Below are 106,589 nucleotides of genomic sequence, written 5' to 3' on the forward strand. Positions count from 1 at the left end.
ATGTTTCAGGCTAATTCTAATAGACTTGTGATGAAGAAAATCATTTGCATTCAGAAAGAGGACTATGGAAATTGAATGTGGATCACAACATATTATTTTCACCTTTTTTGTTATTGTTTTCTTGCTTTTTTCTTTCTCATTTTTAAATTTGATTTTTCTTATACAGCATGATAAATGTAGAAACATGTTAAGAAGAATGATACATGTTTAACCTATATTGGATTACTTGCTGTCTAGGGGAGGGAAGGGGAAGGGATAGAGAAAAATTCGGAACACAGTGTTTTGCAAGAGTGAATATTGAAAACTATTTTTGCTTGTATTTTGAAAATAAAAAGCTATTATTAAAACATTTTAAAAGGTATGGTTCTAAGAGGGGAGATAACTGCCAATCTTACTCGATACCAAATCTCTCATATTCTTAAAAAAATCCTCACTAGAAGTCATCATCCCTTTCTTGAACAAACTCCATTTTCCTTCCTCTCAATCTTTTCTTTTTTTTTTAAAGGAAGCTCCCCTTTTTATTTTTGTATGTTTCAACTTTAACATAGATAGTAGTTCCAAAACCACACTGCTTGTTTATGACAATGAATGTTTTCAGGGTTTTTTTTAAATGATCAATACTTTTCTTCCCCCTCCCATTTTAATATCATTATTTCTCACTACCAAATATAAAAATCTTCCCTTTTAACAATTAAGTATAGACATACAAAACAAATTCACATACTAGCTGTTTGAAAATGTCTCATTCTGCACCTCTAGTGTATCATTTGTCTTCTAAGAGATGAGAAGCATGATTTATCACAAATCTTTTGGAGTCATGTTTGGCCACTGGATTGATCATCAGTATTAAATCTTCCACAGTTTTTTCTTCTACAATATTGTAGTCATTGTAGAAATTATTTTCTTAGGTCTGCTTATTTCAGCATAATTCTCTCTCTTTCCATGCTGTACTGCTTATTTATATCTATCAGATTTTTTCGTCTACCATACTATAAAAAACTTCATTCTGGAAGTTCATTCCACTTCTGGAATGAGAAGTACTCTCTCTCCTGAGGCCTCACTTTCTGATTGGCTGGCTCTGCCCAGAACCTGAGTTTAAGAAAGAAACCCAGATCAGTCATACCTTCCTTCTTCTCCAAGTGGCAATGCTGTCTCTTTTCCAGAGGCCATTCTCAATAAGCTATCTTCCCCTCTCTCCCACCCTTTACAGCTCCCCATTAGAATATAAACATCTTGAAGGCAGGGGAAGGCTTTCTTTTTGTTTGTTTTTACGTCCCAAGAGCCTAGCATAGTAATTAGCACATAGGAAATACTTAATAAATATTGAATGACATATAAATTTTTTTTCAAACTAATAAATAATTATTTTCTTTCCTCCCCTCCTTCCCTTACCATTAGAAAGAAAAAAAAAGAAAAACAAAACCTTTCAGTTAATATGAGTAGTCAAAACAAATTCCCATCTTGATCATATCCGGAAATGCATTTATCATTCTACATGGTGAGTCTATCACCTCTCTGTCCATAGCATTCATCAGTGGTCTTCTGTAATGAAGTCATCATTGATTAATCAGAGTTCTTATTCTTTCAATGTTCTATATTTTTGCAATATTGTTGTAATTATTTAAATTGTTTCCCTGGTTTTGTTCACTAAACTTTGCATTGGTTAATACAACTTTTCCCAGGTTTCTTTGGAATTATCCCTTTTGCATTTCTTACAATGTAATAGCAGTTCATTTCAAAGCATACCATGCAGCCACAACAGAAGAGTTGCTATAATTGTAGCAGAAGTAAAGAACCTATATAAACACACAAATATTCATTGCAACTCTTTGTCATGGCAGAGAACTGGAGTATTTATTAATTGGAGAATGATTGAAAAATAATGGTATAGGAATGTAATGGAATATTACTGTGCTACATTCTCTTTTCTTTAATCTCCGAGAACAAAAAAAGGTGGCTTTTTTGCCAAGACCTATCATTCTATTTGTGTCCTTATATGTTACATAATGACTTCTTGTATCTTCTGGTAGCCTGTCCCTTTGATTATCTCTCCTTGCTAATCATTAATCTCTCATCTGCTGGCTTCTTCTCTGTGGCCAACAAACGCCCAGATATTCTCCATTCTTTGAACAAAACAAAAACAAAAACAAAAACACCAAAAATATTCATTTGAACTTACCATCTTCTCAAGATACTGTTCTATATTTCTTTTCCATTTCACAGAGAAATTGCTAAAAAATGTCATCTTTGTTATCCCTTTCTCACCTTCCATTCCCTCTTCAACCCCTTGCAATCTGGCTTTCCAATCCATCATTTGACTAAAACTGTTCTTTCCAAATTTACCAATGATCTTTAAACTGTTAAATCCAATGTCCTTTTCTCAATCTTTTTTTCCTGACACTCTTCTCCCCCTGAATATTATCTTATCTTTTGGTTTCCATGACACTGCTCTCTCTTCTTTCCTTCAGTGCCCACCACAGTTCCATCATAAATCCTCTTCTCTTTGTCTTTTTAGGTGATCTCATCAGCTCCCATGTACTCAGTAATTATCTCTGTGCAGTTGACTTCCAAATAGTCATCTGTATATTACATTACTAATTGCTTGCTAGCTCTCTCTATGTGGACGTTCAGGAGACATCTTAAACTCAATACATCCAATTAGAATTCATTGTATTTCTTAAACCTATCCTTTGTCCTAACTTGACTAATTCTGCTTAGGGCTCTACCATTATTCCAGTCACTCAGATTTGGAAACTTGGAGTTATCTCCAACTTTTCAATCTCTCTCAGTATCAATATCCTATTAGTCTTATGAGAGCCCCCTCTACACCATCACTCCCATCTTCTCCCTTTTCGCTATTCACAGAGCCACAGACTCATATCAATTTTCACCTAGACTTTTGAAACAACTGTTTTTCTTGTTTCTAGCCTCTCCCTTCCAAACCACATTCTACATAGCTGTCAAATGGATGTTCCTAAAACACAGGTCCCAACATGCTTCTTCCCTATTCAAGAAGTTTTGGTGGTTCCCTGTTCCCTCTTGGGTAAAACATAAAGTTCTTTTGCCTTTAATACCCTTCACAGTCTGGCTCCAGATGGATTTTATGGATTAATATTGATGCCTTTTGCTTTTACATCACATTCATTTCTTAATATATTCCTCCTCTGATCTGTATATGCTTTGTAACAAAGACTTTTAAATATAAGAAAAGCGGTTATATAAAACTAATCAGTACATGAGCTGTATCCAACATAAATGTGATATTTTATATAATCTTATACCTCTGCAAGGAAAGTGAGTGCACTTTCTCAATACTTCTCTATGATCAAACTTCTTGGTCATTATAATTACATAGAATTCAAGGTTTGCTGTTGTTGGACCAATGAATGTTCCTTTTAGAGTATTAAAGTGTAGGTCTTTTCACATCAGTTCCAACATTGACCATTTTCATCTTCTCTTACTTGGCCAATTTATTGGTTATGAAGTGAAATCTTAGAATTGTTTTAGTTTGCATTTCTCTTACTATTAATGATTTGGGGCAAGCTTTCTGATGATTGCACTTTGTAATTATTTTTTAGAAAAGTGATTATTCATATCTTTTGACTATTAATCATTGGAGAATGGTTTGGTTTCACACATTTGTGTCAATTTCCAATATATCTTAGCTATCATATACCTAGTGAAGATTTTTGATACAGATATTTTTCCCAATCAAATTTTCCTTCTCATATTAGCTGCATTGATTTTGCTAATAAAAAAACTTCTTAATTTCATGTAATCAAAATTGTGATATCCTCCACCTCTTATTTAGTTGATAAGCTACCTTATATTGTTCTCTTCTATTTTTATGGAATGACTTTTTATATTCAAGTCATGTATTTATTCTGAGCACACTGTGTTCTACAATGTCAGATACTTGTTTAAACTTAATTTCTGCCAAGCTGTTTTCTAGTTTCCCCCAGAAATTTCTTCTCAAATGAGTTTTGACTCAAGTAACTTATGTTCTCAAGTTTATCAAATCCTGGCTGTTGACTTTGATTGTTTTTCATTCTTCTTTAAAATTTTCCACTCATGTACTCTCTTTTTAAAACCAATATCAAATAGTTTTGGTGATTACTACTTTGTAACACTACTCCCAGAATCATTATTATTAAAGAAATAGTTTATGAGAACTTAGTAAGGGAAAGTAACTGTTACTACATACCTACATGGGTGAGTTAGGAATGGATCATATCAGGCAATTCAATTCACTTTGAAGTTTTTATAAAGTACCTGTTACTCTGCATTGAGAATACACACAAAAATGTAATAGTTTTTGTACTCAGGAAACTTACATTCTATGGCAGGAAATATAAATATGAATACATGCAAAACATATACAAAGTAAATACAAATTAATTGGGGGGGTCACTAATGCTAGGAAAGATCTTGTTTAGGAAGTAGCAGTAAGCTGATCTTTGAAGTAAGGTAGTGAATCTTAGAATTGAATATGGGGAAGGGAATGCATTCTAGATGTGTGAAAGAGCGTCTGCAAAAGTGCAAAAGTGGGAAGTTGTATAAGGAACAAGTAGGCTAATCTGGATGAATATAAACATTTGGAAGACTTATTAACAATATTAACAATATCTTATTAACAAACAAGAACCTTAAGCCACTTAAGGTTCTTGAGTAAGAGAATGACATTGTCAGATCTGGGCATCTGTAATATAAATTAATATTCTGTTGATGTGAATTAGTTTATCCATTTTGGAAACAATATCCCTAAACTAAAAGAAAAGTCTCTAAATTATTTATTCTTTCTTGATCCCATGATCCTACTCCAGAGTAGGATCCCAAGGAGGAAAAAGATAGAAAGACCTTATATTTACCAAAATATTCATAGCAGCACTTTTTCTAGTAGTAAAAAAACCCCCAACAACAAAAGAACAAATAAAAAACCTGGAAATAAAATGAATAATCATTAATTGGGAAAAGGCTCAAAATTGATATATAAGTGTGATTAAATTACATATAATAAGCGAAGATAAATATGAAGACTTGCATAACCAATGTAGAGTAATATAAAACCAAGAGAACAGATATATACATATAGATACACATGCATACATATATGCATACACACATATATGTGTGTCTATATGTATATATGTATACATACATTTCTCCTCTATTTTATAGTTAGGCAGTTGATTTTCTTAACCCAAGAACAGGACTTTACATTTATTTGCAATAAATATTTATTCATAAATATGACATATATATGACTATGTCTTCTCTCAATTAGTTACATCCCTTGTAAATATGTTATGCTATAAAAAAACAAATGAACAAAAAACCAAGTTATACTAGACTAACCCAAATTTCCTCAGTTAAAAAGAGGGTTTTTAAACTAGTGATCAGGGAAATGTGAAAGATATTTGCATACATCTACACTGAGGAATTTGAAAAAATCTCTCAAAATATCCTTATGAACAATGAGAAATGTAGGCTAAATAAAAATGCAATCAAACAAATTTGGTACTGCTTGATTAAAGGGACCGAAATTACAGTAAAGGATAGATCAGTACAAGTAGATCTCTAGTCAAGTGCCCCGGGGATTTGCCCTGATATGTTCACTTTTTTAAAGTGTCTTAGATGAAAATATTGAAGGTATTAACTATGAAATATACAAGTGAACATCAAGCTAGGAGGGATAAACTTACCTACTATAAAACAGAATTATTTTTAGTTTACATAATCAGGACGCAAAAAAAGACTTTAACAGGTTAAACAATGGGCCAGATATAGTATTTATTGCAGATAAATGTAAAAGTTTATGCTTGGGTTCAAACAATCAACTATCTAAATATAAAACAGAGGAGGCAAGGTTATATAATTGAAACCCATATACAAGTTAAAAGCACAACATAACAATAAAAAATCCTAATGTGATTTTAGACTATAATAATAACAATAGTATAATGGTGCTTAGAGTGAATAATGTGATGGTTCTATTACATTGTGATTTAGATATATCATATCTGTTGTACTGCATTCACTTATGGGTATCATATATGATACACAGCTGCCTGGTTGAGCTAAATACCATGCAACAATAGTTGGAAGTACAGTAGAAGAGGAGGTTTGAACTTGTGGTCTGTGAACTTAAAAAAAATGATAAACGTGTTTCAGAATGATTGATTTCTTTTGTTATATATAAAAAAAAGTATGGGTATCATAGTTTCCAGTGAAGGAATTTTTACAGTGGGGAAACATGTCTAAAGCATATCCAACTGGGATGTTTGGAGAGAATAGAAATCATACTATATAAGAATAAGTTGAATTATTAATATCAGTAGACTTATTTAACCTGGAAAATAGAAGACAGAGGGGAGATATAATCTTCTGTCCTCAGTATTTGAAAGGAATTATACTTGTCCTGTGGAACAGATAATACATTTGTTTTGCTTAGCTTTGAAGGGGAAAACTAGGAGCACAAGGGAAAGATGATGATCGATTTCTACTCAATATAAGGAAAAATTTGCCAACAGAAAGGTCTAAAAGTGAAATGGGCTGACTCAGGATGTGATGCCTTTCCTGGCATCTTAAGAGGTAGCTGGTTAGATGACCATTTGTCAGAGATGTCACAGAGAGATGTCTTCTTCATTTTAGATTAAGTTAGATGACCTCTACGATACTTTCTAGCTGTGATATTCTATGATTCTAAAATTCTATAAAATCTATAAAATCAAAGATCTTTTATTGAGGAACTTGGAATCCGTTTGCAGAGATAAGACAACCAAACATTAAAAAGACATAATAAATACCATGAATATCCTGTCTCTCTCCTCTCCCTTCTTTACCCTTTCCCCCCTCTCCCTCGCCCATGCTTTTCTGCCATTACAGGAACAACTTGAACCTTTACTAAGAAGGACAAGGGAAACTAGAGGAGCTTAGATTCAAACCATTCAATTGAATTTCTTATAGTCTCTCTTGGAAAGAAAAAGGTTTAATGGGGAAGAAGATTGAAATTATTGACCAAAATACGATTTTAGGATTATCTTTGGATTCCATTTCTAACGCTTGTCTTTCCCCCCATTACCACAGATAAGTGAAAATTGGCTTTATTAATATCCAGTTTAGAGAGAAGGGTTTTTTTTAATTAATTAAGTACTTTGAGAACCTCAAACCATTAACTCTTATCTTAAAGCTCAAAAGATTATGTCCAGAATTTCAAAGATATTTCCTATTTGAGTTAGCCTAAGCTGCTCACCAAGGGGGCTGGGATCCCTCAAATTGCCTATTGTAAAACCAGAGCAAATTATATGTGTGTGTGTGAAAGTATATATACACATATACACACACAAATACGAATATATGTATGCATTACATATGTATATATTTATATCATAAATCCATTCTACTACTAATCTATTCTATATTAGTGACTTCCAATGGGGAGAAAACAATCTGCTAAAGTACCCCAGAACAGAGGAGTTCCGGGGTTTGTCTAAGTCCTCATCTACTCACTTTAAGAAGTGAGATAGGCAGTTTTCTAAGAGAGTATTCAAATGAAGGTGTTGAGTGTTTTTCTTTTCTTTTTTTTTTCATTCTAGTCAGTTCTACCAAGAGAGCTCATTGGAACCCTTGTGCAGGGGCCTTAGCTCCAACTTTGACTCCCACTTGTACATATCACTTCTGATTTCTAAGATCGATCCACCATGCATATGACCCTCACCACTCCAGGGAGAGGAGGTCTGCAGAGTTAAAAAAAAGGTTACCATTTCAGAGTAGGGAATATTCAAATGCTTCCTGCCGTTCCCTTAGCGAGACCAATTTATTTTATCCTGCAGCAGCACAAGAATGCACAGCAGGCAGTGTGAATGATAAATTCCGGAAGCCCCAATTTATACAATGTCTCTTGTCAGAGATTTATCATCAGTTTGGGCTCTTAAACTCCCGTTTCACCACTTTGCTTCAATAAAGTAAATCCTGTTCTGCGTAAAGGTCAGAAACATGCAGATTTTCCCTCTACCTCTGCCCTCACACCCCCATCCCACTTGCTGAGTTGTCACTTAAATTCGAAGAACCACTGACAAGTCCAAGTTCCCAAACCGTCCAAATCAGAAGTACGACAGATTGGACAAACCAAAAGCAATTGACTTATTCCTTTTTTTTTTTTTTTTTGACCATTTTCAATATAGCTTTCTAAAGTGTATTTTTGTTGTCCTTTGTACTAATTTTGTCTTTTTGCTCCTGGACTTTAGGGCTCCTAGTGTTATTCTTCTAAGACTATATTACTTTTCTGTATTCATGTTCAGTTATTCGTCCCTGCTTCTGTCTTTTCTCTGTCTTCAAAATCTGAGGTGATCAGCACAGTCCCACTGGACTTTTCAGACAGTTCTTTGTTTTTTTTTTTTTTTTTTGACTTGTTCCTGTTCGTTAACATCCCAGTTTTGTCCCTGAGAACATCTGATTCCTCTTAAGTTGGCTTCCATGGAATCTTAGACTGCCATATTTTATGTGTGCTTCCTTTGAACTCCATGAAACTTACTCTCCCCAAATTTAAGGTATGGCTACACTATTCCCTGAAGTCTCATACATGAAGATGACACGGTCACTTACTCTCAAGATTTTAATCATTTTGACTATGAACTGTCTGGGAGGCAATGTGGCAGAGAGGAATTTGCAGTCAAAAGACTTGGATTGCCAAATTGGTGTGATATTTCTTATTTGCTGTGTGAATGTAGGCAAGTCATTTCAATTCTTGGCCTTACTGGTAAAATGGGGGAATTACTAATTTAAGGGTTCTTTTTGCTCTACTGCTACGGTTTTTAATGGTCAGAATTGGATCCTGAATAACAATTATGTTGGTTGCTGCCACCATCTTCTGAAAAATGAAACTATCATTAAAACAAAGTAAAAAATTTTCAGCTGCTCTAGCAAAAAATAAAGACCTCCAACAAACATATCTAGATTAGCTGAGATTTTTTTCTTTATCTCTTTACTATACAAGGCTGGGAACACATAAGCCAGCAATCAGTGAATGTTGTTGGCTGCCTGACTTATCTAGCCAGCTCCTGGTTATCCTTAGTATTCACTGCGAGCCTCAGCCTGTTCTGGGCTTTAGCATTCCTGACATTGCCAGATGATTTTAAACCTGAATTTTAGTCATGTTTCAGCTTTCTCCTTATATCAAACCTTTTACCAGAGCTGTTAACAAGTATCAAATTTGACTGGATCTCTCCCCCTTTCTCTTCTTTTGGCCCGGTGGAGATGTTTGCAAGCAATGAAATGGAAGAAGTGATGCCTGAGTAATCCAAAAACCCAATAATCTGCATTTAAAGAGAGGGGTGGCTGTATATAAAAAAAGTACCAAAGGGTAATCGGTTTTTTTCCCAAGAAGCTGCATTGCCACCTGGTGGCTGACTTTAAAAATACAGAGTGAAGAATTCTATAGGTCTGACACTTAAAGTGGTCTTGAAAACCCACCCCAGACTCGAGATCCTTGAGGGAATTTCTCCTAGACTTGTGGGAATTACCTCCTAGTCTACACTTGCTGCTGGCGGTGTCAGAAAGTACAAAGCTAATTCCTGCCATGACTATCAAGCTCCCTGTGAAAACTGGCTCAAATATTTTGATGATGTCACTGTAATGTATTTGGTCACTTTATTGAAAAAAAGAGAGTTAGAAGAGGGAGGGCGCACCTGGCTATCCAGTATGAGATGAGTGACAAATGTTTCTTTCCAAGGAGCACTTCTGCCTTTTTAGGAACTTCTTTATCCTGGATGCTCACTGCACCCCTAGACTTCACACACTGAAGTATTCTCAGCCTCTCACTCTAATTAAGCTTCCTCCGAGAACATCCATTTTAAAGAAACCCAAAACAGAATCATCTTTGATTCTTTTCCATGCTAATTCCTGACTCCTTCAGACTTTCTCTACAATGTCCCTAAGCCATGGACCTTCACCCCTTACTCTCTCCTTTCTCAGTGGTCTTGTCTTCCCTTATTAGAATCGAGTGAGAATTTTCTTTTGGCTTATATTTGTATTCCTTAACTTATAGTGGCACCTCGTAAATGCTTAATAAGTACTAGTTAACTTATTCCCTCATTTCATTCAGGTTTCTACTGGAGTCAGGTGAAAATTTTGAGTGAAAAGTTCTAAATGATAATTTATGTCCAACTTGAAACTTTTTCTGCATGTGAGATGACATAGCTTATTTGTTTTCTCTTATTTATCCAGTCTTATATCAGGATTAATTGTCTTTCTCATGGTTATAATTAACCTATGAATCCTTCCCAATACTACACTTATTTTCTGGTGATGTGGGTTGATTCCTTTCTAATTCCCAGCCCCCATCGGATCTGAGCTAACTTGTGCTGTCCCAGCCCCCATTCTAATGATCTGCTCAGGTTTCCCCAACCCCCATCCCAAGCACAAACAGTTCCTTATCAAAAAACCCAAAGAATTCTATTCAAATTCTAATCCTGGCTGAAACCTAGCCAGGAGCCAACCTGGAACTCTACCCATGAGCCCCTTCAACAAAAGCCCCCCATTATTAAAGAAGGAAATTGGAATCCACTTTTTGCAAGCCCCAAACATGGCATCCTTACTTCAGCCATGTCAAGGGTTCCTGTCCGCCCAGTGCCAGCCTGGCCCTGTTACTACTTTTAATCGTACTTCCAAACCCCGTAAGAAATCTCTTTTTATTAAACTAGGTTTTTGGGTCTGTAAATTCCTTTACAGAGAAGTCTTGCCTTGCTACTAGACCTCATTTAACTCTCTATCCTTGCGCCGAATCCAAAGGGGTTGAAGGAGAGCTCTATTTGATTCCCTGTACCCTGAACCTGCCACTAGATCTCAATTAACCCTAATTTCATTCAGGTACCCCTTACCTAACTCTCATCACTGGGACACACAAAATGACTTACTCAAAAGTAGAAAAATTTACATTATTTGGAGATTGTGGTGTATGATAGGTCTTAGGGGATCAGATAAGGAAATGTGTGAAGAAGAATAAGGACATGAGAATAAGGTGTGCTCCTCAAATGAAATGAATTGTGCCTTTGCCCACAGAAATATCCTGTGGAATTGGACAAGGATACATTCTGAAAGTTCGGTGAAGTCATATTTAAAAAGATTTTCCTCTACTCTACCATGCTATGTGAACAAGAAATCTCAGCTCTTTGGGCTTTTGTTTCTTTATCAAATGAGGTTTATTGAACTAAGTCATCTTTAACCTCTCAAATCTAAATTTCTATGAGTCTGTACATTTAAGGATTAATTCTTCCTGAATGATCACTTCAAGGGTTTCCCTGCTTTTTCAAACTTAGTGATTTCTCCTCCTTTGAACTTTAGTCTGAACATTAGTCATTTAATTTGCTTGGCAATAATCCCTAACCTGTTTCCTACTATTTAACCTTTCTTGCTTGGGCATTTTGCAGATTTCTTCACCTTTTACAATTAAATTGATTATGTTTTTTAAAGTTTTAAATTATTTTAAATAACTACATATATCTAATGTTTTACTTACAATTTACAAAACAGCTTTCTTAAAACCCCATGATGCAGGTAGTGCTGTCTTACTGTGTGTGTTACAGGTGATGCAACTGAAACCCACTGAGATTAAATGATTTGTTGGCTGTGACACAGCTAGGCCTATGGCTTCTCATATAACAGATGCTTCATAAATATTTGTCAAATATCTTTATTCAATAGCATAAGTACAAAACACTATCTTCGGGCAAGAAGCAGAGATGATATGCTCTCAAAAAGTATATTGACTGATAGGCCTCTCCTACATCTACCTCCATGGTCCTCAAACTTTTTAAATAGGGGTCCAGTTCACTGTCCCTCAGACTGTTGAGGGCCGGACTATAGTAAGAACAAAAACTCACACTCTATCTCTGCCCCTCAGCCCATTTGCTATAACTTAGGAGGCCGCATCTGGCCCACAGGCTGTAGTTTGAAAACCCCTGATTCTACCTACATCTAATGAGCATATAAATTCTTCATTGGTCAAGCATTTGCTCATTTCTTTTTAAGAACTCTTAAAATTGGGACAGCTAGGTACCGAAGTGAATAGAGCACTAGCCCTGAAGTCAGGAGGACTTGAGTTCAAATTTGACCTCACAAACTTAGCACTTCTTAGATGTGTGGCCCTGGGCAAGTCACTTAATCCCAATTGCCTCAGGGAGAAAAACTCTTAAAATTCCATCTGCTCCTTGCAAACTTCACTTAGAGGTAGCATTTAGAGCCAGAAGAGAACTAAAACACATCATCTAGTTTCACTTCCTAATTTTACTGAGAAAACTGAAGCAAGGAGAGGACATGACTTCTAAGATCACAAAGTAATGCTCTAAAGTGGTCCACAGCTCCATCTTTGGCAAATTCCCCTTTGACATCTTTCTACTGACTCAAGACCCTCTCTTCCTTATTCCTCGAGGCCTTCATGGGAGAGATTTAATTAATTGGAGAGAGATTTTAAAGAAGTAAAATCCCTTGTATATTATTGACCTATTTGGGGAAGAAGGTATTCTAGGTAAATGGTAAGTTTGATGTCACAGTAACAATTTACATACTAGAACTTTTGTTTCAAATTTGTGAAGGGACACTTTACTGCCTGAGTAAACTCAGGATACAGAAAATAATTTAACCCTTTCTCCTACTCTCTAGAATGATCACTATAATCAACATTTACTAATTGACAAGTAATCTTAAAAATCTACTGAAAGAAAATGAAAAGGAAAAACCTACCACTGAAACCTGTTTTAGTTTCATCTCAGTCCTTTGAAATTCTGACCTTTACTGAGCACCTTTGGCCATTAAAGTGATTTCCCCAAAGTGCTGATGTGACCACATCAACTCCCCACTCAATAAATTCCAGTTGCTTGCTCCCTATTGGCCTCCAGTGGCAAATATAAAATGCTTCCAAGCATAATCTGCCTCCTCCTCCCTTTCTAGTCTTCTTACACTTAGTCCCCATTACGATCTCTCTGATCCAGTGACAATGGCTTCTTGGATGTTCCACAACTAGACACTCCATTGCTCAGCTCCAGGCACTTTCTCTGGCTGGCTCTCATGTCCGGAATACTCTTTTCTCAACTCCACCTACTTCTCTCTCTAGTTTTCCTAAAGTTCCCACCTAAATTTCCAACTTCTATAAGAAGCCTTCCCTAATACTTCTCAATTCCAGTGCCTTCCCTTTTCCTATTTATCCTGTATACACTTTGTTTACATGTTGTCTTCCCTGTTAGATTGTAAACTGCTTGAGGCAGAGACTGTCTTTTGCCTCTTTTGTATCACCAGCACTGGCACATGCACTAAGCACCCCATAAATAAATGTTTATTGATTGGCTATTGATAGACTTCTTGGTATTCCCTGAAGAATACCTCTTCTACATTTTCTTTTCTATCTCCTTCTTCATCTTTTGCTGTCTTATTTTTTTTTTTAAGAAAAAAAGCTATCCAAAAGTGAAGATGTAACCATATTAATACCCTCCTTATCCCCATCCCCCAAGGGCTATCACCTTTGGGATCAAATCTAAAATCTTTTTTGAAGATTAAAAATCTTCATAATCTACCCCCCATCATTTCTCCAGTTTTTTTACACCTTACATTCACACCATCTCCCCCAACTTCCCTTATCTACTTTTTGATCCAGTGGCACTGGATTTGTTATTGTTTCTCAAGAAACATTCATTTCCCAATTCTAGAGATTTTTACTGGCTGTCCACATGCCTAGAATGTTGTTCTTCATTTTTGCCTTCTGGCTTCCTTTAAGTCCCAATTAAAATTCTACCTTCCAAAGGAAGCTTTTCTTAGTCTTTTCAAAAAAAAAATTAGTGACTTCCCTCTATTATGTCCATTTTATTTCTCTGTAGATCAGTTGTAATTATTTGCATTGTCTTCCCCAGCAGACTGTGCATTCTCTGAGAAGAGGAACTGTCTTTCACTTTTCTTTGCATCTTTAAGATTTGGCAGTGCTGGGCAGTGCTTGAATCTCATTGATTGACTGATAGTAATTCAACTCTTCTTAAGGATTTCTTATCTGATAGATGGACATCCCCCAGATTTTCTGGTTAGGGAAGGAAGGCAATTCCCTGCCTTATCCCTGTGTAACCAGATCTCCCAACTTTTACGGTTTTAAGGAGAATGAAACCCTATACTCCTTTAACCAAGAAGGGGTTGGTTTAAGAAAAAAATTTCCAAAATCATTAAGAAGTAACAGGTAGCAAACCAGCTCTCCCCTCCCCCCCCCCCTTTACAAAGCTCAAGATGAAAGCGGGAAATACAAATCGTTGTTCAGCTGTGCTTGACTCTTCATGGCAGATACTGGATCGGTTTGTCATTTTCTTGCCCAGCTCATTTTACACATGAGAAAACTGAGGCAGAAGGAGTGAAGTCACGTAGCCGGTAACATTAAGGCCAGATTTGAACAAGGCTCTCCTAGACTTCGGGCGTCCTCAATCCACTTTGTAATCACGGAGATAAAGATGCAGAAATGCCTTCTCCAGCATTAGGATAATGAGCGCAGATTTTTATCTTATCTTTCTGGTTAAGGAGTGTGGCCTAACGGAAGGAAAGGTGATTGTGGAGCTCAGACACCTAACAGTCTCCTACCTGCCCAGCGCCCCTCCCTCCCTCCCTTTCCGGACCTAGCAGCTAGGCAGGAGCGTATCCAAGCACAAGGAATGGAAGCCCTTGGCAGGACACCCGAGGTTTTTGATTTGGCCCCTTCTCTCTGAATCTGTTTCCTCATTTACCGAACGAAGCCCACTAGGACACCCAGGGCTGCGCCTCTCCACGCCTGCCTCTTTGCCCTGGCCTGGCCGGAGCTCGCTCATCCTTCTTCCAGAATCTGCTCGATCTGTAAGTCTGGAGACACTGCAGCAAAGTGACGCGGGCTAGGGGTCAGGGATGCTGAGCTAAGTCCTGCCTCAGACTGGGGCCTGCGGGGTGACCCTAGCCACGTCACTTCCTTCCATGCCTCAGTTGTGAGTCTCCCACCGAATACTATGTGAATGCTATTAGTGTTACTGTCCATCTTCATATTGATTCAGACGTCAGATCGCGGAACCTAGAGGTGTCTCCCCTGCAACCCACACAGTGCAGGCACACAGCAGGCGCTTAATAGGTGTCACTTATTGAGTGACTGGATAAACTTCAGAGAAGGGTGGGGGCTTTTCCGGGTCGGGAGCTCCGCCCAGCAAAGAAGCGAGCTGGTGTTTCTTCTTTTAAACCAAGGGGCTGGCCCAGAACAATCCCGAAGGTGTTTCCAGCTCTTCAGGCCACGGTGCCAGCTCGGCCTTCGCCGCTTGCGCAGGTCCTTGGACGTCTCTCTGTAGGATTCCTCCTATTAAAGGCATAACCCTTTCCGCCCAGTCTCCCTCACAGGATCGCAGTGGAGTCCGATGACAAACAGCGCACCACAGAACTCGAGGCGCCACCCAAACCGCGCCGGTTACCGCTCGCCTCCAGCCCAGCTGGCTCCAGGAGCCACCCACGCTGTCTCCTCGGCGCCTTACTGGACAGGCGGCTTCTGCGCATGCTCCAGATTGGGTTCTTTCAAGAACGAGGCCGACTGTGAGGGGAGAAATCTGGGAAGACGGAGTCGTGAATTCTCCCTCATTGATAATATCACTGGATTACTCCTAAATGTATTATTTTCTTATTTTGAGAAATTAGCCATTTTCTGAGGGCCCTCTGTGGAGATTCGGAAAGAAGGTTTTCCACCCAAGGCTCCACACACCCCCGTTATATACTTTGGTTTCCTCGGCTCCGTCTAAACTAGAAAGCGCGCTCAAGAGCTGCTGCGCTTGGCGCAGGCGCGGACGCGGGTGCTGAGGTTGGGAGTTGACACCTCCCAACTCGGCTCTCCCGGTTTGCGGGACTTTCTGCCCAGAGAGGCTGAGAGGCTGTCAGCGCGCACGCGCACGCGCACTGATTAGCGTTCTCGCTGCGGTCCCCTCAACTCCGCTCCCGGAGTCCGTCAGGCGCGGCTCCCTCTTCCGCCACCCGGGGTGCAGCAGTCCGTCGGAGTTCTTGTGGTCGCCTCTGGCGGGGCCCCCGGGAGAGAGAGGGAGGCCTGGCCGTGGCCTCCGCCTCCGGCCGCGAAGGTGGGGGCGATACTGTTCCGCGTCGCCTCCGCTGTCCAGGCAGCGTCGCGGCCCTTGCCGGCGTCCGAGGAGGGGTCGGACTCGGAGGACTCAGACTACAGCGACCCGTTCTCGTTCCTGGGCCCAATGCAGCCCACCGGCCATAGCCGCCTGAACCTAGAGCCGCGCGAAGAGCTGCGGCGACGGCTGTGGCGCCTCATAGAGACCAACCGCGTGATGATCTTCAGCAAAAGCTACTGCCCCTACAGCACCAAGGTGACAGCGGCGCGGGCCGGGGGCGGGGCCGAGGGAGGACCCGGGCTGGCTGCGCTGGGGGACCGCGAACGGCCGGGAGGGGGCGGGGCCGGGCGGGGCGGGACTGGGGACCGGGGGCTGGGGGGGAGGGTGGGGGGGGTGTAAGGACCCGGGCTGCCTGGGCTAGGGGACCACGGAGGGCTGGGAGGGGGTTGGAGGGGTGAGGACCCGGGCTGGCTGGGTTAGGGAGCCTTGGATGGCCGGGAGGGGGCGGGACCGGGGGGGTGAGGACCCGGGTTGGTTGGACTAGGGGCTCCTCGGTTTCAGTCCGGGCCCGGGAGGGGCTGGGGGGCGGGGACCAGCTGGGGACTGGGGTGCCGAGGTGCCGGACCAGGCGATGTAGGGGGTGGGGAGTAAGGATCAGGGACCAGCTAGGGGTCTGGGGCGTGGTGAGAACCCGGGTCAGACGGGGTAGAGGGCGAAGGGTGAGGACCTGGGCGGGACGGAGTTGGGGGTCGGGAGGTGAAGACCCCGGCGGGACAGAGTTGGGAGTCGGAGAGACCCCGGCAGATGTGGTAGAGCACGTGGTTCCCGGAGCCTGATAGGCTAAGTGACTGGCGGGCGTGTGGACTCCTGCGGGGAAAGAAGGGGAACTCCAAGATGGACTTTGCCCCCTGGCCTTCTAAGGCGAGCGGGGACGGGCGCAGGATCCCCGGGCTGGAGGGGACGCCAGGCATGGAGCTGCTGTGAGGGGGGCCTGGGGGCCCCAAGGCTGGAGGAGCACCCGGGACGGCGCGAAGATATCCATGAGATCTGCCCTGGTTCCTGCAGCCCGAGTCTCTGGGAGGGGCTTCCAGACCCGTATTCTTTTTAGGCCCCATTAAACACCCTCAGTTCTCTGGGAAGGGCGTGACCTCAGGCCATTTCCCACATCTGTACGGCCACCAAGGAGGAAAATAGGCAACCAAGAGGTAAAGGCTCGTCCTGGTCTGGTTGGGCCTCAGAGCAGAGTTCTCGGGGCCAAACACGGAGCCTGCGGAGAGTTTTCTGGGTTGGCGGGCTTCTGCGATTGCTCTCCGCAGGACAGCGTGATTGATGGCTCAGAACTTAACCAGGAAATAGGAATCTCCCGCCTCCTTGCTCATAGTGATTGCGTAGTGCATACACCCTTCTCCCGTGTGTTGGGTCCGCACGCTCATTCTTCTGCTTAAATTGGGTCTTATCTAGTATGTTCTGGAAGACTTGTTCCCGATTTCACCTCAAACTCTGCATTCAGCTTAGTACCTCCTGCTCTCCAACAGGGATTGTCATGTGTGCAGATAAGTGGTTACGGGAGCGGGCAGGTGTACAAGCAGAGGCCTGGGCAAAGTGAGGGCCGGTGATGGAGGCAGTGGCCGCCACTGGCTCAAGTGAACGAGAGGGCAGAGATGAAAGTAGATCAGTTCTAAGCATGGGGGAGGCCCGCACAAGGGAGAGCAAGGCCGGCTTGTGGCACGCACTAATGGAGAAATGGGGATTCCGTCCGGAGGGGTAGCTCGGAGGTGCTGGAGAGCAGAGTCCTGAAGCACAGGATGAACGCTAGTGTATGTGTCAACTGTCCGGGCACCAGAGAGCTAGTGAAGGAGCGCCGGGTCACAGGGAGGAAAGGGGTGGCACTGGAGCGAGGAGCAGTGGAGGAGCCCGGCTGAGCTCCGGAGTAGAGAAACTACAGAAGTCTCTCAATGTTAGCTCCCGTTTTTATAAAGTGTAAAGGTTCACAAAACACATCTGGTCCTACAGTCTTGTGGAGTTGGTAATGTTAGTGGCTGCCCCTTACAGACAAGCACACAGGCCTGAGGAGGCACAGAGAGAGACCTGTCTGCGGTTCCAAAGCTGGTGTCTGAGGGAGATTGGAATCCAGGTGTTTTCGCTGCAAAATGGTATCTGACTGGCACAGGGCGACTGAGAGGGAGCATGTAAAACAGAGTTCTAAGAGTTTGAGCCTTGGTGACTTGGGAGATGGTGTAACCACTGTTAGAGAAGCAGAGGGGGCAGGAGATGTGGGGACAAGACAAGGGGCTCTGTTTGTTCTACTTTTATTTAGTTAACTTTAAGACTAAAGAACTGACTACCCAGGTAAGAATAGTCCAACAGGCAGTTGGAAATAGGTGTGGAGTGTCCGAGAGAACTCGATTTTGTTTCAGTGCTTACTAGCCTTTGCTAACATTTATAGAAGTATATTACCTTACAAAACATTTGCATGTCCATTATCTCAGGTGATATTCCAACAGCTCTGTGAGATATAGATTGTTGAGTATTATTTACAGGTGGGGAAGCTGAGACCCAGAGGTTAAATGATACTACCTATTATTGCATAACTGTTAATTATTATTGCATACTATTATTAATAATTATGCAATTATTATTGCATACTACCTATTAATAATTACGAAACTATTATTGCATACTACCTATTAAGTGATAGATTTAACTGAGATTTTTAACTCCCAAATTAGCACCTTTCCCATTGTTCCACGATTTTAATTTTGGTGCTCCCCCACAGAACTTTTTTTGAATACTGTTATCTAAAGTATTAGCTGTCAGTCCTTCTCAACTATGTATTATTGACAAGTTTCAAAAAAAAGTACTGGCTGCATTTTGCAGAATATTTTGTTGTGTTCAATAGATGAAACGTGTTCTCTGGGAGCATGGCTGTATTTACTTTGAAAGTCATCAGGGAAAATCATTCGGTTTTGCAGGTATTAATTTTCAAGCCAACTTTGCAGGAATAAGGAACAGTATTTGTTTTGTCATAGGAAGTACATTCCTGTTCATACCAATGCAGAATGTCTCATAGCCTTTTCTTAGCCTCAGAAATCTGCTTTTCAGTGAGATAGATCCAATTCTTTTCTTGAGAGAGTCATAATAATTGTGGGTTACAAGTAACTTAATAAACATGTTTATAAATTGAATGTACTAAAAAATAGGTGTATTCTACTAAAGCCCTACTCTGATAAAACATCATGCTACAGAAATAACATTTAGTTTTTTGAAGATCATGATGCCTAAAATATAATGGAGTTGCTATATTTGTGGGTGGGAGTAATAAAAATAATCAGAAATTCTAACAGCTGACATTTATTTAATGCTTTAAGGTTTACAAAGTACATTATATTTATTGTCTCATTTGACTCTGGCGGTCTTGTGAGCTAGGCACTGTTAACTCTTATTTTGCAGATGAGTAAACTGAGGCTGGGAGGGTTAATTGATTTTTTTTTTCAGGTTTCATTGTGAAAGTATCTGAGGCAGGATTCAAATTCAAGTCTCCTTGATTCCAAATCCCTTCCAAAGAAAGACTCTATCTCCTATCCTATCTAGGTGCCTACATAATACTAAAATCAACAAAATCACCAGTCAATTCAAATATACCAGTTCATGGCAAAAATTAAATTGGTTTGAAATTTTTTAAGGAGGCAAATGAAAATTTTCTAACTTCTTAGTTATTAGTCATCCCTCCCTCTTCCCTGTCAAGTCATTACATATTTATGTTGGACATATCCTGTATTTATTTTGTATATATACTTTATTTACTTATTTATGAACATATAATATCTTCCAGTAAACTATAATCATCTTGAAGAAGGACTATCACTTTTAGGACTGTATTCCCAAAGCTTAACAGTACCTGGCACGTAGAAGGTACCCTTATTGACTTTTTGTTTAATTATATTCTATCTCAAATTCTCAATTCTTTTAGGATAATTTAAAGTCCAGTCAAATTTACCAAATATTAATTAAATACTTCTTATGTGCAAGACATTAATCTATCCTGTCTATCTAATTTCCCTTCCATCCAAGTTCATCCTGCTCAAAATTGTTATTCAAAAGACAATAATAATATACAGGTAAAAGCTCTTTAAAAATGGTTTATTTTTAGTGTTTTATTTTAATAATTCACATTTTAATTAGATTTTAACATAAATGTCACAACTCTTGATCCTGAAATTTATTCTAGCAACTTTTTGTTATAGGTAAAAGAACTCTTTACTACTTTGGGAGTGGAATGTAAAATCTTGGAACTTGATCTAGTTGGTAAGTAAAATATTTATTAAAGCATGTAGTGTTTATATGAAATTTTTCTAAAATGTATTATTCACTTATTACAAGTAAAGCAGAAAATTCTGGTCAGCCTTTAGCAATGCATTTTAAAGACTATGAATAAACATGGGCTAGAATGCAGAATATTTGGTTTGGCTTTACATTTTTAGGATGGAGAAGGGTGCAGAATGACATAAGCTTCTAATTTGATAGCAGTGTCTTTTAAGGAAATTCTTTTATTCATAAGCCTAGATAAGGCAAAGAAAATGGAAAGAAATCACCCTTGTTGCCAGTCCTTCATGAATTCTCATTCATCTCTTTCTAAATTACCCTTGAGGATTCCTATAAGAGATAAGGTTTGAGGCAATATTTATATAAATTTAAGAAGTGAAATAATTTTGAGTTGTTATAATCTCAGGCAGGGTGGGATAAGTAGGATTCAAGAGGAGAAAATTCTATTTTTGACTTTGCTTTGCTTTTTTCAAATGTAGTATCATAGAAGCATTTTGCTAATTAATACTAACTTGGTTGAATTTTTGTTAATTGGTTTTTACCAGAAAGATTTATTTATATTAGTATAATTACTGAATTTTAGACGAAAAGCAAAGTCTTTAACTGTCATTTCTTCATTTATATGAAGTTTTTAAAGGTAGATTCACCTCCATTCAGAATCTTAATTTTTTATATACTTGATTTTAGGTATGTAGTCTGAATTTAAACTTGTATAAAAAGACTTCAGTTCATTTCATAAAATCTTTGAAAATTTTCTCAGTGTCTTTAACTTTTTATTCTTTAGATGATGGACCCAGGGTTCAAGACCTGTTATTGGAGATAACTAGTCAGAAGACAGTACCTAATATATTTGTGAATAAAATCCACATGGGTGGATGTGACAAAACTCTGCAGGTAGTGTGGTTTACTTTGAAGCTTGAATTGAAGTGAATGAATTGAGATAAAAATCCTTAACATCAATAATATTGTGATTTAAGAATGCTTGTCAGGCAAAACCCATTAACAAGAGATAGAAAGAGAAGTTCCATTTAAAATAACTATAGACAAAATAAAATATTTGGGTGTTTACCTGTCAAGACAAACCCAAGAACTATATGAACACAATTACAAAATACTTCACATGAATAAAGTAAGATCTGAACAATTGAAAAAAATATCAATTGCTCATGGATAGGCCAAGCTAATATAATAAAAGTGACAATTCTGCTTAAATTGATCTAGTTGTTCAGTGCCATACCAGCCAAACTGCAAAAAATTACTTTATAGAACTATAAAAATAATAATAATTCATCTGGAAGGACAAAACTCAAGAATATCAAGGGAATTAATAGAAAAAAAGTAAAAAGGATGGTGGCTTAGCAGTACCAAACCTAAAACTACATTATAAAGCAGCAGTCATCAAAACCACTGACTCAGAAATAGAATGGAGATCAGTGGAATAGATTAGATACACATGACACAATAATCAAGGCCTATAGTAATCTAGTATTTGATAAAACCTCAAACTTCAGTTTCTAGAATAAGAATTAACTATTTAACAAAAATTGCTGAGAAAATTAGAAAATAATATGTCAGAAACTTGGCATAGACCTACATCTCACATTCCATACCAAAAGAAGGTCAAAATAGCTATATGACTTGGGCATAAAGAATGATACCATAAACAAATTAAGACAGCAAGGGATAATTTATAACATTTTTGGAGAAGGGATGAATTTATGACCAAAGAAGAACTAATGAACATTATGAAAGGTAAAATAGACTACTTTGATTATACTGAATCAAAAAGCTTTTGCATAAACAAAACCAAAAGAAACAAGACTAAAAGGGAAGTACAATACAAAGCTGGGGGGGGGGGGAATCTTTATAGCCAGAATCAAAATTCTGTTTAAAAGCAGAATAAGAATAAAATAAGGTTAGATCAAATAGTGAGAGATGGTAGTTGAAGATTAGCCAGGCGAAGATAGTTTATATTTTGATGTTTTTAAATGTTCAAAGGGAGTTGGGGCAAAATGTTATGTATTTTTGAAGAAATATTTTATATTAATTGAGTAGTTTTTGACAGATTATAATATATGAAAGTTCTACTGTTTCCAAGTTGATGAACATATATTATTCAAAGTTTTCTATCACCACAAAAGTGATCTGTTAAGGCATTTAACAGAATCAGTCAGCAAGCATTCATTAAACAATGCTTATATGCTCTGTACTATCCCAGCTGCTGAGGACATAAAGTCAAAGATGGAACAATTGTTGCCTTCAAAGAGCTTACATCCTATTGAAAGAAATAAACACATACCTTTACAGTAAATTTAAAAAATGTATACAAGGCAAATACAAAGTAATTTGAAGGAGTGAGGAAAAGCATATGTAGGAAATGGTGGTTAAATTGCTCTTTGAAGGAACTAAATAATCCAAAGGAAAGAGGTCAGGAGAGTGTGCATGCTAGTCGTAAGGAACAACCTGAGCAAAGTCATGGAGGTGGGAGATGGAATGTCATGGACAAGTTGCAGCAAGTAGATCAGTTTGATTGGAATGAAAAATGTGTGAAATTGGAACTAAGAAAGCTGCAAATGGTAAGCTACTAGAAAGTTGTGCAGAATTAACAAGATTTTTTTTTAACACATAAAGAACAAGAAATAAATGGAAAGGAAGGGATCTCCTTAAGTCCAAATTTAAAAAATCAAAATTCATTTAAATAATGATAGATGATTGAAATTCAATCAAAATTAAGCAGTAGTAGAAAATAGCTTAAGTTTAATCAATGAGACCCTTTATGTGGTTCTTTAAATGTTATTCTTTTTTATGTACTTTAAAAATATGTGATGATAGCAATTAGTGATCATTAAACTAAGTAAAATTTTTTTAAAAACATTGTAGATATAATATCTGTGATTTAGTCAATTAAGTCAGGGTTGAGAGCTGATATGAAAAAGACAATAATTTCAATTGGTTAGAACTTGGTGCCTCCAAGGCCATAATCATGGGTTTCATTAATTGAAGACTTTTTCAGTAAGACTTTTTCAGGACCACAGATCCTAGTCTCAACTAACTCTCTTGTAGTTAACTGCAAAGCATTGATCATAAGAGGGTATACTAAATGATAAAATGGCTTAATATATCTGTGATTGCTATTGAATCAACAGCTGAAAACACACGTTTTACTGGACATTATTATCCTCATAAATAAAAAATAATGGCACTTTCTTTTAACTATACAGAAGTCTTGGAAAATGATGCTTTCCAGTTGATTACCAATAGTTATAAAATTTGGGTGACCATTCCAAGGGAAATGTCTTATTAATCTTCTATAGTTGAAGTGGGAACAAAGATGTAGTCTCTGGGTAGGTGGCATTTGCTAACTGTCAGGTGATGAAGCACCAGTGCTCTTTGATATAGTTTTTGCTAAGCTAGATGATTAATAGCTGATTAATAGCCATCTAGGCAATCCTGCTCATAAAGCTTCCAAATTGGTTGTTTCTTAAAATATTTATGAAACAAACATTGATTGAAGAGAGTAAAAATGAATAAGATTTTTAAAAAATGAATGTCATTTGCTCTCATATTCATATTAGACATTCTATATAAATTATAGGCTCACCAGAGTGGTTTACTACAGAGACTTCTACAGGATGAGTCAGCGACTTATGAATATGATCTTATTGTAATTGGTGGTGGTTCTGGTGGACTGGCATGCTCTAAGGTAAGAGAATCTAAAATAATGAATAGATGCTTCCTTTATTGTTAGAGGCCATTTCTTGGAACTTTCTTTTTTTCTTTGTAAGCTTTCCTGTGAAATTTCTGTTTTAATAGTCAACCTAGAAGCTTGTCTTTTTTTTGTGATGTGATGACATACATAGTTTTGTCTCTTGTATTTGAACAGAAGGAAATATTTTGAAAAAGCTTAAGATTTTTAAAATTTAGCTTTTCTTTTTGTAGGAAGCAGCAGTTTTGGGGAAGAAGGTTATGGTACTAGATTTTGTTAAGCCATCTCCTTTGGGCACAACATGGGGTAAGCTATTTTAACTTTTTTTTGTTTGTGTTTTAAAATCTCACTGTCACCAGAGTGATGTCTGAATTCCTTGTATTATTGTCAATACTCCTGAATAGCAATTTCTCTGATATTGTTGGCTATCTTAATATAAAATTGTAGAGAGCGGAACTTTGGAGACTTGAAACAAGGTGTTAACTCAGTGGAATTGAGATGATTGTTCTCTAGTTTACATATATACTTAGTACTTTAGCATGGTGATGTAATGGTTCTCTGAGTTCACACATAATCAGTATGCAGTAATGATGTAATTACAGTAAGGTATATAAGGACCAACAAGGACTGGAAGAGAGACATTCTATCTTTGACTATCCTAGTAGTGGCTCTCCTGCCTCCTGTACTGTGAGGGAGACTGGCAGATAGCTGGAAGAAATTGGGGACAGTCAGTCATACTGTGAGTCAGATTGCTGGAAGAGACTGTGGAGCAGACTGGTTCAGACTGAGAGACTGAAAGAGACAATAAAGACTTTGGACTTTATTCCTGATTATTCTCATAGTGATAATTCTGCTAAGACCAAGGCTAGTTCCAAGGCCCTCCAGAAAGCTAGCCCATATGTTACATAAAATAGATTAAGTTTTTGTTTGTTTCTGCTGCTTTCTATATGTCTTTAATTGAATGATTTTTTTCCTTGTAGGATAACAATTACAAAGAAAACAAGAATATATTTTAATTGTTTCAGAATTTTTAGTCCAGGATTTCCTTTGGATTTTTTTTTCATATATTTCTTTACCAATATGCAAGAATAAATTCAGGATTGTAAATTTCTTTCTAAATCTAATTTATTTCTCTTGAATTTAAATATCTCCCACAGGAACATTTCTATATATACAAAATAAAACTCTATTTCACTTGGTAATCTTGCCAAATCCCGTGGATTCACAATTATCATCTCTAGGCTGATGATTCCCAGATTTTATTATCCAAACCTTAAATTATTTCCCAACCTTGTATCTTCAGTTGCCTATTGAAACGGATGTCCCATTGTCATCTGGTTCAATCTCAAAACTGAGCTCATTAACTTTGTCCTCCATCTCCCCCCTCTTCTTATTATTGTGGAAGGTACCACCATCCTAGGTGTCCACTTTAATTCTTGTTCTTTCACTAAAGCTCCCATCCATTCAGTAGCCATGATGGGCTGAGTCTACTCTTGCAGCCTCTCTCTCTTTCTCCTCTGAGATCACCACTATCCTGACCCAGACGCCCTTTACTTCATTCCTAGACTTTTGTAGGAGCAGAATTCTTCAAAACTGGGCTCCTTCCTGTCTTTGCAGTCTTTTGACACCATCTTCCCCTCCACACAGTCTGTGAGCCAGGGACATGGCCTTCTTGCAGTTTCTCGTATAACATTTTCATTCCTTTTTTCCCCATACTTTGAATTCTTTCTTCATTATTTTGGTCTCCATCTTCAGGCCTCCTTGGCTTCCTTCAGATCTCAACTAAAGTCCCACCTTTTATAAGAAGCCTTTTCTCATCCCCCCCCCAATTCTAGTGTTTTTTTTTTCTTTTGTAATTATTTCCAATTAATCTTGTCTGTAATTTTCTGTTTTTACCTGGTTGTCTGTGTATAGTCTTCCCCATTAGATTTTGACCTTCTTGAAAGCAGGGAATGTTTCTGGCCTTTGCATCCCTGGTGTTTAGAATAGTGACTAGAATATAGTAGGTGCTTTATAAATGCTTGTCTATCCACACTAATTGATAAAGTGAGGATCACATGTGAAACTATGAATCTCTTTTCCGTATTGGTTTGCTTTTAAATAAATAAAAAACTTAACATGTTTATTTCAAAGCTGCTCTAATTTTTCTGCTTTTTTTTTTAGCTTTATTTCTTCTATTCTTATCTAGGCACTTTTAAAAATGCTTCAGTGAGTCTTACTGTTTTCTTTTGTTCATCACCATTGTTCCTTCAACTTTTGTCCTTTCATTTTCTTCCTCTCCTCCAATTCCTGCATATATAATATCTAATCCGCACCACAAATAGAATAAACATCTCAGGTTACTACCCTACTACTTTTGGGACTCAAACCTAGCTGAACATTGGCACTATATCATTTATATGCCAATATCAATATAAGTTTGATCCATAAATCCTACTATATTTCACTGGGTATAGAGATGAAACCTAGGCTTACAAAAGCTATAACAAAGCAGAGTTATAACTCTGATCTTCCCAAACTGGAAAAACTTTGAGACTGGGCCTTTTGTCAAGGCCAGCCTTGTGAGCTATGTTGAATTTTTAGTGCAGCCACATGTGAATTCCATCTGCTAAAACATATAGATAGGAGGTGATCCGTTTTAGTTAAAGATGCATCTGCAATGATGATCCATAAGCAGACCACAGTGCTGCAATATGGTGGATAAGGGCATTGGATTTGGAGTTAGAAAGGCCTATGTTTGAATCCTGACCCTTAACCTTTAGCAAATCAAGTAACATCTCTGCAGTTCATTTCCTTCATTTGCAGAATTATCTGTAGTGCTTCACCATGTTGTTGTGAAACTCACATGAGAACACATGTCAAGGACTTTGCCAACCTTAATTCATTGTCAAAACATGCCTTCCCCAAGGCCCATCCTCCTCCCTCGTTCTCCAATTTTTGACACTGAACCAGTTTCCATGGGCATTCTCCCTTGGATTTGGTATGATATAGTGCCAAGGAAGCTTTCTACCTTTGACCTGATGGCCACCAGAACAGTGATTTTTCAAATTTCTTTTTTTCAGAAGAATAGTGAATCCAAGTCATTAAAATTTCTTTTATGACTTTCTGAGGATTCAGTATTATCACACAGCTTGATTTTTTTCTGACTCATAAACAAAAAATTCAAACTCTTAACTTGATAAAAAAAAAAATCACGTCATAGTATATCATCTTATTGAACTTGATGTAGCAGATGGAAACATGCCTTCTTTAACCTGTTTCTGATATTTACTGTTTTGTAGGAATCCTCTGGGATAATTTGAATGTACATAATAATGCCTTAGTATGCCCTGTTCTTTGTCTTAGAGTGAACTTGATTGAACTTTTTCTAAGGGTGGTATTTTACTTTTAAATTCCAAAGCCATATTGACAATATGGTTGTCATGTGCCTTTAGTATAAATAAATGACAGAGCAACTCTACCTTTTTCTTTTAATTGAATGTAGCATGGGGTATTCTCTTTTAATTGAATGTAGCATGGGGTATTCTTCATGAAGTTCACATATCTCAGACTGTAATTTTCTTTTCTCCAAAAGGGTCAATATGATTTTATTATCTTTTATAAGTGTGATCTTATTCTGTCTAGAAAAACTCAGTAATTGATTAGCCCTTTCTTTGAGACCAGGGATGTATAAACTTGTTTTTTGTTTTAATATCTTGCTAATTGTATTTATTTAATTAAAAGCATTTTATTTTTCAAAACATATGTATGGATAATTCTTTGACATTAACACTTGTAAAACCTTGTGTTCTAATTTCACCCCCTTCCCCCACCCCCTCCCCAGATGTCAAGTAGTCCAATATATGTTAAACATGTTAAAATATATGTTAAATCCAAATATGTTCATACATATTCATACAGTTATCTTGCTGCACAAGAAAAATCAAATCAAATTGGAAAAAATGAGAAAGAAAACAAAGTATAAACAAACAACAACAAAAATAGTGAAAATGCTATGTTGTGATCCACACTGAGTTTCGACAGTCCTCTCTTTGGGTGCAGAAGGCTTTCTTCATCCCAAGATCATTGGAACTGGCCTGAATCATTTCATTGTTGAACAGAGCCACATCCATCAGAACTGATCATCGTATAATCTTCATGTATAATGATCTCCTGGTTCTGCTCATTTCACTTTTGCTAATTGTATTTCAAGATAGTTGGTGTCTTTTGTAATCCTATGTATTTAAAAACATGCTTCTGAGAAGGCAAATTATCAAGCATTTTAGGGCCTAGTGTTCCAGACATTCTGACTTTGCGAGGCTCTGAGGATATCAAGAAAGCAAAAGAGTCCCTGTTTTCAAGAAGCTCATAGTCTAAAGGGAGAGACAACATACAAACAGTTAGGCCCAAACAATATAGACAGAATAAACTGGAAGTAAAGCCAGAAGGCCCTGGCATTAAAGGGGATGGGAAAGGCTTTTTGTAGAAAGAATTTTAGCTGAGATCTGAAGGAAGCCAGTAGGCCAAAAGATGGAGGTAAAGATGAGGGAGGAGAGGACTTAGGCCATGGGAAGAAAATTGGTGAGAATGTGGAGTCTTGAATGAGAAAGAGCAAGGATGTTATTGTCACTGGTTCCTAGATTTTTTTAGAGGGGACTAAGATGTAAAAAGACTGTAAAGGGCTTTGAATGAGAAGCAGGATTTTAGATTTGATCCTAGAAGGAAAAATCACTGATGATTGATATGTGTGTGTGTGTGTGTGTGTGTGTGTGTGTGTGTGTGTGTGTGTGTGTGTGTGTGTTTGTAAGAGCCTTTAGGAAGGTCAGGCAGTTGAAGTGGAGAATGGACTACAGTGGGGAGAAGCAGGCAGACCAATTCCAAGTGTGAAATGAGGAGGGTCTGCAGCAGGGGGCCAGCACTGTCAGAGGAGAAGAGGGGTCACATACAAAACTAATTTTGAAGGGAAAATTGACAGGATTTGTCGATAGAAGGGGTGTGGGAGTAAGAGAAAATGAGGAGTCCAGCTCACGGGAAGGGTGTCAATGCCTTAGACAGTAATGGGGGCAGTAGAAAGGTGTCCATAGGTTTTATTTGACTGCTAAAAAGGAACTTCAAAAGAGCTTCAGAACTGTTAAGAGTGATAGCTAGGTGGGTATTGTTCTTTAGGGCAGTTAGCATCTTTCAATTGCTTAAAACTGCACTAAGACTTGTGGAACACTTAAATTTCTCCCCTGGCAGCAACATAACACTAGCCATACGGTAAATGCATAATTCAGTGGAAATGTCTAAATTATGATTCTCTTTCTTAGGTCTTGGTGGCACTTGTGTAAATGTTGGCTGTATTCCTAAAAAGTTGATGCATCAAGCTGCTCTTTTGGGGCAAGCCTTACAAGACTCCAGGAACTTTGGCTGGGAATATGAGGAACATGGTAAGTAATGAAGTGTCCAAAGACTAGGAAAGGAAGTATCCTTTTTTTTATCTGAGTGTGAAATTGCTTTTACTATGCATAATATTTGCAGGTGAGAATTATGAAGTCCATCCATAGAGAGTGAAAGTAGGTTGTATTAGGCGCTTCAGCCTGACTTCTCGTTCTGGACCTTGTTAGATTACAGGTGGAATTCTGGGAGCCACATTTGAAGAAGCTATCCAGAGGGAGCAGAACCTGTTCAGAGAAGGCCTCTTAAGCTCACAGGAGCCAGATACCACATCACAGAAAAAAGGCAGAAGGCTAGGGTATCTTCCCTTAGAGAAAAGACCACTTAGAAAGGAATCTGAGACCTGTCCTTAGTCAGCAAGGGTCTTTGAGGCAAGACTCGGGGGACTGCCTTTCATTGTTGCCCAGTGAGGCACAACGAGAATCGATGGAGAATGATTCTAGGAGAGATGATGATTTCTAACAGAGCTGAGCTATGGACTGCCTAGCAACGGAGTTCTCCCTCCCCCCTTTTAAAATGTCAATAGTGTTTTATTTTCCAAATACCTGTAAAGATATTTTCAATATTCATTTTTGTAATACTTTGTATTATAACCTTTTCTCTTTCTCTTTCCTTCCCCTCCCCAAGACAGACAGCAAGCACTCTGATACAGGTTAAATATGTGCAATTCTTTTAAACATTTCCATATTTGTCATGTGCAAGAACAAAAGGGAAAAAACTATGAAAAACAAACAAAAAGTGAAAATACTATACTCATTCAGATTTGACAGAGATGTTTATGGCAAGAAAATGTTTTACTTCCTTGACTAGGAAAGGATTTGCTAAATTCTCAGAGAACAATGACCATCTGTTTTTTTAATTATGTTGTTTGAGTATTTGAAAGAAAAAGAAAAAAAAACATATCAGAAGTCCTGCACAGTCCATTTCCTCTATGTGTGGACCTATTTTCTTACAGACATTCTCACACCAACTTGAGTTGGTGTTTTCTGAGCTTCACAGTGTAGAGGATGTGGAATATTCATAGAGGAGGAGGCCAGGGCTAGCCAGACTATGTTGGGAACAGGTATTGGAGCAGCACCATGGGGAAGAGAGCTGGCTGAGCAGTGTGAGAGCTTAGTGACTGACATTCAGAGCCCCCTTGTGCCACAGCTTCCTCATTTGAAAATTAGTGAAAAGGATCCCTTCCATCTCCAACTTCAGGATCTGGTGAAAAATGAGTCTTTTAATTTAAGTTAATGGTAACATAATAACTCTTGGGGTTCAGGAAGCAGAACAATGCTGTGGAAATATCCCAGGGCAGGAATTCAGAGGTTTGGGTACTAATTTGGGCTTTGCTGCTGACTAAGGGACTACAACTAGAGGCTAGCCAGAATCCTCTGGGCAGATCCCTTCAGCACACATTTATTCAGTACCTTATTGTGCAAGTGAAGGCTCAAAAGCACATCTCTGCCTTCAAAGAGTTTATATTCTATTCAGTGATAGGGTTTATTAAGAACAAGAAGGACAATATTTAAAAGTAGTTATTGGACATGACTCTTATTTTGTAAATTAGTGGCACCTCTCATTGTTTGATGAAATACAACTTTTTTTCCCCTTTCTTTTTCCATGCTCATTGCTTAGACACATCCCACCCCCACTCCCTAAATATGGTCCACAATTTATCGCTAATCTTTTTTCCTAATCTTGGGATACTATATCTCCAAGTTCTATTATAACAGTGCCTATAGGCTCATGAACACACTCATTTTAAAGGCCCAGACTGAACAAGTTCCTGGAGTTGTTGGCTGATGGTGGTTGTTTTAACTACGGTGAAAGCTTCTACCTCAGTATGTCCTAAATCTTAAATCTTTGAGGGAATTTGTTAAAAGAAGTTCTAGTTAGGAAAGTGTAGTGGCTTGAACATTTGTGGATTCTTTTTGTTATTGTTGTTGTTTTTAAAGACAATCTCCCTATCTCATTCAGACTGAACAATAGAGGCTCCTATTGGGCTTAATGCCTCTACTGATCAGTATGGGAGTTTTGATCTGCTCTATTTTATAACCTTGTCCAGTTTTCTCCTCCTTAAGCAACCTGGTGGGCCTTCCCTTCTGAAAGCTTACCAATTCTGAAACTTAACTTATTGTAGACACTCAGGGCTCTTGGAGCTCAAGGTATCTGCAAACTTCAGCCTCCTCTGTAGTTGGGATTATAGGTGTGTACCTCATGTGGGGATTCTTCACCACTCAGAAAGTAGTAAAAAAAAAAAAGTCACTTTTTTTCTTTTTTTGACTTTGGCAATTGAGGTTAAGTGACTTACCCAGAGTCACACAGCTAGGACGTATTAAGTGTCTGAGGCCATATTTGAACTCAGGTCCTTCTGACTTCAGGGCTGGTGATCTATCTACTACACTACCTAGCTGCCCAAAGCACAGCCACTTAAAAAAAAGTTTTAATAATAGCTTCTTACTTTTAAAATACAAAGATAATTTTCAACATTCACCCTTACAAATCTTGTGTTCCAAATTTTTCTCCCTTCCTTTTCCACACTCCCCTCCCCTAGACAGCAAGTAATCCAATATAAGTTAAGCATGGTGCAATTCTTCTAAACATATTTACACATTTATCTTGCTGCATAAGAAAAAATCAGATCAAAAAGGGAAAAAAATGAGAAAGAAAAAAAAAAGCAAGCAAACAATAAAAAAAAAGTGCAAATACTATGTTGTGATCCACATTTAGTCTTCCTGGTTCTCTCTCTGGATGCAGATGGCTCTTTCTATCACAAGTCTATTGGAACTGGCCCTAGTCACCTCATTGTTGAAAAGAGCCAAGTCCATCACAGTTGATCACCACATAATCTTCTTGTTGCTGTATATTCTCTTGTACTTTGTATCTCTTGGTCCTACTCATTTCACTCAGCATCAGTTCATGTAAGTCTCTCCAAGCCTCTCTAAAATCATCCTGTTGATCATTTCTTACAGAACAATTAATATTCCATAACATTCATATACCATAACTTATCCAACCATTCTCCAACTGATGGACATCCACTGAGTTTTCAATTCCTTGCCACTATAAAAAGGGCTGCTACAAACATTTTTGCACATGACTCTCTTGCTTTCTGAAAGAAGAGTGAAATACATAAAAAAGCAAGGAGAATTAACATAGCTAGGGCTTTTGTCCTTCATGTCTTTGGAGCTTCTTAATACTTGTTTTTCCCTGTATGTCATGAATGGCATCATTAAACTATGTTTGATTTTAAATCTCAACCTTACTGTTTACTTTTAGTTAAGCACAACTGGGAGACCATGAAAGAAGCAATTCAGAACCATATAGGCTCTTTAAATTGGGGTTATAGGGTGGCTTTGAGAGAGAGAGCTGTAACATACTCCAATGCCTATGGTGAATTTGTCGAACACCATAAAATAAAGGTACAATTTTCATTTTTAATCTCTTGTTTTTCTTTGCTATTATTGCTTGTGTTGTTATTTTAATTAAATTTTTTTTTGCTATAAATATGAATTAAGTTAATTGTTTTCACATGGTTGACCTGTTTCAGAATCAGAATGTTGATTTTTAGTCTTCTTGCTACTTGTCTTGAGTCCTTTTGGCAAACTGAATGAATTTCATTTTAAAGAAACCTTTTCTCTAACTTTAAAAGTTTATTTCTATTTCTAAACTAGATTGTTGTCTTAAATAAAACAGCATGTTTTGTCTGGAAACTGCAAAGGGGTGGGATATTTAAAAGAGAGACTAAAGAGAAAATAGTTTTATCAGTGATGCCTTGTAATTTAAGATTTCAAAATGTTTTGTAGACATTAGTTATCAGCACCTATGGGATGGTTGTTTAAGTCCCCTTTAAGACCATTAAGTAGGCTAACTTAATAATGTTAAATTCACCTTAAACAGGTATACTGGTAAATGTTTAACAACAAGCTCTCTGGAGGAAAAATGTGCATATGCCACACTTATAGGTTTAATTTGCATTATTAATATTTCCTCCATCACTTTAAATCTAGATAATTACCAAAACAAATCTAAATTTGCAACATTTGTTATTACCAAGGTGTGAATGCTTTGGGTTTGAGCTTGCTCCAACAAAGCCCTGCTACCAACCTTTTAAATTTTTTGTTCACATTCTATACATGCTCTTATATTTCCACTGAATTAATACAAAAACTATTTAGCAAATTATTGAGTGCCTACTACATACCAGATTATTTTCAGTACCCCAAGGTCTCTTCTAACTCTTAAATCTCTGCTTATAATCCTGATATTTGTGTGTGCATGTGTATGTCTATGTATATATAAATATGTATTGTGTTTGTGGCTTAGGCTGTAATTTTGTGGGAGGGGGATTACTACATCATTGGATTTCTTTTTGCTGCATGTGTAATGTTGTCCACAGAAATCTGATAGTGTCTTATAACATTTATATTTCCAAGAAAATACACCTGCCTTCAGTTCTTTCTCATTCTGTTTTTCCAGGCAACTGACAAGAAAGGACAGGAAACCTTTCATACTGCAGGGAAATTTGTCATAGCAACAGGTGAAAGACCCCGGTATTTAGGAATCCCAGGAGATAAAGAATATTGTATCACTAGGTAAGGAGCAATTGATAGGGTACCTTTACTTTAAATCATATTTTCTTCATAATTAGAGGGGGGAAATCCCATCTAAATTTGAATGAATTAATTTTTGTTTAGGTATAAATGTTTTTGCTTTTTTCCCCATCTAGTGATGATCTTTTTTCCCTGCCTTATTGCCCTGGAAATACTTTAGTTGTGGGGGCTTCTTATGTTGCTCTGGAGTGTGCAGGATTCCTTGCTGGTATTGGGCTAAAAGTCACAGTTATGGTACGATCCATCCTTCTTCGTGGCTTTGATCAGGAAATAGCAGAGAAACTAGGTGCTTATATGGAAATGAATGGGGTGAAGTTCCTCAGGAAATACATACCTGTAAAGGTGAGTTTGTGAGGTTTGGGGCATCCTTTCAAAAAAAAATTCTACTGTACCTTTCATTTTCCTTATTCTACCTTCCTCAAATCAATCAGTCCCTCAGGGTGGAAATCTCATTCTGAATAGCAGTTGTAGATTTTCCATCTAAATTCATAAGACCAAAGAAGAGGTGATAGTTTCTGAGTTTTTTCATTGAAAATATTCTTCTGGGAAGTTAAAAGTTGTATAAAATGTTGATTCAAGATTTATTGCTTTTTTTGGGTATAAACATGTATTTTATTCTTGTTAGATTCAGCAGTTAGAAGAAGGCACACCTGGAAAACTGAAAGTGGTAGCCAAATCTACAGAAGGGACAGAAACTATCGAAGAAGAGTATAACACAGTAAGTTTGCAATGTAATATATCCTTGTATGTTTTCCAGAGTTAAGCGCCTGAAAAAAAATTAAATCCGGGCTTGGAATATATTCTAGGTAATAATTTATGAGAGAAGCAGTGGTGTAGTGGCTTTGGGTTCAGGAAGACCTTATTTCAAGTTCAGCTTCTGACATGTGCCAACTGTATAACTATAGGTAGGGTTCTTAGTCTCTCAGTGGTACAAGCAACTCTCAAGGTGTTAAGTTTAGGTAAATTACTGCTCTGAATAGGTAGAAGGAATTTTCACTCAAATTCCATTAAAATACGTAAATCCCTGTGATGTTGAGATCAGGACTTAAGGCCTCTCAGTATTACTGTTAATGATGTTACTCTACCTGTGATAGGAAGAACCATGAAGAGAACTAATGAAAAATCTTGTGTGCTGTAATGTTCATAGGCCAGAAGATGGCTTTGAATCTGTTTTACAAGACATTATTTTAAAATATTTTCTTTATCACATGTGTAGCTGGGAGCTGTTTATAACAGAGATGAAGACCTACTCTTGGTTCTTTGTACCCAGTGGTGATCATATAAATAAATAGCCTGTTTCTGAACTCATTTGGTTCAGAAAATAATAGTGGCTTGACTACTTATTGGGATGAACATTTTTCTCTTTTCTGACCTTCATAAGAAGGATTCTTGGGATTAATAGGATCCCAGTCATTTGACCAGTAGTTTCAAATTAGAGGAGAGATAGTAGGTCTGACAGATACGAAATAGAAGGATATTCAAGGAAATTGAGCTGGTATGAAGAAGGCATAGAATCAGAGTGAAGAAAATAAAGTGGACTTGAGAGCAGGTTTACTTGTTTGAAGCTAAAGAGGTGAACAAAAGAACAAGAAGAGATAGTAAGAATTGACTAGTTGAAGGACTTGAAATTAATTGTGAATGGGTTAAGTCTTATAAAGGGCAGTGGGTACTTAGAAGCTGACATAACAATGAAGAGTTTTTGAAAGGAAGTGATTTGTTTAAAGTGGTAGATAAAGAAGATAATTTTTGTGGCCACATTTTGGATTTGAGAAAAAGCTAAAAGCTAAGGAGAAGGAGTGGGACAACATATTTAAAATTGCTCTATTTTGTTCTGTATAATATTCACCATTTGACATCTCCTCCTGCTTTTTTCCCATCCCCTTCTTTTCTTTCTCTTCCCATTTCCTTAATTTAACAGAATTTATTTCTTAGGCTATAATATGCAGTTTTGTGTTTTGGTTAAGCAGTTATTTGATTTTAAATTGTAAATGTCTTTTAAGCTAAAGACATTTAAATTCATTAGAGAGGTAAAGCAGTTATTGCTAACTCAGATATTAATATGAAATATTTCTTTAACATATTTTTTCTTGACTTAAACACCAAATAAAATGTTCATTTCCTTATTCATAGAAGAACACAAATGGATTATATATGAAACTATAGAAGACTGTTATAGACAGCCTGCTTTTCTTTTAAAGTGTATCATAAGTCCAACTTACAGCTCTCAGAGCTGTTCTAATTGTCCATCCTTCTTTCATATTATGCTTATGAAATGTTATTTTGAATAACTATTTGGATGTTGCTTCCACATTATTACCATGATATCCAGATTAGACAAAATTTATTTTCAATATTGTATTTTTATTCTGCTAGCACCTTTGAATTCTTAGTCTTGACAATCTCAAGTTATTCAGGGGAAATTAGCTTTAATAGCTAATGGAACTATTGGTAATGAGTAACAGAGGGAATAGAGTATAAATAACTTAAAATCTATGTGGTTTATACATAGTAGCTATTATATTTGTCTAATATATAGGTTTTGTTAGCCATTGGTCGAGACTCCTGTACAACGAAAATTGGCTTGGATAAGATCGGTGTCAAAATCAATGAGAAGTAAGTGTATATGACCTTACTGATATTTTGCTGGCGCAAAACATTTTCATTACAGATAGCTGCTTGGAAATTAGCACTTAACTTGCAAGGTGTGAAATTACCATGAAATGTTAATCTTTTAAGTTTGTCTTTCAAAAAACATCATTACTGATAATCAGTATACTTATATAGTCACTAAGTCTTTATTGAGAGCATCCAGTGTTTATTATTCTGTAGTCTTGTATATTAAAAAAGTTATGGAAGTACAATTACCTACTAACTGTGGTTTATAGGAGATAACCAAACAATAATCCAGCTGTAATGTGATGGGGTCCTATGTGGTCAACATGACTCACAGCTCTAGAGCATAGAGAGATTCTAGAGATAGTACTGGAAACACTGGAAGTAGGATTGATGTGCCATTTGTTTGATCATCAGTGAATCAATATTTGTTGAGCTTAAGTCATAAGTATATGACTAATAGCTGACAGATATTGTGGATAGCGCTGGTATCTTTTTTGAGAAATGGAAAATTAACCAGGCAGAGGTGGTTTGTGGGGCCATATTCAGATACCCTGTTCCTATGGATAGGGGACCAATTTAATTCGTTTTCTATTATCTTTTTCTCTTTCTGACTCCCCCACCCCCTTGGCATTTGGGGTTTATTGGCTGGGGAATTGGTACACTCAGAGATAGGCAGGTGGCCTAGGAAATGTAATTTCCATTCTTGTTAGTGCCTAATGGGCATTAAACTCTTTGTGGAAAAATTGCCAAGAAGATGGGATGTGTAAAGTACCCAATTAATCTATAAAGTACAGTATATATTTTTATTCCATTAACATGAGCTCAATCATAATTTTTAAATTTTATCCATTTTAATTTAGGACTGGAAAAATACCAGTAAATGATGAAGAACAAACCAATGTGCCCTATGTTTATGCTATTGGGGATGTATTAGAGGATAAGCTAGAGCTCACCCCTGTTGCTATACAGGCAGGAAAGCTGTTGGCACGAAGACTTTTTGGGGGACGATTAGAAAAGGTGATTGCATATATATTCTTTTAGGTTGTATTAATAGTTTTAGATCAAAATACTTTGAGTTTGAGTTAACATTTTAAATCAAAATTATTTCACTAGTATCTGTATCCCATTGGTAATTGTTGCAAATGTAGAGGAACTTTTCGATAGGCAAAATGTTTTGAACTATAATTTATGTTGAGAACCCAGACATTATACTTCAGGAGATTGGGCACAACTCAATTTTGTGTGTGTACCATATATGTACAATTCGACGCAAGCAAGTAGAGAGCCTAAGAGAATCTCCTTCAAAATGACTGGTACTTTGCTATTAATCTCTCAATTTTTATTTAATTCAGGGTAGAGAATTGAGATGCTTGAAAACATTTATTTTCAAGTAAGTTATTTCCCAGAAGTCTTCTTTATAATAACCATTAACTTGTATTTTCCATTAAAAAAAAGATTTGTTGAAAAAAAGGGAAACTGCAGGCTATTTCATCCCAAGTTGAATTTGGGGAGTTATGACCTAGTAATTTATTCTATTTTTCAAATTATATCTTAATAGTGTTTTGTAATTTCATCCCATTTTTGAGATTGTCATTCCTAAAAAACAAAATCATATCATATGGTTCCCTATATCCCTAACAGTATGGATCATAGTTGTTAGATACATAGCAAGCACTGAGCTAAATATTTTAAAAATTGAATTAAAATAATATTTTTGCTTAAAATGTAAATACATGTAGATTCCGTTGCTATTTAAAGGATTATAAAATAAAGGAGTGTGTTTTGTGTATCTTTTAGTGTGATTACGTTAATGTGCCAACTACAGTGTTTACTCCTTTGGAATATGGTTGCTGTGGATTGTCTGAAGAGAAAGCCATGGAATTATATAAAAAAGATAATATAGAGGTATGGCTGTTTAATTACATTAGCTTTTGAAGGACATCTTATTTGTAATTAGTCATCACCCTCCCTCTTTGTACTTTAAAGCTCATAATAGTTCCCAAATGTTCTGTTGCTTTGTAATGTTTTATTATAACCAATGCTTTACTATAAATCATATTCCCCCCTCCAGAAAAACTAGAAATACAGCATCCTTTGTTTAGTAAATGAAAAGGACTTTTAAAAAATTAAATTTTACTTTCTTTTTCAATTAACAGGATTTTTTTCCCCCTCTTCTTCCCACCTCTCTCCATCTGTCCCTTGAGGAGAAAAGAATAGAAAACAAAAGCTTTAACAAATATGCCTATTTAAGCAAAACAGATTCCTGTATTAGTCATGGCCAAAAATGTTGTTCATCATTATTTCTCTGGAGTCATGTTTGGTCATTGCCTTGATCAGAGTTCTTCAGTGTTTCAGATGTTTGTTTTTATAGGATTACTACTCTGACATACTCCTAGTTCTGCTCCTGTCACTTCACATCAGTACTTTGAGATCTTCCCGGGTTTCTCTGAACTATCCCTTTCTCCATTTCTTACAATACAGTAGTGTTCTGTATATTGATATACCCTATTCTCTGTTATGGAATATTATTGCTCTGTAAGAAATGACCAGCAGGATGAATACAGAGAGGCTTGGAGAGACTTACATGATCTGATGCTGAGTGAAACAAGCAGAACCAGGAGATCATTATACACGTCAACAATGATGTTGTATGAAGATATATTCTAATTAAAGTGGATATCTTCAACATAGAGAAAATCCAATTCAGTTCCAGTTGATCAATGATGGACAGAGACAGCTACACCCAGAGAAGGAACACTGGGAAAGGAATGTAAAATGTTTGCACTATTGTCTTTCTACTCAGGTTACTTATAACTTCGGAATCCATTTCTTACCAAGCAACAAGAAATTTGGTTTTATACACATATATTGTATCTAGGATATACTGTAACACATTTAATATATATGGGATTGCCTGTCATCTAGGGGAGGGAGTAAAGGAAGGGAGGGGAAAATTTGGAAAAGTGAATACAAGGGATAATATTGTAAAAAAAATGACCCATGCATATGTACTGTCAAAAATTATAATTATAAAATTAATTTAAAAAAATATATACCCTATTCTCAGGGAACTTGGGCTATACTGAAGAGCTGCCTTCTCTAATGAAGATCTGTGGGATCAGAAGACTTGAAGAATGATTACTGTGTGATGATACAGAAGATATAATAGAATAGTTAAATCTCAGTTCTCTATTCAGGAAGCATTCAGTTTAATTCAAACATTTGTTAAGCACCTACTGTGTCTAGACTGTGGGGAGTACTCTGGACATAAGACAAAAATTAAACAGTCCTGCCCTCAAAGAGTTTATATCCCACTTTACACAGAGAAGTAGGCAGGCATTTTAGTGGTACAGAAAGGGACAGGCTGGACATGGAGTCAAATTCACATCCATATCCTGATTCAGGCTGTTAACATCTTTGTTATTCTCTATTTGCTTTGGTTTCTTCATCTTTAAAGTAGGGGTAATAATATTAATAATAATAATATCTCACAGGGTATTGTGAGAATCAAATGAGATAATAATTGTAAAGTGCTAAGCACCATGCCTGCCACATAGGAGGCACTATATAAATGCTTGTTCCCTCCTTTTTCTTCCCTTCCCTCAAATACACAACATTTACAGAATGAATACAAAATGATTTTGGCATTTTGTAATTTTTTAATGACCAAATTTTACCCCACAAATGGGGTAGGAAAATGTACTTCCCTTCCTGGGGAACTAGGGCTGTAGGATGTGGTACACATGTGGTTCTTAATGTGGGTTGATTTTGATTTTGTTTAGGTGGCAGTGTTGGGTTCCCCCCCCCCCCCCCGCATTGTTTTTTTTTTTTTATTAATAGTTTTTATTTACCAGATATATGCATGAGTAATTTTACAACATTGACAATTGCCAAATCTTTTGTTCTAATTTTCCCCCTCCTTCCCCTCTCCAGATGGCAGGTTGACCAATACATGTTAAATATGGTAAAGTATAAATTAAATACAATATATGTATATTCTTTTTGTACAGCAAAAAAACTGTTTGGACATATATACATATATGTCCAAACAGTTTTTTTGCTGTACAAAAAGAATCACTTTAAAATAGTGTACAGTTAACCTGTGAAGGAAATAAAAAATGCAGGCGGACAAAATTAGAGGGATTGGAGATTCTATGTAGAGGTTCATAGTCATCTCCCAGAGTTCTTTCGCTGGGTGTAGCTGGTTCAGTTCATTACAGCTCTATTGGAACTGATTTAGCTCTTCTCATTATTGAAGAGGGCCATGTCCATCAGAATTGATCATCATATAGTACTGTTGTTGAAGTATACAATGATCTCCTGGTCCTGCTCATTTCACTCAGCATCAGTTCATTGTTGTTTTTGTGTGTGGTTTTTTTTTTTGTTTGTTTGTTTTTTTGTTTTTTTTGAGGAAAGGTCACTGGGTAAGGAAGAAGGAACGGCATGTTTAAATATGATTGACATAAAAACAAAAGACATCAATAAAACTTAAAAGATCTTTTTAAAAAATCTCTGGTGTAGACCATCCTGCCAAGCTATAATTTTTAGACATTTCCTGAGATATGTTATTTGGACTCTGGTGTTGTGGTGCTGTCACATTTTGATAGTTTAGAGCAGTGGTCCTCAAACTTTTTAAATAGGGGGCCAGTTCACTGTCCTTCAGACAGGTAGAGGGCTGGACTATAGTAAAAACAAAAACTCACACTCTGCCTCTGCCCCTCAGCCCATTTTCCATAACCCAGTGGGCTGCATAAACATCCTCAGCGGGCCGCATCTCTCCCATGGGCCATAGTTTGAGAACCCCTGGTTTAGAGGATTAAAATCCAATTGATTTGCTATTGTATAGGAGAGAGGTAGGGAATGTGTGTTGATGTGGAGTTAAGTTTACTACAGTGTTTTCCAAAATGGTATGCCCCTCTCAATGAAGATTTTTGAATACACAGGTATTGAGGTTTGAGGTAACAACTATTAACAGATCCTGTATGTATATCATTGTGTGGCTATGTTGTCATTATAAAGCTTGTACAAAAAAAAAAAAAGATATTTTAAGATGATGACATTAAAAAGTATTTAATGTAGTTTTTTATTTATTTGTTATTAGTATAAAAGCACATAAATCTATGCTTAATGCTCTTTTCCATAGTTGCTCCCTGATGTTTGATGCATGGACTGGCTCTCTCCCCTCCTTTTGCCTCCTCTGTAGCTTATGCTCCCCAATTGAGGCAGGTCTCCAACTGGTAATCCTTAGTAGTCCATGAGTGATAGGGTTCAAGGAAAGCCTGGTTTTTGGATACCATTGATTTCACCTTCCCCAAGTTCCATTTTTGGGTGGTGGATTAGGAAGTGAGTGATATTCATTTCTACCAAAGTCCACCTCATTAACATGGGGGAATGGTTCAAGTCCCCTTGGCACAGGAGCTCCAGTCTATAAACCTTTCTTCTTATGTTACATGGAAAATGTTGGAGGCTGGGTCATCCTCTGACTCCTGGCCTTGCTCTTCCAGTAGTGTCAGAGTCTTTCCAAGGACTTATTCCAGGCTCTACCTGCTTCTTTCCACCTTCTAATAGATTGTCTTGTGCACCTCCATTTAGAGATGTAGAGGATGTGATTTGTATTTATATTAAGTGAACTGTTTACTGGGATAGAATTTTAATTGAGTCATAGAAATTTTGTTTAAAAGTTATCCCATATTTGACTTAGCTCTTAAGCTTTTGAAAATTAAAGGAGGAAAAAGAAGGTAAAAATGTTGGATGGGAAAGGTGAGTTTGTCAGGCAATACCTGAAGAGTAGGTGTGCCTTTGTAGATAATGTGTCTCAACTGTAGGGTTCTGAAAGGTTTGAAATTTTTAAAGTTTGTTATATAAGTCAGTTCCTCCTCCCTTTTTTAAAATGTAAAATATAACTTTTCTGAAAGGATTCTCCTATTGTTTATTTTTAAGAATCTTTTGTGTAACCATGATTAATTAACTGCAGTATATAAATATGCACTGTAGTCGTTGAACTCTGTTATCATTGCTTATGTTAACCTCAAATTTCTATCCTAAAATACTTTACATCAAACCAAAACTTTCATTCTTGGTTTACCAATATAATCATACATCCTCCAAGTAGTCAGGGTAAGATCACTACTTTACCTCTTCCTATTGCTGTACATGTTGCATTTGCTCACCACTCAATAATGGGTTTATGTTTCTGACATGGCTGTTTAGAAGACCAGCTAAAGAGGTGAACTGAGTAATGCCTTTCCTCTTCCCAAATGTCCAATTTCTTTCTTTCAGTCAGCATAACTCTTAGCAAACAACTGACAGCTTTGAGAAAATCTGGGTTGTTTGAAGGCTCTACAGAAATCAAGGTTGTTTGACTGTGACCACTATATAAACTTCTTAATATTTATACATTAGCGGTTGGATTATGATGTGAAAGATTTTAAATGTTTCCTAGCCACTGGTTATATTAAAATACAATTACTTTCCTTCATTTTTCCAAAGCTTATTTTCAAATCTAACATTAATTTGAGTATTCGAACCTAGGTAAGAAACCAAAAAAATAAAAGTTGGAAAAATTGTGAATCTGTAATTGTGAATCTGTACAGGTCTAAATCTCAAATTAAATGACTTAGATCATAGCATTTAAATTTATAACATATTTCTCCCCAAAAGGATATTGTTTTTCTTGGAGATTTACAGGAGGACTGAATTTCAGTAAACAATTTCCTGCCCCAAGTAAAATTTTTTCCCCATTTCTCTTTTAGGTATATCATACCTTTTTCTGGCCTGTTGAATGGACAATAGCCGGCAGAGAAAACAATGCTTGTTTTGGAAAGATAATTTGCAATAAACATGACAACGTATGTATTAGAAGTGGAAATGAACTAATAATAACCTTGAGAGGGTAACTTTCATTCATGAAATCTGAATTTTAGTGATGAACTTCAAAGAGATTTGATTGCAGAACAGATTATTATTCAGATAATTATCCAATTAATGTTTATTTGGCTGATTTGGAAAATTACAAGTTATATAATTGAAGCTTAATAACATTGTATGTTTGTAATTGTTTTCATTTTAAAGGTATTTTTGCATTTTAAAATTAGACATAAAATTTGAAACATTTAGTCATCAGCTAGTATCACTCATGGCTTTGAATTTTGTTTTTGTTTTGTTTTTAAGTAGATTTTTGTTCTTACACAGTTCTTGCAGAAGGACTTTGAAAAGGGTATTATTTGCAGAAGATGTAAAAGTGAAGGCTTCTAATGTCCTGAAGGAGAATATTTGAAATAATCTAATAAGAACAAAGATTTATTTCATACTAAGTCCTCTTGCCATAGTTTTACCTACTTTTTTTTGCCTACACCAATAGTAAAGATAAGGAAACTGTTAACACTCTTTTCAAAAGTTTATGGAGCCATCCAATCTACAGACATTGGAGATACAGAGAAGAGCCACATAGTCACTGTCTCTTAAAAGACACATGTAAAAGATAACTAAAACAATAAGCAGGTGTACAATATTTGCTAGATGAGCATTTTAGACAGTAAGTACTATGGCATTCATAAATCAGAATTCTCTTCTGACTGCCCCTGTGTGTGTTTTCAGTACTATGAGAAAGTATATCCTTGATGACAGTTTTGAGATCCTGCAACATTATGAAATACTTTCTGAATCAAGAAGAAGAAATGAAAATTGTGTTCATATTTGTAGTGCGGTGTATTTTATTGTGCTCTGATTAAAAAATTTTTTTAAACTTGTTAGTTCCCATTGAGCACATAATATAACAGTCCCTATCCCATTTGACCTCCATCATACTAATAGTAAAAGAAAAGGAGACTAGTTGACTTTCTGCTTTTTCTCCAGGGATGGGTGCGGATTGGATGGAAAGATACCTGTTTAACTAGAGAGGCAGGACTGGAATAGTCCGGATTGGGAAGTCCAGGATAAATTGGGAGAAGCTGAGGCTTGCAATTTCCAAACTCGTCCTGACATTTTAACTGGCATTGGTACATACCAGGTGCTTCCAAGCCCCCAGGCAAAAATGCTATGTAGGCAAAATTGCAAAATTGGTCTTTGTCTTAATACTTTACTCCTGAACAGCTCCTGATTCCTGTGCCTGTTGCCTCACAGTGCCCTCTGGCCATAATTTCTTTCTTAGGCCTGGTCTCCTTAACTGTGCCAATCAAAGTTCTATCTAGTGTTCTGTCCTATATAAGAAATGAGTTTGTAAATTTGTGGAATGTTGGGGCTTGGAAATCTGCTTATTTGATTGAAATGATTTACACTGAAGCATGTGTAAAGTTTAGCTTTCCCTTGGTGGCATTTGAAGGCTAAAACAGGAAATGGATCTCTAATTGGAGCACTGTGAAGGGAGGATCATTTGAGCCTGTGTGTATTTACTCTGGCCATCACTTGCAACTCTGGGATTCCTCTACTTTGGTCACATTGCCTGAGAACATGAAATGAATATTAATTAGCAATGCATTCTCAACAGTTTTCGCTCCAAACCCTGCTTCTTCTTTACAGGTAGAACAAAGAGGTCATTAAACACTAGATATCTCCAGCTAGTATCTGAAGTCTCTTTTTCAGTGCTCTTAGAGCCTTCTAATGTGATAGTATTGTATAACCAGACTTGCCATTGTTTCATGATTGTTGGATAGTTGGAAATTGGAAAATAATGCATAATAAGAAGATCAGGCTTAAAAATTAATTGTATAATCCAAGAAGCATACAGACATTTGAGAGCTGACTCAAAGGTTACTTATAATGTCAGTAATAAGATTCCATTGTCAGATAAAGAAGGTAGAAGGACGTCTTGGCTGATGAGTACTGGCATTTATGGTAAAATAATATCTTTAGCCACATTTTATATTTTCAATGTAAAACCCATCTTTAGTGGGTAGTAACAAGTGATGAAAATTGAATATAATTAAATGACCATTATATTTTGGGGGAGAACTTGCTTCACCCAACATAGGCAGTTTCTCTTTTTCCATTTAAAAAAAAGTTTTATTACATTTTTATTTTATATCTTCATATTCTTTTATAATACCTTATATTTTTACATGACATCTATTTGAACTTATGTTTTACATCCTCTTTTTTTCTTTTTCTATTAAAATATTTTCTGTTTTTTTTCTATAAAATTCCTGCTTCAAAATCAGGAAACTAAATTCTGCTTAACAAAAACCTCAGTTACCCAAGTGTTTAGAACACTGGATCTTGAAATTTAGTAGCTCTGTGATGCTTAGGCAAGTTGCTTAATCTTTCTGTCTCAGTTTCTCCTGGAATCACTAGAGTGTGAGAAATGGGATAAATTCCATATTGAATCATTATAAATGTTAGTTTTCTGTAATTTCAGTTTTGTGAAGGAATAAAGTTTAAATTAAAGGATACAAATGATTTCTTCTAAACAATCAGATCCAAACATCTAGGATGCAGTGCCTTAAAAGGCATTTTTTGTGGATTCTGACTGCTAGGGAAAAAGTCACCTTAAAAACCTTTTGTTGGGAAAGCACAGAAGGCACACAGCAGTGCTTGATAATTTGTCTCTTCTCCATTTTAAAGTAAATCACTCTTGCTTAGGGAGCTTAGGAGGGAAAGGGCTCTTAGAGATGCCTCATTCTGCCCTCTTTTTTTTTTTTTTTTTTTTTTGTTTTGTTTTGTTTTTTGTTTTTTGTTATGGAAGACAAAAGTGAGGACCAGAGAGTTACAAGACCTTGTCCAAGCTGTTACAGCTGATCAAGAGCAGAACTGATACTGGAACTTAGGATCATTTCCATTTCCTTTTTTTTAAGTTGCAAAAAGTCTTGAGTTTTTATCCAATTGCCAAGGTTTTCACTAATTCTAAAAAGGAAAAAAGATTGTATCTAACTCTAAAAAGGGAAAAAAAGAACAATCCTTATCTTTTAGGAGTTTGCCATTCAGTCAATGCTTGACATTTATAATAGCATACTATGTAATCTATATGTTAAATAGACTTGCTTCTATAGAACAGGATGTATCATTTAAGTAGATCTTCTCCACAATGGAGCCTAGCCCAGATTTCTGTTGTCTCTACTCTTGCTGTTTACCCATTTTTATGTATCTTTCTCTGCCTGTTGTACATATTTGGAGTTTAGAAATCTAGTTTAGTAATGCGTATTTAGTCATCTAATTTAGTAATGAATGAATGGAATCTGAGAATAATCAAAAGATAAGTAACCTGAAAGTTTTACAACAGCTTTCACTTGAAAATTTCCTGAGAGCAAAATGCAGATAGAATTTTTGTGAATACAACTGCACCTGTGGCCTCCAAACACCTGGATGGAGGGATTAGGTAAAATTCTGCTGGAGTCACTGTTCTAAGCACTGTGTATTTTATGTCAGGAGCCTTGGCCAGTAACACCCTGAATTTACTATAACATCAGCCTCTTAGGAATATTCTGATGTTGGACTTTAATTCTGATTTGTTATGTTGATGTTTAGTAGCACTTGAGCATAATTCTAAAATTTACATCATACTAATGAACTCCTTCATGCAGTTGTTAAATTGCTTGTTCTGGTAAATTTGAGAGCAAATTAACTCTAGATGTGCATTTACTGCCTCATTTAACTGATTCTTACAGCAGCTCCGTTTCATGATAATGTCCTAGACACAGTTCCAAAATAGGATTATTGTTCTGTAGTAGAAGCTTTATATATATATTCCAGCTTTGAAATCATGGTTAAGGCGTTGCTAGTTACACTTTTAACCTGGGGATTTTTGGTTTTGTTTTGTTTTTCGGAAAGAATCGAGTGATAGGATTTCATGTTCTTGGCCCCAATGCTGGTGAGATTACCCAGGGCTTTGCAGCTGCAATGAAATGTGGCCTCACCAAGCAGTTGCTTGATGATACTATTGGCATCCATCCTACCTGTGGTGAGGTAAGAAACCAAGAGTATTGTGCTGACCTCCTGGGCGGTTTGAAAAATGATCTAAAAAGCTAGCTTATTGATAAATATAAAAAATATAATAATTGCTTTATCTGCTAGCAGCAGGTGTTTTTCGAGAAACAACAAATGTAACTTATATTGTCTAAGTTAAAATACCAACAATACCCATATCTTTTCTTTTAACAGATCTTCACAACTATGGAAATTACAAAGTCATCAGGACAGAATATCTCTCAGAAAGGTTGCTGAGCTTAGACCCTGCTGCTTTATAGTTTTCCTTGTTATGTATTCTTTTCTCAGATTAAAAAACAAACAAACAAACAAACAAACAAAACAACCTAAATATACTCAGGTAAAAGAGAAACAGAGCAAATTTGTTAGTGCTCAGAAAAGATGCAAGACTTTTCTTTGGTAGTTGTAGGAAAGATCAACAAGGAAAACGGCATAGCAGCAGGGTATTTGCCTAAGAAATCTTGACTTTCTTGGAAAAGCAGTGATCCTGCTTTCTTGACGTCCCAGCTCAGAACCCTATTGTGAGGTGAGCTAAGACTGATAATTCCCTTGCAAGTCAGGACTCCTCAGTTTCCAGTTTAAATGACCGAAGTCCTCCTGAAGGAACTCGTGAGTTGCACAATTAGCCACAGTTAACTTGTCCCAGTTGCCAACATGTTTGACCCTCTACTTTGTTATTTGTATAAAAACTTTACCCGGAAGTAAAGTTGATCGTCAAACTGCACTATTTTAACAGATCAACCTAGAATTCACAGCGGGTCTCTTATGAATTGGACTTGGAAATGGAAATATTTCTGATAAGGTGTTCAGATATACGGGAGGTTTGCTTGAGTGCTTGGGTTGCCATAAAAATTCTGTACTACTCAGGATTTTTTGCCTGGCGGTTTGCGATCAAATTGTTAAGTAGCTTAGGAATGCTCCTCATTCTTGTTTGTTTGCCCTTTGGCACAACAGAGATTGAGCTAGGCTGTAGCCTCAGACAATGCTCCACATTGTCTAGATAATGTTCTCAATAAACCATTTTCTCTGGGAGTGCATTTTATCTCCCACCCTTTTAGAGGCCTGACTCCTGATTTTCTCGCACTCATGCATTTCCTTATATCATTAACACACCTGAGGCTATTTTTCCCGTGGTATTTCTCTAATAAGAGAAAGTTTTTCATCTCAGGGGGGGCAAATGCTTGCTTTTTTTTTTTTTTTTTTCACTCTGGTTCAAAGAATAAAATTACAAGACTGTTTCCAATATTGTATTATGTGAAATTTAAGTAACTTCAAATGGTTTTTAACTGTTTAATCCACAATGTATTATGAAATCTAGGTTCAATAAATGAACAGCTATAAGTGGTATGAAATTTCATTTGGACTGTCGCATACATTGACGTGGATTTCAGATTCTAAATGATTTTATTACCACTGATCTGGATGCAACTGGACTTCTAATGACAACAATAGCCAACTAGTCTAGTACTATTTATTATTTTCGAGGGAGGTTTAGACAGCTTTATATGTAGGTGGATAGTATGGAACTGAATTTAGACCTGTGGCAAAAGTGCATTAGTGGTCAGTAAATTAGTAGACTGTTCATGTGGATACCTTAATTCTACATCTCAAAGTAAATATGCATGAAACAATAAATTCTGTTGGCACATCAGAACTGTATGGTAAGAGGCTAGAAAAGAGATACATGTTTGAATGTAGTTCTTTAGCAGAGCATTTAACATTCATATATGTGGATTGTTTTCCCTCACTTTTCCAAGGCCTGGTGGATTTTATTTTGTCTTCAAAAGGTGAGTGAATAAGAGAAGGGCAGAGAGGGAGAAACATTTTAAATTATGGTCTCTTTTGGAAATCTTAGTCCTGTACTCCCATACTCCTACTTACAAGTGGTTCAGTACCCTTTCTGCTTTCCCCCTTTTCTTCCTTCTCCCTTCTTCCTGCTTAGATTATCATGGGATATGATGGGATATTGATTCCTCACCTCTGAATGTTTTTTAAAAATTTATTATATTTTTATTTATTATTTATAATATATAATAATTTATAATAATATTTTTTATTTATAATACTTTACTGGGAAAGAAGCCTTTTGGAGAAAGAAATGTAGGGTATACATAAATATATACTTATTTTCAAGGTTGATGTAAATTTTATCTTCAAATAAGAAGTAACATGAGGTAAATATTGCACATGGAATAGAGCTCATGAATTGCAGTCGGTGCACCTGCTCACTGCAGCATGCTGGGACATCTTACCCTGAATTGTCATCTGAAGGAAAGCACACATCTCTCACCTCTACATTCCCTCTGCATGGCATTAATGAGCACAGGCTATTAAATTAGATCATCCTTGGAGGTCTCTGAGCAGTACTGATCTGGGCCTTGCTTGGCTTGTGATTTCTGCTTTAAGTGGTATGACCTTAGGCAGTATGTTCACTGGAAACCTGGGTTGATTTAAAAAAGTGTGTACATGACCTGTTTAACTTGCAATAGAATCAGACTGTGACTCTAAACATTTGTGGCCTTAATGCTCTGGAAGATGCACTAGATAAAAGTGGGGGTATCTCTAATCCCTGATAAACAGAGTGAGATCACCTTGACTCATCAACTCAGGATGAGGACACATTCACTGAGCCATGGTACTACAGCTGGGTGTATTTAACAGGTTTTTAATTTTTTGTCTCCATCTTCAATGACTTTAAAATCTAGTAGTAAAATCTTCATAAGAATGAAGTAGATAAAGTATAAAGAAGCAGGTTATTTTTGGTTTGGGGCATTGGAGAAGAATTGGCATATTTACAAAACAGAGCTGTATTTACATTTCACTATTCTAGGATATTTACTTTAAATCAGTTATTCTTTCAGTGAAGCTGTTACTACTCATATGGGAGAGGTGATGTGTTTGAATTTCCCAGTTCACAGATGCCTCCTGTCTTCTTTCATCATTGATACTTGGTGGAGTAATGAGAACATTGGATTTTATTTAAGCTTATTAACCCAGGCATAGGGAAGACCAAGGCTTTGAATTTTGAACTGATTATCCCTATAATGGGCTCATGAGCCTACATACCTTCTCATCTCACCCCATACACATTCTATTCTGACTTTATTCTGTACCACATATCGAGAGGGCAGATTCCCATGTGCCAAAATTGATCCTGTCTTTGCTGTTTCCCTTTCTGCAACCAAACAGGCCATTGGTCTATTCCACAGATTTTTTTTTGTTCTCCCATTTAGCTGTTGGTGATTCTATGGGCTATAGCCTGTATGATAGGTGGTGGTTTTCATTTATTGTAATTTCTGCTTTATTACCTGATTCATAGGATGGACTGCTTCCAGTACATCTTCCCTAGATTGGGCCTACTACATGGTCTTTGATGGTCACATGTTCTCATAAAGAAATAATGAAAGGTCATTATTTGACCTACTGCCCAGGGGTTGACAGCAGATTTTGTGGGCAGCACTGATGTTCAGCAGTTAAGTCCTAATATTTGCAGTCTTTGTCATTGTAAAGATGTGACTGAAAATTATCCTGGACTTTGCATTTTTGGTTCCATTCTCTATCCATGTTGTTTACTGAAATAAGCATATTCCAATATTTCCTTGAAGTTTAGATGACATAACCAGGTACACAAGAAGTATAGAATAGTAATAATCATGAGTTGCCGAGTTGATAACACTTAAATGATTCCTAGGTGTAGAACATGAACTAATTGGAGTGTTTCCTGTTGTAGTCATTCTCCTCTTGCACCCAGTTGGTCCTTTTGACTATTCGGATGCTTGTGCTAAGAAACAAGTCAAGCATTTAAGTAGCTATGAGGTACCATGCATTGAAAATATGAAAACAAAAATGAAAATTTTTCCCTCCCCCCATCCTGCCTTCAGTGAGTTTATATCTATCTGAGATCTGGTTGTCTAGCCTGCCAAGCAAACAAAAGCTTGTAGCAGACAAGCCAAATTGGTTTCAGTTCTCAGTAGTAAAATAGAGATAACAATTGATAAATTGACATACTTAAAAGATTATAAGAATAAATCTATAAAGATGCCATACCTAAGGGTGTTGATGATTCTTATGTGGGTAGGTACATGTGCGTCTGGGTGTCCTAGCATCTCTGTGTTAAATCTGGAGACTCCTGCTCAGTCTTCTCTAACATTATATCTCATTAAAGGGTTAGGATATCTGTAGGTTGGGTTATTTCTTACCAATGTACAAAGAGAGGAGGAGGATAGATTGGTTTACAAAAAGAAGCTAATTTGGGGCTTGATCTTTTTAGTGGAAAATGTTGGTTAATATCCCAAATAAGATTGAGTATTGAACAGGAAAGGGGGGGACTAAAGAGAAAATTAGAGCTATAAAGGGGTTCAGATGTATTATATTCAGATTTCTCTTAAATGCCTATGGTTGTAGCAGTTAAAACATGACCTCTACTGTGCACCTTGCCTAAATGGTTGAATAATTCTTAGATATATGTGGCCCCCACCCAGGCTCCTAATTTCTGAGCCAAATCCTTTAGGGTTTAGCCCAAGTAGGTTCTAGAAACCCTCTGGGAGTAAAGGTTTGAAAATCTCAGGCACCCCCATTGGTCCGTATATATTTCAGACATCTTAAACATTCATCTCTGGCATTTATTACTGAGGAAGAGACTGCAGAATATCAGTTGCTGTGGCAACCACTACCTAAAGAACATATCTGATGGATGCCAAACACAGATGGGTTTCTATAGAAACTTAGATATGTAAATGATCAGCAATAGCTCTTATTCAGGTTTTGATCAAAACATTTTCATAGGTTGAGTTTAAACTCTCCCTTGGTACTCCAAAATTTGCAGTTGTTTTGGTTTTCTTAGAAGAGAACCTGGGACTGTTTCACTGTAACAGTTCAGGTGTCTTTGTCATAAGAGAAACATAGATGTCTCTTTTAAAATAAATTCACCTATCTTTTTTATGTTATTGCATCATCCTGTGTTTAAGAGCTTCAGGTTCTCTGAACCTTGGTAAAAACTGCCATGAGAAATGGTCCAAATGATTAGGCATACCCCTCCTCGACTTGAAGAGATTTATTTGATATACCTATTACTGAGTCAGGGTCTAGATAAGGGAATAATAGATCAAGCCAAGTCAAGGAGCAATTATTAATTGTTTTCTAAGTTCCAGGCACTGTCCTTAAGTACATGAGATATAAAGCCTAAACCCATTCTTTTAAGGACTTCAGTCTCCAGGGAGAGAACACACTAATAGCCATATACAAACAATAGATGCAGAATGATAGCTAAAAGAAGGCATCAGCATTAGGGAACGTTAAGGAAAGACTTCTTGCGGAGCTCCAAGCTGCTACTTCAGGTCTGAGATTGGAATGAAATGAGACATCCTCATGCCTTCTAACATTAACAAAAGGATGTTTATTTAGCCACAGCAGGGGAAGGAGAGAGGCTTGATTCGGCCAAGCCCAGCTTTCTTGTGCCAGTGTTGGTCATGCTGCTGGCCCCTACTGTCCAGGCTATTTTCTGCATTCAGGTGACCAGGAAACTGCATCAATGACATGAGTCTTAGTCCCCTGAGCCAATTAATTCTCAAAGATAATTTTAATACTGTTTAAGGAAAACATCTATCTTGCATAGGGTAAGAACATAGAATATTGCTTTCACCACAGAAGGAAAATGGAGAGTGAACATTCACTTAAACTCTTATTTAATATTTTTAGGTACTTTTTTTTTTTTTTACATTCTATGTGAGTCATGATGGGAAAGAAAAAACAAAAGGGAAAAACCACAAGATAAAAATGAAAAAAGTGAAAATAATATTCATTGATCCACATTCAGTCACCATATTCCTTCTCTGGATGAAGATGACATTTTCCACCTGGAATTTATTGGAATTGCCTTGGATCACTGAGAAGAACCCAGTCTAGCAGAGTTGATCATCATGTAATCTTGCTGTTGTGTACAAAACAATGTTTTCCTGGTTCTGCTTGTTTCACTCAGCATCAATTCATGAAAATCTTTACAGGCTTTTCTGAAATCAGTATTCATTTTTTTATAGAATAATATTACATCATTTTCATTACTGCTACAAATATTTTTACAGATGTAAGTCCTTCTCCCTCTTATGTCCTTGGGATAGACTTAGCAGTGGTATTGATGAATTAAAGGGTATGCAGTTTTATAGCTTTTTGGGCATAGTTCCAGATTGCTCTCCAGAATGATGGATCAGTTCACAACTCCAACAAAGCATTAGTATACACTTAAAATTTAACATGCATAAGTGGGGTTTTCAGTCTTTCCTGATAATAGCAGCTTCATTTACATACTGCTTTAAGGTTTAAGGTTTGCACTTTAAATTACTGTCTCATTTGATTATCACAACCACCCCTGGGAGATAGATACTCTTATCCACACTTTACAGAAGAGGAAACTGAGTGAAAGGTTAAGTGACGCCAGGCTTACACAGCCAGTTCAACACTGCATCTCCTGACTATTTCAAAGAAAGGCACATTTTGGAAAGAACTTTTAATCTGCAGAAAAGCTAAAGTGGATTAGGTGATTACATAGAAATAATTAGCTTCCAACCCTTTCTCATTTCAGAGCCTACAGTGTTCATAGGATCAAAGATTTATAGTTGGGAGGGACCAGAAAGATCATCTAGGTCAGTATTCTCATTTTATAGATGACAGACACAGGGAAGGAGTGGCTCTTCAGTGTCAAGAGATGGGATTTGAACTTGGGTCTTGGGACTCATTCATTATTCTAAACATAGCACTCTCCATTGTACCCCTGCCACCTTCTAGCTACAAGTTACTATTAACTTGTAACTGGAGTTAGTATGGACTTCTTTCTATGCCTCTGCACAAAGCTGGCTGCCAGAAAAATCTTCCTGCTCTAAACCTGTAGCCTCAGTAATGACCCCAGGTCATGTCTGTGGGCACTTTTACTGCCGACACTCCAAGAGTCTCAATCAGACACATGCCCTGAATAGGCTGGCTTTCCAGCTCTGCCTTGAAATTTAAGTTCCCTTTTCTTCCATTCTCCACTATTCTTGTAATCTCAGGTACCATCTTCTCAGTGAATCTTTCATGATGAAATCAGCCCTCATCGATCTCCCCTGTGAGCTTATTATAATGTCAGTCAGGTGCCACAATGGATAGGTTGTGAGGACTCGGGAAGATCCAAATTCAAATTCTGCTTTAATTGAGCAAATCTAATTTCTCAGTCTGTAACCCCACTGAAATTAGGATAATAGGATCTCACAAACTTACTAAGATCAAGTTAGATAACATAATTACTAGCCATTGTAAGAATTGACATCTATGTACTTGTAATTTTCTTTTTTTCTATGGAGAATTTTTTCCCAAGTTAGGGACCAGGCTCTTGTCTTCATGCAAATAGGAACTACTTTTGTATGTCTCTGTTCCACGGCTTGTAATGTAGGACACTGAAGAATTAAGTTTGAGGATGCCCTCTCCACAAGCCCATTTTTCTCCCTCAGTGGAAAGATATTAGCAAAATGACCTGAATGGAGAAAGGAAAAGACTCTCCTTGCAGCTGCTCTCCCGCATTTCCAAGATGGGCTAAGAACTAAACCATATTCCTAGCTCCCTCAGCCAAGCCAGACCCTACAGGGATGCTGGGTTTGGAGGCAGGGGCATAGTGAGCAGAGCACAGGATGTAAGATCAAAAGACATGGGCTTGTATCCTTTGTTTCTTAGGAGCAGTGTGAACACAGGTCAAATCACTTCCCTGGATTTCAGTTTATTTCATCTCTAAAATGAAGAGCCTGGACTCCAATGATCTCTGAAGACCCTTTCCAGCATTAATACCCTGCAATGCTGAGTCAGAAGACCTGGGTCCCTGCTCTGTCATACAATAGCAGTGTAGCCTTGTGGAATTCATCATAGTGGGCCTCCTCTTTCCATCCATAAAACAAGCAGGCTTCAGCTTCTAAAGTTCCTAACAGTTCATTCAATGAAATATTTATTGGGCATAATCATGATAGATTCAGTGACTAACTTCCTAAGCCAAATTTCCCAGTTCCTGCTTTTGAATATCCAGGAAAGTATTTTCCCTCAGTTCCCAAGTTCTCAATTAATCTTTGCTAATAGAAAATGACAGAGACTAAAGAGGTAACACACATATAATTTTAGTATTAGGCCATTGGGAGTTACTTTTCTAGAGGAAGGATACTAAACATGAAGGTTGTAGGGGTAGGTCTAAAATGTGGTCCCTTTTCCCATCCGGCTGTGTAACAATGGATCAAGCTGGGTATGACAAGCAGCTTTCAAGGGGGGAAGAGATGTCACAGAGGTACACCAAACTCGGGGAATTATGGAAAACAGGGAGGGGTGCTGTTACTAGGCAGCCGGATTCGAGCCCCACCCATAGCTTGATGACAGAGGTGGGCAGACTTTATGTGCTAAGCATTTGAGGGGTTCCTCCCTCCCTTAGTATAAGTTGGTGTACCTCCCCTTCAAGGAATTCTCTTGAGTCAATCCAAAACTCCAGGAGCCAAATTCTCATCAGTGTGTGAGACCCAACTCCTACCTTTCCTACCTTCCAGCCCAAGAGTGGGCCCCAATTTGCCAAACCCTCAAGATGACTCTGAGGGGCCAAACCTCTTCTTCCAGACCTCCCTAGCCCCTTCCAGGTCACCTCTGTACAAGCATTTGGAAGAGACATTTGGGTTCATGGACCTTTGGAGGTCAAAGTCCAGAAAGATGTAAGACACCAGTACTTTGGGGCCTGGCTGAGAGGCCTAGATCAGTAATCCCTGGAAGGAGGAGAGAATCCTGCGAGAGAGAAGACAGGAGAAGGCATTCCCAGTGGGAGCCTTAAGTACCAGAAATCGTAGTGCCCAGGCAGTATACTTGGGAAGCTGCAAGGATCCCCGCCAGTGAAAAGGTAGGGGCTGACCAGCACTGTTCCTAAAGGTTGATTACAGATACCCCTGGGGGGACTGTCAGAGAACCATCAAATACTAAGGACAAAGGAGTGAAGAAGTCCTCAAGGAGCTTAGGCTGGGCTGAACAGTATGCAAGTGTTTGCTGGTTTTGATACCCCTGGTGTGCCCTGGGTGAGTGCTCCCAAGCAGTCACTCCCTGCCTTGGACCCTTAGCCCTTCTCCACTTCTGTGTGTCTTATCCCCTCTGGCCTCTACCCATTACCTTTCAAACTGCTCTGATGAAAAAGTCTGTTCACATGTTTGGGCAAGGCTGGGACAGCTACCTGGAGAAGATGAGAAGTAAGCCAGGGAAGTCAATGTGTGAGAATGTTTATATAAAAATACACATATGTGTGTGTATATATATATATGTTTATGTACAAGCACATAAACATATATATGTGTGTGTGTATATATACATGTGTATATATGTGTGTATATGTATATGCATATATGTTTAAATACAAATATATACACTTCCCCAAGTAGTTAAGTTTGGGAGGCAGGGCATTAGTGTCAGTAACTCCCTCAAAGTTGAGTAAACAGAAAAGCAAGTTCTTGGCTCATGAAATGGCCTGTGAAATGATACCATTTGTTCCAGAATACAGGCATCCTGATTCTCTGGGTCAGAACTTATTCTTTGATTCCACGTTCCTTTGAATAACAAGCCACCTAGTGCACCCCACATGGGACCCCTTTGAAACACACTCACAAGTGGTTTCAAACCTTTGCTTTCTTCCGGAGGTAGCCTTTACTCTTTGGGATCTCTACTTTGGGATCTTCCAAATCATCATGAAGTTTCTCTTATGTCAAGGTGAAATTCTATTTACAGACTCCTACCCATTGCTTCTCAAGTACTAAGGAAAACAAATTGGAATCATGTCCTTCCCCTTGATTCCCACTTCATGTCTTTTCTTTCCCAAGATAAATCTATTCCTTCAACTGCTCCTTATATTTTATGATCTTAATACTCTTGATTCTGATTGCCTTCTGGATGTTTTCCAGATTATTAATATTTTTCCTAAAAAATTTTGGTCAGAGCTAAACACAATTCTGCTGATGTTGTCTGGCCAGTTCAGAGATATATCGGATTATATCATCTACCTAGACTTGAATACTGCCTCTCAAGACATTTTATAATAATTAGCTTTTTTGGGGGTGCTATATCATCACATTATTGACTTATGGAGCTTGAACCTCTAAAATCCCAAGATCTTCATCAGATGAATTGTTGTTCACAGGCACACTTTTTCCACCTTATGTCGCGAAATTGTGTAGTATAAGACTACACATATATATTCATATTATATTGTCATCTTAGTTTCCTGAATCTGTCATCCAATGTAGAGTAGCTCCTCCCATTTTTATATACCTTCAGTAAATTTGATAAGTATATCATATATGCCTTTAGCCCATATTACTGATTTAAAAAAAAAAAAACTATTAAAACAAAGCATAGAGCTCTGAGACTTCACTAGAGACCTTCTTGGAAGTCAATAATCAAAAGCCATTCATGAATTTGGCCATGTGATCAGTTTCAGGCTCCCTAACTCCTTTATCATGTATATACTCTTTATCATGTATATGAGAATAGCCTGAGAGACTGGGTCAAATTTCATTTTTGCCAAGGGCCTTTATGTTATTACCCCAAATCACCTGGCAGGGAGGAGAATCAATCTTTTAATGACTTTCAAGTCCTACCACATTAATGACTACTCACTTGATTTACATGGAGAGAGGAAGGATGGGAAGAATCCAAAAAGTGTTAATTTACAGATCTTATCTTGAGAACGAGGTGGTCTAGGGAATGGAGCACTGGGACTGGAATCAGGAAGACCCGAGTTCAAATCTATCCTCAGACACTTTACTAGGTACTTAGAACACTTGATCTTGGGCTAGTGACTCAATGTCTGCATCAGTTTCCTTTTCTGTAAAATAGAAAATACAATAATGTATTCTCCCAGGGTTGTTGTAAGGTGCAAATAAGATAATTATAAAGCCCTTGGCATAGCCTGGCACTTAGAAGACTATATAAATGTTAGCTAATATGATTATGCTTATTAAACACAAGGCTATTTTATCAGCACATAAATTACCTGAAAATTGCATTCAAGAATAAAGAACATATGCACAGTGTATATGTGTATGTAAGTATTTTACCTTAACTTTCCAATTTGAAAATCACTTTTCTTATTACAGTTGCAATTAATGGATAATGATTTTTACTCAAGCATTCTTGACTTTGTCAGAATCAAAATCAAGATAATATATACAAATCTAAAGTTACAAAACAAGTGAATATAAAATTTACAGATTCTTCACTATATACATTTCCAAGAATGTCTGGGATAAGATTTCTAGAAACCATTGCAAGTTGAAGGATCTTTAACAGAAATAGGCTTGGGTTGATATACAGCAGAGAAAGAAGACACTGTTAGTGATATGACTTGTCATTCATGGACGGTGGTAAATAAATGGTCTTTCTTCCTCCTCCTTCTTTGACCCAACCAAAGCCTTTCCTATTTCTGCTTCTTAAAGCCTGAAATCCCTCTTTTAGGGCATATAGTTTTTCTTTAGACAGTAGGAGATCATCCTTAAAATGCATAAATCCTAGATGAGGTAATCATAAATTAGCAAGATGAGGGAAGGAAGATGTGTTGCATGTCTGAGCATATTTGTGTGTGTGTGAGTGTATGTGTACATGTGTGCATTATGTGGAAAGAGAGACAGAGAAAGATAAGGACTCTAGGAGCCTCAAACTAAGAAGGGACGCAGAAAAAGAAGGGAAGAACAGCCAATATTACATTTTTTTCAGGGCTTAGAAGAGACTTTGCTTTTACTGGTGTCCTGATTTGGAAGCAGCTGCCACTAGGACCATCTGTGGTATTCAGGTAATATTTAAGATGATTCATATTAATGCTTTCCCACATCTGACTGCATGGCCCTTTCTTTCCTTCTTCCTGCATGACTACCATTGTCTAGGATCACCTGTTCTCCAAAATAACAAGGTGGATCATACCTAAGGCACTCAGCATCCAGAAGTATCTTCCTCCTATAAAGGTTGTTGCTGGGATTTTTTTTTTAGCCATGTTTAAGTAAAGTAGATGGTCAAAGGACACATGCACTGAGGATAAAAGACAGCAGTCAGAAGGCAAAGTGAGACTCTGTGGAATACTTAAGGAACAGCTTAAGTCCCTAGCTGAGTCCCTAACTCTTAGTCCCTCCTGAGAAGTTATATATTTTAGAAAAGTTGCTAATTCCTGTCATTGTTTAGCTGTTTTTCAGTCTTATCTGGCTCTTTGTGACCCCATTTTGGGTTTTCTTGGCAATGATACTGGAGTGGCTTGCCTTTTCCTTTCTCAGGTCATTTTACAAATGAGGAAACTGAGGCAAACAGAGTGAAATGACTTGGCCAATGACAAATAGCTAGCTAGTGTCTGAGGCTGGATTTGAACTCAGGGAGATGAGGCTTCCTGGGTGCAGACTTAGCTTTCTGTGTACTGTGGTGCCACCTAGCAGCCAATTAGGGATTCTTACATAGATAAAAGACAGGGAGGAAGGAAGGGAGAGAGAGAGGGAGAGAGGAAGAGGGAGAGAGAGAGAAAGAGAGAGGGAGAAGGAAAGAGGGAGAGAAAGGAAGAGAGGGAGGGAGAGAGGGAGAGGGAGAGAGAGAGAGAGGGAGAGAAGAGAGAGAGAGAGAGAGAGAGAGAGAGAGAGAGAGAGAGAGAGAGAGAGAGAGAGAAGAGAAGAGAAGAGAAGAGAAGAGAAGAGAAGAGAAGAGAAGAGAAGAGAAGAGAAGAGAAGAGACAGAGGGGGGGGAAGAGAGGAGAGGAGAGGAGAAAGGGAGAGAGAAGGAAAGAGAAAAAAGAAAAGAAAAAACATACCAAATTACTGAACTTTTGTTTTGACTTGACTTTTTCTCCCAAGAAGAGTAAAGGTTGGACTAGCTGTGTTCTGAGGTACCTTCCAGCTCTATCAAGATCTTTGATCTTATAAATAAAAGGTGGTTTCACAGCATCTTTGTACCTTTAACAAGTTCAACTCAACAGGCCCAAGGAAACTGCATTATAGCAGGGTATTGAAAGAACAGACATATGTGACTGCCAAACTTGGGTCAGTAATCTTTGAAAGATCTGAGATGACAAGAATGTTACTGCCATGGAACTATAGAAAGGCAAATATTGTCTCAATTTTCACAAAGGAAAGAAGCTGGAGTCTGCAGACTATCTATAGACTTCTTGGTTAAATGCTCGAATATTCCAATGCCTTTATGAGTGCTTAAGGATGCAGTGTTCACTGAAAGCCTTCAGTGTGGCTTCTTGCAAAGTAGGTCATAAATGTATTTCCTTTTTGATGGGTTAACTAGACTGGTAGATAAGAGGAATGTTGATACAATATAAGTATAGTATATTTAGACTTCAGCAAAGCATTTGACAGTTTCTTGTGTGATGCTTATGGATAAGATGGAAAGAAATGAGCTAGATGTATATAGTTAAGTGATTTTGCACCTGGTTCGTGTTTAAACTCAAAGAGCAGTCATTAATAGATCACTGTCAACTTAGAGACAGGTCTCTAATGAAATGCCCCCCCTCTCCCCCCAGCAAACTTGTTTGATGCTGTTTTCAGTGACTCAAGGAAAGCAGAAAAAGAGCACTTATCATGTCTATGAATGACACAAAATTTGAAGCCGGAGAATTCTAAGCAAAAATCAGGTGACAGAATCTGAATCCACAAAGATCCTATCAGACCAAATTTAAGAAGGGCTAAATATGAAGTTCCATAAATGGATTTTTAAAAAATCAAAGTCACAAACTAAGATAGGGAAAATGTAGCTAGACTGAAATCCCAGCAGAAGATGATTTAGGAATTTTTTATGAGTTGAATGTTCTCCACAAGGCAACAGTGAAACATTATAGTCAAAAAGTTAATCCTATCCATTGATCAACAAGCAGTTATGAAATATCTACTATGTGTCAGAATTTATTAAACAGTAAACATTTATTCCATATCTAGTATATGCCAGGCATTGTTGTACTAGCCACTGGGAATTTAAACACAAAAAATGACAGTCTCTATCCCCTAGGGAGAGAGAGGATTATAACAAATTCAAAGATAGGTAAATAAAAATACAGGATTTATACAAAACACAATGTGATAGAGGAAGGAAAAGGTACTAGTAATTGAGAGAATTAGGAAAGGTACCTTGAAGAAGAGCCTCAGGTTCCAAAATGGTAGTAGTGGAGTGGGAAGAGTTGGACACAATTGAAAAGCAACAAAAGGATTCTCGGGCAAGCATAGGTTGAACTAGACAACTTCTGGGGATTTTTCTTGCTTTTTGATCCTCTAAGTCTATGTCCAGGGTTGGGAATTTAGGACCTCAGATAAGAGTCAACTAGAAAACCTGACTGGGAATATAAGGATAAAGAACAAAATGCCCCTCCTTTCAAGGACACAATTACCAGGCGGTGTGACCTTGGGGTAAGACATAAAATGGAGCAGAGCTGTCCTGTCTTATCAGTGTTAACTAAGAAGGGTTTTCTGGGCAAAGATACCAGACTGGCTTGTCTGTTGGTTTTTTCTTCCTACAATGACATCTACTGGTAGAACATTGTTTGTGAACAATATTCTGTAACAGAAGGTAAGTACAAAAGATTCTTAGATTGTTGTTTCTAAGTCATTTGACTGATGTGGATTGTAGCTGAGAATGTCTCTGTTAAATTCCCGTCAAGGCGGTTCAAATTAAGGTAGCTCCCCACACTGATAACTTTACAAAGACCACCCGGGTTGCCTTTGAGATCACCAGTGCTAAGTAGTCCGTAAAATAATAAACAGGAAGAGTTCCCCAAGATTGGACAAGTCAGGGAAATGACAGAGAGGGCAGGTGGTGAAGGCAGTGGTGTCTTGCTTTGGCCACTGTAGGGTTGTGGAAGAGGAAGATGGGTAATAGTTGAGGGGAAGGATGCTACAGATCCAGAAAAACTCAAATGAGGTCACAAAGATCCAGACAGGACTGAAAAAACAAAAAATTATTGATTGAGGCAGGACTAGAGTTCAAGTCTCTATACTTTTTTCCTTTTTCCCAACTTCTCCAGGGCTTAATAAATATTTACTTATTTGAAATGGATCAGATTGAATTGAATTGGCTGTGGTTCTCCCTTCCACATAGTTTTCCATTTACTGTTGTTCATCCTCAAGTTAGAGAGAACTTTTGGTAGATCCAGGCAAGGAGCATTCCAAGGTGAGACTGTCTCAGAGACGGTCTTTGGAAAGGACAGTAGCAAATAATGGTTCTTGCCTCAGTGTTGTGATTTGGGAGCCACCTGCCAGTGGCTGCTGGAAGTCTAACTTAGACCTGTTGAATGGATCTCTTCATGTGAGAGGATGATGATGATGATGATGATGATGATGATGATGATGATGATGATGATGATGATGATGATGATGATGTTACAAGGAGACTGAGAGGCCATTGCTGTTCTCTGACCTCTCCACTGAGATGCAGTTGCAGTCTCTGACCTCCCTCCTCTTCCCTCTGCCTCCAATTAATCTCATTCCCAGTCCACAAGCAACACCTATGTCAGCAAAGACTGCCCCGAAACTCTTTCAAGTTTCAACTCTTTATGATGCACAGCTGTGGAGGCTCTTGGAGAATTGACCTGATCCTTCACCTAGGCATGGTCCTTAACACCTTAGTCTGAATTTTGTACTATAGCAAATACTAGCTAGTGATATCTGGGAGTGCTCCATCTTCTTAAGACAGAAAACAGACAGTTGCCTTATCCTACCTCCAGATCTCTCTTCCTTTCCCAACTCCCCTTGCTATATTGGAAGAACTGGCAGGAATCTGGGCCCTTCCCTCAATCAGAGGCAGGGACTCATGGGAGGATATATATTTTTCCATCATCAGGGGGAGTGTCAAGTGCCTAAGTAGCTCAAAATCAAGCTTAAGCATTTTTTTTAAATAGGTCTGAGATAATGCAGTCTATAGAAGTTTCTGTTCTACAGTGTAATCCAACACATTTAAGAGAGTTGAGGTGAGGGAGAGGGTAAACCAGTCCCTTGGTAGGTTGAAGTTTGGTTTCCTTGTGTTTACTAAGATTTACTTTTCTAGTTCTGCCCACCAGAATCCTAAGCTGGGCTTCTGCTAGGGTATGTGCTGTTCTACTTTTAAATGGCATCTGTGCTTTCAATGATATTTAGGGAACTTTCTCTACTAAGGTAGGTTACTACCTACTCTGGAATATTAGAATCACTAAGAAGTTAAATGAATATATAAGTATTTGAGACAGGATTTGAACTCAGATTTTCTGATCAAAGTGTAGCATTCTATTCATTATCCTACAATCCTATAATTTCTTTCTCTCCCCTCTCTCTCTCTCTCTCTCTCTCTCTCTCTCTCTCTCTCTCTCTCTCTCTCTCTCTCTGTCTCTCTGTCTCTGTCTCTGTCTCTCTCTCTGTGTGTGTCTGTCTCTCTCCTCTCTCTTTCTCTTTATCTCTCTGCCTCTGCCTCTCCTCTCTCTCTTTCTGTATCTCTTCTCTCTCTCTTCTCTATGTCTCTCTGTCTCTCCCTGTCTGTGTCTCTGTCTTCTCTCTGTGACTCTGTCTTCTCTCTGTGTTTCTGTCTCTTCTCTCTCTCTCTCTCTCTCTCTCTCTCTCTCTCTCTCTCTCTCTCTCTCTCTCTCTCTCTCTCTCTCTGTCTCTCTGTCTCTGTCTCTGTCTCTCTCTCTGTGTGTGTCTGTCTCTCTCCTCTCTCTTTCTCTTTATCTCTCTGCCTCTGCCTCTCCTCTCTCTCTTTCTGTATCTCTTCTCTCTCTCTTCTCTATGTCTCTCTGTCTCTCCCTGTCTGTGTCTCTGTCTTCTCTCTGTGACTCTGTCTTCTCTCTGTGTTTCTGTCTCTTCTCTCTCTCTCTCTCTCTCTCTCTCTCTCTCTCTCTCTCTCTCTCTCTCTCTCTCTCTGTGTGTGTCTCTGTCTCTCCTCTCTCTTTCTCTTTATCTCTCTGCCTCTGCCTCTCCTCTCTCTCTTTCTGTATCTCTTCTCTCTCTCTTCTCTCTGTCTCTCTGTCTCTTCTCTCTATTTTTCTCTTTCATTGTCTTTCTGTCTCTCTGTCTCTCCCTGTCTGTGTCTCTGTCTTCTCTGTGTGTTTCTGTCTCTTCTCTGTCTCTGTCTCTCTCTGTCTCTGTCTCTCTCTGTCTCTCTGTCTCTGTCTCTCTCTGTCTCTCTGTCTCTCTGTCTCTCTCTCTCTCTCTCTCTCTCTCACACACACACACACACACACACACACACACACACACACACACACACACACACACCCTAAGCTCTTCTTTTTATGATAACTTTTTTAAAAGTAGGTTCCTGAGCATCTTGTGTGAGCTAGAAAGCCCTGCAAGACAGTTAGCTCTCATAAGGTCTTCTCTGCAGAAACATTTTCCAGACTGATCTCAGAGAGAGAGAACCAAAGATAAAACATTTGTCAAGTCTCTCCTATATTATATTCCCAGAACTGTGCTGGGTACCATGAGTCAAGTCAATAAGCATTTATTAAATGCTTATTACGTACCAGATTCTATGCTAAGTACTGGGAATATAAATATAATTAGAAAGAACAGTTCCTGGGGCATCTAGATAGCTAAATGGATAGCTCACGGTCCTAAAGTCAGAAAGACTGAGTTCATGCCATTTAACCTCAACTGCCTTGAAAAAAAGAAGGAACAGTTTGTGCCCTCTATTAATAAAAATGATAACAATAAAAGAGTAATATTGTCTATTGGCATTTATGTAGCACTTATTTGCAAAGCACTTCATAAATATTATCTCATTTTCTCCTCACAACAACTATCGAAGGCAGGGATTATTATTATCCTCACTTTACTGAGAACAAAACTTAGGTCAGACAGAGGAAAAGTGACTTCCTTGGGATCATATAGCTCTACATGTTCAGGACCAGATTTGAACTCAGTTTGTCCTAATTCCAGGGTCAGTTATTTACTTTGCTATTCATTTACTCCTTCCCTTCCCATAGGAGTAGATAACATACAAAAGGAACTGAAAAGGTGGGGGACCCTGGCAGAGACAGAGGATGAAGGCATTTTCCTTAAAATCCAAGTTCTAAGAAGCAGCAGCTAGGAATGGAGGGATGGAGGTCCATACCCACAAATGACAGGCCAAAAAAGCAAGGTGGTCAGAGGGAGGTGAAAATAAAGGGAAATGTTGATACTGGTTATAAAGTGCTTTATGGGCAGCTAAGAGGCACAGTGCCCAGAGCACTGGGCCTGGACTCATCCTCCTAAGTTCAATTCGGCCCTTAGATACTTAACTAGCTGTGTGACTCTGAGCAAGTCATTTCATCTTTTGCTTCATTTTCCTCATCTGCAACATGAGCTGGAAAAGGAAATGGCAGACCATTTCAATGACCTTGTCCAGAAAACTTAGGGGATGGGGCAGAGTTTGATGGCAAGAAATGGCCAAGTGATAAATGGAGTCACAAAAATTTGGACATGACTGAAAATAACCGAACCACCGCAAAAATAAAGTGTTTTCCTTAACCTTAGATTATGCTATGCTGGTCTGTTCTCCATGCCCACTATAGCACATGAAACATTTCCTTCACTACCAGGGATAGCTGCCTGAACCAAACCCTAAGTAATCTAAAAGTGAAAAATGCAGCCAGATGAATAATTCTAGACACATGCACATGCTTAATTCTTATCCCATGCAGTTGGCCTTTTAAAATTGAATTAAATTTTTTATTTATGAAGTCAAACTAGTATGTGCAGGTAGATAAGTCACACAGAGAAACTCTCATATGGCTAAAAGAGAATGAAAATAGGGAGAAAAGGGGGAGGGAAGGTGAATTTTAATTGATTGAAAAATGTAATTTTAAAACATTTTAAAAGAAAATGAATGGGAGGGGGAAGGAAAAGAGAAAAAAAATCAAACATTGATCCATTTAATTGGTTTCTTTCTTCCCTTCCTCATCTTTGTGATATTATTTTGAATTTGAGTCTTTGAGATGTGGACTAGGGAAAGGGGAAGAGTTTGATGGTAATAGTTGACCAAGTGATAAAAGGAATGTCTGAAGAATTGTAAAGTATGGGGGTGGAAAATATAGAGTAGATTGAAATCCAGATATGGAGAAGGGCTAAGTTTGAATCAGATGTTGAGGTCATGTTGATTCTTTGGAAAAAGGATAGTTAAGATGAGACATATGTGCTGTACCTCTGGGAGATAAAAAATCTGGTTTCTAGCTCCAGCCCTGCAAAGTCTGTTAACAATGGGCATCTATCTTCTTTCAGTCTGTCTTCCCCTAACTCTTTATCTGTGCCTTCTGTAGCATCCTGGGAGCCCACAGTATTGCTACAGGGTTTTATTTTAGAGCATCAGGTCAAGATGATGTTACATTTTTAGATCCGGGGATTATAGATTTATAGCTGGAAGCAAGGATGTGCTGATAAATGTTTAATAACTGGCTTCCTGCCCATCTCACTCCCCAAATGTATGCAGGATACACTTTTAAGTTCAATCTGCAATACCAATATTGTCTCCATATCTTTCCAAACTTTAACGGAGAATTCGACTTTAGTCGGGATTCAATAAATCCTTGTGAAATTGAATTGAAGAATGACATCTTACACCTGCTCTGTAGTTTGCAAGATGCTTTTATCTCTCTTTACTAAAGTTGATTCTCATCACTATCCCATTTAACAGTCAGAGCAGATATACTGTGACCATTTCACAGGAATAAAAGCTTCATTTCCTTAAACTATATCTCCCCTGACTATTTAATGGGCAGAATTAGATCTTAAGTCTCTATTTATATTGTTTCCCAGGTTTTGCTAATTTAACTTTCCATCAGTTTATATAAGTTTTCCAATGCTTCTCCAAATTCATCATAGTACTGTAATTCTGTATAGGACTGTAATATTTCATAATATTCATAAATCTTCATTTGTTTACCCCTCCCTCAATTGGTGGACATCTATTTTTAACAAAACCAAAATATACTATCTTGGACCTTCCTTTCTTTGCAGGTGACCAGCAAACATGAGAGAATCCCAGGTGTATGGCAGAAAGGGGGGGGGGGAGACAGAGAAATGATAGGAGACAGGGAAATAGTTATTTTATTCTTGTATCTAATTTTTTCTTTTTCTTTTCCCATAGAGAAATATAGATAGTGGAAGTCTAATAAAAAGGTATGTATTAAGCCAACAACAAAAGTAATATTTTCTTAAGTGGTATATTCTAGAGATTTTCTGTACTCTCAGGGAGTACATTCATACCTAAAAGTATACTAGCCTATACTTTTAGCTGCTTCTTATTCAGTGATAGTTGGGAAAAGAGTGTCTTCCCAGTAAAGGCTAGGAATGATACCGGTATAGACAATGAACTTTAGAAAGCCAACCCCCAAATCTGGAGGAAGCCAGGAGAATTTGATATGTTCATGGACTGATCCAGGACAGCCCCCAGAGATTTCATTTAGATCTTTGTGCTTAAGAGTGATAGCAACAAACTCCATTCCCCAGCCTCCTAAGACCCAGGCTGAATTGACAGGACCAACTTTAAATTGGATCTCTATTATTCAGTAAATTGAATGTTGGATTTAAGAGTTGGAAAAAAAAACTTTGTTAAAATCCCATCTCTGATACAGACTGGGTGTGTAAATGCTGGCAAGTTATGTGACCTTTCTGAATCTCAGTGTTCTCTATAAAATTAGGAGTTTGGATTAGATAGCCTCTAAAGTTTCTTCTGGTTTTAAATTTATAATATTATGTACTTATTTTATATTTACTCCAATTAGTTCATAGCCATGCCTAGTTTTATTGAATGCTAAATGCATATGATACCTATTGCCATGAAAGTAAGAAGGGGCACAAGATCAAACTTCTTTGGGATAATTTTTTTCTTAGAAAAACTCAACAAAGTCATCCCAGAGACTGACAAAGATATGGTCTGAGTTCTAGAAGTGATATTTTGCCCAGAGATTTGCCCAGGCTCATTCAATCCCTAGAAAGGCTTTTCTGGACAATCTTTCAGAATAATAGGAGTTTATTCTTTTATACCCTAGTACCTTAGGATATCCTTGAAAGAATCATTTGGATTTCTGCCCAAATTCTTCCCTGCCTTGCTTCTTTAATTGGAAATGGGGGCTTGGCATCCTCAGTGACTTGGAAAGCAAGAGTCTGAGTGTCTGAATACCCCATCTCCAATCTCTTGTGTGCTGTTTGGGAACAACACTATACTCCCTCCTCTTGTCTTTAGAGAAGCAGTATGGTGTAATGGATAGGGCTTACTAGATATTTAATTCTGGGCAAGTAATTTACCTTCTTGCTGTCTCAACTATCTCATGTGTAAAATGAGGGGATTGCACTCAATGACTTCTAAGGGGTCCCTTCAAGCTTTAACATTATTAATCATATGGATTTCCCCCCCCCAAGCCCATGCTAAACTGGGGGTAGAGAAAGGAGCCAAGAACCCTTAATATGATTTAGATCTAGCCCTCTCAGTGCAATCAGAGATATCTCATAGCTATTGTTCTGTTTTCTCCCGCCACCCCCATAAAAAATTGTACTGGTCAGCTTCCAGAAAGGCAGTTGAGTCTGCTCAACAATTCCTTGCCAGGAGAGATCTGGGTCTGAAATGCCTAAAAGTTTTAATGTTTAGCCTATCCAGAGTATGCTGAAGGTCATGTTTGGACAGAACTGCTGTTCCCCAAAAGGGGAAGCCCTTTTCCATGTTGGAATTGTTGTCCCCTCCCTTTGGGGTTCCTCTTTCATCAAGGAGCTCACTGTAAAACACTGTGGTATTATCTCGTGGTCCAAAACTTCCATTATTTATCCCATATGGAACCAATCTGATTAAAAATTCCTGCCAAGGGATTGCTGAGCTAATATGTTATCCTAAATCCTAAGATGCTATGTTAGCATTTTTAACATAGATCTTGTGGAAAGTCAATGAAAACATAACTTATGAGAATTTAGTTGGTTGGGGAGAGATTGATTGGGCAGGTATGCTTTTCACTATCTTGCCTAGAATATCTGGTAATGGGACTCTTGGCTTAATGCAGAGCAACAAAGCATGAAGCATTTATTAAATACTTACTGTGTGTCAGGCATTGTGAATACTGGAAATACAAGGCAATTCCTGTCCTCAGGTAGCATACATTCTAATGGGGGAAGACAACACAAAGATGACCTTTAAAATGGGAGAGGATGTGGGAAGGTACCTTCCCAAGCAGACATACTATTTATGGTCCCAACAGTGCTTTTTCCTCCTTTTTTCTCTCTTTACTGGAATGGGAAAAAGGGCAAAGAGGCTTGCTTTTAGTGGATCAAGACATTGGGTGAAGAGGATAATTTAACATCATCCCTCCCAATTCATATAACTTTAAAATGTCCAAGGGAAGATTTTCCTCTTTTATTTAGAAACAGCATCAAAACCAATTTCCAATCACTTACATGTTGGAAAATATTGTATACTGTGCATACTCATGAAATTTGTGTGCATGTTAAATATATGATTACATGTTGTTTTTAATTATCTGTTCTAAGTCTTTCCTCACTCATCTGTATAAATTAGAGAAGGTTATGATTCAAAGCAGGTGATCTTGATCTCTGCAAATAACCAAAGTTCATGATAACTTGGAAACATCAATAGAGAAGGGAGGATTCTTTCCCATTCTCAAACCCCTCCCCAAGCAAGTAGCATTTCTCTGGACACTGGGGTAATGGTGATTGTAGTCCCCTAAGTAGAAAGACAGAGTTAGAAAGACTATTTACTCTTAGATTTCAAATAATTTTTTTTCTAGAACAAATGAAAAAAAATCTAAATTGCTTCTTCATTTCTTATTTCTATTTCAGAATATGGAAGCTGAACACCAGAGGTATGAAATTCTTCACAAAGCTTTTAGATTTAATGTTGACTGGTTTTCCCTTTCAAAAAATTTCAGGGTGGGAGCCCCAAGTTTCCCATAATTCTTTGTATTAGATAACTCCATGCTGTAATCCATCTATTATAGAACATGTATTTTTGTCACATTGAGGCCTTGACATAATTGGGTCCCTGGGGACTATACTTTTCTAGGTAATAATCTAATGAGCAAACTTTTTCAGAAGGCTTGCTCTATTCAAATTCCTTTCCTTACAGTGATGTTCCTTTGGTACTCATAATACTAAATAGTGGGAAAATCTTGAATTTCAAGCCAGAACAATTGTGTCTTTGAACCCTGGTTCTACCACCTACTAGTTCCATGACATTGGTTGTCATTATTTTCTGAAGCTCAATTTTCCTCACCTGTAAAATTGAAATGATAACACTCACATCATCTACTTCTTGAGATGGAGACAAGGATCAAATGAGGGAATATACGTTGAAAGTATTTTATAGCTGCAAAGAGAGAACTATGATATTGTTACCACCATAACCAACTCCACTAGAATCGATCACAGAATAAAAATGTGCCTTACTTCGTTAGATTGAATTTTGCCGTCTGGCAACTTGTTATATGATACTCTGGAGCACATGCCAATGATGTCAAGTTGGTTAGTTTTCATTAGGGATGGTCAATCCTAACTACTAGGATTTGGACCACTCACCACTGCTCCTTGTCACTCATAGGGCTAATAGCCACCGGTCATTGGAAAGTGATATTCTGTCCTACTTCTTAACAGCATGAGGAGTCAGCTTATGGTCAATACACTCCCTGCTCAGAAGGAGAAGGGAGCAAGTGTAACTATTTTAGAATGATTTATGTCCTGTTTTTATTATGTACTTATTTTTCTTATCTATATTTGTTCTATCTACCCCTTCAGCAAAGTTATCAGCTCATGGCTTTGGTTTGCCTGTTTAGCTAACAAGGCATTTACTCACCTTTCTAGAAACTGCCCCTAAAATTTAGATTAAACTGCTACCACCATTTTCTCTGAGTGAACAAGGCACTGTTTCCCCTGAGATTCATTACAAGGGATGGCATCTGCTTGATCTCCCATTGAATGATAAGCACAAATTTTCAATGCCATTTTATTACCCAAAATAGATGTCATTAATAAAGCAGCTACATTTTAGTGATATTATGTGTACATCCAAGCAGATCCCATTTTCAAAGCAAACAGACTTTTTAGATACAAATAGCTTCCTTTTTTCACTGTCTTGTAATGGCTACCATTCTAGCTTCTTTCTTTCTTTTATCCCAGTTCTCAGTTTTAAAGAAAGAAAGCCTTGGTGATTTTCACTTACTCAAACTTTAACATTGGTGAAGACCTTCCCAAGGCTTTTATTGGACTCTCTCTCTAGGTTTCTAGTTCAACATTCTCCTTTCCTTTTTCTCCATTCTGAGATTATCTCTTACTTGTCAGGAAAATTTTAGCAGAAAAGAGTGTTTGTGTCAGGTTGTAGGTTACAGAATGGGGTTTATAGCAGAGAGGCTTGGGGTACTAAACTTTGAAGGCTCTGTCAGTGTTACAGGAACAAAGAGTTTAGAGCCATCTTAGCAGGAATAATTAGTTAATATAGAAGGCCAAGTTGTGGCCTCCTTCCTAACCCCCCTATATGGAGACCTTGCCAGAAATGGCCATATGCCATTATCTCAGAGCCTGTTTTCTCTTCCCTCTTCTCCAGACTGAATCTTTGTAATATGTCCACTTTTAGTTCTGGTGAGAAATAGGTAGGACACATAGCAATGGAAAAGAGGCTAGGGCTATGGTAGGGAAATAAGCTGACTTATGTTAAATGGCTAAGTGAAGGACCAATCCTTCTAGGAAAGAATATTTGAGAATGACTCTGCAATAGGTAGGGAATAAAACTCAGGTTGTACAGATACAGATGAGGTACTGAATTTTGAAGGGCAGCCTGGAATAATGGAGTGAATGCTAGATTCAGAGTTGGAAACCCTAGGTTCAAATCCTCTTAAATGCCAGCTTTGCCCCTCTCAATCTCAGTCTTCTCATTTGTAAAATGCAGATATTGAATTTGGTGATAAGGTCCTTTGAGACTAATTCTGACATCCTAAGATCCTATAAAAAGGCATCCTGGGAAGTGGGGTTAGACAGATGGAAGGAAGGCAGGGTCAGTGTACAGAGATTTCCAGTTTGGAGGAGGAAAGACAAAAGGAAAGGAGAATTCAGGTCAGGACACTGAGATGGGATCTTTGAGACCTGGAAGAGATGGGCTGGATAAGCCAGGAGGTCAGTGTAAGGCAATGGGGACATGGTAAAGATGAGCAGAAGGATGAGAGTGCAGGAATCATTACTCTTCAAATGGTTGGCTCTCCCAAGTCTTCTATATCTGTGAGTGAAGTTATAAACTGCCCCACTGCTCAGTAAGCACAAACCCCTATTGATCAGCTCCGTCAGAGTCCTGAATTTCTTTTTAATCTACTCTCTATGAAGATTGAATGCAACAGTTCCTTCCTCGTATGTAACCACAGTTGGCTGTACTCTGATCTGATCTAATAGGTTACTAGTTACTTTTACTTAATAACTTTGTAATTCCTTCAGAGGAGCAGCTAGAGTCAAGAAGACTCATCTTCCTGAGTTCAAACTTGGCCTCAGGCACTTTATTAGCTGTGTGACCCACTTTCTGCTTCTGTAAAATGAGCTGGAGAAGGCAATATCTTTGCCAGGGAATCTACAACTGGGGTTCTGAAAAGTCTGACTTGATTGAGCAACAAGAAGTTAATTTTGAAACTTTCAGTTAGAGTATAAAGCAACCAAATCCATATCGAGAACATTGAACTGAGAAATTCATTGAAAAGATTTCTTTGCACCCCATTCATTTCTCTGCAGGATCATGAGGACAGGGATAACATCTTCTACATCAGTAGGGTTTCACTGAGGTATGTTTTACAGGTGAGAGGGCTTATCAAAGGGCTCAGAGAACAATGTCAGCACTTATGTCCATTTCATGACTTAGAAGTATCCATTTTTTGGTAAATGATTAAAAGATATGATCTGTGCCCAAAGGGCTATAAATCCATGCATATCTTTTGATTTAACACCACTACTATTTGGTATGAATACCGAATGAGATTCAAAAAAAAAAAAAAAGGAAAATGATCTATATGTACAAAAATATCCATAGCAAGTCTCTTCTTGGACCAAAAATAATTGGAAATTGAGAGGATTCCTATCAACTGGGGAATGGCTCAATAAATTATGGTCTGTGTTTATGATGAAATACTATTGCTCTATGGGAAATGATGGGCAGGATGCTGTAAGGGAAAAAATACCTAGAAAGTACTCCATGAACTCAAGCAAAGTGAAGTGTAGAGTATACAAAGTAATAGTAATGTTCTTGGATGACCAGCTATGAAAGACTTTGGTACTTTCAATCATCTATGTAGTACAATAATTCATGACTGCTATAAGGGATTTATACCCAGTCCATACCCAGTGAAGAAAATGGTTGTATTCAAATACAGATTGAAGCATTCTCTCTCTCTCTCTCTCTCTCTCTCTCTCTTCTCTCTCTCTCTCTCTCTCTCTCTCTCTCTCTCTCTCTCTCTCTCTCTCTTAAGGATTTTAAATTTCATTAGAGTGTAGATCTATTTTTGTTTTTTTGCAACTTGACTTTTATGGAAATGTTTTACAAACCTTTGAAAGTTTTTTTTTAATTGTAGGGATAAGGGAAAGAACTTAGAGCTCAAAAATTTCAAAAAGAAATGTAAAAAAATTGTTTTGAATGTAACTGTGGAAATAGTTAATAAATAAAAATTTAAATTAAAAAATTTTTAAAAAGAAATATTCAAATTTTTGGTCATCAGGCTGTTCCCAATTAAGACAGAAATTGGGCTCTTCTAAATCAGAAACTGGTTCTTTAAAATTCAGTTCCAGTGGAAACAATGTTATATGTAGTGGTTAGGACACTAAGCTACCTCCATTTAAATGCTAATATTCCTGTAACACTTTGTTTTTTATTAAATATAGTAGAAAACTATTGTTATAAAAGATACAGGACTTGATTGTTATGGGTGGTACAGATGTTGATACACTTAGTAGTTTGTCCTCTTAACTGGTTTTAGTCAAACCAATCCACTAGTGATGAAACTCTCCCTACTTAACTTGGCTGACACGTTGAGGTGATAGATACACAGTCTTTACTGGGCTCAATCTCAGAGCCTTTTAAGCATGGTGCATGACTTGCCAAGCTTGTGCTCCATTATACAGCTATTACAGGAACCCAGAGAAGGACTTTATTGGATCCCTGATGCTATTGTAGTAATTAAGCAAAACCAAACCAATTTAATTCCATTAGATTCTAGTTATTTGAATATTGATAATTAAGGATGAATAAGTATAATTAGAGTAAGATAAATGGAGGCAGCCTAATACTGGATCTGGAATCTGAGAATTAGGGTTCAAATCCCAATTTTGTTGCCTACTATATATGTGACTTTGGGTGAAACCCTTTACATGTCTCATCTCTAAAATTAAGAGGTTTGGAGTAGATGGCCTTTATGGTTCATTCCACTTCTATGTTTATAATCTTATGATTTGTGAAGATTCTAACAACTTCTAGATACATTAAAGTGAATGGCATTAATTGATTCTTTTACTTTTGCCTGATTTTGCTTTAAACTTATAGCTTTTCTGTTCCTTGAAAATAGGTATAACAATAGTATAATATATATTACATATATTATTAACAATAATATAACATAGTAATGTATGTTAGTCAGAATTAGGGTTTGATTCCTTTTTTCCTGACAAATGAAGGAAAGAGAAGAAGAAAGGACTTTAAAAAGCAAAAGAGAAAAGGAAGGGGAGAAGAGAGATTCTTCCTCAAGAAATTGGACAGGAGTTAGAAGAAAGAAGGATAGAGGAAGGGAAGATTAAAAAGGAAAAAAGGATGAGTACACACACACACCCACATATATATGTGTGTGTGTGTATATATATATATATATATATATATATATATATATATATATATATATATATATATATATATATATATATATATATATATGTAAATCTGATTGTATATCAACTCAGCTATTAACAATGAAGACATAGGGAAAAGGCTAAGTGTGATGTCTGCATATCTCTCTGAGGGAAAAGGGAAAAATAGGAAATCAATGTTGGGTTAAATATTTCCCTCACCATTCACTAGATGGCTCTCTTAGTCTAGGGAAGCTTGGTTGCTGCAGCAATCTTGAGATTGTTGGTGCCCTTGGATTATGTAATATATAGAATATTTGTGATTATTTATTTTAAATTTTGAATTACCTGTTCATATATCCAGATGGAGCATAATGATCAGAGTGCAATAGAATTTAACTGGGAAAAGGCTTGCTGGGGTGGCTAAACTTTGAAAAGGGCTCGAAATTAGAGAAGAAAAGGCCTGAATTGATAGTGATGGGAATTCCAAGGCAATGAATGAACCAGTTGAAGGTAGAAAGTACTAAAAATAGCCTGGTTTGGATGGCAAGTCTTTGAAAAAGAATGATTTTTAGATAGTATGACAAAAAGAGAAATGCATTCTAGAGGATTTTGAAATCCAGATTGAGAAATAGGGAGACTTTGTAGGTTCTGGGGAAAAGGAGTTATCAACTGAGAAATGATCAGGGTAAAACTTTGCCCCTACTTTTATGTACAAAAAGAGAAATGCATTCTAGAGGATTTTGAAATCCAGATTGAGAAATAGGGAGACTTTGTAGGTTCTGGGGAAAAGGAGTTATCAACTGAGAAATGATCAGGGTAAAACTTTGCCCTTACTTTTATGTGTTGTTTTCATTTCCATTTCAGTAGAACTTTAAAATCTCATTCAGCTAAATTTTCCCCTTTTAGGTCATTGAGGAATTGAGAAGCATTGAGTAGGACACATGTGGACTCCCTTCAGTAGATTTACTGAAATGGAGTAGGGTGGGGATGAAGGAGGAGCAGGGGAGCACTTAGGGAAACATCACAGAACTATCTGCATTGTTGTTTTTCTGTTTGTGAGAAGCTGATTTGTGAAGATTCTGCAGAGAGGAAGACTGAGGTTTATTACATCATCAGATTTAGTTTAGTTCTCAGTAGTGTCTGCCCATGACCTCATTTGGAGTTTTCTTGGCAAAAATAACGAAGTGGCTTGTCATTTCCTTCTCTGGCTTATTTTACAGATGAGGAAACTGAGGCAAACAGGGTGAAGTGTCTTATCCAGGGTCATATAGCTAGTATGTATCTGAAGCCAGATTTGAACTCACTAAGTCAGCAAATACTTCTTCCAATGAGAGTTGTCCCAAAATGGAATGGGCTACCTCAGTGTGCAATGAGTTCCCCATCAATGAAGGTCTTTAAGCAGAGGTTAGATGTCTTCTTGGAAATGTTGTAGAAGAGATTTTATTAGAGATTAGGCTAGATGACCTTGAGACTTCCAAGTTTTAGATTTTCTAACTCTATGATCATGAATATCTCCTAATGGTCAGAATAGAAGTATAAGAAAGAACTCAGGTAGAATTAGAGGAAGCTATATACTAAGGTTACTATAATGACTTCCTAGATCCACAACATTTTTAGAACTTGCAAATCATATAGCCTGATCACAATAATGTAAAGGAAAATAACATTGAAATTTCTTCAGAATTTTGATCAATACATATAACCAGTTAGGATTTCGGTGGGTTCAATGGGGGAAAGTATGCTTCCTGCATATTGGTACAAAGGTAAGGTGGTACACAGCAACTGCAGAATGATTTATACGTTTTTGTACATTGCCAATATATTATTTATTTTGCTGGATTCTACTTATTTGTGAAAAGAGAAGGTTTTGAGTGTAATCCTAAGTATTTTATTTCATGCATTTGAAATATTAATTCAGAGGAAGGGTCCATAGGTTTCACCAGAAGGCCAAAGGGGTCCATCTCACAAACAAGGTGAAGACCTCCTAGTGTATACCATCTAATTTATTACTTCATTGTATGGTGAGGCCTCTATTGTTCTTGGATTTTAATGTACGTAAATCTTGTCTTCTCAATTTAATTGTAGTTTTCTTGATTTAAGTTTTCTTTAATTTTTTCTTTTATTTGTTCATTAAATAATATTGCTTTAACACCTTTCTAGCCCAGCCTCCTGCCCAGCAAATTTATGCTGGGCTCCAATGTGGGGATTGTGAAAAATGTTCTCAATATTTCTTTGTCTTCCTATTTACTAGGTCTGAGTCTGGTGTGAGAAGCAGTATTGAACAGAATATTGTCCCCAAGGAGCAAGAAATGGAAGTTGATCTCAAGAAAGACCAGCCCAAAGATGTTGTGAACCCACATAAAAACTGTGGCCTGCCCATTTGTGTACCCCTATGTAAGACCTTTTAAGATAGTAACTTAATTCCTTCATCTAGATGAGAAGGAACATGGGATTCTTCAGCTCCAGACAACTTGCCTTCCAAAGAGAAGCACTTGTTCAATGTGAAGGTGGCAGGAAGGCAAATGAAGGTCCATTTTATATAACATATATTGGAGCAAGGATTCAGATTGAGGGTCTGAGTCCCCAAATTCTAGAATTTCAGAACTAGGAGGGAAATCAAAGGTTCTCCCAACCCACTCTTGAACAAGCAATTTATTCATAAACCACTTGACAAGTGACTTCACTTAATCTTTGATCAAAGCCCTTCCAGTGAGGAGCCCACTCCATCCCATTCCACTATTAAAGGCTAGAAAATCTTTCTTTTCATTAAGGCACAAATATATATTTTTCTATTTTAGACTTGCTTTTTAAATTTTACTATCCAAGAAAATAACCAACTCACTTGGTCTCTGTTTCTTTCTCTCTTTTTGTCTCTCTAATTGGTAAAGACATATAATGCCATCTCATGGTTTCTAGTTTGAAAGATTTCCCCCACCTGTGAAAATCAACTCCTCCTCTGTAATTATAGTTTCTGGTAGTTGTTTGGGGGAAGGAAAAGTGAATTGCCAAAGTTCCACATGGCCACACAATCACTGTGGGTCTGTTAGATCTTTTTGACTCCTAAGCTAGCATTCTGGCTTCTCTGCCAATTGCTGCTACACCATCTTTATTTAGTATCCAGGAAAATCAAAATAAGCAGTTCTCTACATTAGAACTTCTACTCTGGAATAATAGATATCCACATTTATCATTCTTAATAGAGTAAAAAACTTAAAAATTAAGCTTTTAAAAGTCACTTAGTAGGGGTAGTTAGGTGGTGCAGTGGATAGAGCCCCAACCCTGAAGTTGGGAGAACCTGAGTTCAAATCTGGCCTTAGATACTTAACTCTTCCTAGCTATGTGACCCAAGTCAATTAACCCCAACTGCCTCAGCAAAAAAGTCATCTAGTTTTATCCCTTTGCCCTTATCACTTTGAGAAGTGACCAATTTAGCCATTTGCCTTAAAAATCTTTTAAGAGATTATAAACATATCTGAATCACTTCCTCTCTCTTTTTCTAACTTCTATTTGTTTAATATCAAGATATCATTAGTTAATATTGTATATCAATCTGTAGAATGGAATAGAATGTTGCATATTAAAACTGGAAAGGATCTTAGAGGTAATCTAGTTACCCAGTGCAGGGAATCCCTTTGCCATATCCCTGATGGTTGTTCTTCCACTTTGACCACTTATGACCACCACCACCACCTAGCCCTTTATCTTTATGGCAGTTAAGTGGTACAGTGTATATAAATTCCTGACCTTGGATTCAGCAAGACCTGAGTTTGTACACTTTACTAGCTGTTTGATGATCCTAAGCAAGTCATTTGATCTCTTTCAGCTTCAGTTTCCTCCTCTGTAAAAAGGGGGTGTGTGTGATAATAGTTAGCATCTACTTCACAGGGTGGTTGTGAGTCCAGCTTCTTAAACTGTGGGTTGCAACCCCATATTGTGTCTTGTAACGGAATGTGGAGGATTGTGAAATTATTGTATATCTATTTTATGTACCTATATACCAGGGCCACTTAAAAATACCTTGAATGAAAAGGGGTCATGAATGGAAAAAGTTTAAAAAGTGCTGGTTGTGAAAATTAAATGTATTAACATACGTAAGGTACTATAGAAATGCTAGCTAGCTAAGTGGACTTGCCCACACACAGTAAGTTTCTGAGCTCAGTTGAGAATGCAGGGCTTCCTGACTCTAAGCCCAAAGCTCCATCATTGGACATAGAAAATTCCTCTACTCTCTGAGATATCCTATTTAATTGTTGTGGATGGATATTGTAGGGACCTCTTCATAATGATATTCAGGAATGAAAGCATCAGGTTTTTAAAAAGGAAATTCTATTAAATCAGATTATACCTCACGAAAATGTCCCTTTGATCCTGCCCAGAGGCAGCTATATGAAGTTCATGGAGCAATGGACCTGGAGTAAAGAAGACCTGAGTTCAAATCTTGCCATAAACACTGAATAGCTGAGGGGGACCCTAGGCAATTAATCAGCTTCTCATCTTTAAAATGGGAATATTAACAACTACCAACATCACTACCACTACCTCTATCTTTATGGCAGCTAATTGGTAAATGGATATAGATCCCTGGCCTTGGAATCAGCAAGACCTGAGTTTATACACTTTACGAGCTATGTGATGATCCTGGGCAAGTCACTTGAACTCTTTCAGCCCAAGCTTCCTCATTGGTAAAAAGGGGGAATGAGAATAGTGGCATCCACATCATAGGGTTATTGTGAGAATGTAATGACATATGGAAAAATAATATACAAATGCTAGTTGTTATGCAATTAGCTTCTAGTTTTGCCCTCTGGTATCACAAAGAATGGGTCTGTGTTCTCTTCCCCATAACTAAAATGTCTTTCCTTTATCCCTAGAACTTTCAACCTGTCCTATCAGAATAGTAAGGATGCTCCAGAGTGGTGATGATAGAGTGTGGAAAGGTCTACTAGTCTGAAGTCAGAGGATCTGGATTCAGATCCCACCTCTCTTTCTCATTATCTTGGGCAAGTCCCTTAAATAAACTATATGTCTTAGTTTTCCCATCTGCAGAATGAGAGCTTCTATCCTAATTCTAAATTTATGATCATTCCATTTCACCTCCTCTGATTATTTGCAATTATTTGCAAAATTTCAGAAAAGGATGGTAATATTTATATATACAATAATTTTTGTCCACTAGTAGACTGGTAATGACCTCAGAAAAAATGACAAACAGCATCAATTGTGATTTCAACTACTTGATGATGTCATGGGGACCTGGGTAGAGGCCCAGGGTTCAATCTTTAGTATATGGTGAAAGCTGTCCTTAACATGGTTACTAAAAATTTCTCTATTATAATATAAGTTATCATGTAAGTTGATTTGTATTTTTATTAGATCTGATTTATGATTAGATTTGATTTTTTTTTCTGCTTTGTTAACTTATGGGCATTCAACAAGTTGGCACATTATGATGAATTTATTAATTTATCAGAAAGTTCCCTTTGACTTGCACTCAGTGCATTTCTCAAAACAACAGAGACTCATCATGGAAAACATATAGATTAACTCTCATCAGGTGAAGTGACTTGTTGGAAGTGGTTTTAACAACAGATGGCTGTTAGCCAGGGAATGGGAGTAGAGTGGGAAAGCTAGACCCAGGGAATCTTCTTTAGGCTCAAATGTTTACAAATGCAAAGTAGTTTGGAGACTGGAGAGCCTGTTCCTGAGCTAGCTCCGTGCTTCAAAAAAGGAGACTAGTTAAGACCACCAACTGCCAGAAGAAAAACTGAATGACCTTGTGAACTACTGGGTCACTTGCTTGGTAATTCAAAAGAACAAGATGAAGCACTTTACAATTTGTCTGTTCATAGCTGAAGGGATTCAAAACCAGCCATGGCAAAGAACAGTTTCCAAGATACTTGTTCACCTAAAGAAGAAGTGATTTAAAATTTAGGTTATTCTGTCAAACTTTTAAAAGTTTGATCACTTTATATATATGGAGCTGCTTCTTTTGCCTTGCACATTAAATGGTGCTTCTCACTACTATTGATGACTCCACAAAGTGATTTCTGGGGGGAATCAAAGTGTGTAAAAACCTAGTTATCTTTGTGGATGGAGAGATTGGATTGAGTGACTGGAAGAGAAAGAGGGATATTCCCCCATAATGATGGGAATGAGTGAGAGGAGAGTGATAAGGAAGAGGGTGATGAGGGGACCAGAGTAATGGAGTTGAGATTGTGATGGTGAATTCATAGATGGTGAATCTAAAGGAAGAATGCAACTGAACAAAGATAGTGTGTGAAAATCCTTTAATGATAGTTTCCATGTAGCTAACCGGGCTAACATTTATGTAATGCTCACTATGTGCCAGACACTGCAATTATGATCTCATTTGGTCCTCACAAGCCTGGAAAAGAACCATTATTCCCATTTTATAGGTGGGAAAACTGAGGCAAACAGGTTAACGTGACATGCTCAGAGCCAAATCTCTAGTTAGTACCTGAATCTGGATTTGAACTCAGGTCTTCCTGACTCTAAACCTATTGTTCTCTTGCCTAATGCCACCAAGTTGCCTTTTCTCATTCTTCCTATTCCTTGGAGAATAGAGAGAATATTATCATCTACAAATAGGCGAAGGAACCTGGAGATCTAGCAGGATGCCTCGATCTGGCATTTTGGTGTCCTGATTTCTTCCTTGTCTGATGTAATTTGATGCTGCTTCTTCCTCAATTCCTTGCATCTTTAAAATCTTATTTTCCAGATCCTGGTATTCAAGGAAAAGAAAATGCTAGCTCTTGGCCTCAGATACCTCAAAATAAGATTGCTACGCACAGCAAAAGCAAGAAGGAGGAGGATTTAGAGGAATTTGCCCTTAGTTTTCCATACAGGTAAGGAGAAACTGAAAAGTCCACATTCCCTCTCCTCACCTGTGTCTTTCCCCTGGACCATCCTTGGTCTCATGATCAGCAAGGAGACTTAGTAATCTAATAGTCATTGATTCTTATACTTGGACAAATTAGCTTAATAAAAGAAGCTTGTAGATATGGGCAGACTTGTTCTAATAAGTGGTGATCACCAGCCATTAAACTGGAGTTTATCTCAGAGATTATTTGTGGGAAGCCATAGAAAACAGAGGTTTCATTTTTTAATCCTAACACACTTCTATAGTAGGAGATATGATGGAGAGAGGTAGAGAAGTATTCTAGTGACTTGTTGCCATAATTGTGTCATATTTGTGTCACTGCCAGAGGTAATCACTGAATGGCTCTGGAATACAAACTCAGTCTCCTTTGCTTGAGGAGAATGGTCTGACTTAGGAGGATGAGGGCTCCTGGGTTCTTAGATGGAAGAAGTCAAGTCAACAAGCATTTCTGAAATTCCAGTTATGTGTCTGGTACTGCTAGAAATCTATGCCAGGAATCTGTGCTAGGAATTTCATACAAAGAAAGTCTCTAAACTTGAGAATCCTTGCTCTCAAGTAGCTCCCAGTCTAATGAGAGGACAATGTGAAAACAACTATTTACAAATGAGATATGGACAGGGTAAATTGGAGATACTAATAATTAATTTAATTAAGAAATAATCTGAGAAGGATGGTATTTAGGGAGTTAAAATGTAAAAAGTAATCAAAATAGGGTTAAAATGTTGATGAGTCGGAGAATTGTGACAAGAGAATAAGACAAGAAAAAGAGAAAAGAAATTCTAACTGCTGGGATCATATAATGGGTATGAAAATCTTGATATAAATTTTAAATCTAGACAAATTAAGGAAGAAATGATCCTTTGAGAATATTAATAAGTTTCAGCAGATGCAAGAAAATCTATTTCTTGCTTCAGAAGAAGGAAAAGGTATCATGGCGACTGGTGACTCAATTCTGAGTGGTATAGAAATGGGTATGGAATATACCCAATATGATCCATTGGGAGCTGTGTTGACTTCCTGGAGTATGCATCCAGGACTTGACAGAAAGCCAGATGATACTTTTCAAACCTATTTATTGGCTGCAACTCACTAACAGTGTCATGATAACCATCAGAAGAAATTTGATAAGTATCTATAGGAATTATCCTGGTCAAGAAATGGAAGTGTTTAGGGGATCAGGTATTTCTCTCTTCTTCAAGTGATAATTTGGGAACTTAACTAGAGAAAAGAGAATGTGAGAATGCTTAGATGTCAATGAGAAGCTCTTGGAACTGGAAAGAAAATGTTTGTCTAATCAAGAGATCCATAATTAGAAATGGGAGGAAATGGGAATTGCTCAGCTTAAATTATAAATTGAATTGGTTTTTAATATTTCAGGCATAATAGTGAAATAAGAATAAAAGTGAAGGGGCAGCTAGGTGGCACAGTGGATCTGAGTTCAAATGTGGCCTCAAACACTTAACACTTCCTAGCTGTGTGACCCTGGGCAAGTCACTTAATCCCAATTGCCTCAGAAAAAAAAAAGAAGAAGAAAAACAGAAAAGGCTTTTAGAAATTTTTGAGAGAAAATAGGGAAAGTCAGAAAATCAAAGATGTAGACATCTGTATAACCATGTACAGAGTATAACCATATTTAGAATATAAGGAAGGGGCACTCAATAAAGCTTGATAATTTAATACGGAAAAATAGGTATTGCCTCATAAGGATCACTAAGACATTAACTTTCCTTCCTAGAATATAGTGACGGTAAGGTGTGCTTTGTTCAAAAGAAATTATTGTGGATGTTAAATAATCTCTATTTTAATAATTCTATCCCATTCTCTCTCTCTCTCTCTCTCTCTCTCTCTCTCTCTCTCCATATATATATATATATATATATATATATATATATATATATATATATATTATTAAATATACATATGTAGATTTACATATATATGTATATCTATATATGTATATTTAATAATTGTATTCCAATATAATCAGTTCCCTTCATAATCCTATGTATGATATATGATGCATTTAAAACCATGGGTCAATGGCACAAAGTAATTATGGATTTGAGGGTAGGAATGACAGAGAAGCTTTCTGCACTTTGTGAAGAAAACATCCTTGAATGGAAAGCATTTGATTAAAAGGAGAGAAATACAAAAATAATATAATCATAGGAGTATGTCACTGACCATAGGAGCAGATGGGAAACAAAAGCTGATGATGTATTTCTGACCCAGATACCTAAACCTGACCCATTTATAGCAGTTAAGGCCTAGAGGCATTTACTAGTCTAATTCTCAAAGTCTGAGAAGGGCTTGATTTAGGATTTAAATACCCTCTTATTGAAAGCATAGGTCATTATAGAGACGAATGTGATTTTCAAACCAAAACATGAACAAATTAAAAGAGGAAAGCTTGGATCCAAAGCCAGCCTGAATCTAATCCTAATTATAAAAGCTGGTGGAATTATTAAGGTCTCAACAGTCTCATTTCTTGTGGGGAGGCATAGCTGGGTAAGGTGGGGCAGGGAAAAAGATAATGAGGATATGCTATGGACTTAACACACTTTGCCAGTTAGATTTTTTTTAATCAACTCTTTACCTCTTTCTTGAATATATTTATACTTGCATTGGCCAAGGGCCTAACATATTCCTCATTTTATGTGGTCTACTTAGACTATAAGGGTGAGAGATTGTATATAAAAACCTCAACCTAGATTACCAGCTGCATAGAAGTTCTATGCAGGTCCCTGGGTTTGTTCTTCTAGTCCCCATCCCTTCTGGTCAGCAAAGCTAATTCTTGGTTTCATATTTCCAATAAGAATGGAGGCTCTCACAGACCATGCACTCTCCTTGGTCTCTTACTGTATCAAAGAGAAACAAAGTTATGGTATGTCATTTATAATTTTCATAAGCCTTTTGGAAAAAGGATGGGTAGATCTTCATTGACGTTCCAGTTGAAAAACAAGTGGATTTATTACTTGTGTAACTGGGAAGATTTCAATGTATTTCTTCTTTGATGTTTGGGAAAAGTGTGAGTTAGTGGGATGAGCACAGGGATACCTTTAGATAATGGACAGAGTTTCTTGGAATTTAAGGGTCATTTCTTCTCCATTTATAGGCACATCATGGTCGAGTTCTAGGCTAGCCCAAATGGATTCCAATTCTTAGAAGTTAACCTTGAATATTGTACTATGAATCCACAATTCAGAAGAAAACAGTAGTAATGGAAGATAGTAGTAACCAGTTGTCCTCGTGGTAGAAATTATAATCCTTGTGCTATTGCTTCAAAGTGTGATTAGCTCGTTCTATCTACTCATTAGCTAGGAAGTATTGTGGGGATCATACATGACAGACAAGTATATTTTAATGTTCCACGTGGCAAAAAAAAGGAGTTTTAAAGGCAAAAAATGTGTGCTAAAATTAGCTAACCGGTGGACGTGCACCTTTGTAATTGTGGGGAACAGGGAGAGGAGGAACAATGTAACATTTCTATGGACGTGTCCATAACCATCAGAAAGTCATCTTGATACTGGGTCATCTATCCAATCTGATGGTCCTACTGGCAAAATTGAGTCAAGAAGATAGCTCTGGCTGATGCAACTGGTGACCATATTAGCAAATTGTCAGCACATGACAGAGAAAGAATGTCATCCCCAGAGGTGTGGGGAAGTATTGGGCCAGAGAACTAAATCATTGTATTTCTTGCATATTGCCTACTAGTTCTTATTGACTGACTTGGAATCTTTGTTCCTGAAAATCCTGCCTTTGTCTTAACACTCCAGTGTTTTCAGTTTCTACCTCAGACTTCCTTTTAATTTATGTCCAGTTAGAGCCTGATTTGGACCCAGGACTTTATTTCCCCGGGGATTACTCTCTACCTTCCTTGCTCTGGAGATTATTTTCATCACTTTTGTATTCAAAATTATTAATCTGAAGAGTTGACTTCACTAGGATCAAGTGACTATGGAAGAATATGTAAACTACTTTTGGACTCCCAGGCATGACTTGGTACTTGGTATGAAATAATCCTGTCCTTATGGATCGGTTTTTTTTTTTTTTTTGCCGTCTTGGCCATACCTTTCTCTCATTGAAACAGCTTGGGTGGTCTTGGCTTACTTGCACCTTTGTGCCCATATCTGAAGTCATGGTCTGAAGTCATGGACTTACTGGTATGGCTGAGTGAAGAAGAGATATATTGGACCTAGTTGTGACTATCATGCTGACAGTGAAGGGCAGGAGTAGGCCATAAAGTGAGGGTAGAGACTACAGTTCAGAGATGCTCTGAGTCAATCTTAATCTAACAAAATTCTCTAGTGTGATGGAGGGAACCCTGAAACTGTCCTTTCCACTGAAGAAGTCAGCCTCCTAGCAAAAGCTGAATTCTCAGTGACAATAAACTTCCTTTTGCCAGTCTGATATTTCGTGTTCATGAATTCTTTCTTGTTGGACCTGCGCCAGCCAAAGAGGAATTCCCACAACTTTCTCACTGCCACTAACCGCATCAAGTGGACAGTAGGATTACAGAATTGTCCTGAGAATAGAAAATGTTAGCACCTGCTTTTTCAATAATGAATGTTTATATATAGCAGGAGCAGTATTTTTACCATGGTGTCTACCATGTAGGTTAGGATGTTCCCCCCCCCCCAAAATGTTCCTGAAACTTGATTGGTCCAATGGGTTTAATATTCCCAGTTTCCCTCAGAGACCACTAATTACACAGATCAGACTTGACAAAGTTCTCTTGCTAATAGATCACCACACTCTACAATCCCCTAGCATTGGTTTTTAAGTAAACCTGGCCCTGTTCTGTGAAGCCTCCAGCTCATTCAAGTTAACTTGGATAAATCTCTTAAAGAGGGTTAAATGGATGGGATAGTGGGAATAAAGGAAAGGAAGGAAGCTCTTGGATTATTTTCTCCCAAAGCTCCTATTTTCCCTTCCTCTCAAAATCACCACCTGGCCCAGAGAAATTCATTTTTCCAGCCAGATTTGCTCCATCTGCCTGTACAAAGCAGTATTGAATTCCCACAGGGTGGCAGCTTCTACCTGCAAGTGAAGATTTGGCAGTGAGAGTCTCCTTGGAGGAAGGGTTTTGAAATGTGCAAGATATTAGTGGCTTAATTCTCAAAGAAAACAGAAGGTAATCCAGAATCAAGGTCACAGCAATCAAAGGTCATTCTTAGAGAAATGCAAGAGAGAGAATCAGGTGGGGAAGGAGGAGCAGATTTTTTATGCCAAAAGCTAGTGGAAGAACTAAAACCATCACAGGCCCAGAAGCTTCCAAGCAATCTGAGGATAGATTTCAAGGGAGTGTGTGGACTTGGAGAAAAAAATTCCATCTTAATTTTTTAACTAAAATTTAGCATTTCCTTTAATTATCTAAAAGCATTATCTGAGGAGTCTTGTACGTTTCACTAGATTACTAAAGGTAATGGGGAGAGTGCAAGTCAAGATGAACAAATCTCTTTTTTAATAAACAAAAATTTCTGATAATGGATAAACCTAGCCAATCTGCTGGCCAAGCATATCTCTGTATTTATTAACTGATTATTTAACAAGTATAGGAAGAAAGAAAGGCAAAAGCAGTTTTTTGCCTTCAGGGAGTTTACATTCTAATAGAAGAAATCACATGCAAATCACTTAAGGATTTAAAATATAAATACTATCAAAATGGAAAGTAATCTCAAAAGAAAAGACAGCTTCTGGGAGGGACAGGGAGAGGAACCTGGAAGGGTCTTCTGCAGAAAAATAAAAGGCAATCTCAAAAGAAAAGACAGATGCTGGGTGGAAGAAGAGGTGAGGGGAACCTGGAAGGGCCTTCTGCAGAAAAGGCGGGGAACAGTCAGTAGAAATGCACAGAGATGGGAGAAGTGCCAAAGGGTAAGTAAGGTATTGTACATGTGTATATGGAGGGCAAAGTATGAGAGGATAGAAAAATAGGTGCCTGGGGTTCAAGGGTTTTAAAGACCAAACAGATAATTTTATATATGATCCTAGAAGTTAGAGCCACTGGACTCCAGTGAGTAGTAAGGAAAATCACTTTGTCAGCTGAGTAGAGCTTGGACTGAAGAAGGCTTCAAGGAGCCACACTGTTCAGAATTAGCTTGAGTGATCTATTGGACTTCAGTACTTGGCTGGGTACAGGCCAAAAAGTATTGATGATAGGGGCATCAGTATCTGCCAGAAGTTTCATTCTGCTAGTCACAGAGCACATGACTAATTCTCGACTTGCCTTAATCTTTCAGAATGTAGAATAGGTGATGGGGAAATTGCTCTTGCTGATCTAATTTTGACCAAGAAAGATGCACTAGGTGAGTGAAGAGGAAATGATAAAAGTAGCGAGACAAAGAAAGTATGTCATTTTAGTATTCATTGTGACCAAGAATGGGAGGAGGATGATATCTGGGCAATTTGAAGAAACTTAAAGTAGATTCCAAGGCTTAAAATGTTAGAGAAGAAGATTGCTCAGAAAGAGATGGAGAGGTCTTCAGAATCATGATTCTGAAGAAGAAAAAAATAATAGGAGCATCTAAAGAAAACAATGTTGTAACCTTCCTGACTCTGATTTCAGATTTTAAAAGAACATAGAAAAAATAGAGAAGAGTGCATTGAGCATGCAAAAAGAGTCAGGAAGACTGCAAGCCATAACAAACCAAGGCTTAAAAAACATTGAGGGAGATAGCAAAAAGAGGTTTTAAAGATATGGCTGATTTAAGGATAAGACAAAGTAAGAATAGGCATAATAGAGGCAGCCAATATATGGTTTTAACCATGCAAAGAAAGCAGAACTATTCAGCAATTTTGCATCTGTCAATAAAAGTAATCCTAAACCTGGAAAAGGAAGGAGGAGCATGGTTAAATGGAAACTGAAGCCCAAGAGACATGAGAAAAGATTGTAAAAATCTAAAGGAATTAAATTCATCTTTAGCCTGGGAGAATTATACCCACTAATTTGGCAGATAGAAGCAATAGATTCTGGTTGTCAATAATCTTTGAAGATTTCTTGGAAACTTAGAAAAGTTGCAGAAAATGGAAAATTATTAGGATTACAAGGTGATAACTCAGGTTGTCTAAATGATTCTCTAGCTCAGAGTTCACACTTTTAGGAATTTACACCTTTAGACTTCTGAAAAGAAAATTTCAGAAAGAGGGAAAGAGAGAGAGAGAGAGAGAGAGAGAGAGAGAGAGAGAGAGAGAGAGAGAGAGAGAGAGAGAGAGAGAGAGAGAGAGAGAGGGGAGAGGGAGACTCTAGATAGTGAAAACTATGGTTTAGTTACTTTGACATTGATTTCTGAAAAATCTAAAGTTATTTACAAATTAGCAACTAAAGAAAGAAAGCAATGACCACTTAAAAGCCAGTATAGGTTCACTGAAAGCAAAAATGTGATGATAATCTAATTTAAACATTTTTTAAAGAATGTTTTAAACAAAGTTCAGAGGAATATTTTATTGATTTGGTGGGCCATTGGATTATGACACCGAATTCATGTTTTTTATGATATATTTGTGGACAAGATGAAAATTTTAGTACTTGATGCTAATACAATTAGGTTTATAATTTAATACAACAATGTTTTATATGCAAGTATGAATGTATCAGTATAACTTAGAGATATGTCGCTAAGCATGTGATAATGGACTTTTGGTTTTATGCTAGTCAATTAAGCTATAGATAACATTTTTCTAACATATGACAGGAAGTTAAGTGGGACTGCAAATACACTGGATGGTGGAATGAGACCCCTAAAAAGTTGTGAAGCACCAGAATGATGTAGATGAGCATAAATGTAAAATTCTACCCTTAGGTTAAAAAATTATACATGTAAGTATAGGATGGGGTGTGTGTGTATGTGTGGGGAGAAATAAGAATATGACTAAACAATCTTTTTTATGTAAAAAAGTGGAGATTTTTGTATAGTAGTATAACGAGTCAACATTTGTGATTTGGCTGCCACAACTAGCTATGTGATCTTGGGTGAATCAGTTCATCTTTCCAAATTTCAGCTTCCTCTTTTGTCAGACATTTAATAACATAATTTTTATGTAAAAATTAATAACAAACCTTTAATAAGGACCTACTATGTGGCTACTATGTCCCTAGCTGGGGATACAAAGATCAAACCCTTTCCCCAACTTCCCTCCCAAAGCCCAGTTTCTACTCTTTCAAGTTTGTATTCTATGGGAGAGACACAATAAGTATATAAATACAGACACACAAAATGAATTCAAGATGATTAAAGAGGATAGAAACAAACATTAGTATCATCAAGCAGAAAGAAGCAGTTCAATTGGATCATAGAATTCTTAATTGTTTTGTCAATGTTTACCAAAAAAAAGTAAATGATTCTTATTTGTTCATAAGATCACAGAGAGCCTCCTTGGACCCCACTCTCATTTTACATTATGTTGGTACATCCTCATAGAGGCGCATGTCATCACCTTTACAACCTGAGTCCTGTACAGGTCCTCTGGCTTCACATCCAGTATTCTTCCCATTACCCCACATTGCTTTCATTTATGGATCATAGAATTCTGAAAGTAATCTACAATGAGGCTATAAAAACATATTAGGGTAGGATATCAAATGTTCTAAAAATCAACCTGAGGAATTTATATTTTAATAGGAGCCACTGAAATTTATGACAATAGAGAGATTATGAGAATCTAAAATAAGATGGTGACCGTGAAGAAAGGAAGGGGAGTTATATATGAGACAGATAGTGGAGGTAGAAATGGCAAGAGTGGACCAAATTGATAGGAAGGATAATATCCTGAGGACAAGGCTATGAATGAGACCCTCAGTCTATCCCAGTCTTCCTGGGATAGAAGGATAAGGATTACGAGGGCCTAGTTGAGGGTCAGAGATTGGAATTCTGAATTTTCCATATTTGACTGGTTTCTTCTATGCTGAGAATTCTCCTCTTCCTCACTTGTATTTTTCAGAAACCTCAACTCAAGTACCACATTTTCTGGTACTCTCAGTTGTTAGTGCCCTGGCTGGCAGAAATTACTTTGCCATCTATATTTTGAATTTTCTTATGTGAATAAGATGATATTCTTCTAGTAAAATCTAAGTCCTTTGAGAGTGGGAACTTTTTCATCTTTATCTTTGGATCCACAGGCCTAATACAGTGCCTGACTTAATATATCACATTAATTATGTTAAGTCCTAATATAGGTACTTAATAAATGTTTGTTGAATTAAATGAATAATATCTAATAACCTTTCCCTTCTTTTGTATCTTTACTCTTAAGAGTTGGGTGTCTCAGATGGAATTAGTGATCCCCTTGATTATACAGTTTCTGTACTTAGATTTGGCTTTGATTAAATTAGTCCATGAATTCATAGATGCATAGAATGTAATTCTGGATTGGATGTCCAAGGTCATTATGAATAAGGAAATCTAGGACCAAGCAAGGCTTAGGGATGTGGGGCTCAAGGTCACACAGCCGTTTGGTTATTGGGAGGGCTTGTAATTATAATTACAGGATTCCTAGCCCCCAGCCTGAGGCTGTTTCCACTACACCAAAAACTTTGCCATGAAGTCAGACCAGTGGCTGAATGTCAGTCAGCAAGTCTGACTCACAATCCTTTCTGGGTTGACACTCATCTTTGAGTGTGGGCTGGCAGAGTCAGTGAGGTGCCTGAGAAGGAAATGGGGGGTGGAGGTGAGACTGGATCATTCTATCTGCTGATTACTGAAACTGAAAATCTTCATCTTCTGGGAGACCATGGACCAATCTAACTGGGAACCAGGTCATGCTTGTTATATTTGGTGTAAATAACCTTGGGTAGAGTTGCAGGAGCATTATGTAGTAGTACAGATATGTCAAACATCCCCTCCCCCAGGTTTATGTGGCTCACAACACTCCTCCCAACTTGACCCAGAACAAAATCTAATTGGGAAATATGTAACAAAAATAAATTTAAAAAAATATACAATAGAAGATTGATGATGTAAATGTTTTTCTAAATCAATGTGTGGTTTCAGGAATCCTTATGAAAGTTTGAGTGGCCCCATTTCTATTTGAATTTGACACTACTGCTATTTAAGCACATTTGTGAAAAACTGTTTCAGAGAAGGTGGCAATCTGTATTGGTAGAAGAGTCCCACTACTAGTGAAATCACAGATCTAGGCCTTTTCTCACCCTGCTGAGGAAGCCTGTGGGAAAGAGTGGAGGAGGGGTTGGTTGATTGTGTAGACAACCTTCCACTTCTCAACTCTGGGATTTCTTTCCTCTGAGTCTCTGGAAACTAAATGTGTCATGTTATAGATTAACCCGGCTAACAACAGACACTGAGATGTCAAGAACTAAGCCATGGGACAATCAGAAGATGCTGGGCCAACTTCGAGAGAAGCTGCCCCTTCAGAAAAACCTGCAGCCCACCCGATCAATCCCAAGCAAAGCGTATGTACACTTTAAATCCTTTCACTTTCCTGTGCCTTATTTCACCCTGTGCCTTATTCACATCAAACTTACTCCCCTTCCTATCTCTTCCATCTCTGAGACCTTGCTCTTTTCCCTAGACTTAGAGGGCATCTCTTTCACTTTTCTTCAAGGCTCAACTCTAGTATCGCCTCCTCTGAGAAACTTTTCCTGTCTGATACCTGTAGTATTCTAGTTTTCTGAAGGTCTTAGAGCAGCCTTTCTTTCAGCAGATTAATCACCACAAGAATACAGTAGGGATAAAGTCCAAATTCTTTATTATCTCCTTCAAAGTCTAATTTCCTTGCCTGGGATCCAGGCCAGCTTTCTTGAGGTCCTCAGGAACGTGTCTTGGTTTCTGTGGGGGAGGTAGGAGGGACCACCACCGTGGTCTCTGTCTTGAAGTCTGTCTCAGTCCCAAGGCTTGTGCTCCAGCCTCCAGCCCACCACAAAGGTGGGAGATGAAATGAATCTTTCTCTCAGTTCCACCCTGGCTGAGTTTGTCCCAGATTATATGCTCTATTATAATTACATTATCATCGGTATGGATCTTATAGGTGTCAAGCTTGTAGAATTATATTAAGTACTAAGTACATGTACAGAACTAGAGAACTATTAATCATCACGCTAAACTAGATAACCATTGTCTTATCAGATAACCACTGTCTTATCAATGCCACTGACTTAATACCTGGTAGGAATCCTTGTTTCAAGTAGAGTTCTGGCCTGTTAACAGATAACCCTCTCCCTTCCTCTCTCCATCCTCATTCCTTTTACTTCTTACCTAAAAGATATTTATCTTTCTATATCTTTCTTTGTTTTTCTCCTTTCTTTTTTACTTTCTCTTTTATTTTGCTTCTCTCTCTCTTCTCTCTCTCTCTCTCTCTCTCTCTCTCTCACTCTCTCTCTCTCTCTCTCTCTCTCTCTCTCTCTCTCTCTCTCTCTCTCTCTTTTCTTTCTCTCTCTTTTCTTTCTCTGTTTCTTGGTTATAAAGCTGCTTTTGGAAGCTAGGGTGTAATGGGCCAAAACTCCAGAGAAGTGTATTTAAGGTTAAGACTCAGTATGATTGATTTAGTCCTTCAACAAGGGTATTAACTCAGTGGAATTGATAAGACAATGGTTATCTAGTTTTACATGTACTTAGGACTTAATATAGTTCTACAAGATTGACACCTACAATGATGTAATAGAGTATATAAGAGCCAACAAGGACTGGACGAGAGACATTCATTCCATCTTCCACCACCGAGAGACATTCATTCCATCTTCTACCACCGTGGTGGCTGGGCTGTCCTCCTTCACCTCTTCCCTGAGATGAAGTCCCGTCTGAAGGCCCTCCAGAAAGCTAGCTGAACCCCAGGTGAAGGAGACAGACTGTGAAGGAGACAATAAAGAATTTGGACTTGATCCCTGGCTATTCTTGTGGTGATTACTCAGCTGAAATGAAGGCTGGTCCAGAGACCTCCAGAAAGCTAATCAGAACATTACACTAGGGGATGTTTTATTTTATTTTTGTGTATGTGTTGTCTAGTATAGGACATTGCCAGTTAATGTTTGTTGAATTGTCCTGGAAGCATTTAGTATGTACGTGATGTCCAGACCTATTCAACGTGGATCTCCTGGGGGAATACAAGGAGTGTTAAGGACACAGTCCCAACTGCTTTGCCCTCAATTCAAGCTAACAACGTTAGCTCCATACTGGGCATTGTGAATGGCAAAAAGTATCCTGCAGGTCCCAATCCTAACAGAATTTATGATGTACTTGAAGAGAAAGGGCTCACCCACATGGAAGAGCTAGAGAAAACTGACGGCAGAGCTGTCTTTGATAAGTTTACATGGACCATGAACTACAGGGTTGGGAAATTTCAAAGTGGGAAATCTGCTTGAGTTAGAATTAATTCTAGGATACTCCCTGAAGGAAAGGAGGTTGGCTTCAAAGTCCTATTTCATGAATGTGCTGGACATGGATTTGGAATAAAAGAAAATTAATGCCAGTTTGAGATGTGGGGGGCCAGTGAAGACCAGTATGACTGGAGCAGCAGGGGAAGAAGGGGAGGTGGCAAACAGAATATGGGACTAGATTGTGGGGATCTGAACTAGGGTGGGAGATTTATTATAAAGCCTATATTTTTTTGATAGACTGTGCTTCAGTTTTTTAAAAATCCCCTCAAAAGCTCTGTTCAGTTTCTCATTGGTCAATCAGGCAAAATGCAATGCCAGTCCAGCATGTCTCTTCTCTAAATCTCCCTTATAAACTGATTCAAATTAAAGGGCTGAGGAGTTGAAAATCTTCACTCCCTGACACTCCTCTTTCCCCAAGTACTTGTTTTACAAAAGGTTTTAAAGGAGAGGGTAATATTTAATGGAACCAGATGAATCTATGAAAGAATGCTGGTGGTAGTCAGTGAGGAATATTCATAGATGAATTGGAGTTCAGAGCCACTCAAGTTAGTCCTTTCAGATGATGTTTAATCAATCTATATGAAACTATCTTGTATTTGAAAAATTTGTAGAAGGTAAGACCCCATGACCTGAAATTTTAAAAGAGAAAATTTCTCAAAAGGAATGAAAATTGTAGAAGGGAAGAGCAATAATGAAAGAAACTGAAGGTATGGACATCTAAGAGGATATTAACCACCTTCACAGAGAGCTCTCTGATAAACTCAGATTTTAAATCTGGCACATTCTCCTCTCTGGGAGGTTGAACTAGGAATTTGTTCTGGGCAAAGTCATTAGTGGAGCAGCTCAGGAGTGCTCCCTCTGGCATTCTGTCCCTACAGCCTCAAATAGCTGAAAGAAAGAGTTCCACATTCTTGGCGGACCCAGTTGTGGTTATGAAAGGTCATGGGAGGTAACTGCTAGCTGGAATTGTAACCCTGGTGCATCAATAAGGCTTTGCCATCTGTTAAAATGCCAGTCTCCCTGGGAGATTGTAAGATGTTGGTAGTCATTTATACCACTGTGTGAATAAGAGAATTGAATTTGCTTTAAAAGGAACAAGGTGGCAGAGGAGAGAAGGATTGAGAACCCTGAGGTTGAGGGGAAGAGAACAAAGTGTTTCTGAGAAGGGACTGTGACTGTTAAAGATTTCCTCTGACTTCATGGTTTTATCTTGTCAAGGTATATATGTGCGTGGCTCCTTTTGAGTCAGTGGAGGAGGGTTCCAAGGAAATGGTGGGAGAGAGCTCCAACTCTCAGAAGATACAGTATGTTCCAGCTGAGATGGTGGAAGGCAAAGAAAATGAGGTGCATATGCAATATTCTGACAAGGGGAGGCAGGAAAATTGACAGTGTTTGTTCCTCTCTTTCATCACATCCTATCTCACCCCATAATCCCTGCCTCTTCCATTCTGCCCCACCAATCTCACCTCTTTCCCTTCCTCTTTTCTCCTGTCTCCCAACTTCTCCCCCCCATTTCCATCCTCTTTCTTCCCTCCCATCCCCTTTCCCCAAGTCCTATCCATCTTTTGCTATCTCATTTTCAACTGCCAGGACATAAAAGTCCCAGCATTTCACCTTTTTTTCCACCCTTGTTAGTCTCTTCTTCCCATCCTGTCTAGTCTTGTCTTCTAGGCACAAAAGGAAGAATTGTTGGCTAGGTACAGCTATAGCCTCCAGCTGGACCCCTCCCTTCTGTTCAGTTCTTTAGATAATTTTGAGCCTTATTAGGGCAGCCAGGTAGCTCCATAGTGCACAGAGTACCAGGCCTGCAGTACAGGAGGCTCACTCATCTTTCTGAGTTCAAATTTGACCTGTGTGATCTTGGGCAAATCACTCCACTCTGTTTGCCTCAGTTTCTTTATCTGTAAAATGAATTGTAAAAGGAAATGGCAAAACCATTCCATTGTCGTAGAAAATCCCAAATGAGGTCACAAAGAGTGACTCTTTGTCTATGATGACTAAACAAAAAAGTCTTATGATATCCCAATATGCCAAGAGTGTGCTTTGTACTAAAATGTATTAATTTCTTCAAGGGTGTGTGAGATGGCTATAAATTTAGAAATGTAGTGATCAGGGCTTCTTGAGCATTTCCATTCATGATCCCTTTTCTCCCAAGAGATTTCTATGCAAACCTATATAAAATAGGTATATAAACCAAATATTTATTGATAATAAATCATAATTTCAGGGCCCTCATTCCATTGTGTGACCCCATTTAGGAATGAGACCACAGTTTGAGAAGCTTTGAATTCTAGTCCAAGTCCTTCATTTTACAAATGAAGAAACTGAGACGAAGGGTAAAGGGACTAATTATTATATTAGCCCCCAAGTCCCTCATATAAATGACAGCCTCCCATTCATAGGGTCACTCAATGAACCAAAGGATCCTCACAGATCCTTTAGCAAGAGGTCAGATGACATCTTTCATGGTGCTATAGGAAGTACACAAGTCCAGCTCCCCCAGCACTAAATAAGATGGCCTTTTACAGATTGCCTCTCCCAGTAGGATGCCCACAGAGGCTTTGGAAGCTTATTAGCTCCGGTCAAAGAGTGCCCTATTCTTCGTTTATCCACTTTGCCCTTTTTCTATTCCTTACTTTTCAGTGTCCATCATAGGCCCAACCCCTCTATGCTTGGCCTGTGCCCCACTCACTCTTGGTCCCTCGAGTAGAACTCTGTTGGTCAGGACATAGTAAAGTCTTTTCTCTCCCTTTGCTACTGAACATGGGTCATGCTGAATTTTGAGTGCAGAGGCAGGGAATTGGGCAAAATGTAGGGATTGCAACAGTGTTAGGTGGTGGGAAGAATACTGACCTGGGGTCCAGGCTCTGTCGTGAGATATATCACTTCTCTAGGCTTCAGACTAGATCCCCATCCACTTCTTCCAGCTCCAAATCTTGATGCTACGCATCTAACAGAAGTATTGTGAGAATTTTATTTTGTGTATCTCCCAAAGGGAAAGAACTCTAGAGCCAAGGAAGTGGGGAAATGTCATAGATTTTGGTTCAATATAAAGAACAACTTTCTGTGCCACCACAGAATAGGTTGTCTCACAAGGTAATAAGTGCCCCATTTCCCTGGAGACTACAAGCAGAGGGATAATAGCCCCATAACCATAGTTCTGGGAGGGCCCTTAGAAGTCATATTGTATCAGTCTAATCTCCTCATTTCACAGATGAGTAAACTAAAGTACAGAGAAATTTTAAGAGATTTGCCCAATAACCAACTACATAGGTAATTAAGGGACAGGCAGGATTTGAACCTTTGATTCCAAATCCAGCACATTTTTCATGGCACCAGGATGCTCTAGTCCTTATATCTCCAGAATAACTTCTAATGGATTGGGCTCCTTGAGTCCAACTGTCACCCCTTCCCCACCTCCATCTCCATGCTTACTGGCTCCTCAGTGGCCTAGAGGGTCAAGGTAACTGAATTTCCCCTGCTTGCTATCTTATCCAGGAATCATGTTCTGGTGGCTGCCATGATACCTCCTTCAAGAACCACCTACATCCCTCCACTGAGAAGCCCTTTAGAGGACAAGTTACTTAGCACGCGCTTTCCGAAGCAAAAAGCCCGGCTGCAGGAATTGCTGGGCTACCACATGTATGGGTGGCTTATGGGGAATACAGAAGCACCGAGCATCTATGGGCCACACTTGGTGGTGGAATTTAACGACATCAACTTTCCACCCTCAACCATTGTTCACTCATCATGATGTCTGATTCTGCTAGTTCTTAGTCATGGTCACTAGGCATTCAACAGTGGAGCTCTCCATCCCGGCAAGAGAACTCTTTTTATATTAGTTACTATCAATCATGGACCAATAGTTCCCTTCCAGTGGAACTGAGAGGACTGGTGGCCTGAAGCCCTTGATAATTAATAGCAATCTGTTGAGTCAGTCTTTAAAAGAACCACTGGAAATTATGTGATTCTAATAAACATTGATGACCTAAAGCAATTATCTTATCCAGAGTTAGTCTTTCCATGGGGAAAAATCAACCTCATCGAAGAATGACCAGTTGTAAGTATCAGTTCTTGCCTTCATTTAAATTTATTAAGCTGTTAATGGAGAAAATTTGCCTTGTGACATTGGGCCAATTATTTTTAGCTCTTAAGTATTGGTTTACTCATTTTTAAACTGAAGATGATAATTACTTGATTATGTTTTTCAAAAAGTTTGTGTAAAACAATATGCAAATATAACCTATAACACTAGATTCAAATCTATGTCATCTCCAAAAGACAGATTTTTTGTAGCAGTGTTTTCTCCTCCATGTCTTGTTTTATTAATATCCTCCTCCCATACAAGTATGTACTGAGTATGTACTATGACTGAGGCCCTGTGATAGCTATGCATTATGGGGGAATAGAGTATGAATAAAATAACAACTTGCCCTTTAGAGAGTTATGGTGTTGGAGATGGAGGGTAGGGGTAGTAAAGGAAGTAAGACAGTCACATAAATAAGGAAAAATCATGAGGAATCACCTCCTGGCTGAGGTCATCAGGGAAAGCTTTAATGGGGGGAAACAACTGGGCCTTGAAGTTGAGGAGAGGACCTGCTCTCCCAGACACGAGAGTCAAAGCACTTCAGGAAGTATTTTTTAATTGTAAAAATCTAAAGAATTTCATCATCAGTTTGCTGGGGAACTATAAAGGAGGAGTTGTTTGATTGGAGATCACTTGCAGAAGTTTGGGAAGAAGATGTACTAACTTGACTGGACAAGTCATTCCATTCCTCATCATTCATGAGAAGACTTGGATTAGGTGGTAGAGTGACTCCCTAAAGTATCCCAAGCCAAGGAGGCCAAACCCAAGTCTAAAACCAGCATTTGGGCTAATTCAGTCCCTGGAGTTTTGTCTGCAAGTGAAACAGTAGACGGAGATGTCTACAGGCTCTTTACTTGGTGGGATTACCAAGTCACTGACTGATTTGCTTAATAAACACTATTAATTTTTGGTTTCCAAATAAATGCACTCCTCTTTGGGAAGGCACATATTTCCCTATTCCAACATGGCTAAAAGCATTCTGGGAAATACCCTTTGCAAGGACTTTTGGAATCAAGGGTCGGCTCCCAAATGATACCTTTATGCTCTCTCTGTGGTTAGATTGTAGATCCATCTCTAAATATTAATAATGATGTGATATGGTTTTTCTTCCCCAGATATAGAACAATCATCATTCTCACTGTAACCTCTCATCCCATCAGTCCTCTCTGATCTTTCCATTAAGTTCTGGCAAAATTTTCCCACCTCCTCAATCTTGACCTGTAATTTAACAGTCCTACACACTAATCATAACCCTCAAAGCCCTGAGTGGTGGCCATTTTTGCTTAGGCTAACCTGTTTATATTCTCAATCCCTACTCCTCCCATCTCTTCCAAGAGTTTACAATACTCATCATTCCCTCCTTTTCCTCATCCTATCTAGCAGCTCCTTCTCTACTCCCTATAAATGTATTTAGGTCTCCTCCATCCCCACTTAAACTTCGGAACCTTTCTTTTGACCACACTACAAATGATCATCCTATCTCTTTTCATTGTCAAAGCTAGATCTACCTTTACTTCCTCCTATCCTTGTGCAGTCTGGTTACCAACCCTGACGCCCTATTGAAATTTCACTCTTAAAAGTAACCAATCCTTCTTACTCAAGTTCAGAAACTTTTGTCTTTGGCATTTCTGCAGTTTGGGACACTTTGACAAACCCATTCATGAATTGTTTCTCCTCTCTTGACTTCAACGACATTGTTCTTAGACCTTCTCCTCTCTGATTAATCTTTCATCTTTACTGGCTCATGAATCTATTTTCAGTTTCACACCAGACATTCTTGTCTCCTCTTTTCTCTTTGGTCATCTCCTTCATTCTCATAGGTTTGTATAGATGATTTCATATCTATCTGGTCTTTTATCTACCAATAACTGCCTTCTGCCTCTGCTTGGATATTCCATCAGTATCTCAAATGTGACATATTCAAGACTGAATTCTTCCCCACTAAGCCACCATCTCCTCCCAATTTCACTGTTCCTCTGGACGCTACCACCATTTTTCCAGTCCCCATGTTTGTGGCCTCAATCATTCACAGACTCTTCTCCCTCCCTCCCTCTCTACATCAAAATAATTTCTAAGCTTTGTTTCACTCCCAGAACATCTCACACCCCTCCCTTGTTCTCCATTCATAGGAACGTCCCTCTAGTTCATGTCCCTTTTGACTGCATTATTATAAAAGTTTCCGAATTTGTTTTCCTGCTTCTAGTCTCCCTCCTCATCTCATGTAGCTGCCCAAATAATTTTCCTAAAGCACAAGTCATTCCCCACCCCCTAAAAACTTCCAGTGATTCTGAAGGAGTATAGCTTCTAGGGAAGACAGTTGTGGGGAGGTCTCCTTGACTTTGGGGTGCTTCTGTTATAAACAATCCATCAGTGATTCTAAAGTCTTCTGGCTTTGGAATCTATGATCCGGAGCCCCACCCCCCAGCCTTGAAGTGCTAGTGTTCTAGCAATCTTCCCTTAGATGCTATTGTTCTATTCTCCTGCTAGGAGATTGTAAGCTTTTTGAAAAGAGGACTCTTTATGTTTATATCATCTTGCATTGATCAAACCAGTTTCCACACAGTATAACCATTGCATTGAATCCATTCTGCTCCCCACTTTGATTATAGAACATTTGTATCTCTTTATGAAAGCAAGTCCTTGAATGATATTTGCAAGGAGAATCTTTAGTAATCAGATTTGAATTACAGCGTGAAGGGAATAACTAAAAGGACAGAGTGACCAGCTTTGTTTGTTTTTTTTTTTTTTCTCTCTTTTTTTTTAAAAACAGAACAGACTTCATACATCCAAATGATTTCTGACCCATTCAGAGCAGTCCCCTAGGGAGGTAATGAACTTATTTCAGTGAGGCTGTTCTTGCTGGAACTCTTCTTTGGAAATTGCCTTCAAAACTGATTTAGAAATGGCTCAAGAGAATGGGATAGTGAATTAGGTGATAAATTTGGAGTTAAAAACCTGAATTCAAATCCTGATTAAACCATTTCCTAGTTATCTTGGGCAACTTAATTCCTTTGTCAGTTTCTGCATCTGGAAAATGAGAAATTGGATTCAGTGGTCTCTAATGTAAATTCAGCTCCATATCCATGATCCTGTGGATCTCTTTTGTATTCATATGTTGTTTTTAACCAAAGTACCTTCACTAAAGACAGGAATAAATTCCATTATGAAATGTAAAAGTTTAGGTTGTAATGAGAGAGTCCTCATTAGATTGTAATACTCCCTAGTCCTGTGACCAAAAGGACACACACAACCCCACCCTGACAGTGCTTTTCCCCTTCCCAGGGAGTGTTGTTGACCAGAAATGTGACTTTTCCAAGAGCAGAACCTCTTGTAAGACATTATTCTCTCTGCCCCTGCTACTTATGGAATGGAATCCTTCTGCCCTCAATTTGTTCTCAATTTGGCAGTTTCATTAGAAAGAACTTTCTTCTTCCTAGCTTGACAGGAGGCATCTTGGGAGAAGGAGTAGAATGTGGATTTAAAATCAGGAGACCTGGATGCAGACTTTGTATTTCATATGGGACTATAGGCAAGCCACTAACTTTCTCTGAAACTTTCTCAGTTTCCTCATTACTAAAGTTGAGGTAACAACTCACATTTTTCATAGCTTTAAATTTACAGAGCACTTCAAGTACTCTTAAGTGCTTGAGCCTTTGGCAGTCCTGTGGTTAGATGAATCTAGAGTCAGTGAATATTTAGGATAAATTTGAACTCAGGGTTTCCTGACTTTGAGGTCAGTGTTCCATCTATTATGCCATACTACTTACAGTACCTGCCTCACTGGATTATTCTGAAGCCCACATGAGACAGAACATATCATTATATGTCTTAAGGTGCCGTGTTGGATATTTACTAGTATTAGGGTGGCAAAGTGGATAGGGAGCTGCCTTCAGAAATAGGAAGACTTGAGTTTGTCTCAGTACTGGTTGTGTGTGGCCCTGGACAAGTTAATTAACAACCTCTTTTAATTCTAGGATTCTCTAGGTTGCCAAGAAAATGCCAACTAGCATTGAGGGAAATAAGGAAGTTTCCTCATCTGAAGTTCCCTTAATAAATGAGTCCCTATTCCTACTCTTATTAATCAGATTTGGCACTAAATTACCTGGGATTATTTAAAAATTAAATCCATCTTCAGAGGATGTTTAATGCTGAGAAGATTCTCAAGAACACATGACTCATTTCCATTGAGGAGGTCCCACAATGTCGTTGGGATGGAAATAAGTTCAGTTGCTTCTCCAGATGACTACCTTGCATCCACCTTCTCAACACACAAATCCTGTTGACAACATTCCTGCAAATGGTCCACAAATAAGTGAATTTTTAAAAAAAGGATTAATTTGAAAGGAACAGCTGCCATTTGGATGAATTATTATATAAACCCACCACCACCAACCAATGTTTATAGTCACATTTCTCACATTTGCAGGGCTATTAAACATTCACTTTGTGTTGGATGGTCTAAAAATAATCCCCAGAGAACCCTAGTATATAACTGATTGAGCTGTCAGACGGTAAAGAAAGTTGGATATTTGTGTGTGTCCTGCCCCCTCCAATAAACAGAACCCTGTCTCAAGGGGCCTGTGTTGTATTAGACATATAGGTACCCAAAGGCTTAAGTGAAGTGACTGAGTTGGAAGATCAGGTTGGATGTTAGTGGTTGAGTGCATTTCCTGTTTGCTTGCTTTTCGACTACATGATTTCCATGTGTCAAAAGAGGCAGTCTCTCCAGTCTTCAAGCACCAGGGGCCCCTGAAGCTGTTCTCCTTGATTTCCATTTCCCATTCCTTCTCTCTTCCCTCATTCACTCGTATCCCCATTCATCTCCCCTGATGCCCTTATTACTAGTTGCCTTATATCCCCCCAAGTCTTAAAGCTGGGTGGTCTCCAACAAATAGACCAGAAAGCCAATGATGTTTGAAAGTTTTTGTTAGAAATGCAAACTTTCAGGAAGCCCAGAATTTTCTGAACAATTGAAGAGGAAAGAAATTTTCCATCTTCTGGGAAAATCTCAATTACCCAGAGCAGAACTTATAATGAGATCATGAGGAGAACTGATGATCTGGATTAAACATTACACTTTCCAAGTGGGATCTGGAGCCCCAGCAAAACTAAAGGGAGAGGTAGGGAGAGATTTTGCTTACTTTAGAGCTCTGGTGAGACACCTTGTTGTTGGCTCCACCTTGGCATCTACTCCAATAAGGACTGACTTAGCTCTGCTGAGTTCTCCCTAATTTAAGGGAAGGAATGTGGAAGTTTGATTCTCTTCATTCATTCATGAATGAATGCTGCTTCTGTGGAGGATCCTGTATTACGTTTCTTGGGGATACAGAGCCCTGACCTCAGGGACTTTGCAGTTCAATAAGAGAGAAAAGACAAGAACACTAATCACACTTTCTGTAAAGAGTATGACAACACAGTAAAAGAGAGATTTTACAGTTCTGCAGGGCATCAGAAAAGGGAGAAATTAATATCTTACTGGAAAGAAAATAAGGGAGGTGAAATTTGAGTGAGGTCTTGAGGAATGCGATATGAAATATTATTTGAAATTAAATAGTTGGAGGGGATGAGGAGGGAGCAGGTGGGAATTTCAGGTACAAGTCAGAAAAGGTGGGGAATTGGGAAAAGCATTTCATGTTCATGGAACAGTTTAGTAGTCCATTTCAACCGGGTTACAGAGTGTATAGAGAGGAATAATAGAGTTTTGTTTCTTTTGCCTTCATTCAAATGGACTGCCTGTGGAACCTTTAGAAACTAGAATTCTTAATATATTTTCCACAACAACCATCAGATGCTCCTGGAGGGAGGTAGGGAAATGATTCTCCTGAGTCTAATCAGTATACTGGGGAGGAGGAGGGGCCACAGGTAATATTCCTGTCTTTTGGACCAGATGTCTGTGATTGATTATAATTCCCAGTGTGGATGCTTCCTCTATGAATCTGGTTTGGGGATTGGCCTGGGTTCCTGAGCTCAATATGTGTGTGACATATTGATAATCGAGAAAGAACTATCAATCTGTCAATCCTTTCCGTGTACAGTCATCCCTAATTCTGAGGCTGGCTTTCTGTCCATTACATCAGACTGCCTTTCATCAGAAGGGAAGAATAAAAACCCAAAGTGAGTTATAGGAAGGGGTATGGAAATAATTGTTAGGATCTGTCTTTTGAAGATGAGATCAGAGTTCGAATCTGAATTTTCTCCTGAGATTTTTTTTTCATTTGTTTTGGTGAGAAGCCATAGAGAAAGAAACTGCCAGAGTGGTGGATTGAAAAGCATATTTTGGCTTTGCTGTATGATCCTCAGTGAGAGATTTCCCTTTCTTAAAGTCTGTTTCTCATTGTGAAGTGGGATTGAATTATATGATCTCTAAAAATCATCTGGTTTTAATTATTTATTCTAATTAATCATAAGACTGTAAAACAGATTTGTCCATGGTAGTGATGGTGGAACAGTTGTGCCATTTGTACACACACAGGATCTTTCAGGATCTGGAGTTAGGGCAGGACTCCTGCTTGAGTTTAGAAAACCTAAGGAGGGAACCAGGAAGATTTTAATAGTTGAAGAGGAGGGCAGGTAACATGACCAAGTGGAATGAGTTCTAGCTCTAGAATCAGAGGACTTGGATTAGAATCTAGCTTTTGAGAATAATAGCTAACATTTATGTAGCATTTTATGATTTGCAAAATATTTAACTTGTTATCTGATCCTTACAGTACTCCTTTGAGAGTAGATTCTATTATTATCCCCATTTTACAGATAAAAGTTCCCAGTGCTGAAAGTCAAGTGACTGACTTTTGACTCAGTTATATCCTTGAAAACTAAATCTTACTCATCAATATGGGTACCTTAACTTTGGACTCTGGCCCCAGCTATAGCTAATTGCAAAATCCACTGACTTTCTCTGACATTCCCTAGGGAAATAAACATAGTAGTAGATCTCCATACTGCCTGATTGGCAATAGGTGACCAACCTGCTGCTTCTTTGATCCTGATAGCAAGGAGTGATCCCCTTTTTGCTTATCCACCATGATTTACCAGCCTGCCCATCTGCCTTAGATGTAAATGGACTGGAACCCTGCCCTAATTTTGGGATCCTTGGCTTCATCAAGACACCTGTATGTCTCAATATTCTGGAGCAGTCCTAACTAAAGTCATGAGATGGCAGGATTGGTTGAGGGCAGTAGTCCAAGCTTCCAGCAGAATCTTGGATTCATTTATTTTCTTATCTTTTGTGATGGGAAGCTCGCTACTATGACAAGCATTCCTTTTTATACCATCCTAATTGTTAAAAAGTTAATCCTTAAAATGAATGGAAAATAATCTCCTTATAGCTTTTGGAAATAGGCTCTCTATACATTGTCATATTGCCTCTAAGTGCAGTTGAATATTGAATCAACCAACCCTGACCATTAGTCAGAACCCCCAACTTGACAATATTTGGAAGGGAAAGATGGATAACTGGTATCAGGAATTTAGTCATCTTCCACAGGAGCATAGTTAGTGAGAAGAGACCTCAAAGGCCTTTTAGTGAAAACCTCATTTAACAGATGAAGAAACTGAGGGCAAGAAGGGCTAAGTCTTGCCCAAGGTAATATAGATTAGTGCTAGTTTTAGGGATCTGAATATGGAAGGGATCTCAGAGATCAACTATAATGAAGAAATAAGTGATTTGACTGAGTTCATGCAGGGCATAAAACTCAGAGATGGAATTCAGACTCTGGATCTTGACTCTAGGGCCAATTTTCTTTACTCTGTAGCTGTATAACCAAAAACAACTATTTTAATCCCTCTTTCCCCATGA

At 38.0% G+C, this 106,589-nt stretch overlaps 2 protein-coding genes and 1 long non-coding RNA gene across 6 annotated transcripts; 2 read left to right on the forward strand and 1 right to left on the reverse strand.

Moving 5' to 3' along the window:
• The first annotated feature begins 15,551 nt into the window (after positions 1-15,551).
• Positions 15,552-48,732, forward strand: TXNRD3 (thioredoxin reductase 3). 2 transcript variants are annotated; one of them, XM_074283788.1, is made up of 16 exons: positions 15,552-16,355; positions 20,345-20,405; positions 21,208-21,317; positions 24,019-24,126; positions 24,363-24,435; positions 29,418-29,537; positions 32,809-32,951; positions 34,009-34,124; positions 34,259-34,484; positions 34,768-34,860; positions 36,679-36,755; positions 37,619-37,775; positions 38,556-38,663; positions 43,511-43,606; positions 47,520-47,654; positions 47,850-48,732. In XM_074283788.1, the coding sequence occupies exons 1-16, from the start codon at positions 16,227-16,229 to the stop codon at positions 47,910-47,912; spliced, it is 1,815 nt and encodes a 604-aa protein (XP_074139889.1). In that variant the 5' UTR covers positions 15,552-16,226; the 3' UTR covers positions 47,913-48,732. The 2 variants fall into 2 exon arrangements, with proteins under 2 accessions (XP_074139889.1, XP_074139890.1); XM_074283789.1 differs by lacking the exon at positions 15,552-16,355 and adding an exon at positions 17,287-17,305.
• Positions 48,733-55,788: 7,056 nt separating this feature from the next.
• Positions 55,789-62,968, reverse strand: LOC141551767 (uncharacterized). The gene is made up of 3 exons (XR_012484956.1): positions 62,713-62,968; positions 58,323-58,530; positions 55,789-56,886 (listed from the first exon to the last, which is right to left on the reverse strand). It is a non-coding gene; the product is annotated as an uncharacterized LOC141551767 (long non-coding RNA).
• On the forward strand, positions 56,080-98,701 carry C1H3orf22 (chromosome 1 C3orf22 homolog). 3 transcript variants are annotated; one of them, XM_074283790.1, is made up of 8 exons: positions 56,097-56,562; positions 59,418-59,493; positions 67,761-67,792; positions 70,457-70,479; positions 77,727-77,869; positions 82,215-82,341; positions 92,650-92,784; positions 98,203-98,701. In XM_074283790.1, the coding sequence occupies exons 4-8, from the start codon at positions 70,460-70,462 to the stop codon at positions 98,456-98,458; spliced, it is 681 nt and encodes a 226-aa protein (XP_074139891.1). In that variant the 5' UTR covers positions 56,097-56,562; positions 59,418-59,493; positions 67,761-67,792; positions 70,457-70,459; the 3' UTR covers positions 98,459-98,701. The 3 variants fall into 3 exon arrangements, with proteins under 3 accessions (XP_074139893.1, XP_074139891.1, XP_074139892.1); XM_074283792.1 differs by lacking the exon at positions 70,457-70,479 and having other exon boundaries at positions 56,080-56,562; positions 67,761-67,816; XM_074283791.1 differs by lacking the exons at positions 56,097-56,562; positions 59,418-59,493; positions 67,761-67,792; positions 70,457-70,479 and adding an exon at positions 73,379-73,441.
• Positions 98,702-106,589: the final 7,888 nt, after the last annotated feature.

The sequence above is a fragment of the Sminthopsis crassicaudata genome, chromosome 1 (assembly GCF_048593235.1).
Source record: "Sminthopsis crassicaudata isolate SCR6 chromosome 1, ASM4859323v1, whole genome shotgun sequence".
Taxonomy (NCBI): Eukaryota; Metazoa; Chordata; class Mammalia; order Dasyuromorphia; family Dasyuridae; genus Sminthopsis; species Sminthopsis crassicaudata.

Coding starts and splice junctions, on each gene's coding strand:
- TXNRD3 (XM_074283788.1), top strand. CDS start 16,227: ATGCAGCCCACCGGCCATAGCCGCCTGAACCTAGAGCCGCGCGAAGAG. Junction 21,318..24,018: donor GATGTGACAAAACTCTGCAG/GTAGTGTGGTTT, acceptor TATAAATTATAG/GCTCACCAGAGTGGTTTACT. Junction 29,538..32,808: donor CTGGGAATATGAGGAACATG/GTAAGTAATGAA, acceptor GTTTACTTTTAG/TTAAGCACAACTGGGAGACC.
- C1H3orf22 (XM_074283790.1), top strand. CDS start 70,460: ATGGAAGCTGAACACCAGAG. Junction 70,480..77,726: donor ATGGAAGCTGAACACCAGAG/GTATGAAATTCT, acceptor CCTATTTACTAG/GTCTGAGTCTGGTGTGAGAA. Junction 82,342..92,649: donor GCCCTTAGTTTTCCATACAG/GTAAGGAGAAAC, acceptor GTCATGTTATAG/ATTAACCCGGCTAACAACAG.